This window comes from Alligator mississippiensis, chromosome 1, assembly GCF_030867095.1.
Source record: "Alligator mississippiensis isolate rAllMis1 chromosome 1, rAllMis1, whole genome shotgun sequence".
NCBI lineage: Eukaryota > Metazoa > Chordata > Crocodylia > Alligatoridae > Alligator > Alligator mississippiensis.
Window position 1 is genome coordinate 432,432,894 of NC_081824.1, and position 144,179 is coordinate 432,577,072.

At 44.4% G+C, this 144,179-nt stretch overlaps 2 long non-coding RNA genes and 1 other non-coding gene across 4 annotated transcripts; 1 reads left to right on the forward strand and 2 right to left on the reverse strand.

The window, feature by feature from the left end:
• Positions 1 to 19,667: 19,667 nt before the first annotated feature.
• Positions 19,668 to 85,725, reverse strand: LOC132247698 (uncharacterized). Of its 2 annotated transcripts, none has more exons than XR_009459006.1 (3): positions 85,651 to 85,725; positions 84,854 to 85,031; positions 19,668 to 20,270 (listed from the first exon to the last, which is right to left on the reverse strand). It is a non-coding gene; the product is annotated as an uncharacterized LOC132247698 (long non-coding RNA). The 2 variants fall into 2 exon arrangements; XR_009459007.1 differs by lacking the exon at positions 85,651 to 85,725 and adding an exon at positions 85,583 to 85,644.
• On the forward strand, positions 85,050 to 87,684 carry LOC132247699 (uncharacterized). Its single transcript, XR_009459010.1, has 2 exons — positions 85,050 to 85,241; positions 86,788 to 87,684. It is a non-coding gene; the product is annotated as an uncharacterized LOC132247699 (long non-coding RNA).
• Positions 87,685 to 106,933: 19,249 nt separating this feature from the next.
• TRNAS-GCU (transfer RNA serine (anticodon GCU)) lies at positions 106,934 to 107,015 on the reverse strand. Its single transcript has one exon. It is a non-coding gene; the product is annotated as a tRNA-Ser (tRNA).
• Between the last annotated feature and the right edge of the window lie 37,164 nt (positions 107,016 to 144,179).

Here is a 144,179-nt window from a genome sequence, read left to right on the forward strand (position 1 = left end):
GGTACTCATAACTGTGGCCCTGACCATGAAGAGGTCTTATCTCTTCCTTGGAGAGCTGTCATTGCATGCTGACACTTTTTCATCTTGAGGTCTTGCCATAAGCTAACTACCATCCTCTATGTTCTGAAGCAGAAAAGTAACTCCTGGCAAGAACATTTTCTGCTTCTTCAGATTCCTTTTCCTGGCCCTTTCACTCTTTTCTCCTCCTTGCTCTTGGGGCTGAATGATCACTCAGCTGTATGTATTTTAGTTTGAAAATAATTGCCCTTCTTGCTTTCCTATATTCCTCCTGCCTCTGATGGCATCTGCCCTAAATACACAAAAGCAGTGCATTTAGAATGGCCAAGCTAGCACTTCCAAATGAATCATATGCTTTCATGCACATAATAAAGCTCCTCCACAGACATTTATAAAGACAAAAACTGGTCACAGAAATGTATGTGGAAAGCAAATTAGAAAGGGTATGAATGTATGATAGCATTTTAACCTAATAAATTGCTGCCATTGCAATGGGCAAGGCATTGGCACTGTTCTTGTCTCCCCTGTTCTTTACTATAGTCCACTGTAGAGTTTTTTTTATCCAAAGGGTGTTTTCTGATTTGGTGTTCAGGAGGGATGAAAATAAATTATCTTGAATCCCTTAGCTAAATGCATCCCTGTGAACACATGGGGCAAAACTCAGTAACTTGTGAGGCCCCTCCCAGTCCTATAGTCCTATGATAGGGTCAAATCATGATGTTTCACATATATGATAGTCAAATCTTTCCCTCCTACCATCAGTCCACTACTACTGTAGAAGCAATTGTTGTGCTTGCTGTTTTTACTTCAGGGCAGTGATTTTTGCCCAGAGTGCCACAGTGCCCTGAGGTGCCCCATGATCCTTCCAAGGGTGCCAGGAGGCACCATGTAACAGAACTGTTGGGTGTACAAACATGATTCACAAGTTAAGTCCAGCGATTTCACATGGAAATTCATAGTGTTAAAAAACATTCTGACATCCTTTGGTCTTTTTTGATTCTGTGCAGTAAAATAATTGCTTTAGTCCTTTTCTGTAATCAATAAAAGAGTGATAGCTGAGAGCTGGCCTTTTCTGAGGGGTGCCTTCAGGCTAATGACAGGTGCCTTTGCCTTGAGTCTAAAAAGGTTGAGAACCACTGCTCTAATGCCTGGAGTTAACTAGCCTGCGTGCTTGCTGGCTTTTTCTCAGCAGAGACATCAAGTACTATATTTGGTGGTTTAGTAATGTGGTATTGACCAGAAGAGGTTTATGCTGAGACCAAAATGTCACTTGCAACCACATGGCCAGGAAACTTGTCTCTAAGGATGTAATGTTTTGTTCATGAAGTCACTGAATCTCCTCCTCCCCCAGCTTTTTACACTCCTTCTTACAGTGCAGAATGAATATAAAAATGATGACGACAATGAATTAATTATACTTTTTAATAATGTTTATGCCTTTTACGTCTGGAAGTACAGAAAATAAACAAACAATGATGTCAGTGTGTGTAGTGGAGAAAAGTTAGTTTGTTAAAACCTACCCTTTCCTGCATATAATGACATGTTTTTGTTGCTGAAAAACACTGAATTCTTATTTGCAACTCAGAAACTACACCATTTCTAAGAGCCTGAGGAATATATTTGTTCCAATTAGTCTCCGCATCATAGCTTTTAGTGTGGGGCAGCAGGCAACTTGAGGGCATATAGATAATGTTCCATGTTAATATACATGGAACATAAAGTAAAATAGAGAAATAACACGAGGATGGGCCATATTTTTACTACTTAGCATTCTTTCTTTAAACTTATGCTACATTCACAAATGTTTAGGGCATATATTGAATTAGAAGGTGCATACTCACTAAAAAGTTCATCTGTGAGGTAGGAAAATGTCTTGGTAAGTGTCCGCTCCTCTAAGACTCATACATTTCAGAATTTTTGCCCCATATTTTGGCATTTCTCCCCTGTATATTCTCTGAAGAGTAGGAATAAAAAGACTAACCCTAAAAAATACAATTTATCTGACATGTCCTGGCAACTGTTTTTTACCTAATCCTTTAAGTGGGGTCCAGTCCAAATCCCATGAGCCTTTTCATTGCTTTCAGTTAGTTTTGGATCAGGTCTGTGGATTTGGACAGCTTCTGTTCCTTTGCATGTTTCCACTGACAGGCAGGACTTTATAAACATGAAGGAAACTTTTCTTTTTAGCACACACTGACTAAAATATTTTATGCCTTCTTACCTTTTCCTTCTTTGGATTGAGGGAAGCACTAAATTTTGTTACTTTGGGGACTCTAATTATTCTTCACAATCTCACGTATAACCAGCTCTCAGTATTCAATGCCTCACTAGTAAATGTGACACTTGCTGCCTTTGACCAAATCAGGTTTGTGCATTAGGAGGAGAAATATATTTCATTTAAAGCAAAGGAAAGGCTAGTTCAGTTATGAAACCTCTTACCAAACCACACTTTTTGCAGACAACAGTCGAGTAAAATCCATTACACAAAAAATTTCAAAGATTCTTTTTTTCTAAAGTTATCAGTAACAAGGCTGTCCATTGTTTATATTTTAATTAACTTTTGTTTCACTGATTTATAAATAAGATTAATTGACCTAATGCTTTCAACTGAATTATTGCAATTTGAACCTATTTGTGCTTTAGTTAAGATCTTCAAAGCCTAGTGCAGATTGTTTAGTAGAGGAAATCAAATTAGCAGTGCTGTTACAGTGATTTAATAGTTTATGGTCACTGGAATGATGAGGAATAATAACTGGAGAACCACTACACCATCTCTTCGTGCTCTCTTTGTTCTCTTTACAAGAGAAACAGCAATTGTATCATTGATCTTTCAATAAACATGGGGATTTATTTAGTCACTGCGGTCACAAAATTCTTTCAAATGTTAAAGTGCTAACTTCATGCCATAATCTAGACAAATAAGAAAACTAAGGTCAGGGTCAATGTCTAAAAATGATTGTGGTGGGCAGGAAAAACTAAGGTTAAGAGAAGAGAAAAATGTTTGAGATTTGTGCTGAAAACACACTGTATAAATTGGTATTGATGTTAAGAAGAGCTCAGTAAAACCAACAACAAATGCAGAAGTCATGCAAAAACTTACCCCATCATTATTGAAAAATGCACACCCACACCGTAGTCTTTAAAAAAGATCTATGATTTAATTGCAAGAACTGTAACCCTGACGACAGTTGTACTGCTTTTATAATGTTTAATTGGTATCTAAATATTTCCTTTTAAAGCATATTATTAAGTGGAAAATATCAGCTAATATAACAGTTGATTGTAGAATTATAAGTGAGATTCTGTAACTGCATTGAATATACATTGTATATTTACAGTGAGGTGTGTTCTCTATCAATTTATAGGATGTGTATGCATGTGTAAATACACTCATCAGCTGGCTGGCATAGCCCTGGATCACATGTGCCTTCCCTGCCCACCAGTTGTTCTTCATTTCACGGATGCATTGCTGGCCTTCAACTGGTTGTACTCCCATCTTTAGCTGAGTTTGGGGACGGCTTTGCCAGGAGATGAAGGCTGCACACTTCTGCTCAAGGAGATCATGAATGTGAGCATCATTTGCGTTGAACCACTCCTGGTTCCATCACAATGCAAACCCAATAGTCTGGGCACAGGTGTCTTGGACAGCGGACTTGAGTTGCTCCCAGTGTGCCTGGATGGAGATGTCATCAGCAGTAGGGACTTGCTCCAGTGCACTATACAACTGGGCCTGGAACTCCTCCCGCTGTCCAAGGTCCTTCAGAGCTATGACATTCATCCAGCTCCAGATGGCCTTCTGGGTTTCTTGGTGCCAGACGGATGTTCATCACTGAGTGCACAAGTTGGTGGTCTGTCCAGCAGTCTTCATATCCCTTCAGGGCCCTCGTGACAAGCACATCCTTGTCTCTCTCTCAGATGATGATGTAGTTCAAGAGCGGCCAGTGCTCTGAACTTGGATGCCTTCATGTGGTCCTGAGCTGGTCTTTCTGGCAGAAGATGGTGTTCATCATGACCAGGCTATGTTGGGCTTATTTGTTCAGGAGCAGGATACCATTGGCATTGGCCTTCCCCATGCCATTCTTGCCAACAGTTCCACTCCAGATTTCATGGTCATGTCCAACCCAGGCATTGAAGTCACGCAGGAGAATGACCTTGTCATCCCTGGATATGGAGGCAAGGGCGTGGTTGAGGTCGGAGTAAAACATTTCCTTGACTTTCTCATCAGAAGCCAGAGTTGGAACATATGCGCTGATGACAGTGGTGCATTGGTTTTGGCTGAGGTGCAGATGAAGGGTCATCAGTCTTTCACTGACACCCAAAGGGAGTTCAGGGAGCATGTCAGTGATCTTGTTTCTGATGGCAAAATCGACTCCATGGATATGGAGGTCATGGTCTCCATTTTCAGAAGAAGGTGTAGCCTCCACTGACCTCCCTCAGCTGTCCCTCCCCACTGAGCTGGGTTTAGCTGAGAGCAGCGATGTTGATGTTGTGCCTTAATACCTCCTGAGCCACGATGGCAGTTCATCTTTCTGGGCGATTTGGTTTTTGGGTTCTTGATGAGTGTTCTCACATTCCAGGTTCTGAAGTTTAGCTTTTTCTTATTTTGAACACAGGAATGGTGATCCTGCTGGGTGCAGTTTCCCAGCCAGGAGAGATGAGACAGCCTATTTTTGGAGCACCATTTTTAGCCCCCTCTCCATGGGGGTGAGCAGAGGACATCCTAAAAAGGACTGCTCAGTCATGGGTGCAGCTGCTGAAGGACACTCCTGTTCTGACTCAGGTGCCCAATGACCATCACTCATCTACTGCCTGTGTGCAGATTCTTGGCTGGGGGCCTCCAGGTATCACAGCCCTGCCCCCGTCACCAATCCTCCATCACCACAGGGCTTTTGGACCTAAGAGAAGCCTGCATATGGCATGTTTAGTGTGAGGACTCCAGTGTGCATTCAGGCCCACAGTCTTGGCAGTTGGTGGCTGGGTTCAGTGACATGGCGAACCATGACGACTGGGGCCATTTCTCTGTTGCAGCCTTCTTCTGCTTTCACAGCCATTGGGGCCACAGCCTTCCCCCACCTGCTCCACTATTGAGGACTTCTCCCATTGCCAAGGAGATCCTTCCAGAACACCCAGTGAGGCTTCTGACTATCCCGGGGCACTGCAGACATGGTTTTCATTACCAGGCAGATCCAAGAAAAATGTCAGGAACAAAATGAAGAACTGTTCCCCACCTTCATTGACCTGACCAAAGCATCTGATTCCTTAAATTGTGAAGCTCTGTGGGCCATCCTCCAATGCCCTGGCTGCCCACTGAAGTTTGTCGCCATGCTGAGGCTCCTGCATGTTGATATGACCGCCACTTTCCTGAGTGGAAGATCTGAAACTGGTGCCTTTGGCATCTGGACCAGGGTCAAACAAGGTTGCATGATCATCCTCACCCTGTTCACCATCTACCTGCCCATCATCATCCACCTCATCTGAGATGATCTACCATCCGGCGTCAGTATCCAGTATCAACTGGATGGGAAGCTTTTCAATCTTTGGGTGCTTCCGGGCAAAAACAAAACTCATCATCAAGGACATCCACAACCTTCAGTTTGCAGATGATTGTTGCATGATGGATCACTCTGCACAAGATGTGCAAGTGACCTTAGATCTCTTCAACGCTTTGTATAAGAGACGTGGGCTGTCCTTGAATGTCACAAAGATGAAGGTTCTCCACCAACCCTCCCCAGGCCAGCTGAACATCCCTCGCACTATCTACATAGATGGGGAGGCTCTGGAGTACATGGAGCACTTTCCTTATCTTGGCAGCCACCTCTCTCAATGGGTTACCATCAATGAAGAAGTCCAGTACCAAGTCAACTGTACCAGGGCTGCCTTCTGCAAGCTGCAACAACGTGTCTTCAAAAATAGAGACCTTCAGAAGACAATGAAGGTCCAGCTTTACAAAGCTGTCATGTTGACCACCCTCCTCTAGTGCAGTGAAACCTGGACCATCTACCTACACCACATTAAGACCCTTGAGAGCTTTCACCAGTGGTGCTTGCGTTGAATGCTGGGGATCAAATGGGAGGACCATTGGATGACTGCGAGCGTCCTTCATGAAAAGAGAATCTGGTGAGGGAGGCAGTTCTCAGACATCCAGACACAGTAGCCCATCCATCGGAGTTTATTTCTCAAGAGCAAGGCTTCAATGCTTGTGGATGCAGCTTCATGGAGGACACTCATGCTCATCATGGAGGATTGGCAATAGGGGTATGGCTGTGATACCTGGAGGCCCCCAACCAAGAATCTGCACATAGGTAGTGGATGTGCGATGGTCATCAGGCACCTGTGTTGGGACAGGGGTGTCCTTCGGTAGCTGCATCCATGACTGAGCAGTCCTTCTTAGGCCTTCTGCTCACCCCAATGGGGAGGGGGATAAAAAAGGTGCCCCAAAAATAGTTTGTCCCATCTCTCTTGGCTGGGAAACTGCACCCTGTGAGATCACCATTCCTGTGTTCAAAATAAGAAAAGGCTACACTTCAGAACCTGGAATGTGAGAACACTCATCAACAACCCAAAAACCAATCGCCCAGAAAGATGAACTGCCATCGTGGCTCAGGAGGTAGTGAGGCACAACATCAACATCGCTGCTCTCAGCTAAACCCAGCTCAGTGGGGAGGGACAGCTGAAAGAGGTCAGCAGAGGGTACACCTTCTTCTGGAAATGGAGACCATGACCTCCATATCCACAGAGTCAGTTTCTCCTTCAAGAACAAGATTGCAGACAAGCTCCCTGAACTCCCTTTGGGTGTCAATAAAAGACTGATGACCCTTCATCTGCACCTCAGCCAAAACCAAAACGCCACTGTCATCAGCATATACACTCCGACTCTGGATTTTGATAAGGAATTCAAGGAAAGATTCTACTCTGATCTTGACCACCCCTGTCCCCCCCACCCCTCTGCCTCCACTCTGTGCACAGATCTAGGGGTCACTAGTCCCCCTACCCCTCCAGTGGTTCCCAAAATGGTGAGGAGTTGGCCAGACTCCCCTCCCAACCTGAGCCTCCAGTAGACAGCCTGAATCTGCCTCTTCCCCTACAGGTGGGGAGTGAGGGGCACCAGAAGGGCCAGGGGGATATGGGGAGGGAGTGAGGAGTTCCAACAGGGCCCAAGGGGTTGTGGGAGGGAATAAGGAGCACCAATAGGGTCCAGGAGATCTTGGGTGGGGAGTGAGGAGTACCAGCAGCGCCAGGGGGGCTGTAGGTGGGAGTGAGGGGCACCAGCACAGGTGGGCAGCTGTGGCTTGGGAATGAGGGGCCCAGACTTGTGTTTTGTGATCTAAGAGGCAGGGGAAACTCTGATTTTCCATTATAAAAATCCCCAAATCAAATACCAAAATGTATCAGTATTTAAAATTGATTGCATTATAGTGATTGAGGCACTGGTAGGCTTCCAAATTGCTTTCAAATTGTAAATATATCAGTGAAACATTGTGTTCAGTTGCATATATAGTGGTGTTCCATTTTAATTGTAGATTTGGGTTTTTTATCAGAGAATTTGCGATTTTTTTAACAGAGAAATCCAGGATCACTGTTCATCAGTTAGTCTCTCAGTATGGCCATATAGTACACCAGATCTTTGCCCAGGGACTATGAATCACATTAGAGGACACAAGGAGGGGGTGAAAAGGCAGATTCAGGCTTAATTTGATGTACTGCTTCCAAACTATCAATACACTGATTTAGTTTTTAATATTAATTAAGTGTTCCTAATCAGCCCTCCTGCTTGTAGCATGAATTACCCATAATAATGGCTAGGAATTGCCAGGAAGTAGGGAAGTTGCAAACATGCCATCTTTCTTATAACCATAGCTCTGACATCTCTATCACCATCATCTCCTATCCCTGCATCCTCTTCTGCTCCTTGGTCACTTCCATTTCCTCTAAACATCTTCTCTATTGCATCTTTACTTAATCTTTTTGTGCTTATTTTTACATTTACTTTTTAAACAAAATCTTTGAATGTTTCTATGCAACCCAACAGGGGTAGAACTAAAACACATGGGATCCCCAACAGCTACAGACTTCCCAGATAAAAAAAACTCTAAGTAATAGATTAATTGACCAGTCTGGCAAAATTTTTACCATTGCAATACCCACATGGAAAAAAAGAACATGTTAATATCCAGTTCCACATAGACACAATAAGCTCACATAGACTGACACCAGCTCTACTAAACATGGAGGACTTATGGAACACCTATTCTGCTCATCTGATTATTATCACATCCAGTCATACCTTCCCTCCATCCCAGGTGTATGAACTACTAAACTTGCCTATTCACCAGCAAAGGCAGACATAGTGAAAAATATATTTCCCATATATTTCAGACCTTCAGTGGGTGGACTGCAAGGTATCAAACTCTGGGTATTAGGGTGAAGAACATGGACAACAGGCAGGTGTTCATTTCTACTGATAAGATTTTTTCTGAAATTCTTACTGATAGAAAAATAGTCCAGGAGCTTAAGTGTACAACCGTTACAGAAACCTAGCTGAAGAGATATACAGGTTTCCCTCAATTTATGTGGTACATGCACTCCCCAAGAATGGCGCATAAGTTGAATTTGCATAAAGCACACCCTTTACAATGTAAGCAATAGGGATAGGTTCCCATGGTGGTGAGGGAGGGAGGGAAGGAGGCTGGGACTAGGGAAGGGCTGGATAGAGGAGTGCAGCACAGCCCATCAGCAGCTCCATGGGCTGCAGCAGACAGCAAGGCAGCAGAAACTGTGAGTGGGTGCCTGCTGCACCACCGGGCTCTTCCTGGCATTCTAGGTGGGTGGCAGCAGCAGTGCTGGGAGAAGGGCTTCTGCCACCCCAAAATTCACCATAGCCCCCCCAACCTGCCCACCAAGTGCCAGGGAAAGCCTGGTGCCACCACCAGCCCCAGCTTGCAGTGGCAGCCTGCTGTTGTCCCACATGAGATCTGGGGGCCTGTGCCCCCACCCCCAGGAACAGCCTGTCACTGCCCCCAGCCCGCAGCGCTCCCAGGGGGTGCACAACAGCAAGAGCCATGTCCCCCCATCCCACAGCCCCTCCCCCACCCCACACCCACTCACAGTTCCTGTTGCCTTGCTGCCTGCTGCAGCCCAGGGCATCCACTTCTCCCTACTCACCCCAGTCCATGCTGCAGCAGCCATTGAAACAGCCAACACCACCTGCCTGTAGCCACTGGGCTGCACTGTGCCCCAAACCTTCTGGGATCCACTTCTCCCCACTCATCCCAGCTGCTGCAGCAGACCCAGGAGCAGCCAACACCACCTGCCTGCACTGCAGCACGGTGCAGCCCAGGGGCTGGGGTGAGTGAGGAGAGGTGGAGCCCTGATCACATAAGAGTGAATTTACCTCACATATAAGGAATTTTAGGTAGAAAAAGGATGATCGCATAAGAGTGAATTCACATATATGGAACCCCCATAAATCAAAGGAAACCTATACTGGCAAGTTCTCCAGCCAGGGGTCACTAGAGGACTGCTCCCTGCATGCCCTTTACTTGAGAGCCTGTGCTTCCATACCTGGGAAGGGGAAAGGCTGTCAACAGGAAGCCCCCCAGCTTTTACATTGCCACACGTGCAGCCCATCTAAGCTGCACATAGGGTGATTTAAAGCTGGAGGTGAAAGGGTCATGGACAGCGTCCTCTGGCCCTGGTCCTCACTCCCCAGCTTGTAAATTACTGCATGAGCCAACTAGCTGGACACTAGGCTCGGCATTTAAAGCCTGGGAAGCCATGAACCAGAGCACGGGGGTGGCATTTAAAGCCCACAAGGCTTTGAACTAGAGCAGGAATAGTTTCCCTGGCACCCCAATTCCTGGCTCTTGAGGGCTGTGGTATCCCCACCTGCAATGCTCAGTTGTGGTATGGGGGCAGTATTTAAACCCATGAAAGATCACTTCCCTGCCCTAATTCCTAGTTGTACAGGCTTTTAAATCACCACCATGCCATGCAACTGGGCAGCAGGGCCAGCACAGGGAAGCCAGTGGAAGCCATGAACTGGGCTGTGGGACAGCCTCCCTGAGCCCAACTTCTGGGCCTGGAAGTTTTAAATAGGCAACCTGCTGCCCACCTGGGTGGCAGGGGTGGCAAGGGGAGCCAGTGGACACTGGCCTTGAATGTGCTGCATGGGGGCAGCTTCCACCCCACAGCACTTTAAGATCCAGCTCTTACTGCCCCTAGGAATGGAGCAGAGAAAATATTGGAGCAAAATCCCCTTACTGTTCTCCAAACTGAGCAATCCCTAGTTTGACAAAGAGGCAGAAAGCAGTCACTGCTATTCCCCCTTCTGCCCAGACCACACCTGGAGGGAAGCATACAGGTATTCATTCCTGCAAGAGAAACTCCCAGAGGAGGCATGTTTCCACTGGGAGAAATTGAACAAACACTTGTACATTAGGTATTTCTACTAGAAGAATAGTGATTTTTCTAGTAGAAATGTTACTTCTGTACATGGCCATGGTCTGTGCCAGTTTAGCTTTCAAAATCAGTGGATTCCTTTTCTATGTACTTGGCATTCTCTGCAACATAAAATGGGAGTTCCATGAAATTACTAGGTTAGAAATTTGGATTATGCATGTTGAGATTAGTTAGCCAGTTTAACCAGAAGGATTGTATGATGTGATGGCCATGAAGTAGGTTTTCTTCACTCCTTATACAACAGTTATATAATCCTATCCTGCCTACAGACTAACAACAGATGGATTCAGAATGGTTTTTGTGCTTTATCTTCTTTAGTCTCCTGCTTACATATCAAAGTGCATCAGAAGACTGTGTAAAGCTTTTTGGTCTGTGAAGTGGGAGAAGGACAAAAGGACACTGCAAAGCACTGATGTTAAAGGAGATCAGATGATCATAGTGTTTTCCTAGCTTGTTGTCTTGGTGGTTTTCCCTTCAAGTATGCTGAAAATGAGAACATGGATGTCCTTATCCTTCACTTCATAAAAACTTGGGATGTGCAAAACTTCAGTAGCTGATTTGATTCAGAGGAGATTTGGCCCAATTTGGCAGCTGAATCTCCAAATCCGAATCAAGTCAGGATACCCATTAATCTCTCTCAATCAAAATCAGAAGCCTCAAAATCGATTCAGTGATTTGGCCATAGACTGTACAGGCAGGCACTAGGCAGTGCTGGTGGGAGCAGCTGGGGGAGCAGCTGGACAAGCCCCAGCTTGAGCTGGCAGCCCCGGGAGAAGCTGAGGTATGTCCAGCTGTTCCCCCACTGGAACGAGGCAGGCAGTACTGGCAGCCCCGGGAGAAGCCACAGGGGCAGGGGGGAATGATCAGGGATCTAGGGGAATGATTGGGAGCTGGGGGATTGAACTGAGAACTGGGGAATCTAACCAGGAGCTGGAGGGAAGCCCCTGTTTGTTCCCCCAGCCCCCGATCATTCCCCCTAGTTCCTGGTTTGATTCCCCAGCTCCTGGTTCAATTCCCCAGTTCCCAGTTTGATCCCCCAGCTCCCAATCATTCCCCCCAGCCCTGCAGCTTCTCCTGGGACTGCCAACTCAAGCCGTAGCTTGTCCAACTGTTCCCTCAGCTGTCTCCCAGCTGGGGTGAGGCAGGCAGTGCTGGCAGCCCCGGGAGATGATGGGGGAGCTGGTAGAATGATTAGCAGTTGGGGGGAATTATTGGGAGCTGGGGGGAATGATCGGGGCCTGGGGGAATGAACAGCGGTTTCCCCCCAGCTCCCGGTTCAATTTGCCAGTCCCCCGATCATTCCCCCAGCTCCTGATCATCCCGCGCCCCCCCCCCCCCCCCCAGCCCCTGCAGCTTCTCCTGGGGCTGACAGCATTTCCTGCCTCACCTCAGTGGAGGTGGGGGCAGCTGGGGGAGCAGCTGGATGAACTGCAGCTTGATCTGGCAGCCCCAGGAAAAGCCACAGGGGCTGGGGGGAATGACTGGGGAGCTGGGGGGAATGAACAGGGGCTTCTCCCCAGCTCCCAGTTCGATTCTCCAGTTTCCAGTTCAATCCCCAACTCCCCAATCATTACCCCCAGTCCCCGTGGCTTCTCCCGGGGATGCCAGCACTGCCTGCCTCACCCCAGTGGGAGGGCAGCCAGGGGGGGCAGCCGGACGAGCCTCAGCTTCTTCCGGGACTGCTGGCTCAAGTTGGGGTTCATCCAGCTCCTCCACCAGCTGCTCCTGCTGGCACTGCCTGCCTGTACAGGCTATGGCCAAATAAGATTCGGGACCAAATATCTTCAGATTCAGATTTGGCCGAATTGAATTGGGACAGTGATTCAAATCACCGAATCAAATCACTGTCCCTCCAAATTGCTGAATCCGAATCCAAAGTGAATATTTTACGTTTCGCACAAGCCAAATAAAAACTCATGTTTCCTGTTTGTATCTTCCTTCTCAAGTGATCCAGATAACTCTGTATTTTGCCACTATTTACAACTTCCCATAATTTTTGATGCACCTGCAAACTTAATCAATAACATCTTCCAGAGCAGCCATTAAAATTCAAAATGTAATTGGACCCAACTATATCTACTGGGTGATAATTCCATGTTTACAATTACATTTTGAGACCTATCATATATCCAGATTTTAATCCAATTAATGTGTACTGTGTTGATTTGCTATTGTCCTAGTTTTTTAATAAAAATAGTCTTCTGTACCTCATCAAATTATTTGCAGAAAGTAGCAGGTATTTTATACCATCACTACTACCTTGATCAACCATAGCCTGTAATTTCATTTTTAATAGTTACTGTGGCAATAAGTATTTTATATAACCCCATGTTCTCTGACATCAATTACAATTGCCCTCCGTTTAGTCATTATTAATTACATTTAGTATCATTAATTTCATAATTTTGCCAAGGATCAAGGTCAGGCTGAGGCCTATAATTACCAGGATCATTCTGCTTATTCTTTTTAAATATTGATATAAATTTACCCTTCTTCCTTATATGGAACTTCCCAAGTGTTGAAAGATATAATGAAAATAAACATTAAGGGCATGACCTGATGAACACCCATGTATACCCATTTGTGGCACACCTAATTTTCAGTGCGGCAGGATTTTTGACACCAGGAGATCCCAGTGTCAAAAAAACCCACCACTAAAAAAAGGAGCATGGCACACACAGCAGCAGTGTGTGGTGTCAGAAACTGGAGCCTAGCCAGCCTGTGGGGCTGCTGCTGCCCCAGAGATCCCCAGATAAGGTTGCTGAGGCCAGGACAGGTGCTGGCCCCAGCCCCTGTAACCCCATCTCAGTCACTTTGTCACATGCCAAAGCACACATGTAGGGATATACCTGGAGTCAAATAGGTGTACCTGGAGTATTTTATCATAATCACATAATATGATCACATCACCAGTTTTCCCAGTTATAAAACGTCTCAAAATAAAATGGTTTATTGAACACTTTTCTATATTTTATTGACAGTTCTACCATTTCTCTCAACTAGTAAACCAATTCCATACCTAACCTCATGTCCCTAAAGCATCAGTATTACAAACGTAATAACAATCAATCTCTAACAAGACTTGATATCTGTCAACTTCTTGCATGTTTTCAAATCACATCCCAGCATTTGATACAGCAGAGTTTTCTGTGTAGACTCTTCCCTTTTGAAAATAACATATACCCAAAAGGAAATGCGAAAATTTCAATTCCTGCTGAGCTGTCTTGTAAAATTATGCCAGGAAAAAGGGTAACAACATCATCAGGTTGCATGCTAGGTTGCTGAGGATCAAAAAATGTATTCTCATGTTTATCCCTTCAAGGAATGTTTTTTGAACTCAGATAAGAATTTGAACAATTCAGATTTTAAACAGGTCAGTCCCAAGAATTTCCTATACCAAATGTCAAGCTTGAAGGAAAAATTCTGTGAACTTGGATGTTAAATGCAAAATTAAAAAACATCTTTAGAAGAGTTTAGGTCTTCAAAGAGTCTAACGAATCTGGTAATGGAACATCTAAACTATGAAAACAGAAGGGAAAGAAAAGATTGTCCTTAAACATCTTAAACCAAGGCTATTTTTAATAGAGACCAAGCATTTTCTGAGTTTTTGTGAAATCCTCTTTCACTGAGACCAGAATCCAGCACCAAAATAAACAGAAAAGTGGCTAGATTTCTCAGAAGAAAGGACTGAAAAGCAGTAGTGTTGTTGGCAGGTTTCGTAACATTCTCATACTAGTTTCTGTAGGATATTATGTGCCAAACCCAAACTTATAAAGTCATAAAGCTCTCTGAAGAGGATATCTGGTAAATTAGGGGGATTGATTAAAGAAAATATACAGGGCAAACAATAAAACAAAAACATATTCTCTTTTACTCTTAATTGAAAAATTAAAAGTTTTAGTGAAATAATACATTTTCCATACATTAAACTGAATTTTTTGCTATGCTTTTCTATTTAGACTTCTTTTTCTCAGGCTGTAGGAGGCAGGAATAGGAGCAATGGCCTTACATTGCAGCAGAGGAAATTTAGGTTGAAATTAGGAAGAATTTTCTGTCGAGGAGGGTAGTTAAGCATTGCAACAGGCTAGAGAAATTGCTAGAATCTTCATTTCTATCCCTGAAAAATTTCAGGAGCAGGTTAGTCAGAAACTTGATTGGGATGGTTTGATCAGGGATGATCCTGCCTTGAGCTGGGGTGCTAGACTAGGTGACCTAATGTGTTCCCTTCCAGCACTACTTTCCCATTGTCCCATGATCCTATATAGCTATTCCATTTAAATAAACGTAAGGTATCTTGCTAGATATTCTCTAGGGCTAGGGACAGGCATTACACATAAACTGGTTTAAGTGATCAGAAACAGATGTTCAGTAACAGATGTTGAGTGCAAATAAACCAGTTTGAAAATGGCTGAAACTGGTTTGAAATAAGCCTGGCTGAATATAGTATCAGACTTAACTGATTTGGGTTAAACAGGTTTATGCAATGTCTGTCCCAGACCCCTTGCTGGTTTAAGATGAATCAGATTCCCCCAGCATCCCAGCATGCTCTCTGGGCTGGGAGGGGCTCTCTGCTCCACAGCAGGGCTGGCCCCACCCCTCTGCTCCCTGGTTGCAGCTCTGGCAGGGACTGCAGGCTGCTCCCCCCGTTCCCCTCACCACTCTGTGCTAAGCAGGAATTCTTCCTTCCCCTCTGCCTTGCTGAGGACCTGTCTGTGTATTAGCTAGCAGACCACATGCTGGCAACAGTCTGTATTGAATCAACAAGTAGAATCAACAGGCAGCTGGTAATGTCCCTCTGTTGTTTTCTTAATGGGGTGATAAACACTGAATTAGGGGGTGATAAACACTCTTATCAATTCCCTGCTGGGCTAATCAGAGCATCCTGGTGAGGTCTAGCCATGCCCTCACCCCCCCCCTGCCCCCGCCCCTTACCTCAGAACTGTGCAAGGGAAGGGAGGGCTGCTGTAGCACCCCCTAGCTTTTAACCTGACCCACTAATGCATGTGTCTGAATTTCTGCGATGTCTGTCTGGTTACAAAACTGATTTAGCCTAGCCAGGTTAAATTAACCTAAAAAGATTGAATCATTTCAGGCTCAGCCTTTTTGAATGTCTATCCCTAGCCTAGATGCATAAACTTGAACCTATGGGCTAGGGACAGAAGTTACACACAAACTGGATTAAGTGATCAAAAACTGGTTTAAACTTGTAACAGAATAGAAGTTCAGTGCACATAAACCAGTTTCAATGGGGGAAACTGGTTTCAGATAACCCTGGTTGAATGTAGTGTCAGACTTAACTGACTTAGGTCCAACCGGTTTATGAACCTTCTGTCCCAGACCCCTTCCTGATTCAAGTTAAATCAGAGTCCCCCAGCATCCCAGCATTTTGCAGCCCTGGGTTGGGCTGTGATGTCTGCTCCAGAGATCAGGGCTGGCCCCACCCCTCTGCTCTATATCTGGAGCAGAGGGCTGTCTCACTGCCCCCGCAGGCAAACCCCTGTTGGAGGTCTGGGGCCAGGGAGTGAGGTTAAACTTCCCTTTCCCCAAGTACAGAGCTTCCCTGCCCTGCTCGCTTAGTGCCGGCTATGATTGTGGACTACAAATCCCAGAGGCACCTGGAAGCAGGAAGAGGAAGTGATGAGCAATGCTGCAGAGTCCTGTTGATGTGAGTCTGGACTGCAAATCCCAGAGACCCTTGGGGGCAGCAGGAAGAGGAAGTGAACACACAGCCCATGCTGGCTACTTGCCAGAGAGCTGTGCTGTAGCACCCCTCAGCTTCTGACTTAAGCCACTGCAGGCATGTGGTTGCATTTTCTGAATCAAAAGTAAGTGTCTGTTCATTTGCTCCTTGGTTGAATATTTGCAGCATAGACTAACCTTCAAAGACTGAAATTTAACCTTGGACTTTTTGACTGTCTGTTCTTAGCCCTGGACTCATACTAAAAGACCACCCCCAAGTTGACCCAGTATATCTAGGTATATTGTCATTCAGCATGAGAAGTCAAAGCCAATTGGATAAATCTTTCACTAGTATGTCATTGGCTATACAAACTAGAATGCTTTGGGGGCATGGGCTACTAGGGTCAGATGGAGCTATGACCTTTTAAACTACTATTTTATCATATTTAGTTTATTTTAGTCTATCTAAATTCAAAATATTTGCACTGATAAGGGTCTATAGTGTTTCTAGATCTCAAAATACTTTACTAATACCAAAAAAAAAATAAGCCTACAAGAATATTTGTGAAGTAGTTAAATTACTACAAATTTACACAATGGTAGAATTAGGCCCAAAAAGGTTTTGTTCAAAGTCACCAGGACTCTGATCCAGCAAGAACCTAATGGAATTACTACCATACTTCAAGATAAGTGCTTAGCTATTTGCTGGATCAAAACTCAACAGAGCAGTTCCAGCCAAATTTCTTTAATAAAAACATGCCAGTTTGGGTGAACTGAAACTGTGAATTTCTCCCAAGCGTAGTGAATAGTTGCCAATGAATGTTGGCAATGAAAATAATTTGGAAAAAATTGAGACTTTTTTTTCTGGCTCTTTTTTTGAAATTTTTCATTGTGAAATTATGTTTGCAACTAAATTTATCTAAATTTTATAAGTAAAGAGAATCTGGAAAATGGAACAAAATGGTTTGTTCCAAAACAATTTTGAGACAATTTTGAACCATTTTAGCCTGAATTTTTTTTTTTTTTTTTTTTTTTTTTTTTTTTTTTACTTTTTTCTTCAGGTCAGTCCAAACCTTTTTTTTTTAATCTTCTTGAGAGTCTGTAGTAGAACCAGGAATAGACTCCTCCTGAATCTGTTTCTGAGTTCCTTTGCTTTAATCACTAGAGCATCATCTCTCCCCACACCAACACAGAAAAGGAAACAAAGCAGCTGTTAGGTAACTACCTAAGTAATGAGCCATTGGGCCAGAAGGAAGGATTAATTTATGAGGAAATTTAAGAGCTAAATATGGAGAGCTTGACCCACTGATGAATTGTAGTGACATAAAATCTACAACTATTTGTCGGGTGTAAACAGCAAGGCAGAAGAGAAGTAATTTAAGGAAGTCCAAAGTATGATGTGGAATGAAAGTAGAATGGGCATAATATAATTGCCTTAAAAAAAATCAGAAGAAAAATCCAGAATTAATTCTGTTGTTTGTTGTAATTCCCTCATGTTACAAGGGCATGTTAATATACATGTTGCAGGACTCTTGTTACATTATTTTCATTTATTTATTTCCTTAGACGCTGGATCTGGGATAAGACTTCACTGGGACAGTAGGTGGAATTCAGCTCTGTTGAAGTCAGTTGGATTTCAGTGCATTTTGAGTCTAAATGCAAATAGACATGAGCTGATTTAGTGAGCAAAAAGTTTGACAGCCATAGTCAAGCTGAGAAATCTTCCCTCCCCACATCTGGTAGCCTAAACCTAAACTGTTGCATAACATCTGTTGACTATAGTTATCTGTGGGCACATCTACATGTGCAAATATTGCTTGGATGGGTTTACTCCAGAGTAAATTACTCTAAAGCAAGCTCGCCCTGGGCTGTTGTCTACATGTGCACGCATTTGGGAGCAGGTTTCCTACTCCTGGTAGCAGTCTGCTCCCACCCCCTCTGGCCCTACACCATCCCCCTGCAGCAGCAAGGGGGAGCTGGAGGCTCCAGCCACAGTTGCCTGCAATCAGTAGCCATCTTTAAAAGGCAGCCCTGCTCTTTGGCCAACTAACCTGAAGCAGTGTGCTCTTTGTCAGATCCTGCGCTCACCACACCATGGCTTCTCCACCCCCAGGTGGCCCTGGGAGCAATGTCCAGCATTCTGGGCCCCTGGTAGCCACCCTATTCTGTCCAGTCTTGGCCCTGGAAGCCCCACCACATGGTCCGACCACCTGCCCAGACTCACCACGGCATCTCAGGCTCTGGCACCATGCTACTTCCAACCAGACCCTGTGCTGCTGGCTGAACCCCAGCAGGGACAGTGCACACCTGGATGCCACTACCAGTCCTATCCACACACTCCTGGGCCTCCAGGTCTCCTATCTGTGGGCCTACCTGGCCAGCCAGGACTGGTGGCTGCAGATCATCCAGTACACATGAGATGGTGAGCAGTGGCTGGAGTTCTTTCACATGACCTGGACCACCTTCCAGGAGCTCCTCAACTAGCTCTGCCTGCACCTGGAGCAAAAGGCCACCACCATGCAGCAGCCCCTCCCCGTTGACACCTGGCTGGCCATCACCCTGCTCAAGCTAGCCACACCTACTAGCCAGCACTATGTTGGCCACCTCTTTGGCATTGGCAAGGAGACCACCAGGAGGCTATCCTAGAGGTGTGCAGCACTCTCCAGGATGTGCTGGGGCACATGGTGCTCCCCTTGCATGACTTCATGGAGGTAGTAGTGAGTGCCAGCTGTGCGGGTAGTACTCACAATGCCTCCAAGTTCAGCACCTTCACCTTCCCAGCCCTAGCGGGGAGTGGATGCTTTACACCAGGGGTGCTGGACCTGCAGCTGGGAGCAGTGGCAGTCCCTCCCCTCAACACTGAGGACACCACCTACCCACTCCTCCCCTGGCTCATGCAGCCCTACACCAGCCAGCTAGACCCCTACCAAGCACACTTCAACAGGTGCCTGGGCTAGACCCACATGTTGGTAGAGTGTGCTTTCTGGTGCCTGAAGGGACGCTGGCACACCCTCAGCACCCAATTTGAGGTTGCCAAAGCCAATATACCCCAGCTCGTCATGCAGCATACAGGCTGCAACAATGTCTGCAAGGCCCAGGGGGAGCTCTTCCATAAGGCCTGGGCAGAGGAGGCACAGCGGGCAGAGGATACCTGATACCAGGAGCACCAGCTGTGATGTCAGTGATAGCAAAGGCCCCCCACCCCCTCCACCAAGGCCCTGAGTGAGCCTCTCATCCACCAGCAGGGGCCAGGGCACGAGTGGTAAGAGATACTGGCTGACCACCTGCTCCTGACCTCCCCACTATAGGCCACCTGGATGGCCACCCACAGACCCCATCCCCACTGTGCAGCCCCAATAAAATGCTCACTGCAGACAGTTCTCAAAAATAACTTAATTCCTCTCCACAAACACAGACCCTCCTCTCCTCTTCCCTCTGCAATGGAGCCCCTCCCCACTCCTTCCCCCATAACAGACCCCGATCCCCCCTCCTATCTGAACCACATATCCCCTCCCCATCCTTCCCTAACCACAGAGTCCCTCCTCCACCCACCACCAATAAAGCAGCCTCTTTCTCATGAAGACCCTGTATAGTCCATGCTGTGTGTGACCTCCCAGAGGGGCAGCCATGGGGGGGGTGGAAAATACGTATGGGTTGGAGCCCAGGGACAGGCACTTAGCACCCTGGATTCTGGCCGCAACCCTGCAGGCAGCACAAAGATGACTCCCAGGGCCAGGATGGTGTCCGACACCCAGTGTTCCTCCTCCATGGCCTCCATTGCCCTGGGCATCATGGCAGCATGCCACTCCTGGGCCTCCAGGTGCTTCTCCTTGAGGAACAGGAGTCTGTCCTGGAACTTCTGGTCCACCTGATCCCTCGCTGCCTCATGTGCATCCCCCTCCCACTCATGTGTAATGTCCTCCAAGCACCAGGTCAGTTTGTCATCCAGGCATTCCTCAGAAACTGTGACAGGCAGTCCAACAGCCAGATCCAGTCCTGGGTCCTGTGCTGCCAGAGATGGTATATATGTAGGGCTCTGGCCAAGACTGAAGGTGACCTTGAAGATGGATTCCGGCTGCCAACTGGTGCCTCTTCCCTGTGTGCATCTTCAGGACCTACAGAACCAGGAGGAAAAGGCTATTTATGAGATTTTGCAACATTTCAGAGATACCATGCACTATACGAGAGGGCTGAACACTGCCCGGCCTCAAATTGGAGGCTGTGCATGCATGAGTGCCCATGGACCATGGCAAGCCAGCCAGGCACAGCACACCAATGGCTGAGCCCCACGTGTCTGCTTGCTCTGCAGGGTGCTGGCTGCAGGCAGCCTGCCTTCCTCACCCTTGAGCCAGGCCAAGACATTCCTGGCTCCTGGAAGCACCTGTTGCTGTCTCCAGAACCATTCCTCCCCTTCTCCTCCTGCAGGCAAGCCTCTCTCCTGTGCTGCTGCCAAGCTGATGGTGCCCAGGCTTGGGGAGCAAGGGTCTCCTAGCCAACTGAGACTGGAGCTGGTGGCACCCCTGCCCTCCCCATAGGGGGCCTTTCCAGAGAGGTGCCCTGGGGCCAACCCCCAACCTTCACAATGGCCCTGCATCCTGAGCATGCCCCTGCTAAGAGTGTCCTGGGCATGGACTGAGGAGTGCCAGACCCACTACACCCTGCTGCTGCTGCTCCATGCCCCAGGCATACCTGAAAACCTGGTGTGCAACCCTGAGCTTCAACAGTGTGGCAGGAAAGCCCATGCTGCCCCACAACCTCTGCTGCCACCTGGAGAACTATCCGTGGCTGCGCTGCACATCCCTGTCCCTTGCAGCTGAGGATGACATCACTGCCAGCATTGACATGTTCCTCCATATGTGAGAGGCCTGTGCCTGCCTAACTGAGGGGCACAGGGCTGCTCAATAAAGTTCTACATTCCCTTCCACCTCCCTGTGTGCTGTGGGGGGAAGGAGTTGGTGAATACAGGGGCCAGGAGACAGTGGTCAGGCTGGACAAAGAGGCAGGGCATGTACTGGGGACAGGGGCTGGGAGGGCCCTCTCCCACAATATGGGATTTACCAGGTGGGTATGGAAGGTCAGTCTGTCTCTGCTGGTGGTGAGAACATGTGGTTCCTGGTGGTGTTCTGGGGCACAGCGCCTGGCTCCCCAGACAGAGGCCCACTCCAGGGAGAAGCTAGAGCTGCTGAGGGCCAGCAGTCATGGCTGACCTGGCCTCCTTGGTGGGCTGTGCATACAGAGATGGCTGGGTAAGCACTGGCCCTCATCCCATAGCTAATGGATGAGTCTGGGAGTGAGAAGCATGGTGGGACAGGCTCCTGGTGACCCAATGGGCCCTCCCCCACTGACACCTCATTGTGGATGCCAGGCCATAGTGGACACTTGGTCAGGCTGCCCATGCTCAAATAGATGGCACAGCTGCAGCCAGGGTCCCAGAGCACAAAGATCTCAACCAGCTGCTGCATAAAGGGCATGGATTTGTGAGCAGCTCCCTACCATTGGTTGTGGTTGATGATGGTGACCCACCATGCCCACAAGGCCTTAACCTTTATGCAGCACTGGCACACAAACCAGTCATGCCCACGCTGCTGCCTGGAGCTTGACAGGCCCTCATAGATATAGGTTTTGGAGCACCCACTCTGAACAAACAGGTTAAGGACCTTGACCTTACCCCACAGCACCCATGATGTCTCCTCCTGGGACCAGTTCCAGCTCCGGGGGGTGGCGTGTTGCATCAGGGGTGACATCAGCATGACTCCCTTCTCAGCTCACTAGGCCTGCACACAGCAGTCCAGGTTTTGCCAGGCCTGAGCAGGTTCCTGCAGTGCCCAATGCAGGGGACCATGCAGAACAGACAGGCATGTGGTGATGTGATATCAGGCACCAGCAGCAGGGTCCAGGCAGGCCTGGAGCCAATGGAGCAGGACCCAGTGGATGCAGATTGCCCAGGTTGCTGCCAGGCCTGGCAGCTGCCTGCAGCACCCAGCGCAGCATGGTGTAATGAGGCAGGCAGCCACATAGCAATGCTGTGCTGGGGCCAATGCTGGGGCCTCAGCTGTGCAATAGTAGCCAGAGGCTGACCGTAGGTGGCCCAAGGCCCCGGAGTCCCTGCAGGTTTTTAAGGGCCTGGGGCTATGGCAGGCAGAGTTCTCCGAGCCGTGGGGCTGGAGAAGCTCCCAGCCCCATGGCTCTGGGACTAGGTTGACTGTAGTTCCTGGTAGTAGGGCTGACCAGGAGCAAATTTGCTCCCAGTCAGCATCTACCTTTGTGTTACTGTGCAGTAACTAAGGAGTTAATTTACTACTTGTATTTGCAGGAAGCAAATTAACTCCCAAGTAGACCAAATTACTGTGCAGTAAGTATATGCATGTGTAGATTGTGACGCTTACTATGCAGTAACTTGCTCTACAGTGCAGTAAAGCATCTCATGTAGGCGCATCCTGAAGGTTGCAGAGGGTAAGAGATCTCTGATATAAGCAAATCCAAATTCGTTAGACTAAGTAGATTAGCCCATGACTTTAAATTCTGTTCCAAAGTAAAATGAAGTCAGGCGAGTTTCTGAAGTACAGCATACATACTGATTGACATTTTAATGAAATGAGTCACAGTAATATAAGAATATAGGCATTACCATACTAGATAAAGACCAAGGACCACTTTTTTCCAGTATCCTGTCTCCAACAGTAGCCAGAACTGAATGCTTCAAAGAAAGGTTCAAGCAAACTCTTGGAAAGTAAAAGTAAGGTAATATGACCCATTAGATCTCATACCAATAGCAGAGATGGGCAAATCTCCTGATTCATAAGATTCAACACCCTTCCCTAAGTATTGTTAGCATTGACTATTGTAACAGAAAATATTTTTATTAACCACATTAATGTCCCATCCCTCTTTGAATGGAAAATGGGATTCATCACCAAGGAGGACTACACAGCACTAGTCTGCACCAGTAGAGAGTGGACCAGAAAAATCAAGGCAGACACCAAACTCAGGCTAGCCATAGAAATCAAGGACAACAAAAAATCCTTCTTCAGCTATGTGGGAAGTTGGAGGAAGAAGAAAGGCAACATTGGACCCCTGCTAAATCAAATGGGGCAGCTGACATCTGATGCTCAGGAAAAGGAAAATCTCCTAAAGGATTACTTTGCATTTATCTTCCACCAATCCAAATGCGTCACCCTGTCAGATAGAATGAAAGTATCTGGGGTGGGGGGGAGGCCCACGATTGATGTAGATCAAGTGAGGGAACATCTTGAGAGACTCCAGATCCATAAGTCTGCAGGCCCAGATGGTATGCACCCAAGAGTCCTGAAGGAGCTGGTGGACATCATAGCATGCCCTATGGTAAAGATATTTGAGAACTTGTGGCACTCAGGAGAGGTACCAGAGGATTGGAAAACAGCCAATGTAGTCCCAATCTTCAAGAAAGAAAGGAAGGATGACCCAGGGAATTACAGACCAATCTGTCTGACACCCATCCCTGGAAAGATCCTGGAGAAAATTATCAAGCGTTCCATTAGCAGCAGGCTAAGTGAAGGCAACTTTCTGAGTGTCAGCCAACATGGCTTTGTTGCTGGAAGGTCTTGCCTGACCAACCTCATCTCCTTCTATGACCAAGTGACATATTGCCTGGACAAGAGAGATGAGGTTGATGCCGTATATCTGGATTTCAAGAAGGCCTTTGACTTGGTCTCCCATGATGTCCTCATGGCTAAGCTGGAAAATGGCAGCCTTGACCATCTCATGGTCAGATGGCTGGGGAACTGGCTCTGGGGTCAGACCCAAAGGGTACTGGTTGATGGGAAATCAACATGGCATGAGGTGACTAGTGGCATCCCTCAGACCTCAGTACTCGGGCCAGTACTTTTCAAATTTTCATTAATGCTCTGGATTCGGGCATCAGATGTGGACTGGCAAAGTTCACGGACAACGCTAAACTATGGGGCAGGGCAGTCACGCTGGAGGACAGGCTGGGGATACAGGCCAACCTGGACACACTTGCAAAGTGAGCAGATCAAAACCTGATGGCATTCAATGTAGAGAAATGCAGGGTACTTCATCTTGTGGAGGTCATTTGACCCCAGCAGACTTCCTGCCTATGGCATGGGGGGCTCGACTCAATAACCTTATGAGGTCTCTTCCAGCCCCTAATGTCTATGAATCTATGATGCTTTTCTATCTAATTGAATATCTCCTTGTTCTTCTGTTTTCCTATCAAATGAACTGAAGCCCCCCTATTTACTTTCATTATAACATTTGTTGTTGCTTTATTTTCTAGTTAATCCTCATTCTATGATAATTAACCCCTATCTCCTCTTATGAGAGTTTTTCCTTCATTTTTGAGTGTTCTTGGCTCACTTCATTCAACAGATCCCAGCTACAACATGATATGTAAATCAAGAAAACTTTCATAGACTCCTTGGCATGTCCAGATGAGCTCGCACGTGCCTTTTGCAGCATCTCAAACTCCTTTGAAATGCTGCAAGAGATGTGTGCAGGAATGAGAAAAATGTTCCTTGCACTGCAAATTTGCAGCACAGGGGCAGAATTAGTCCCCTGGATGTCCAGGTGTCAAAAAACCCTGCAGAGAAAAAAAGCAATCCAGGGGGTTGGGGGAGCAAGCAGGGGTGGAGCAGGGCATGTGGGCCCTGCAGGGGGCATACCCCCGGGGGGGCTGAAACCCCTCTGGGGGAGGCCATGGCCCCTGTTGGGGGGCTGTAGCCCCTGTGAGGAACAGCAAAACATATATTCATGCATTCATAAATTCATGAAACATGTATTTAGAATTCACTTTATTACTATGATAGAGACACTGGTAGTCTTCCAAATTGCTTTAACACTCTAGATATACAATAAAACAGTGCCCAACTGATCGCTGTGTCTGTCTCTCTCTTTATAGTGGTCTTTTGTTTTAATTGTGGAGGAACATGGATTTGGGGGTATTTTACAGCGTGACTCTGGGATTTTTTTATCAAAGATTTTTCAGTTTTCAAATAGGGAACATCAGGATTCCTGCGAGGGAGGCCAGTGGCAGGACACTGCCTGCTCACAACTGGCATCTTGGACCCAGCTGGCTGTGGCTGACCTCCTTCCCAATTGGGGTCAGGAAGACATGCTTTGACAGTTCAAAGCAGCCCACCACACTGGGAACATCTTCTGGGTAATAGCTGCCCAGATGGCCAGGCAGGGGGGCACATGACAGTAGTACCACACAAAGGCCAGCTTTGCAACCACAGTCCACTGGCAACTGGCCCAGAGGGGCAAATGGCTCTACTGGCTGTGCAGTCCCCATCTGGGTCTGGCAGGTGTGTAGCAGGTCACAGCCAGGCAGCAGCCCCCACTGCCAGACTGCTGCGGTGGGTAGAGAGTGCAGGGAACTCTCAGGGCTGCTTCAGCAGTCCAGCTGGCACAAGGAGTAATGTCCCCAGGTACCAACTGGCTGGGCCCCAGAAGCTCCTGCGATCAAGTAGCCCTGAGCTACTTGCCAGGGCAACTTTTTGTACTGATGGGGCCAGGACAGGGCAGCTTTTTATACTGCTGGGGACAGCACAGGTGCTGGCTGCAGTTTCTAGCTCTCCCTAGCTGCAGATCCGGGAGGGGCCAGGCAGAGTTATTTTGCCCCAAGTGGCACAATTTGCTCCACAACAAAGTGCATGTCTGAGCACGTGCACTGAGGCAAAAAGCCCTAGCTCAAATTTTCACCACTTCTATTTGAGCTGCTGCAAGGGCACATGCTTGCATGTGTGGACGTGCCCCTTGATTTTAAAAGGAGTAGGAGGGGGACTACTGGGATTACATAATCTGAATTCAGGCATCATACAAGTCACAGGATTCCTGTCCCAAACCCATAATTTCTGGTTAAGATACAGTTTTGTTTTCTTTAAAGGCATCCAGTCTTGTATTTTGGTGCCAGATTGCCATAGTTCTGGACTTCTAATAACTTAGGCCATAAAAAATATGTTATATATAAATAAATATAGGAGTTATTGCAGAAATGTAAACATGGCTAGAAAGGTGTTTTTATTCCAAATCTATCAGCTCTCTCAAAATGTTGCTGTATAAAATAAAAAATTCAGCTGAAGCAAAATAATAACAGATGTACTGTAAGTGTTCCCAGACCTAAACACCTTGGAAAGTTTGAGGTCAACTTCATTAAAATTGATACCTTTCTTAAATAGTTTTGACACATACTATTAGCCTCAGTGGTAAGTAACTGAGTCCTTTGAAGCAATCTATACTAGGCCAACTAAGGTCTGTCATAAGGGGTTTTTTTGCTGTTATATTTTTGTATCAGTTTCTACATGTTATTTAAAGTTATGAATGTTTCCAAGTGATATTTCATGAAGATGACATTTAAAAAAAATGTGTCTGCATCTGAGTGCATGTGTGTATGTGTGCAATGGGAGATAACTTTTTTCTTAACAAAACTAAAAAGCTAGCATGTTATAATTGAAAGTAAGCTAGAAGTTATTGTACTTCTTATATTATCCTAAAGGCAGTATTTAGTAACTGAATCAAAATAGATTTCTTACAAAACTACAGTTCTTCATTTCTTTAACATTTTGCTAATTATTACAAAAACAGTAAATAAGTACACAATCTTTTGTTATGCAATATATTGTGGTGTTCTTATATATACTCTTATGTGGATGGATTTTATGCTTTAATATGACACAATAGCTGTATCTACACAAGACCCTGCCTGCTCAGTAGCCTGATGCTACTGCGCAGTAGTGTTGCGTGGTAACAACCATGACATGACACTACTGCGCAGTAGTATTAGGCTACCATGCAGTAACATCATGAAAAGGACATCCGTCAGCACTACTGCACAGTAACTCAGGTTACAGCACAGTCATTTCATATTTGTACAAGTACTGTGCAGTCAGCATCTCGTGTATTTGCAGCTAGTATGTGGTGACAATAACATCCGCTTCCAATGGGTGGTTCAGAATATAATTAAAAATATTACTCAATAGTACCAATTAATACTTTGACATTTTTAGCCTACTGGCATAAGGAATATTCCAAAATTTAGAAAAACAGTAGCAATTGTCTTGCCAGATCTACATCAACAGAAGAGTAAAAATAGGAATCGAGAAAAGGTTCAATCTCACCTCCCAAACAAACTGCTGATAGCTCCAGCACCTGCAGCTAAGTGGGTGGCCAGTAGAGACCACATTTATTTGAATACATCTTAAAATACATCCACATGTATACATTTATCTGGACCGTGGAAACATGGTCTTCTTATTAAGTCTTCTGTCCACTTTTTATTTCTTTGATTTTTTGCTACACTAGCCTCTTTCTTTCTTATCTTTATTACACTAAGTTCCTCAAGATGAGGAGCGTCCACACATGAAAATAATCTGGGACAAATTGACTCTCATGTAAACTACTCAAGAGTAAACTCTCCTGGGCATGTGTCTACACATGAAGGGAGACAGGAGAAGATTTGCTGTTCCTAGTAGCAGACTGCTCCCAACCCCTGCAGCCCTGCAACTGGCCCCTGCAGCAGCCAGAGGGAGTTCTAGGCTCCCCCTGGGTGCTAGCCCAGGGGCCAGGAGACAGCTGTCTCCAGGTAGAGGTTAGGACATTGCTCCCTGCCCCTAGGAATTGCCTGTTGCTGGGGCAGGTTCTGCCACCAGAGCCAAGGTGGGGACAATGTCCCCCTGCCACACCAGCAGGGAGCTCCCACTCCATGATTGCAGGGCCGGGACAGAGAGATCTTTATCCCCCAGCCACGGCCCCATGAATGCAGAGTGGGACTGGGAGCTCCCTGCTGCTGGTGCAAGGGGACATTGTACCTGCCTGGACTCTGGTGGCAAAGCCCACCCCTGCAGCAGGCAACTCCTGGGAACAGGGAGCAACCTCCCACCCCCTGCTGCCTGGCACCACATTTGCTCCCAGTCAGGTATCTACATGTGCTAATAAGCAGTTACTAATCGTAAGTAAATTTGTTATTTGCATTTGCAGGTTGCAAGTTTACTCATGATTAGCATCAGTTACTGCGCAATAAGCATATGTAGATGTGGACACTTACTTCACAGTAATTAGCTCTACTGCACACTGAAGTGTTTCATGCAGCCACACCTACAGAGACCATTTTCTGCTTCTGCTTGCATTAAGTAAATCAGGTTGCCATCTTAACTAGGACCTTCAGGCGTCACTATAGCTAGGGCCCTACTGAATTCACCAAAGAAGTGGGCTGCACTGTGGCTCCTTTAATTTTGCAGGCTCCCCCACCCGCCCCCTGCTGCTGATTGGCCAAAGAGCCCCAGCAGGCCTCCTGCTTGCTGCTGACTAGCAGGAAGGCAAAAACAGCACATTCTTTAAAACCACAGTTTTCACTTCCCTGCTGATCAGGAGTGAGCTGCAAGCAGGGCCCATCCACCAATAAGCAACAGGGGTGTGTGCACAGGGTAACCTGCAAGATTAAAGGAGCCACCACACATCCCACTTCCTCTGTAAATTCAGTAGGACCCTAATTATAGCATATACTGCCAAGATAAGTTGTAGAGGATTACTCCTAACCCCACATCAAATTATATATACTAATATGTACCAGTGCATTGTGGAGAAAACCTTCTGTCCATTCTACCTGCACGGGTGCTTGTGCAGGGTTTAGAACAGTACTGGGCATCATTGCTCTTTGCACAAAACTGCCTGAAAGGAGAGAGGTGGATGGAACAGTCCATTTACATTATGATAAAAGGCTAGCAGTGGCATGTACCACTGTCCCATACTAAATCCTATTTTTAATATATTAATGATTGGGAAAGGAGTTGATTAGTCAAGTAGCAAAACCTGCACATGATAGACTGTGGGTGTATCTATATATGCATTTACATCGCATTAAAGTTACTGCACAGTAAGCAGTTTTTAGGTCGGTGTCTACTTGTGCAGGCATTAAAGCACATTAAGGTTGAGTGTGGTCTGACTTAGGACTAGTCCATGGATTTGTTATAAGCAAACAGAAATGCACTCAAAGACATGTAATAAGCTCCTTTGTCCACCGTTTAGGATATTGGCCTTTTCTTGGGCATCAGACATCAGCTGCCCCATTTGATCTTGCAGAAGGCCAATGTTGCTTTTGTTCTTCCTCTGACTTCCCAAATATCTGAAGAATAATTTTTTGTTATCCTTGATTCCAGTGGCTATCCTGAGTTCAGTTGTTGCCTTGGCATTTTTGGACCACTTCCTACAGGTACAGGCTAGTGCCGAGTAGTCCTTCATGGTTGATTCCAGTTTTCCATCGGGTGTAGGCTTCTCTTTTTTGTTTCAGGAGGCCCAGAAGTTCCCTGTTGAGCCAAGGGGGTTTTCCTGCCCTCTGACTGCATTTCCTGCAGGATGGGATGGACTTCCCTTGTGCTTTGACTTCTTCAGGAATAACCATTCCTCATGGAGTGCCCTTCCTAGGGGACCATGGTCCCTTAGTGCCTGACTGACCAGTCTCCCGAGTTTGTGGCAGTCAGCCTTCCGAAAGTTGAGGATTTCTGTTTTATTGAGGGATTTTCCCACCCTGTGTTGGACAGAGAAAGTAATCAGAACATGGTCACTGTCACCAAGCTTGCCTTTGATCCTCAGATCACTTGCTAGATCATTCCCTTTGGCCAGAACCAGAATCAGCAATGTCTCTCCCCTAGTTAACCCGTACAACTCTTGGTTGGGCACAGGTCATCAAGGCAGGTGAGGAAGTTATGTGACCGGTCAGATCTGCCCATGTGCTCTTCCCACAAGATGTCAGGGAAGTTGAATTTTCCAGAATGATCATACATTGGGAACATGTGGCCTTGGCTTTTGTAGGTTTTTGTAATTCAACCCTTTGTCCAGCAGATGTAGCATTGAATTGAAGGTAGTAATGGATGAGGTTTGCTGCCCTGTTTCAATAACTGTTTTGATAACAGTGTTACTGTGCAGTAAGGTATCTACATGTACATTACTGCATAGTAATTAATCTGGCATAAATTTGATGCCTGCATCATGCAGGCATCAAATTTAAGTCCAAGTCAGCATAAGTCCCCATAGTTACTGCGCAGTACGGGCATGCACATGTAGACATGCACCCATACTGCGCAGTAATTTAGGTTACTATGTAGTAAATGTGCACGTGTAGACATGTCCAGTTATCTGGGTTGGACAGGATCACAAAAGACTGCAAGGAACCTTAGAAACCTTTCTAGTGGAAGGAATGGGCAGCACGGTGGCAAATGGAAATACTGATAGTAATTGCAAAGTAGCATGCATTAGAGGGAAACATTTAAACTGATCATAGAATTTAGAGGCTTCTAAATACGGCTGTGCAAGGCTTCAGACTGTGCTTTGGATCCAGAAAAGATTCAGACACTTCGAACGCCAAAGCAGCATGTCCAGATTGAAGTGCTGGCTTCTTTAGGCTTTCTGAATCAGTTTGGAGCTTGCAAACCGATTCAGAAAAGATTTGGCCTCTTCAGAGCTTCAGAGGGCTCCATGTGTGGGGAAACAGAAAGTTTAGAAGAGGGAGGGGGAGAAAGTGTGGGGGAAGACTGACATGTCTAGGTGGCCTGTGAGAAGGATTTCTCTCTCGCTGCCTTTCCAATGACCGTGTCTGGGAGGACAGACCTAGAAACAGAATAAAAGCCTCTCTTAGCAGGCATGCTGTGCTTTTTGTAAACTTGTTCTATCTTGGAAACTGTGTTAGAGAGGTACTATAGCAGACAGGCAGGCAGCTTTGCCTGGCTTGCTTTAGTCAGCAGTTGAACTTGCCTGCTCCTTTTTGTTGTTAGAAAGGATTGGGTAGGATTTAGCTTAGCTTAGCATCTCTTACTATTATTCAATTCATTTACTTCAAATTACATTTGCTCTTTTTTTTTTTTTTTTGCAAACTTTGAAAAATGAAAGCAGTGTTTTCCTTTCTAGTGTGATCCATCACTGTGCAGGGAGACACACAGATTGCACACATGCATACACACACACACAATATACACACGTGGAAGAAGAAAAATCAGATATTCATAGGAGAAGACGACAGACAGCACACATTTTTCACATAACTCTTAACACTTCTTGTTACTGAAGCAAACAATCAAAGAAGAGTCCAGTGCATGCATGCAGCAGAGGGAATAAAACCCCACAACACAAAAGGAGTGACACACACACACACACACACACACACACACACACACAGACCTTTTGCAGCACAGGAAAGATTAATATGAAGTGTGCTGGAAAGGCAGGTGCCAGGTCTTCTGACAGGAGAGGGAGAGGGGGTAGGGGGAGAGTGGAATAAGGCAGGATCCTCACCCTCAACCCAGAAGCAGGCAAGTAGAGTAGCGTGCAATCATTTTGAAATGACAGATGATCCCAGGTTTGCCATCTGCCAGCACTGCCGAAAGCACATGAGCTGTGGCAAGGATGAGGCACTTTTCCACCATGGTGATGCTGATGCATCTGAGGAGGCAGCACCCTCTTGCCTTTCTTCCTGCTCAGCCTGGCACCAGTGCCAGCATGCCAAAAGGGAAGTCCCGCACTCACTCCAAAGCTCCCCACAAAGCAGAGGCAGGCCATTCTGGACCAGTGGGGAGAAGGTAGACAGAAAGGGGGGCATGTTCCCAAGGCAAGCGAAATCACCCAGAGCACTGAGGAGATGCTTGCTCTTGATAGCCAGCCCTTCTCCCTAGCTCAGTGGCCAGGGTTCAGGTGGTTCATGGCACTTCTGGCCCCATCTTACAAAGTGCCAGCCTGCACAACCTTTAGCAGGATGGTAGTGCCCTCCCTGTATGAGTCATGCAGGGTGTACTTGAGGGAGAAGCTGTGCAAGGCAGGGCTGCAGGTAGCCTTGCACTTCACCTCTGACATCTGGAGCAGCTGGAGTGGCGATCATGCCTACCTCTCCCCAGCCTCAGGCAGTTAGGTAGCCACTGAAGCCTCAGTGCTCTCTCACTGAGGATGTGGAGCCACTGGACTGCAAACCCTTGGCCTACTGGGCAGGCCGCAGCCAGATGTGGCAGGATGTGGCCACTGTTGCCCAGCAACACCTGTCCACTAACCAGCATCCTGTCCACCAACCAGTGTTCCAAGCCAGAGGGTGTTCCCCAGAAATGCTGATGTTGTGACACCCCACTGCACCTGCTTGGATCCTATGTTGGTGGAGCAGCTGGTGTTCCTAGAGGTGAACCTCCCACTGCTGGGGTTCGCCAAGCTCCACCTGCAGACAGACTGAATGCCACCTTCCTCACTGTCTGCACCAATTTCCTTTTGAGTTTTTTTTAAAGCTGAGTAATGCCCCACTCTCAGCTGGAGGGGACACTAACTGCATCACCAGCCAGCAGGGGAAGAACATGTCCCTGCTAAGCTTATTCCCCTACCAGGATGAACTTGGAGATATGGGATTGGGGCTATGGGGGAGGAGGAGGCCCCAGGTCCTGGGCATGACCACTAAAACTTCACCCTGCCAGGGTAGGGTGACACAGCAGCCCCATAAATGCCAGAACCAACAATCCTCTCGTGAAAGGCAGGTAGGAGGCACCATAGCCTCCAGCTAATACACGCACGCGCAAAGTTCTGGCTGGGGAACATCCAGACCGGTCACGTCTTTGACAGGCCTGATGCTTGCTGGTTGCAGTGCAGTTGTGGGGCTCCCAGTGAGCTCAGCTTAGCTGCCCAGGTTGCCAGCTTTAGGGTTGAAAACCCCTGTCAGGCTGAGGAAGTACATGCAGTTGGTCCTGGATGGAAGGAATAGTAAAGAAAAGTAAAAGTGGTTTGCATTGTAATTTGTTCCCTCTCAGGATCAGACTTGAGAGGCTGAAGGCAGAGTGTTTTTTTGGTGAGGAATGTGTCCCCACAGGTAGTTGGGTTTTGTTGTCTTTGATAGATTCTGGTGTGTGGTTTGTCGGGGTACTGGAGATAGTTGGCAGGTTTTGTGTTTTGAGCTTTAGGAAGTTGGCTTCAGTTCTGGTGATGAGGTTAGGTGCCTGTTTGAATGTACAAACCACTTTTCAGAGCTGGGCCTATGAACTGCACTTCATTAGCCTCCTAGGTAGTAGGTACAGAAATTCATGGACTCAATACCCAGTGGAATTTTGGCACGCTGTGACCGGCTGGACATCTGACACCCCAGGCACCTCCGCACTTTCTACCTGCACTGCTACATCCCCCTTTCCCCTCTACCCCCCACCCCAGCCTGTCCCTCCCCACCTGACACCTCCATTTCCATTTTCACTGACTGGCTTTCTTGTCTGCATTGCAGGCCAGGCCAGCCTGTGGCTTCTTTACTATTCCTTCCATCCAGGACCAACTGCCGGTACTTCCTCAGCCTGGCAAAGGGGTTTTCAACCCTAAAGCTTCCTAAGATATATATATATATATATATTTTTTTTTTTTTTTTAAGTACTCCTTTTCTTTTCATAATAAACACATAGACATAAAAACACAAGATAAGCCATCACAGATCATGAGTAACATCATATGTCCAACACAACACAACATCTTTACTTCTTGCTGTCAATTCCTTTATAAAAAGAAAGGCTCTGTGACAGTTCTGTTTGGGTACCTTTGCTGCTGCTCCTGATGCTACTGGCATTGAGCCAGCTAAGATACTTTACTTGTTGTCATGTAAAGTGGCAGACCAGGCCTGAGGCTGTAGAGAAGAAGGAGTCCTCACTGGGGCACAGTGCTATGTTGTGCGGAGGTGCCAGTGCCAGGAAGGATGCATCTTAACACACACACACACACACACACACACACACCCTCCCCCCCCCCCCCCCATATCACAAGTTTTGCCTGTTAGCAGCCAGAGGTGTAGGGCCCCAGAAAAGACTCCCCCTACACCTATCTCCTTGACAGCTGGCAGGCTTCATGGCCTCAGCAGGGGCTACTACCCCTGCAGTTTTCAGCCTGCTGCGCCTTAACACACGCAGGTTCATTTATGTCACGAGTTTTGCCTGTCAGCAGCTAGAGGTGCAGTTCCCCCCAAACCCCTGTACCCATCTCCTTGAAACTTGGCAGGCTTTGTGGCCTCAGCAGGGGCCACCACCCCTGCAGTTTTCACCCCCCACCCCCATGGTATAACACATACATGTGACATGAGTTTTGCTTTCATAGATTTCATAGGCATTCAGGCTGGAAGGGACCCCGGAGTATCACTGAGTCCAGACCCCTGCCCCAGGGGCAGGAAGTCAGCAGGGATCATAGGATCCCAAGAAGATAAACATCCAAATGTGTCTTGAAGGCATGCAGCATCTCTGGCAGCAGTCTATTCCAAACCTTGGGGGACAGTAAAGAAGTTCTTCCTTATGTCCAGCCTGAATCGGTCATGGAGGAGTTTGTGACTATTTGATCTTGTCATCCCTTGGGGCGTCCTGGTAAACAGATGTTCCCCCAGATCCTGGTGAACACCCCTGATAAACTTATAGGTGGCCACCAGGTCTTTCAAGATTTTGTGATGCAGTTCCCCCCAAACCCCTGCACCTATCTTATTGAAATTTGGCATGCTTTGTGGCCTCAGCAGGGGCTACCATCCTTGCAGTTTTCACCCCACTATGGCATAGCACATACATGTAACATGAGTTTGGCTTTCAAGAATTTGGGGTGCAGTTTCCCCGAACCCCCCATACCTATCTCCTTGAAACTTAGCAGGCTTCATGCTCTCAGCTACAATTCCTGCAAGTTTCAATGAAATAAGACAAAAAACAACAATATTATAGATATTTCATTGATTCCCCATTATACTCTATGGCCGGATCTCTGAAGCAGCTCCAATGCTTCGGAGCTGCTTCAGCCGAATCGAAATGGGAAACTGATCCAGAGCTCCAAATTGGATCACTGGCATCTGAAGCAGCTGGATCCGAAGCCAATTCGAATAGCTGCCTATTCACACAGGCCTATTTGTAAATTGTTGGATCAACCCAAGAAAGATGATGTGCAAAACGTCATTAGAGAAAGCTCAGTAAAAACCACTGCTTAATACAGAGTTGAAGTTTTTTAAAAAATAGCAAGATATTCACATCTTGCTGGGATCCTATGACCCCAGCTGACATCCTGCCCTTTGGGCGGGGGGCTGGACTCGATCTTCCGAGGTCCCTTCCAGCCCTAATGTCTATGAAATCTATGAAATATGTATAAAGTAATACTGACTGTGTTATAATGCCATATATAAGACATGATGTGATGTGTTTGGAATACTACAAGAAGTGTTGGGCCTCCCATCCCACATAAAGAATACTACAGGAGTGAGAGAGAAGTTAAATTCTTAGAGACACTCACATGAAAAGAGATAGAAATGACTGGATAGTTTACCTTAAAAAGGAGTTCAACAAGATGGGAAAATGATACTAGCTTATAAAATAAATAGTATTCAGAAGGTAGATTGGGATCTTTCATTCTCCCACTTTCATAACACAAGGAGAGTGTATTCTGTGATGTTCAGTGCAATTAAAAATCAATACAAGGAAATATTTTTTCACTGTATGTGTAATTAAGTGATGGGACTCATTGCCATAGGATGGCATAGCGATGTAGAACTTAACTCTGGATAGTCATAATTTTAATATAATAAAAGCCTCTGCCTGGCTGGCTGTCCATAACGCTCTGGGCCAAATGCACATACGCCTCTCCCCACAACAGCTGGCAGGGAGGTAAGGGAGTGGGTAGAGGAGGGAGGGGTCATAGTAGCACCACTGCCACTGCCAGGGAGAGAGGTCATGAGGGAGGCACCATGGCAGCAAGTGGGGAGTGGGGATCACCGGCTGCTGCTGCCAGCAGTGGCAATGGCGGGGGACGGGTGGCAAGCGGCAGGTGGTGAATGGAGACTGTCCACAGCTGCCGGTGGCTGCATCAGCAGTGGGGGGAGGGGGGAGTGGCAACTGCCTTCAGCAGCAGCCGCCTATCTCAGGGTGGGGTATATGCTCCCTTGTGCCCCCGCACACGTTGCCTATGCTGAAGGGTTGGGGGGGACCAGATGCTGGCCTCTGTCCCCACCTGCCCATCATTCCTGATGGGCAATTTGCTAGTATCAATATAAATATCTTACCTTTTCTAAAATCTTATCATTAAAAAAACTGAAAGATATTAAACTCTGTGCTCCAAGTCTTAAGCTAATCTCTATTAGAGATCAGGATGAGACTTTTTATGGTTGAAGATTATCCCATATCTGCTTACATCAGCATTCTTAATTATCATTCTCTGAAGTATCTGGTGTTGCTGTCCGTCAGACACAGGATACTGAATACCCAGTGTGATTTACAAGATAGATTTATGTCCATAAGTTCCCATATGGGGTTGTGTGTTCATGAGCCTTAAATCTTTGCATGCCTGCTCAGGACCAGGCTACAATCTGGCCCTTGTGTTGAATAAGAATATAACACATATGATTTAGTGATTGTGTGTATTGATGAATTTGTTCTCCTGTAAGAAGACAGAAAGTTGCTTTCAGAACATGCTTAGAACATTTAAACTTCTAAACTTTCCAGTCTATTTTTCAAAATACTTAAGGTCCCAAAAATAAAAGATCAGAAAAGAAATTTCTTTTCTGAATCAATATGCAGAGCATCTTTAATGAATGAATTGTAAAAAGCTGACACAAAACTGTTTACAATCGACTATTCCCAACTCCTGTGTAAGTTGAAAGGACATTTTTCCTGTCTACTACTTTTCTCCTGAATTAGTTGTTGTTGTTCATCCTTCAGATTCAAAGATGACCATGACAACACTGGTTGGTTTGTTTTCTGCGATCACAAGTGGCATGTGATCAGGCCAACTTGTGCTTTGAACTATGGCAAGTGTTCTCAATCCCCAGGCCATGGCCCAGTGCTGGGCCGCAGCAGGTCGGCTGCCAGTCTGCAGCACAGTCAGCTGCCGGGCCAAAAGTGACCACAGACCGGCAAACTGCAGACTCCCAGAGCTAGGCAGAGAGGCTGCGGCTCCTTTTGCAGGGCCCACAACAGCACAGGGTTTGGTCCATCCTTCCACCTGGGACGGAGAGGGGAAAGCATGGTATCCTTAACTGTCCTCTGCCTGGAAATTCTAGCCACAGTTGACTGTGACTGCTGGGCTGCAGTTTGCCGGGCCATGGCCACTTATGGACTGCAATTTGCCGGGCCACAGCATAAAAAAAAAAAAAACTTTGGGAACCCCTGATCTATGGTACACTGACCAAGAGTTGCCACTTTGTCTTGCTTGATCAATAGTTGATGTGCTGCTGTTGTGAGATTTATACTGTACTTCTGCTCTGCCTCAGCAGTTCTCCTCTGCTTACAGACAGTAGCTCCAGTGTGGATGAAGCTTCACCAGGTGGAACAATCATAAGCAAGATCTTCCCAAGACTTTGGAGCAATGTCAAAATGTTTCAAGGATTACTTGAGAGAGTCATTGAAATGTTTCTTCTGGCTTCCCTGAGAGCACTTTCCCTCCTTCAGCTCACCACAGAAGATCTTCTTTGGCAATCACTCATCTGACATGCTGGTGACATGGCCTGCCCATCTCATCTGTGATTTCATCAACAGTGTGTGGATGTTTGGAATGCCTACCTGTGTGAGAACTTCAGTGTCTGAGACCTTGTCTTGCCATCTGATCCTCATCTGTTTCTCAGACAGTTAATACAAAAGTGGTCCAGCTTCATACCATGACATCTGTACGGCATCCAGGTTTCTCATGCATGCATCAGGATTGGCAACACAATGGGCTTGTAGACTTTTAGTTGTGTTTGTTGACTGATTCTTCTGTGTTCCCACACATTTGTACATAGTCTGCCAAAGGCCATGCTTGCTTTGGCAATCTTGGCATTAGTTTCATCATTGATATGAACTGTGCATACAGTGTACTGCCTAGATAGATGAACTTGTCATTGCCTGAAGGGTCTGGCCATTTACTGTAATAGTAGGCTCTATTTAAGGCTTTTCTGGTGCATCACTTCTGTCACCTTCATGTTGATTGTGAGACAAAAGGTCTCACAAGCTGAAGAGAAATGGTCCATACTCAGAGGCATGTCAGGCTCAGATTTGACATTCAAGGAATAGTCATCAGCAAACAGAAGATCATGAACAGTCACTTTCTATAACTTTGTCTTCACCTGTAGTCTCTTCAAACTGAAGAGCTTGCCATCAGTCCAGTATCTGATGCCATTTGCCATATCATAGTCATGAAAGGCATCTAATTTAAACATGGCAAAAATCACACTGAAGAGGTTTGGGACCAATGCACAGCCCTGCTTGACTCTATTGGTGACTGGGGATGGTTCAGATGACTCTGTCATCCTCAACACAAGCAAGTATGCCATCATGGAATTACCAAACCATTGCAATGAATTTCTCCAGGCGGTTGAATATTGCCATGATCTTCCAAAGGCCCTCCCAACTGACTGTGTCAAATGCTTTTGTCAAGTCAATTAAATTTATGTACAGATTGGAATTCTGTTCCTGGCATTTCTCCTGAAGTTGACGAGCTGTAAACAGCATGATTATGGTCCTGCGTCCTTTCCTGAAGACACACTGACTCCAAGGCAGGAACCCTTGTTCAATGTATTGCACAAGGTGATTGAGCAGAATTCTGGTGAGGATTTTGTTGGATATTGATGGCAAGGAGATGCCACCATTAGGGCATCTCCTAAGTTAGTATCCACTGAATGTCAATAAGCAGTCTGAGACCTTCCAAATATTTCTTAGCTTTTTATTCTCCAGACATGTTCTTCACCACCACTGTCCTTAAAATCCACCAGCAACTAAGCCATTATAAAATGGGGCATGAAGAAAATTCAATGCAGGTACCTTACAGGGGAATGCCATTCCATGGAAAGATGCAACATTTATACAGCTTGAACCATACAAAATGGAAACAGTTTCTAAATTTCAGAATTGTTCTTTATTATTTTTGATCCACTTCTGACAATAATAGATTACTGTAATAAGTATAGGCCTTAAAAAACTCTCAGCTCAGCTCACCCTACTAAGTACTTCCTGTCTTTATGAAATACCAGCTAATGTCAATATAAAAGATTTGCAGCATAATTTTAGTTTTGGAAATTTGACTCCAAATTTTCACTGTGCAGAATCATTTCTTGATATGTTATATTTTTTCCTAATCCTTACAAAAATTCTTTACATACTTTCTTCATTTATTTTGAGGCTGTATTTAGGAATTTTATTGATAGTCACTTAAAGATACACAGTCACCTAAGTAACACGCATATATTCGTATTTACCTTCACCATGAGAGTTAGCTAAAGCTGATCCCGCCTAGATAAAGTTTAGCAGAAATCATAACTAGGTGTTGATTCAATTTGACCATGTCTACGTATTTTTAAATACGTAATATTTTCCTTAAGGAAAAATGGGAATTACATATGTAAATGATGCACATTAAGAACAACTCTGTTCATTTTTGCACTTTCAAGAGTACTTCCATTTCCAATTTCAGCAGGACAGAATAGCTAAAATATTTTTAATGGATTTTAAGTACGCCCATAAATAAAACAACACACAAGTTTTGTTTTGTTTTTTTTTAAAGAAAAAAAAGACATAAGTCCAAACAGTGTCTATTTACACTTTTCTGCCATTCTCTAGCTTAATTTAATGGTTTACTCATTTTCAGGTAAGATTTTTCAGCTTCATTTCTGAATTACCATGATCTTTTTTGATAAAAACCTTTACTTATTTCTGTTTTCCCTCAAAGGATTCTATAGGGAAGAAAAAACAACTTTCAAAAATTGTTCATCAAATATATCATTTTCTAAATAAAACATCTTTCACAATGATTATTTTTTTCTTTAGATTTGCCTTTCAATTTTTTGCTTTGTTTTTGGAAACTAAAAAAAAAAAAAAAGTTTTGTATTTTTAATTCCCTGGCCTTGTTTTCTCACTTTGGTTCCTTCCCCACCCCCATGCAGCTATCACCAAAAGAAAAAGAATAAATGGTTGAGGTTTGTTTAAGGTAAAAGGTAAAGAAAACAGTACATTTACTTTTTTTAAATACTTTTCCCAGGTGAGAAATTTCAGAGGAGAGGTTGTGAGAGAGCATATGATAGGTAATAAATAATAACTTTGTTGACTATATACTTTGCATATATGTTTTCAGTCTAGAACCATATAACTGATTTATGCAAGTCATGTAGCCCCCAACTTTGATCTCAGTATTTGTTATCAGGGTTATGCAACATTTTAGCCTAAAGTGAATTTGTATAAATGACTACTAAACCACTGAAAAACAGACATTTTTTTAAAAGGAAATGGTGACATGATCTCAACTCTTACAGCTTAGACAGTGCTACTCATAGACACAAATCATTTAAATTTATTGATGACAAAAGCCCATTTTTCACAAATTTATAAGGTTTAGTTCAAACAAATACCTGCTATCAGATTATTCAAGAAATGAAATGCATGGGGGGTTGTTTTGTTTGAATGTTTTCCTTAGTTTTGAAGTGGTTGAATGGTTCATCAACCCACTGAGTAGTTTCCTTACTAGTTTTCTTTTTAATTAATAGACTTGTGAACAACCACAAGTGCCTTGTGGGACATAGGAAACACTAAACAGATGACTAACTTGCAATGAGCAATCTGCTCAGTACTACAGTCTGCCTTAATTTAATCCATGCATGATGAAAAAACAAAAGCATGGCAAATATGCAGCCTGATGTATAGTCCTCTGCCTGTTTTAGGTTAAACGAGTCGCTGGTGTGCAGAAAGTAACATTCAGAAAAGTGAAAGCAACATTTTTGATTTATCGCCACCTGTTAGCATGATTTTGACCTTGAGTGGGGACATATATGATCATCCAGGTCAACACAGCACGCAAACTACTTTGCATTGTATTTGGAAGGAATCCTGAATACAGAAACTAACGATAACCTAAAGTGACAATTCACACTGATCTGCTAGCATGCAATAGCATTAGCACCTGATAGTGGAGATTATGTGTTGCCACTGTAATCTCCGTCCTGTTTGTGGATAAGAGCCATCTACTGGGGGTTCATTAGCAACTGGCCAAAGGGAAGCCCAGCTCTGTAAACTACAGCTGTCTAATTGGTTTTGCTGTGTATGCTGTTTTAGCTCTTATAATGGGGAAAAGCTACACAGTCTTTCTAATTAGATTGTTAAACATAATAGCTGAATGGCAAAGCAGTAAAGAATTTGCCCTACTCTTTGTAAATCCAGAATAAGGCACAGAAAAGATCCAGGGATTTTCCAGCCCATTTCCCCCCATCATAATATCAAATGATAATGAGACTGTTTATTTTTTCTTAAATTAACACTGAAGATTGTAGGCCTTGATGAAGTCTAAAATGAATATCAAGACAATTCCAGTAGCAAGCACATCTCTCTCTTTATTCTGTTGTTTCTCTTTTCATTTGTTTAGAATGCTCAGGCCTAATTGGTGCCCTTATTGGCCGTAAGCACAGAGAACAAAAAGTGAATGGACTTGAAAACTGAACTATCATCTCAGCCCTGAAGGTGGTCCCTCTACAACAGAGCTCAGGCACACTGGTAATATGGGGAAATTTTCCAAACCACCATCCATGCTCTACCTGTTTTGTGTTCTAAAAGAGAAATTCTGTCTCAAGGGCTGTCAATTCAGAACCTTTCATGACCCTTAATTTGATTAAGAAATACTGTAAAAGCAGTTTCCTTCCAGGTCTACATCTTTTATAGCTCTGCATTGTTTTTTCCATAAGGTCTAGGGTTACAGGAGGCTGAGTGGCTAGTGAGGGGTGCTGAGATCCTTCTGTTCCCATTCACTTTATCTGGGCTTGGACAACATATATTAGGAAGGACATATTAAGCTTCCTGATATGTTTGTATCTTTTTCTCTTTTCTTAACGTTGAAGAAATTAACATTTTAATTTTGTTTTTAATGTCTGGTTTTTTTCTGTTTAGGTATGATGAAGGCCCACGAGAAAAAAAATGTAGTGTACAATTTGCACTTATATTAATGTTTAGATCAGTCTTGAGCACATGCCAATGAATTATTAGCACATGAAACAACTGTAGCACTCTTCAAACAATACCATTTCTTTGCTGCATGAACACTATGCCTACAATTTGGCATTAAATGATTGAAAAAAAATCAAGCCAACTACATACTCTCTCAAATACAACATGTCCCCCCCCAAAAAAGATATATACCTTGTTTTTAGAAGTTAATATATAGAAAAAAGATCTTTCCAAGTCATGGCCTAAAGATAGGTTTCTTCATAGGAAGCCAGCGCTGTGAGATAGCTGCCAGCTTCTTCCTGGTACTACTAAATAAGTTTATGGTTTCTCATTTGGTTGTTCAACTAAAAATTGTCACCAATTTGAGAGCAGCTGTGAAAGGATTGACACTGGACTCCACCCCTACTGCTTGATGTCCAAGAGAAAATATGGTAGTTCTTTTGTAGCACAGTGGACGCATCTACATGAGATGCTTAATGCATAGTAGATGAATTCTACTGTGCATTAGTGTCTCACCGCAAAAACTGTGCTAATGTTCTAATGCATAGTTGAATTAGTCTACTGAGCATTAAGCTTCACAAAAAACAACAACAACAACAAAAAACTATGGCTAGGGACAGAAATTACACATAAACCAGTATAAGTGATCAGAAACCACTTCAAATCTGTAACACAATAGAAGTTCAGTGCACATAAACTGCTCCCAAATGGCTGAAACCAGTTTAAGATAAACCTGGATGAATGTTGAGTATTGACCAGCATCCCATGCTACTCATCTATATATGCACAAATGACAGCTTGGAGCAATCCCGGCTGGGTCATGCATAACTACAGGGCTCTGGGGGCTCAGGTAGTTTTTTCCTCGATCCTCCCAGTCACAGGTCACAGGCCCCAGAGGGATAGGTGCATCAGGAAGTGGACAGAAAACTCCGGTGATAGTGCCATTATGAGGGGTTTGGCTTCTTTGACCACACTCCGCACTTCAGTGAGAGAGGTTGTGGACTGAAGGGAAGGGATGGTCTCCACCTCACCTGGAAAGGGAAAAAGCTCTTCTCAGCCAGACTGGCCTACTCAATAAGGCTTTAAAATTAACATTGCTGGGGGATGTGTGGTCAATCAACATTTCTAGCCCAGGTTATGCCAATCAATGTAGTAACAAATTAGGTAGCCCAAGGGAACCCACTCCGATGAAAGCCCAAGGAAAGGTCATGTCCCTTCACATAAGCAAGCCTGGGGCTTCCCATGGCAGAGTTAACTGCCTGCACACAAATGCCAGGAGCTTGGGTAACAAGCAAGAGGAGCTGGCCCTTCTCCTGACTGATAAAGATTATGACCTTGCAGAGATAATGGAGACCTGGTGGGACTCCTCTTACAACTGGTTGGTAGGTATAGAAGGCTATACCCTCTACAGGAGAGATCATGTTGGGAAGAGGGATGGAAGTATAGCTCTCTATGCCAAGGAGCAGTACATTTCCTTTCAAACTGAGTTCATTAACCATGGAGGGCATCTTGAGACCCTCTGGGTTAAAATATGAGGGGAGTATGGAGAAGCCTCGTAGGAACCTATTACAGACCTCTTAACCAAGAAGAAGAACTGGATCTCGAATTCAACAGGGAACTGGCCAAGGCCACACATTCCCGATGTATGATTATAATAGGAGACTTCAACTTCCCTGGCATCTTGTGGGAAGAGCACATGACCAGGTCTGACTGGTCACGTAACTTCCTCACGTGTATTGATGACTGGTACCTGACCAAGAGTACTACAGGCCAACTAGGGGAGAGAGACTGCTGGATCCGATTCTGGCCAACGGGTGAGTGATCTGAGGATCAAAGGCAAGCTTGGTGACAGCGACCATGATCTGATTACTTTCTCTGTCCAACACCGGTTGGACATATCCCTCAGTAAAACAGAAATCCTCAACTTTGGGAAGGCTGACTTCTACAAATTCAGGAGGCAAACACGAAGGGACCATGGCCCTCTAGGAAGGGGAATCCATGAGGAATGGTTATTCCTAAAGAACTCAATCCTCAAAGCACAAGGGAAGTCCATCCCATCCCACAGGAAATGCAATTAGAGGGCAGGAAAACCCCCTTGGTTCAACAGGGAACTTCTGGTCCTCCTGAAACAAAAAAAAAAGAGAAGCCTACACCCGATGGAAAACTAGAATCATCACCAAGGAGGACTACTCAGCACTAGCCTGTACCTATAGGGAGTCCAAAAAAGCCAAGGCAACAACTGAATTCAGGCTAGCCAGTGGAATCAAGGATAACAAAAATTCATTCTTCAGATATGTGAGAAGTCAGAGAAAGAACAAAAGCTACATTGGCCCTCTGCGAGATCAAGTGGGGCAGCTGATGTCTGATGCCCAAGAAAAGGCCAATATCCTAAACAGTTACTTTGCACCAGTTTTCCACCCACCCTAGGGGGCCACACTGTCAGACAGGATGCAAAGTATCCAGGGCTTGGGAAATGGGCCCACAATTCACAAAGAGAGTGAGAGAAGATGTTGAGAGGCTTGACTTAAGTCCACGGGTTTGAACAGATTGTGCTCAAGAGTCTTAAAAGACCTGGTAGACATCATAGCATACCCTATGGCCAAGATATCTGAAAGCTCCTGGTGCTTGGGTGATGTACCAGAAGACTGAAAAAGAGCCAATGTGGTCCCAATCTTCAAGAAAGGGAGGAAAGAAGATCCAGGGAAACACAGATCTATCAGTCTGACATCCATCCCTGGAAAGATCTTGGAGAAAATTATCAAGGGATCCACCTGCTACAGGCTAATGGAAGGCACCTACTGAATGCCAGCCAACATGGTTTTATTACTGGAAGGTCTTGCCTGACCAAACTCATCTTCTATGACCAGAAGATGCATTGTCTGGACAAGGGAGATAAGGTTGATGGATTTCAAGAAGGCCTTTGACTTGGTCACTAATGATGTCCTTATAAACAAGCTGGGGAACAGTGGCCTCGACCATCTCACAGTCTGATGGCTAGGGAACTGGCTCTGGGGTCAGACCCAAAAGGTAGATGGGAACAAAATCAACATGGTTCAAGGTTACCAGTGGAGTACCCCAGGGCCTAGTGCTCAGGCTGGTACTCTTCAATATCTTCATTAATTATCTGGATTCAGGCGTCAAATGCAGACTGACAAAGTTTGCGGACGACACTAAATTATGGGGGAAGGCAGTCATGCTGGAGGACAGGCTGGGGATACATGCCAACCTGGACATGCTTGCAAAGTAAGTGGATCAAAGCCTGATGGCATTTAACATAGAGAAATGCAGGGTACTTCACCTTGGGAGAAAAAAAACAGCACCATACTTATAGGCTTGGCGGTGCTACACTTGCTAGCACCATGACCAAGAGAGACTTGGGGGTCTTGATTAACCACAAGATGAACATGAGCCACCAATATGATGCTACAGCTGGCAAAGCAAACCAAACTCTGGCATGCATCTACTGATGCATTTTGAGCAAAGCCAGGGACGTCATCCTCCTGCTTTACTTGGCCTTAGTGAGGCTGCAGTGGAGTACTGCATCCAGTTTTCAAGCCCCCCACTTCAGGAGGGATGTGGATAAGCTCAAGAGAGTCCAGATGAGAGCAACCCATATGATCAAAAGCCAAGAGAACAAGCTTTATGAGGAGAGGCTGAGAAACATGGGACTCTTCAGCCTGGTGAAGAGAAGGCTTAGGGGAGACTTGGTAGCTGCCTATAAGTATATAAGGGGGTGCATGAGGATCTGGGAGAACAGTTGTTCACCAGGGCTCCCCGAGTGATAACTAGGTCTAACAGCCACAAACTTATACCAAGTCTGAATCAGCCTTCTAGAAGGGAAAACTTCTTTACAGTCTGAGTATCCAAGGTCTGGAACAGATTCCCCCCAGAGGTGGTGCAAGCACCTACTCTGATTTCATTCAAGAGGCATTTGGATATTTATCTTGCTGGGAACATTTGATCCCTGTAGACTTCCTGCCTCTGGCAGGGGGCCTGGACTTGGTGATTTCACAAGGTCTCTTCCAGCCTCTAATGTCTATGAAATCTATTAAATGTAGTATCAGACTTAACTGATTTAGGTTAAGCCAATTTATTGAACTTTTGTCCCAGATCCCCTCCAGGTTCAAGTTAATTCACAGTCCCCCAGCATATCAAGATGCTTTGCACTTCCCCTACAAACTCCCTTCGCAGGGTGGGCAGACTACCCTTGGACCCATCTGTCTGCTCCACCCAAGCAGGGAGGCAAACTCTAGCACCACCCAGCTTCTGGCATGAGCCACTGCAGGCTTGTGGCTGCATTTCTGAAATCAAAATCAAATGTCTGTTCACTTGCTTATTGCTTCAATATATGCAGTTTTGACTAATTTGCAAAGATTGAATCAATTCTGCCTCAGCCTTTTTGACTGTCTGTACTTAGCCGGTGTGCCACTGCTACTGCGCATTAGCACCAGCTACTGCGCAATGTGTGTAGTACTTCATTGTAACAGGGAACACTAGCCCTGTTACTAAGAGGGTGGTCCCTTTAAATCCAGAACCTTCCAGTCATGGCTGGCCAGTCAAGTAGGGGTGAAGGCTCAAGCCCTGCCAGCTGGTCAGGTAACAGGAAGAGGAAGGCCAGGATCCTACAAATGGTGAGTGGAGAAGGCCAGAGGGGAAGCAGAGAGGGGGACTCCCAATGACTATGGTGCCACAGCTGCAGTCTCTTTCAGAAGAATATGCCATGCTGTGAGCCAGAAGCATGTTCATCTAAAGTAAGCAGGCATGTTGCCTCTCTTATTTCTTTATTATCATTTTTCCATTATATGGCCATAGAAGCCTATGTTTTGAGTTGGATGTCAATAACTAGAGGATCGGACTGGGGCTATTTGGGAAAGAAGGAGGCCTCATTGGGGGCCCACTGCAGTGTGGGAACCCCCAGTGTCAGAGAGGGTGCAGTATTGGGGGGGTGAGCAGACCCTAGTGTCAGAGAAGGCACAGGATCCCAAATAAGTTTGAGAGCTAGAGCCTTATAGTCAAGCCCTGATTAGTGGGTTTTTGACTGACAGGCTTAGCTAGAGAAAGAAGGGATAAGCCCACAGTGGCTGAGACCCCAACATAAAAAGGAATTTATAAATACCATCTGCAAGTCTTGGGCTGTGGTGTAGGGGAGAAATGGAGCTGCAGATAGTGCCCCCTGGCATTGGGGCAAAAAAATGGGCAGTCTCCCACCTAATTAAGAACATTAATTAATTAAGGTGTGGCAAGTGAGAAAGCAGGAGGTTGGCCCAGAACAGGTGGGTAGGGCCATCAGTAGACGGACCCCGAGCAGACTTCCTGTTACACTCATATTAGAGGTACTAAACTTAATGCACAGTAGCAGCAGCACATGAATGCACATGTAGACAAGCCCAATATGTCCATGCTTGTATTCCTTTATGCCAATGAAGAAAAATAGTTTCCCCATCTAAGATATGTACCTCAATTTTGAAAAACTGGTTTCTTGTGGGAAAGGTGCACATGGTATGGCAGTAAATACAGTATCTGAACAAGCCATTTCATCAACACTGAAAACATTGGGAAAAGACAGAAGAAAAAGTGATACAATGTGAAACAGCAAACCGTTGAATATGAAACTGCATTTAAATAAGTATGTTTAGAAACAAAATGAGTGGCACATAACTCTGGCACTGACATGGCAAAGAGAACAGGAAATCAACCTGATTGCAATGGAATGGTGCTTATTTATCTCTTGGGGCTGAAATTGGCTTTCTTGGGGCTGAAACTCAAGATTTGAAAACGTGTCCTAACCATGCTGGACATAGCTGCCTCCAGCTTGTAAGTCTGTGGTGGAGGAAGGAAAGGGATGTGGGGGGGGGGTAGGGATTGGGTCTGGGGCAGGGACAAGCTGCTTAGTTGGGGTGGGGGACTTGGGGAGAGTGGGGTGGGATGCAGGCATGGAAGCACTGGGAATGGGGGCTATGCCCTGATACCACTTGCCCCCTTCCACCTGAAATGAGCTACACCTGCATTGCACCCCCCCCCACCCCCTTCTGGATTAGTGCCATGCCTGCATCCCCCCCCCCCCCCCCCCAGCCCTGGCTCAGCAGCTTGTCCCAGCCCCAGCCCTTCCCTCCTCTCTCCACCCACCACAACAGACTTACCAGCTGAAGGCAGCTGTGTCCAGCATGGTGAAGACTACTGCCTGCTTAGTCTATGGACGAATCTCTGAAGTGGCGCGGAATCTTCAGATCCAATTCAGCTGAATCGAATTGGGACAGTGATTCAAATCTCCAAATCAAATCACTGTCCTTCTGAATCATCTGACTCTGAAACTGAAGTGAATATGTGCCCCTTCACACAGGCCTAGCATCTATTTGTGCACCTCTGTTAGGCTAGAGTAAACTAATTTACTCCACAGCAAGATAATACTTGTAGATACGTCTAGCTGAAAGTGAAATCAAAAATCCCCGAGACAGAGCAGATGTAGAAATTCAAACTTGGAAAAGTAACTGAGAACCCAGGGCAATGGATAAAGCTGTTGAAAAATAGGCCCTCAAATGTGTCACACTTGAAATATTATTTATGAAATAAATATGCATGTGATATGTTAAAATATATACTACAGGTAAACATTTCAATAGTGCCAAAGACACTTTGGAGTCTAGGTGCAATTTTCGAAAGCGAGTTAAGCATTTAAGAACCCAGATATCATTGATTCTCAATGAGATTTAAGTGCTTTTGGAAATGTAAGCTTGGGAGCATCCAAATGTGCATATAAGAGCAACTAAATTTAATGTGCATTAAACTAATGGACATTAAGCAATTTTTGGCAGGTTGTCTACATGTGCTGAGACTTGGCACTAGAGTTAGGGCACTTGGTACATTTGCAGTTATCAAATTTAGGCATGATTAGTCTAATATCACCATTTTTAATGTTCATTAAGGGTGCACACATGTAAATGCATGGTCATAATACACATTAAATTAGTCTAATTCACATTAACACATCTCATGTAGACATGCCCATTATAGACCCAATTCTGTCCTCAGGGGAACACCTACACATTCACTAATGTGCTTTTGCTAAGGCACATGAAATTTAGTACCTCCATTGTAAGGTATTGGAAAAAGGCGCATTTGCCTATTTTAATGCACATTAGCAAAAGCGCATGGTTTTTTTGTGACACTTTAATGCACATTAAAAAAAAAAAAACTAATGAGCATAAAAGCACACATGTAGACATGCCCAGGTTTACACTCCCTTTGATGTTTATTACTGTTACACCAATGCAATAAAGACTTAATCAAACTGTGTGTAAGAGAATATAAAATCCCATATTCCGTCTTCAAAATCAGTAAGGATTGATCTTAATCTTGACCCTGGATTCATGTAAATACGGATACTATCTAGCTGCAGAGGGGTTTTTTTGTTTGTTTGTTTTTTTTACTCTGCAGCAATGCACATGTAGACCTGCCCTGGGTGGCTGGGGCATGAGGGTGCTTCAGTGTGGGGGCTGCCTGCTAGCTAACCTCACACTGGAGCACCCTCATGCCCCAGCCAGCCCCTCCACAGCACATTCAGCTGGAGTGAGAAGCCCTGGGCTGGTAGGCTGACCCCTGAGGCCCCCTGCCAGTTGGGGCTTCTCCAACCTGGCTCAATATGCTGCAGTCCCAGGTGCACATGCAAACAGCATACCCAGAGCAATAAGATCTGAAGTTTATTGCTTCATGTGAATATACATGTGTAGACATGCCTATTGTTACCTTTTTGCTGCTACTAAAGAAGTTTGATGTTCATCCAAAAAACCAGAATGGTTTCTTCTGTATGAAAATACATAAGTTATTAGAAATTATCCTAAAGGATGATACTGGCAAAATAAATACATTCAGAAATGATTCTATAATACTGTGTTCATGGAAAGGTTCAAGATAAGAATAGCAGCAATGATATAGGAAGTTCCAATAGCACCTGCTAAACATCCTTTGATAAATCCAAACCTGAAATTTCTTTTTTATTTGATTAAAGAGAACCCCAAGACACAATATTCAGATTCTAACATGAATGAAGGTACCTAGATTCAAAATTATAGGTAGAACTGATTAGGAAACTTCCAATAAAATTGTTTTTGCTGGCAAATGCCATTTAATCAAAATGGAGACATTTTGTAGAACATACCATCTGTTTTATTTAGGGAAAGTCTTTTTTTGGGTTCAGGATGGATTTTTTTTTTTTTTTTGTTCAAAATTAGAGAGAAAAACAACAGCTAACTGCCCATAGTCAAGGAATTCAGCTGGGAACTGTGGGTGCCTATGCACAACAGAGTTTAATCTTCATTAAATTAAATAGGTTTATAAAATTTAAACATGTTTATTTTGGAGCATTGCAACAGTGTATGCACGCACTAGGTTTTTGAATGAATTAAGCCCAGTCCCTGACCAGCACCACAGGACAGCGGGACTGTCCAGCACTGCACTGCACTCCCTCCCCCCCCCCACCCCAGCCTGCGCCCCACCCTCACAGAGTTGTGGAAGCAGGGAGCCGGCAAACTGCATAAGGGGGGGAAAAAAAAATGGAAGCAATTTGAAAGTGAAAGCAATTCAAAAGAGTGAACTGCAAAAAAAAGCTACAGCACCATCTGGTGTTCAAAGTGGCTCATTACATGTCTTTGAGTGCCTGTGTGTTTGCATGCAATGACTCCATGGATGCAATGCCGTCATTCGTGGCGAGCCAAACTAAACTGCATCCGAGTTTTACTTAAAGCACCAGAAGGGCTTTTAAAGCATCTGGGAAACCCGCTCATGCAAACAGTCACGCCACTGCAGCACAAAAGGGTAAAAAATGTGTAGGTCCTGGAAGACCCATGTTTGGGTTACTGCTCTGCCTGACTCATCTAGCCCAATGAATATTTTATTATTTATGTAAAGTGGAATGGCTCTGGCAAGGCAGACTTTATAGCCCAGTCATTAGGTCACTTACCTAGGATGGGAAGGAATGAAGTCCATACTCATAACCAAGCGGAATGGAAACTTGTATTTATATGTAAGTTAGCCACATAGCTACTGGCAAATTCAAATGTTAGCCACATAGCAAATTCAAATGTGATATGGCCAGACCAGGAAGCAAAAGTCTGGGCACATCACATTTGAATTTGGACACCTCACCTTGCACCAAAATAGGAACCAGTTTGTGTTGTTCTGGCCATAGAGGGGCCCCCTTGCAAGACAGACAGTTGGTCCTACAGGTCTAACCCTATGAGGGGCATGAGGGAGAGAGTTTCAGTCTCCAATGACATGGTGTTTTTTAGGGCTAAAATGTGTTTCATGCTCAGCCCTTGGGAGGGCCACATACCTGTACACTTCCACCAACATGTTTTTAGTATTTGTATATTAAAGTTTTTAAAAAGTCACAATCTTAGGGCTGGAAGGGACCTTGTGAGCTCACGCAAGGCCTTAAATGCCTGTATACCAATGCTCGGAGTATGGGGAACAAACAGGAGGAACTCGCCCTCAGAATAGCCAGTTCAAACCCAGACATAGTAGGGCTTACAGAAGTGTGGTGGGATTCATCCCATGACTGGGCAATTAGCATTAGGGGCCAAAGGCTCTACAGGCGGGATAGAGAAGGGAGGAAGTGTGGTGCTCTATGTCAAAGAGCAATACACATCCTCTGCCAGCAAAATGGGGTTAGAGGAGGGCCAAGCCGAAGTGCTCTGGGTCAAGATACAAGGGGGTCATGGGGAGAGGGATTTAATGGTGGGGGTCTACTACAGACCCCCCAACCAAGGGGAGGAGCTGGACTGGGAATTTTTGGGCCAGCTTGCAGAGGCACTTAAGGCAAGGGATGTAGTTGTCATGGGTAGTCTAAATTACCCGGACATCTGCTGGGAGGAGCAGTCAGCCAGGTCGGACCATTTCAGGAGGTTCCTGGCCGAGATACAAGACCTCCACTTAACCCAGGAGGTGCACAGTCCCACCAGAGGAAATACCCTGTTGGACCTGGTCCTGGCCACAGGCGATGACCTGATAAGGGGGCTCCAGGTCCTTGAGCACCTGGGTGATAGTGATCATCGCTTGCTGGAATTCATCATCCAGCACAGGCTTTACAAGCGCTCGTGGTGCTCGGGCCAGGTTCCAAATTATTGGAAGATGGCCAATGTGGTCCCCATCTTTAAAAAAGGGAGGAGGGAGGACCTGGGCAACTATAGGCCCATCAGTCTTACCTCGATCCTGGGGAAATTCTTTGAGAAGATCATCAAGGAGCACATCTGTGATGGGTCGGCATCGAGGATGATGCTCATGGGCAACCAGCACGGTTTCATTAGGGGCAGATCATGTCAGACCAACCCGATTGCCTTTTATGATCAGGTCACAAAAGCACTGGATGCAGGCGTCGCCATGGATGTAGTCTTTCTGGACTTCAGCAAGGCCTTTGACACTGTCGACCACCCCATCCTAATTAAAAAAACTAGGAGACTGTGGCATCGATGCCTACACAGTCAGATAGATTGCAAATTGGCTGAAGGGTCATACTCGGAGTGGGGTGGTGGACGGGTCATATTCAACCTGAGGGGAAGTGGGAAGCGGAGTCCCCCACGGCTCGGTCCTTGGGCCCGCACTGTTCAATTTCTTTATCAGCGATTTGGACAACGGAGTGAAAAGCAACCTGTTCAAATACCAACATTTGGGGTGAGGTGGGCACACTAGTAGGGAGGGAAAGACTGCAGAAAGACCTGGATAGGTTGCAGGAGTGGGCTAACAAAAACAGGATGCGTTTCAATACGGACAAGTGCAGGGTGCTGCACTTGGGCAGTAGTAACCAGCAGCACACTTATAAAATGGGAAACTCCCTTCTTGAGAGCACGGAGGTAGAAAGGGATCTTGGAGTCATCACTGACTCCAAGATGAACATGGGCCGACAATGCAAGGTTACGGTCGGCAGGGCTAACCGGACCCTATCGTGCATCCACAGGTGCATCTCAAGTAGGGCCAAGGAGGTGATCCTCCCCCTCTACACGACACTGGTGAGGCCACAGCTGGAGTACTGTGTCCAGTTCTGGGCACCCTACTTCAAGAGGGATGTGGACAACATTGAGAGGGTCCAGAGGAGGGCCACCCACATGATCTGGGGACAGCAGGGCAGACCTTACACTAAGAGGCTACAGGACCTGAACCTGTTCAGCCTTCACAAGAAAAGGCTGAGGGGGGACCTTGTGACCATCTATAAACTCACTAGGGGGGGACCAGAAGGGTTTGGGGGAGACCTTGTTTCCCCTAGCGCCCCCTGGGATAACAAGGAATAACAGCCACAAGTTGTTGGAGAGTAGGTTTAGATTAGACATCCGTAAGAACTACTTCACAGTTAGGGTGGCTAGGATCTGGAACCAAATTCCAAGGGAAGCTGTGCTGGCTCCTACCCTGGGGGTCTTTAGGAAGCAGCTCGATGCCTACCTGGCTGGGTTCATTTGAGCCCAGTTTTTCCCTGCCCAGGCAGGGGGTCGGACTTGAAGATCTACAAGGTCCCTTCTGACCCTACTTCTATGATCATTGGATCCAGCTCCCCTGCCCTGGGCAGGAAAGACCGCTGGGGTCAAATAACCCCAGCAAGGTGTGCATCCAGTCTCCTTTTCAATTCTCTCTCTCTTTCTTGTTGAAAAACCTCAGGCTTGGTTTTTGTTCTGTTTTTTTTTTTTTTTTTGGGGGGGGGGGGGGGAGGTTGTGAAATGGAGTTTGTTTTCCAGCAGTCCTTATTTTATAGATTTTTGTCAATTGCAGAGAGGAAACCAAATAACAAAATTCAGATAAGAAGCTGGATCTTAGTTCTAGCTCCACATTTTGAACTCCTAAAAATGTATAAATGCTTAGACCTGGTATTCTAGCTTAGGTCTATTGTTAATAAAAAGAGAGAGAAAAAAAGCAAGTGGTTTTTAAATGGCTTTAGTTATAACCTATAGGCTATTGTAGGCTTCAGGGGGAAAAAAAAAAAAAAGCTCATATTGTATTCTTACTCAAATACATCCTGAAGCATGTTTTGATGTTGTCAAAAATTAAATAATTAGTAGAACATGGTCAAGATCAAAAGGCTGTTTTATGTCATAGCCAATTAGGAAGTTACCACAAGTATGACAACTAATGATTCCTGCTGCTATGATACCTGCTACAGTTAACCATGTGGGTTCAGACTGAAACTTAATATGCTCACATAGTGTTTTAATGCAAACCCTCATAAGTTGTCAATTTAAGAACTGAATATATTTACCATCCCCGATCTCCAAGTTAACATTAACATAAAAAGGAACAATTGGCTTAAATTCTAAACAGGAATAGTAAGTGACCCAGCTGGCCACTGACCTCCAGTGCAGAGATCAGTTGCAAGAAAATATGTATGAAGCAAGAAATAAGTGTTCTGATTGTTTTCCAAGGAGCTTTATATCAAAATACTTCCACTTCAGTATTTACAGTGAACTATCTCCCTGTTTCTGATATGTTTAAGACAACCATCTCTGTGTCCAGGAGTCAGTATCCTTCTTGTTCTTGCTGCAGATATGGATTATTTCATCAAGCATTATTCATAGGTTTGAATAACTGTGAGATGACTCAGTTACTCTGATGTAAAAAATTAGTCACTGTGTGCCAATGACTCATGCTTCACACCTCTGATATGCATCAGCAGAAATATTTGCCTGAAATTTAGCCTTTGAGTATTAAGAGTCTCTTTATGAATATTAACAGCATAGGACATTGTTCCTATGCACTGCATATTACCCATCCTTAAATGTATAGGCTATACAATTTAGGCTTAAAAGCCACCACTGATTTTCAGTGTTGTTTTTTAATTTGCCAGACAATCAGAGATAATAAGTACCTGTAGCTCTCATGCCTGTCACTCATTTAGGTTTCTCAGTAGGAATGATGGCTATGTTGTCAGCCATAGTGGAGAATGAAGGTAGTTTAGGAGGTCTGAGAAGAAAAATGTAGTATTTTCATTCTTCCAGGGTCAAGATTCAGATTAAGCCTTACTGATTTTGAAGATGGGCTTTGGGATTTTATATGTTCTTACACACAGTCTGTTTAAATCTTCATTGCATTAGTGTAACAGCTATAAACATCAAAGGGAGTTACATTTATGTAACCCTGAGGATAGAATTAGGTCTATAATAAGGTTACGTTTTCAAAAGCACTTAAATGCTATTGATTCTCAATGAGACCTGGGTTCTTAAATACTTAATTCACTTTCGAAAACTGTGACCTAGACTCCAAAGTCTTTAACACTTCTGAAATGTTTACTCATAGTATACATTTTAAAATGCCACATGCATATTTAGTTCATAAATAATGTTCTAAGTGTGACACATTTTGAGGGACTACTTTTCAACAGATTGATCCATTGGCCTGTGTTCTCGGTGACCTTTCCAAGCTTGAATTTCTCATCCACTCTGTCTCGGATGTTGGATTTCACTTTCAACTATTAGCTCTTTTCTCTCAGGTCACTGCTTGCTCTTAATTGAGCTCCAAAGTGTAATAAGTAATTAGTCTATACTTTCAGGGAACGTTATGTTCAGTCCAAAGCAGCTTTTGCAAAAAATCAGCACTTCTTGCTGTTCCAAGGGCCTGGAGAATTCAGTACTTTATCCCCATATATAAAAGGTATTTGACTAAGGATTTGCCTTAAAAAGCAGTGTACAGCTGCTGACCTAGACCACAACATGAAAAAGCTGAGCAAATGTCATGGCCCTTTGCATAAACAGTAACCTTTTACATTCTGTCAATTTGGAAAAAGATAAATTTTGCACCAAAATCATAGGACAGATTTGTAGTATAAAGTAAACCCAGGTCTCCCCTTTCTCACTCCAGGGATGTGTCTAGAGCAGCATCATTGGTAAGTCAGTGAGATTCTTATCACATCCCTGCCAGGAACCTTCTCAGAAGTTTGTACTTTTTCCAGAGAGAAAATACACTCTACCTTGGCCACCTCAGGGGATTACTGTTAACAGGGAGTGAGTGTACTGTCCACCACGGTTACACCAGAGCTGCTTTGAGGGCTGCAGCCTAGAGGTATACAAGAGCCAATGCAAAAGTTTGAAACCACTGCACAAATGGCCTTGATTTCCACTATGCATCATGTAAGATCCACAGAGCTTGAGGCTTAACACCCTGCTGCTTCTGGGGAGAGACAAACACATCAGACAAGTTTTACAAGAAGCACTTCATATTCTTTTCAAGGATCAGCCCATGTGGGTGTCAGCTGAGCTGCCTTCTTGTTTGTACTGTTTCTTCTCTTTGGAGTTTAGATTGTCAAGCTCATCTACTTGACTGAATAATAGAGTGTGATGGGTGAGGGAAGAAGGGCATCATTTATTTTCCTCTGTGGCCTTCCTTTATGTTGTGACTCCATTGGCAGAGGCAGCAATCCATCACGATTGAGGATGATCACTCCCACGGGTCAAGTAAAGGGTTGTAAATGAGTTCGTTGATAGCCAAGAAGGCTGATCCTAGAGCCACAGACTCAAATGCCACAGGTGGCTTTTAAAATGATTGTCATACCACAGATTTCTCAGTCTTGATTCTTTTCCTTCCATTTCTGTTATTTTTCTGCCTCCAAGGTGAGAGTTTTCCTCAAAGTAAGATGGAAGTTTTTTCACAAGGCCCCCTGCTCTGGGCTAGTTTTTCCCCAATTTGTGGTGTCAATGCCACACACATTAACGCTCACCTTGAAGGTGTCCTTGTAGCATTTCCTCTGTCTACCACATCTCTTTGTCCTTGATTGATTTGAGAGTATAACAGTTGTTTTGGTAAAATGTACATCAGGCATGTGCAGTGTCCTGTCCACCACAGCTGATGTTAAATAAATCACCACTTTCATACTGGTGGTGGTAGTGTCAGTGAGGACACTTGCATTTTTGTGCTAATCCTCCTACTTTATGCCAAGGATCTTCCAGAAGTAGCACTGATGATGGCATTCCAGGCTTTTCAGGTGGTTCCTGTTGGTCACCCAAGCATCACACCCATAAAGAAGTGTTGGGATTACCATGGCCATATATAGTAGGAGCTTTGTTAAAGTCCTGAACAGACAATTCAGTCTTCCAAAGGCAGAGATGGGACATAGGAACCTATACTGGATTTCCTCAATGTTAGCCTTCTTTGAGAGATGGCCAACAAGGTCTGCAAAGTATTCAACATTCTCCAACCCCTGTCCAATGAGGATCTTTGCCAGGGGAATTGATTGGCCTGGAGCAGGCTGGTGAAGCACCTTTGTTCTTCCAATATTAAGGGTCAGTCTCAATCATTGGTATGCTTTAAAGAAGCAGTTAAGGGACATTTGTAAGTCTTCCTCAGTATGTGCAAAAACAGTACGATAATTGGCAGGACATTTGTAAGTCTTCCTCAGTATGTGCAAAAACAGTACGATAATTGGCATACTGAAGTTCCACAACTGAGGCTGAAGTAACTTTGGTTTTGGCACAGAGGCGGGAAAGATTGAAAAGATCCCATCCACCCTGTACTTGCTGCCAATACCATGTGGCAGACAGTCATAGATGAGCATCTTGATGACCATAAGAAAGATGGAAAATAGAATCAGTGTGATTGCACAATCTTGCTTGATGCCAGTTTGAATGGCAAAAGGCTCTGTAGTGGAGACATGGCTTAGGACAGAGGTCATGAAGGAGTCTTGGGATGGTAATAAGTTTCCCTGGGCAGCCAAATTTGAATAAGATCTTCCATAGAGCCTCCCAGTTAAGAGTCAAAGGCTTTGGTCAAATCAATAAAGGTTATATGCAGTTCCTGGTGTTGTTCTCAGCATTTTTCCTGGATCTGCTGGACTGCAAAGATCACATCCATGGTGCTCTCAGTGGTCTGAAGCTGCATTGAGACTCAGGAAGGATTTACATGGCAAGTGGGAGCAGTCAGTTCAGCACAATTTAAGCAAGGTTCTTCCTAGTGATGAAAAGGAGAGTGATACCTCAATAGTTTCCACAGTCAGACTTATCTCCATTTTTAAAAAGTGACAATATTGGCATTCCTTAGATCAGTGGAAGTTTCCTCAGCATTCCAGATTTTGAGAAGCAGTGTGTAGAGCTTGTTGTCATAGTTTCCCCACCAACTTTGAAGACCTCAGCTGGTATGCCATCAGGGCCACATGCTTTGTTGTTCCTCATCTGTTTTAGTGCCTAATGGTCTTCTTCAGAAGTTGGTGGACAGGCAAATGCTTCCCTTACTGGATGCTATGAGATGGATTTGATGTTTTCATCAGTCACTATCATTTGTCAGTTCAGGAGCTTTCAATAGTGCTCCTTCCAGAGGTTTTAGATGCACTCCATCATCTTTGGGGAGTGCACTCCCCTTCTCAGATCTAAGTGGGGTGAGTCCACAAGAACTTCTTCCATACACAGCCTTGATTGCACTTAAGCAGCTCCGCATGTCATGATTGTTAACAAATTGTTGGATTTATTTCTCCTTCTCTTCCCACCATTTGTTTTTGAATTCTCAAATGTTCATCTGGGCTTCAGCTTTAAGCTGTCAAAAAGTTCCCTGGTTCTGACTGGACATAGGATGATTTTTCCAGTCACAGAAAGTTTCTCTCTTCCAATCGAGAAAGGTGCCCTGACTTGGGGCAGGTCTGCTAGTGATGGGAAAACTCCAGTTTGCAGATGTTCCCTCCCATGTTGGGGAGTCAGGGAATTCCCTACAAAGGAGGTACGTCTACACATGCTGCTATGGTGCCATTGCTACTACACCATGATTTAATACTTTGTTTTGGAAGTACTAAAAGATGGTGCAGTAGCAGCCGGTACTGCAATGTGCATGTCATGTAGTTATTTTTAGTCACTGTCACCATGGTGACACGCTATAACAGGGGAGCATGTCACTATGGAAACATACCTACCGCATCAAGGGTTTTCCCCATGGCTGCTACATTGCCATAGCACATTGGGGGGCAGGAATACAATGGGGGTCCCCCCCTGCATTTGTATTGTGGGGCACAGGCTGCCAATGTGGAGGGCAGAACCCCCATGGAAGTTCCCTTTCCCCATTCATGCTTGCAGGTGCAAGCCAAGAAAATCCCCTACAGAGAGATTCCCCCAATGCATGCATCACTGCTGCATGGGGTACATGTCTGCAAGCAGGAACCCCCTACTTGCAGACAAGTGCCCCATATTGGGGTGAAGCCCTGACTTTCTTACCTAGATGTGTCCTCAAAGATCCCAGGCATGCATCTGGTTAAATGGAGAAAGTGAGCCAGGTACTCCCAAAGCCTGTGAAGCTCCTGCCTCAGGCAGCTGGAAAGCATGGGCAGCTTTAGGCTGTCCATGCTCTCCCACTATAAACAAACAGATGTGGGCCATAATAAAGGAGCCCAAATTTATTACTACCTTCTGCTGAGGCCATTGGAATCACAGTTTATCTTCCGATTTGCACCTTTGAATAGTGTAGCTATCAACTCAGAGCAGATTGTATAAATCTAGCGTTTTCTTATTATTTTTAATTGTTTAAGAAGTTTAGAGAAAGGCACGCTAAAACCTATTCAGGCAGTCTATTAGAAACTATCGATTTACCAGCATGTCCTCCTCTTACTTCTCTTTGTTAGTGTGTTAACTGTTAGACTGGATTTGTTAAAAATATAGGCCAGGTATAGACATTACATTTTTACCAGTATAAGTGATCAGAAACTGGTCTATACCTGCAACAGAACAGAAGTTCAGCCCACAAAACCAGTCTATACCCATAACACAAAAGAAGTTCAGCACGCACAGACTGGTTTAAAAATGGCAGAACCCAAGCTAAGGGTGCCTGTAGACATGTCAGGAGGATGTTCTGACATGATGTAATTACAGTGCATTGAACCAGACTTGGTTAATCAAGTTCGTTGGAGCATGCTAGTTAGCACACTCCAGCCAGCCTCCATGTCTCATGTATCAGCATGCCCACGTTCATTCAAAAAGTTTAGTAAAGCTCCCCCATCACTATCTTGAAGCACAGGGAGGCTGATACACAAGACGCTGAAGCACTTTAATTAAAACAGCTCTCAGAGCTACTGTAATTAAAGTGTCCCCCCACCCCCTGCCCTGCCCCATACCTGGAGCACATTTAAAAAATGCCCTAAGATTTGCTCCCTCTCCCCCACCAAAGGGCAAATGTGTATTCTGTTTTGCTACTGGTCTAAACTATGCCACTTACAGAAAACTTAAAAAAAACTTAAGTTTGGTTCCATCCCAGGCTTTTTAAATGTCTGTACCTAACCATTATTATTGCTGTAAAATATTTTTTATTGTCCTATGGGAGATACCTACGAAGATATTTTCTGTTCTTTCCAAGCAAATATATAAACATATTGTACTGAAGGTACCACCAAGATGTCTGGCAAATGGAACTGTAGACATTTTAATGAATTAATTTCTAGGTTTTATTAGAAAAGGGAAATCTCATGTTAAGTGACAAGTGTAATAATATGGATAAAAATGCCTCTAAAGTCTTCACGTTGCCTTTCCCAATATCTATTTCATATGTTTTTTGTTTAGTTTTTTTTTTTGGGGGGGGGGGGGGGGGAGGGGTTGGTGATTTGTGTGTATATGCTTGCATAGGTAAACATGTGTAATTGTGGGGATTTTTTAAAATTATGCTGGGATTTAGCAAAAGGGAAAACCCATGAAGTATCTTGTTGCTTGTAATTTAAATGAATAATTCCTTTATATTTATCTACTCAGTAGGGAAGTGGTCCTTGCCCCTACCTTTGGCAAATTCAAGAGGAGGTTGGATGATCACCTGTCTGGGGTTTTGTGAACCCAGCATTCATTCCTGCCTGTAGCAAGGAGGTCAGCCTAGATGATCTGTTCAGGTCCTTCCTGACCCTAGCTACTATGAATGTATAAGATTTCTTGATCCTGTGAATTGAGTCAAACTAGGAAACATTTGGAAAGATGGTAAGGGAAACAAGAGTCGGAATTTTTATAGAACATTTAAAAAAAAAAAAATTCAGTTCCTAATGAAAAGAAAGCAGATTATGATAATAACTCACTTCACTCATATCCAAGAACATGCATGGCTAGATATAAATTGCTACTGTCTCATTCTACTAGCTCAGGCTCACTAGTTACTGATTTTTGCATACAGCACAAGGCAGAGAGATTTTAAAAAAAAAACAAAAAAAACACCCCAACACCTGCTCTTCTTTCCCTATATTATCAAATAAAAGTTTGTGTAGGAATAAGCTCGAAAGATAGTGGGTGTATCTATATGTGTGCTTTTCTGTGGAGTAGACTATGTGCCTGCCTCTGCTCGGGAACGCTTAATAGAGCAGCCTTCACTCGGGCGGTCGATCTGATTTGCCCAGGGCCTGCATGTGGACCCCAGAGGGCACCTCGACTGATGTCAGGGAAACCCCCTAACTCACCTGCCACACCTTTGAATGGATCCTCAGTGGAGGGGGTCCCCTTCGAGGGAGCCTCCTTGGTCATCATGCCCCTCGGCGGGCACTCATGGGGCTCCGACTTCCCCTACACCCCGGCCAAGTGCCACCTTCTGTGACAGGCTTTCAAGCCTATTTTTACAGCTGGCCCCGGCTGGTTGTCCCCTGATCTTCGCGTAGCCCCTCAGCAGCGAGCCCTGGTGTCTTGGCTGGGCTCCAGTGCGAGGCCTAGGAGGCCCTTGGGTTTCCTGCTCGCCTACCCGGTGCCCTTAGCCTCAGTGTCTACTGACAGTGGCTCCCCATGCACCCCTCACCCAGACCTGAGGGCTCTATGGACCTATCGTAACCAAAGGGACCATGGCACTTGCTTTGATCCTTACCCCTATTCCCAGAAACACCCGTGACCCAACACAAACAAACCCACCACCATGACCACCGGTGAGGCGTAACTGCACTGAAAGAAGGGTATGAGCACCTGAAGGAAAATAGAGTGACCTCCCTGTGGGGACTCTGTGCTCCCCTAGTGCCTCAATGGCCCTAGACCTGGGCACCCTGAGTTGGGGCCCAGGCTCTTGCCCCAACTGGGACTCTTCTCTCTCCTTCTAGGCTCTGCTTCTATTTGAGGTTGTAGCCCCTGTTGCCTGAGGTCAGATTGTTACAGCCAACTCTTCCTGGGGTCACTGTGGGTCCACCTGCAGGTGCCCTTAATCCCCGCTGGGCTTTTTCAGTTCAGGGTCTCCCACTGCTTCCACCACAGCTATCACCGCTGACGCTCCCATCAGCTTCCCTTCCGGTGTCTTTGCTCCCCGCCATTTCTTCACTCTGAGCTCTCCCATAGGTCCTACTGCTCTCATGGCTCTCACAGCTCCCATGGTTCTCGCTGCTTCTTCTGCCGGCCTCTCTGCTGGCTTCTCTGATCCCTGCTGGTTTTCTCCGGCTCAGGGATTCCCCGCCACTTCTCTCACCGCTGCTGCCCTTGCCATTGCCGCAGCTGTCTCCACCATCACAGGCTGCCAACCGTCACAGCTGCATGCCCCCAGCCTGGAGCTTCCCCTCTGGTCCTCCAGTCGTCATCGGTGGGGCTCCTGTGTCTTCAGGGCTGCTCTTTATTTCTGCCAGGTTGCGTCTCCTCCTGACATCAGTCAGCCCCAGCTGGATATGAGCATGGCTAGTGAACCGTGTGGGCAGTTTCCCGGCGCGTGCTTCCTTGCTCCTCCCGGCCCCTGCGAGAGGTATGCTGGGGCTTTGTTTTCATTCTATTTTGAACTGGGGTTTGCCTGTAACCATGGCTTCCCCCTCTTCCAGTCTTGTGGCCCTGGGACAGACTAATTAGCTTTTCAGTAAAGCGTAACCGTCTACACATGTACTGGTATTAGGGCACAGTAAACAATTAACTCTGCTGTAAGATAGTAGTGTCGGGGACAGAACAAACTTATGGTGGTGCCTGCCAGCTCGCTATGCAGCTCTGCAGGTTCTGCACCCTTGTGCCCCAGCCACCCCCTCCACTGCACAATGCTGCCATCTGGAGCCCTGGGCTGGCCCATATGCCCCCTGCCAGCCTGGGCCTGCTCCACCCCAGCTCAAATTGCTGCTGTCCCAGGTGCTTATGTAGACGCTGTGCCCAGGAGCAGTTTACTCCAGCTCCACCTGCTCCAGAGTTTGTGTCACATTAATTGCTTTCGTAGATGCATCCAGTGCTGGTTAATGTAGGATTTTCTAGTGCATTTCTCTGCAGCCTCTACCATGGTGCCTATAACTTGTGTAAACAGACACAAAATGTACAAGCCATTTTGTAGTGCAAAGATGTTCATGTTTCATGTTAAGTATTTTGCTTGTGTTGCAAAGTGTGTATTTAGTTTAAATATGATTTTTTTTATATATATATTCTGTATAAAAAAAAAACGTTTTCTATATCTTGACTGCTTATGACCTGGAAAGAAGCAGGGCTGTCAGCACATAGGCAGAACAGCCCCCTGCTGTGTCCGGATACCTAAGACTTTTGTTTAGGACACTCTGAAACTAGTTTTTTGTTTACAGTACATAGCAGTCATGTAGGAGCAGGGACGATCAGACCCCTAACCACATTGGCTGAACAGGGCAGGGTTCTATTTAAATTAATTGGTTAAGAGGAAAAAACTAAAGGCCTGGAAACCCCTAATTGGATGCCTGGTGTGAGGTAACACCAGGTCCATAGGAAGAGGGAGCTGGGGTGGAACTTGGAGAGGGCCCCAGCCAGAGAAACCGGTGTGCATAGGTGGAGTCTTCACAAAAGGGGTGCAAATGAGAGACTGTACTTTACAATTCGTAGTGTTTTTAATTGGATTTGGTGTTTTCCTTACCTTTGTGTTCTCTAATAAAGCCTTTGTGTTTACACTGCTTATAAGGTGGGGATTGTGTTTATGTGGGATACCCTAGCCAAATTCAGTGATCCCAGATTTCTGGATGGGGGCCTTGAGCCACAGTGAAGTTTATTGGATACCCCAAATTTGAACCTGGCCCTTGGTGCTGCCGACTTGTGTCCGGCAGAGGGTTACACTTGTAGTTCAGTATTGTATGTCTCCAAATAACCCGGTAAATTTAATCTCAGTTTCACACCACACCTATGCAGCTATATTGCTGCAGTTTGTTATTTTTGTTTTGTGTCTGTGTAATCATGTGTCTTACATCTCTATACAGTCTCATTTCTCAACTCTACCAGCCTACTGTCATCTGCTGACCTGGAGCTCGTTTCGTTTTAAAATTTAAATATAAAATGTGCCAGGTCAGAGTACACAAAGTTGTCTACTCCCCTATCTATTTCAACAACATCCATAAAAGCTAAATCAAAAGACCTCACAATTTCTGCTTTTACTGCTGTTCCAACTGTGCTCTGTATCACTGGATATAGGGCCTCAGTATCAGAGTACATCAAAACAACATCTGCTAAAGAGATTTGAATTATGTCAGGGCTGGTGCCTAGTTGGAGAAATATTTGTAAAACACTTTGAAGATGAAGAGTGTTATGCAAGTGGTAATTACATAAATGATTGTCAAAAATATACAAATGTCATTCTCAGCCACCTTTTTTTTGCTAGATGTGTCATCAAAATCCCAAACCTCTTTTTAGAGAGACTAGACCAAATTCATCCCTGTTGTAAAGGCATAGCAGTATAAACAAGTGAAATTACACCAAGGATAAATTCAGCCTATTGAGCTACTTTCAAGAGACAATGGACAAATTTGTTATGAATAAATTACTATGGACATTTACCTTTATTTAATATTAAAGACTTTATAACTAATACAGTAATGAACAATATTAGAAGGCTACAAAGTGTATTTAACCAGGCAAATTAAAAGAAAATACATATCTTTTTGGATCCTGGGTTCTATCTTCTGCTGCTAAAGTGATATAAGTATATAACTGGACCAAAATGAGAATTCTTTCTGGGAGAACCTAGAATGGTGATGACATTTCTCACACACTGACAGAAGTAATGCATGACCACCCAGGCACTGACAGTGAAAACTCGAAAGAGATATAAGCTCAGACTCCAGAGGGAGAATCAGCTAAAGAAATCACTGAAAAAGAGCTGCTCTGAAAACAAGTTTATCATAAAACAATTGAGGTTTGAAGACAGCACTTATTGACAGCTGTCCAGAAAGACAAAATAACCCTTCCATCTGTCAGGGAGCTCAGATGATCTTCTGATCTTTATGCTAGATAGCTCAATGTGTGTGTTCTATTAATGAGCTGCATTAATACATGGTTCTTATATTGGGTTGATATTATAATGTGTCATGTTACTTCTAAAATGAAGAGAAAGGTGATGAACAGAATAAAACCATGGCCAATGGGAGTAATGGTTACTACTAATCCCTGCGATGAGATGGCGACAACCACTTGCAATTTTGACCTGTCATGTGATTAAAGCTGTGAAATAGTGTAATGTCTCCAACTAGAAATTCCATACTGAGCATGGTAGTATTAGTATAGGTACAATCCTTTGCTGTCAGGGCCAAATAAACTAATGAGACTTTGCCATCTGCAATTTCTATCATTGAAATACAGAAGTGGTTATAAAGCCACAGTACTTTCCTAAGGTAAAATTCTGAATGTCCTTCATCTTTGATTGCTCATCCAGGCAAATTCTTATTCAAGGTAATAAGGATTTTCCTGCACAAGAAGTCATCTTGTAAACTAGACAGAAATTCAGTTGCAAAAATGAAGCTCACAACCAGAGGGGAGTTAGCAATCTCACAGCTGGATTCACAACAGAGAGGCTTGAGAGCTGCTGGTCTAATGCCTACTAGTGATTTTCAAATTAATGTGGCTCTGAGTAATCACTGATACCTTCGGATGTTTGTGTATCTTAAGAAACTCTTTTTTTTCCCCTGTTTGTGCTTATCCTAGTTCATCTCTGAATTATTTGCTGCATTATGCAATATTTAGAGCCGATATATTCTACAGTGGCCAAAAAGTATAAGTTGTATACTTGCATTCAGAAGACACAAGCCTATGGGCAAACACTCGCACCGTTTTAGGCAGAAAAACAAATTTCTGGTTTCTTTTCAAGACTTCAGTACGAACTTACTCTTTACTAAGGGACATGAAGAACTATTTTTTATGCTAGAGTGCCCTGCAGCACGTAAGCAATTGCCTTGATTATGTATAGCTCTGTTGTATGTAATGCACTCGCCCACATCACAAATTGCTTGCAACACTTAGGTGTCCAGTACCTACCTAAACATTCATGCATAGACATACCAGGTTTCTTAGGTGGGGACTGAAGCCAATAATTTCAGTACCACATCATTTAAGTCCTTTCCACTTTACTTAAATGAGCTATTATTTTATCTAGCTAAAAGTGGATCAGTCCTAGAGTCTTTGAGATTCACCACCAGATGGAGATATAAGGCCTAATCACAAAGCCAAATAACTTCCCTGGGCTTTGGGTCAGTCCCTTAACCAGAGTAGTACTTATCACCCCTTTTAGACAAGATCACACAAGGCTTCTAAAGGTTAGAATAGTAAAACTCCCACCCAGCATATAATTTTGTGATACACCATGAGAGACTCTTCTTTCATAATATCTAAGGGGAACCCTCATTTGTCCTTTACTCTAGCTTTTTTTAAACAAGAAAAATGTGTAATATTCCTACAACCTGTTTATAAAATGAGAGTTATGAAGTATCTTGTTGAACTGTATGGCTGGGCAAAAGTGGTGGTAATCAACATACTATGCCTATGGTCCAGATGTCATACATTACTAGTTTGGGTCTGTAGAAGGCCTCCATTGCTAGATAGTTACAAGCTGCAACCTAACACCAACTATCTTCTATTTATCTGGGGCCCTTCTGCTGAACTAGGCATAGTGCTGGTAGGAGAAAACTCTTTCAAACAAACAAAACCATTTCTCACATCAGAGAGAAAGAGAGAGAGACTTGTAGGCAGCACTGTTTGGGGCATTACTTTTATTCAGGAGGAAAATACACAACTGCAGTAAATTGTTTACATTCTATATGTTCAGGTCCTTCCTAAGGACCTGAACATATAGAATGTGAACAAGGTATAGGGGTGTGCGAAATGGGCCACATTCAATTTGAATTCAGATCCAGCCTGAATCAGGGACGGCGATTTGACTAGTTGATTTGGATCATTGTCCCAATTCAATTTGGCTGAATCTGCAGATTTGATGCTGATTCAGAGAATCAGCAATTCAGCCATAGAAACAGCTTTAAATGTTTTTTCTTTATACCTTGAGGTACCAGGCACAGCTTGTGAATGCTGCAATGGTGGAGTGGATGGAGCATCCCACAGGACCCTGCCCCCACCCCCCTCCGGCTCAGCAGTTGGCCAAGGAGTGACTCCAGGTACCCCACCCCCAGTCCCAGGAGGCATGAGTCGCCAAGCCAGGGGGTGGGGGGGGGGGGTCCCCCGCATGCTTCCCAGGAGACCCAGAAGTGGACCCAAAGTGCTTCTGGTCCACTTCCAGGTCCACTGCCAAGCTTGCTGTGCTCTGCCCCTGTGCTCCCATGGGATGCTCCATCCACCCCAGCATCTCAGCATTCACAAGCCACCTGGTACCTTGAGGTATGTAGAAAAAGCATTTAAAGCTGTGTCTATGTTTGAATCATCTAATCTCTCCAAACTTCTCCAAATCAATTCAGAGGGTTCCGATTCGATTCAGAGAGATTAAAGCATCTCCCGATTCAATTCAGATTTGGAGATTCAGCCGCTGAATTGGGACGAATCTCCACCAGATTGAATCAGCGACCAAAGCTTTGCACAGCCCTACTGAATATCGTATCATGAGATACAGAAAGACTGAATGATTTGCCTAAATTCACACAATAAGCCAGGAGTTGAATTTGTATCTTAATTTCCTCATTCTAAAATAGGTAAGTAATATTTTCCTACTTCAAAGGGTGGTTTTGTAAAGTGATATTCATTAAAATGATTGTGAAGAGTTGACTACTACTACAACGGGAACCTTATAAATACCCAATATCTATATTTGCTATGTCCACATTGAAGATTGTGGTACAGCATGGAGTTTACCAAATTTATTTTAAACAAGATAGTTTAGCTACTGGAAACAGTTGAGCCACAGGAGCATGGAGCACAGCACACACAAATTACTCTGCCAATAAGCAAAGAGTTAAAAGAAGCTGGGTATCTCTACACTACACTGTAGTCTGCAGCATAGATAACAGCCAGACACAACTTAAACATTTGCACTCAAGTGCAAAAACTACCTGCCTTCTGCTTCTCCGGTGGTAGGGTAACAGAACAGGATCCCACATCTAGTTTGGAAGTCTATCAGCAGCTACAGTTCCCTTATGTGCTGAAGAGCATCAGGAATGGGGCTGGCTGAAAAATTTTGTTTCAAACTAATTTTTCAATTAAATATTTTTTAAAATGTTGTTTGTGTCAGGGGCAGGGTCCTACAGGAGGGCCGTGATCTCCTCAAGGCCCCCTCCCCGTGTCAAGTCGGCCCAAGGGCACCCTCAGATTCTCACCCACCATGTCTTTGATGTTCCAGTGTATTAAGGAGGCTGCCTCACATCTCCTTGGACACAGTTACTTCTGGCCCCATGAAGTCCCGGACTCTTCGTGGGTCTCACTCTACAATGGGTGCTTCAGGGGCTCCCTAGCCTTAAGGGCTATGTGTGGCTCCAACCACCCCTTATACCACACCCCAAGCGTCACAGCTGGAATAGACTTTGTTTGGTCTCTCTCTGGGGCCCTCCTCTGCAACACCATCCCCTTCTCTGGGGCACCACACCTGCACTGGGCTTCTCAACTGCCCCTTCTCTGGGGCTGGGTTCTATGCACCCCAAATACTGCACCCTCGCTGGCGCTGGGGTCCTCACACTCCACTGTGAGTCCCCTATGAGGCCTCCTCCAACCCCTAATAGCCTCACCCAAACCACCGGTGATAAACAACAACACAACAGAAACTCGAGCCTCTTGGCTATAACATAAACATAAGCCGCCTGGCTATAACAACACTTGGCCTACCGAGGTTCTTCATCCCACAGCCATATCATGTGCTGCTCTTTCAGCAGGCTTCTCCTCTTTTGCAGCAGAAAGCTCCTTCTTCTTGGGCTGCTGGCAGAGAACTGCCTCTGGCCTCAGCTCCTTGGGTTTATAAAGGGAGCCAGGCCCTGCCCCTTCTGGTCAGCTGACCTCTTGGTTGCCCTGGCAACCCACAACTGGGCTCCTTATACCCTGCTAGGGCTCCTTCTCTAGCAGTTTTCCGCTCTTTAGGAGCAGGGCACCTCGGTGCCCTGTGACAGTTTGGTTTGTTTTTCTAGGGTAGGGGAGGGGCAGGGAATGAGAAGAAAGTGTCTGCTTTCTCTAAAAACCAAACAAGATATTGTTTGCTGGAAAGTTATGAAAAATGTTTGGCCTCTTTGGCAAAAAGTTGACATTTCCTACTAAAATAGGAATGAAAATTAAACAGTTTTCCATTTTATATTGTTTTGGATGAGATCAAAGATAGTGAATTTCATGTTTCATCCTTCTCTAGAGAATATGTTATAATAAAGAAAGCACACTTTAGGGGCTACATCAGTAGTGACACATAGAGGGTGCACAGGGGTGCACCCCCTGAGGAGCAGCGGGGCATTTCCTCACTAGTCACGCTCACTACTTAGGCAATGGGCAGGTGGGAGTGCCAATGCACCCCCCTGCAAGCACCGGCCAGGGAGTGGAGCACCACGGCACTCCCAGAAGCAGCTGCAGTCACTTCCAGAAGCGGCCACAGTGATCAGCTGCAGGGGACACCCCCACAGTTGCTGACTGGTCTCTAGGGGGAGTACATGCCCCCCCTGACTAAGGTGGTACCAGCCGCCCATAGGCCACATCATGCCTTCCTTCTGCAAGCTTTTTGTGAGAGTTTAGAAGGAGTAGAGCCTTCTGGGTCTGACTCTGGAACACAGAGTTGGGTAATTAAGAAAGCCTGTCAGATAATGAACTGTAATTTATTATCATTTAAATCTATGTTTGAAAGTTTTTTCTTAGTACAAAATACCTCCTTAAACACAAAGTAACCACTTTGAGTTATTAGAAGCCTACCCTCAGGTAATAATCTGTCTCAGATCTACACACAGAAATTGTGTTGACAGCAATAGTGGCTCAGCATGATGACTGAGACTCTGATTAGCTTCCTTTGCTGTACTGTAGGAAAATTCAGGACTTCCACAGAAAGGCAAATGGTTCCCACTCCATGATAACAATGCTTTTTAGCTAACTGCTGATAGTTACATTTGCTTATACAAAATCATGCCTAAAGGAATTTCTTGTCTGCATATACCTTCTGGTCCTGATGAAAACAAGCATTTTTTTTTATTTATTTTTTTTTAAACAGAGCCACCATCATCTATCATAACTGAGTAAACATACCACACAACAGTAATAAAATCACTGGAAATTCTCTGTTTGCCTGATTTTTTTGAAAGATTGAAATAAAGATAAGAACATTCCCTAATCTTATGATGGGCAATTGCATCACAAACAGCTTCTGAACTACCGATTTACAAATTATGTTAATGCTGTAACAGTACGGTGACACATTAACTTTCATGTTATCAAGAGATAATGCAATTGCATTAGACAGGCTGGACTGACTTGTCACTTCTGGTTGTAATTGCTTCAAGAAAACTGTAGTGATTAGTTATTACACCATAGGGCTTGACTGTAGCTGCAAGAGACTGGCCTGAGTGTCCAGCAGTGGTGAGAAAAAACAGCATAACCACAGAAAAGGCTGCAGGAGGAATTGTACCTTAGTGCTTCCAGGCATGCAACCACACAACCTGCACTATCCCTTTGGTGCTCCATTCCAAGCAATCTAGGCTACTCAGTACAGTGGAACAAATGGACAAGGTAAAGTAGACCTTACCTATTCCCTGTATCATACAGAATCTTTGCACTACTGGTGACACTAGGAAGAATCAAACTGTGCATTCAGAGTAGTACAGGGAAAATGACTGTGCCTTATCACAGTAGGGCAGGCAGGCATGGTGGAGAGATTTCTTGCACTCTTTTCTGCTTTGTTCCTTTTACAGGTTTAGAGCTAGATTTAGGTCCTCATATTCTGTAGCCAGTCCTGTGAGACCATGGCAGATCTACCTGAGAGCATCAGCTACAGGCCCAGCAATTTGTGTCAAACACCTAAGCAAATGGGTAGAGACGGAGCAATAGTAGTTTTGCAGCTGCGGCATACCCCAAAGAGCTGTAGTTGATTATTGCCATGCCTCCAGCTCAAGACAACATGCGCTAGAAGGAAGAGATCTCAGAGGAACATCCCACATCCCCTTATACAAAGTTAAAAAGCATACAGGAGCCTTTTACAAACAGGAATAGAAGGACAAAGAAAGGAATTTTAATTGGTTGATGTAGTAGTGTGATTTGAAGTTGTTTCGTTGTCTCACTTTCATTGTGTGTTAACCTTCAGAATACACAAAAAATGTTAGAGAATGATTTGAAGCAGCCATCTTACTGTTAGTATACCTGGGCACCTTCAAGCCAAAAGAGAAAAAAAAAACCTGCTTGATTCTTAGCAGAGATTTCAGACATGATCCTTCATGGTCTTCTCAGAACTGGACCCTGTCCCATGCTTTTCTATACATTACCTGGATCATGAAAACAAAGCATGGACTCCTAATAGTCCCCCTATTAAGCCTATTTACATAATTTAACAAATGGGATCACCTTTCTTGAGTAGGGATGTATGAATAATTGATTGTTCAGTTTTGCCACACTAACAGGAACCATACCCCAGGGGTGTCCACAATGCCCCCTTGTTGCCACAGGGATCCTGCCCCCACTCCAGCACCTCAGCATACATACTCTCTTGCTATTTCTCTTGCCATGCCTTCATGTTGCTCATAGGGTTTGGGAAGCTACCCCAGTGTCCCCAGAGTCCAGTCCCCTACTATCTTGTTCCTCAGGCACTATGTTGTGGCCCTAATAGTAGTAGGCACATTATAGGCTGTGTTCATGGCCTCCATCCTCCCCTACAGCCACACCCATGCCTCACAGATGTTACTGCCAATCCAGACATCAGTTTGTACAGGCTTCAGCCCTCTTGGCTTTGGCCCACTGGTTGTCTGGGGAGTCCTAAACAGTCCACTGGCTCTAGCCTGGCTTCTCAGTCCCAGCCTTCTCTTGGTTGTGCCTCACTCTGTTGAGGCTCACTCTGGCCTTCTCAGCCATTGGCCCACTCCTGTCTCACCTTTGGGGCACAAGCTCTGGGCCTCTCAGCTTCAGCCTATCCCTGTCTCATCCTCTCTGGGCTCAGAACCCAGAGTGCCTCCTGGGTGCCTCCAAGGCATCCCCTGCATGGTCTCCAATCCTTCCCTATTAGCCACACCCAGTCCTCCGGGGTTTAGTAAGCTCTACCATGGGGGGGGGGGGGGAAGAAAACACAGTCCCTCTGGGTATCCACAAAACCAAAATCAGATGGAACTCAGAATCATCCCCACACTGGCGTAGATGTAAGGTAAAGCAAAAGAAAAAGAGGCTTCTCTGCCTGCATAGTATGGATCTCTTTACCATCTAGATGTGGCTCCATAGCAACTTGCCCCAGAGGTTCTCTCCCTTCCACAGCTACGGCTAAACTGACTTGAGGGTGGTCATTTTATACTGCTAAGCCCCTCCCATCCAGCCAGTTCACCCTATCAAACCACACACACCCAGGGTTCCCTCACTGAGAAGTTGGATTTGATGCCCTGCTTAGATTTGATGCACTTGCTTCAGGACCTCTGGTGACCAAGAAAACCCTGTCTCCACTCCCTATATTATCATTGTCCCTATACTGCAGTTCCTCCTCTCTAAGCCACAAAGACTCTAGCCTTAACCCTTGCTGGCTCTGTCTGTCCCTTCCCCAGCTTTCTCCCCAGAATAGGATGAGGGTTCCCTGATACAGTCAACAAATCAGAACATGGACAAAATGCTGGTTTAGATAAATCCCAAATAATTCTTCTCCTTGCCAAAACAAAATTGTTCAAAAGCTTGTTTCAGGTCAAACAAAACGTTCTGGCTGTGTCCATATTAGCATGGACATTTGGTTCCCTGGGGACAACTACCAGTAGTGCACCTTGTGCCACTGCTAGTTGTCCTCAGGGAACACTTGTGCCACATGCGCTCTGGTACATGGCAAGTTACCATGGGTGGGTGTGGCAGGGCACTGTGTGTGCCTGCCACTTTAAGGGCCTGGAGCTGGCAGCCACCTGGTGCCTGATGAGGGCAGCAAATTTTGGAGGCAAGGGCTGTCTATATAAACAGTGCAGTTTAGCTGCTGGAGGCCAGGCAACAACATTGCCTGGCTGGAGGGCTGCTGAGATCATCTGGAGGTAAGGGAAGAGCTGGAGGGGATGGTAAGGAGGCTCCTGGTCCTGGGCATGACCTAAAACTGCACCCTGCTGGGAGTGGGTGGCCTGGTGGGGCTCTCAGTGGCGCGGGAGCCCCCAGGAAATGCCAGGCCAGTTACCACCCCGGTGAAAGGCGGGTTGGGGCGCCTTAACCCCTAGCCTCCACCACCGGGTGGGTAACCCTGTGTTTGTGAAGGGCCCAGAGGACAGACCCTGGGAGAGATTGAGGAACTAGAGACCCAACCCGAATGAGAGAGTACCCTCAACTGGCCCATGGGGCCAGGACCTGGATGGTCAAAAAGACCAGGGGCCCACCGTGAGGGATGCCCAAGAGCCGGGGGCCTGGGGTCCCAAATGGCCTGGAGGTGGGCCAGGGCTGGTAACCAAAGGTCCCGGGGGGGACCACATCCGAGAGGGGAAAATAGTTTCGGGGGGCTAAGTAGCCTGAATGAAGGTGGAGAGGCCGTCTGAGTGGAGGGATCATGGAGGGGTCCTGTTAGGATGATTCTGGGGCCCAGCATGGGGGCCGGTGATTATGTGAACATCAAGATGCCATCTGCGAGGCTTGGGCTGTGGTATAAGGGAGGAAAGGAGCCGTAGAGAGCACCCCCTGGCATCAGGGCACCAAAATGGGTAGCCTCCTGCTTAATTGACATCAATTAATGAATCAATTAACATCAAGGCGTGGTGGGCAAGAAGGCAGGCGGTTGGCCCAAGAACAGGTGGGTGGGCCACAGAGATTGGCCTGGAGTAGACCCTCCTGTTACAGTGGGCCAAGGGACGCTGGGTGGGTCCAGCACTAGGATGGCCCCAGCAGCCTTCACTGGGATTATGGGGGCCTCCCAGGGCTTCAACAGGGGTGAGCCTGCCCATTTGAGCCTCAGCCAGCAGCCAGAGTGTGGCTCCAAGGGGTAGTGGCAATCCTGCCCCTTGGAGCCTTGGTTCAGCTCCCGTTTTGAGTGGCAGACACTTTCCCTATGTGCACTGCTCTGCTTTTATTTTTATCCCTGTATATCCAGGGGTCAAAAAAACCCAAAACCCTGGACTGCTCCTTTGCACTATGGAGAACACCTGAACATGCAGTATGTGGCACCACAGACCCATCTGCAGCACCACCTACCGCACAGCCATGCTCATCTGGATGCAGCCTGTCTGACAAAAATGAAGCATTTTTTTGGTTCCAGGAACTTGAAATAAAAGTTTTTAAAAGGGGCAAGATTTGCTAGGTAACTTTTGAGTCTCCATTTACCCAAAAGCCTGGTGATTACTATGTGTGCAATTAATTCTTCTGCCTGAAGAAATTCAAACTTTACATCACTTCTGCAGAAAAGTCAATGGGCGCCAACAGTGGACAAAGAGAACTTGCTCAGAAGGATAGGGCCACAGTATCAAAAAGTTCCTGGGAGAGTCCAAGTTGATGGAGGCACAGTAAATGTTTTTGACCCATTGCAGCATGCTGGGCTATGGGCTTTTCCAAAGTCATGAAGCATGAGCAAAGAGCAGCTAGCTCTTCTGGATAATGTTTACGAAGAAGGTTAGCAGCCTGTGTTTAATAGTAGAGCTACGAGATGGACCCTAGTGGCCATAGGTCTCAGGGTGAGTGTGTTTGGCAAAGGGATCGACAATCTAAGACTAGGAAATCTGGTCATTGCCCCAGCCGACAAAGCTAACCTATTTAACAATTTCTTTGCCTGCATTTTCCTGAGGAGAGGTTGGATCACCACCACCCCCCCCCACCCGAGACCCCCATAGGCCCCAAGGGAGGCGCACCCAGGCCTAGGGTCAGTGAGGACCTAGTCAGGGAACTTCTGGAGGGACTGGACGTATTTAAATCAGCTGGTCCTGATGACCTCCACCCCAGAGTGCTGAGGGAATTAGCCGAGGTCATTGTGGGACCCCTGGCACAGCTTTACAAGTGCTCGTGGTGCTCTGGTGTGGTGCCAGAGGACTGGAAAAGGGCTAATGTGGTTCCAATTTTCAAAAGAGAGAGGAAGGAGGACCCAGGAAACTATAGGCCAGTTAGTCTTACCTCGATCCTAGGCAAGGTTTTTGAGAGAATTATCCTGGCGCATGTCCACGAGAGGCCAGCAGGGGAGATTATGGTTAGGGGCAACCAACACAGGTTCATTAGAGGCAGGTCCTGTCAGACCAACCTGGTGGCCTTCTATGGCCAGGTCACAAAATCCTTAGATGCAAGGGTAGCAGTGAACGTAGTCTTCCTGGACTTTAGGAAGGCCTTCAACACTGTCTCTCTCACCCCATTCTCATTAAAAAACTAGGGGACTGTGGCGATGACACCTACACAGTCAAATGGGTCACTAACTGGCTGGAGGGCCATACCCAGAGAGTGATGGTGAATGGGTCTTATTCGACCTAGAGGGATGTGGGCAGTGGGGTTCCACAGGGCTTGGTCCTCGGACCTGCACTGTTCAACATCTTCATCAGCAACTTGGATGAGGGGGTAAAAAGCACCCTGTTCAAATTCGCAGACGACATTAAGTTGTGCGGAGAAGTGGGCATGCTAGAAGGGAGGAATAGGCTGCAATTGGATCTAAACAGGTTACAGGGGTGGATGGATGAGAACAGGATGGGATTCAATACTGACAAGTGCAAGGTGCTGCACCTGGGGAGGAGGAACCAGCAACAGACCTACAGGCTGGGGAACTCCCTTCTCGTCAGTCCATAGGCAGAAAAGGATCTTGGAGTCATTATTGATGCCAAAATGAACATGGGCTGACAGTGTGGGGACATGGTCAGGAAGGCCAACTGTACCTTGTCATGCATCCACAGATGCGTCTCAAGCAGGTCCAAGGAGGTGCTCCTCCCCCTTTATGCAACACTGGTCAGGCCACAGTTGGAGTACTGCATCCAGGTCTGGGCGCCGCACTTCAGGAGGGATGTGGACAACATGGAGAGGCTCCAGAGGAGGGCCACTCGCATGATCAGGGGTCAGCAGGGCAGGCCCTACGAGGAGAGGCTAGGGGACTGAACCTGTTCAGCCTCCACAAGAGAAGGCTGAGTGGGGATCTAGTGACCATTTACAAACTAGTCAGAGGGGACCAGCAGGCATTGGGGGAGTCCCTGTTCCCCTGAGCACTGCTAGGAGTGACAAGAAATAACGGTCACAAGCTAGCAGAGGGTAGATTCAGACTAGACATCGGGAAGTGCTACTTCACTGTCAGGGCAGCTAGGATCTGGAACCAACTTCCAAGAGAAGTGGTGCTGGCTCCTACCCTGGGGATCTTTAAGAGGAGGCTAGATGAACACCTTGGTGGGGTCGTTTGACCCCAGTACTCTTTCCTGCCATGGCAGGGGGTTGGACTTGATGACCTGCTCAGGTCCCTTCTGACCCTACCAACTATGAAACTATCTGAAGTTGATGTTAATACGCTGGACACAGAAAATAGGAGCATACAGAACCAGATTGACATACTCTGTGGAACTAGCAAACAATCCAGGTAGCATATCAATGCGGAAAGGTTGGTCTTCTGTGGAGGAAAAGACAGCAAAGTAAGTGGCAGTAAGGGGGACAACCCAGGTAGCTTAATCTATTTAGAAAGTTTTACCACATGTGATGATTGCTCCATGATGATTTCAAGGGAAATGAAAGTTGTCCTGCTTGACCGAAAGTTGATATGGAAGACAAGAGACTCTCCTTAAGCATACAAATCAGGCTTCTCATGCATATTCTCAATCCTGCTGCATTGAGCTGGAAGCATGGACCTTCAAGAAAGCCAACTTGCTGGTCTTTGAAATAAAAATGTTACAGATCATCACTTTCAGTCAACTGACGAGACCATATCAGAAACAGGGCAATCAGAAAAAGGATCAGTAGACAAAAGAAGGAAGAGGCTGATTGAGACCCATCTCAGAATCACCTACAGTCCATTAGTAAGGACATACACCTGGAAGATGAAAGACTGATTCAAATCCAGTCCATTGTTCCACTAGAGAGATGCTCCATGTCATATTAAATACTTATGTACACCTATTTTCCTGTCCATGTCCCAATGAATATTTCAATAAAGAGAAACCATGTCAATGGAAGCGAGTGAGCACGCTGTGGCCTCAAATACCCTCAGACAGAGAAGGGAAAATTGCCTAAGTCTGTAACATCCCAGCATGTGTCCAAAAAACCAAAAAAAAATAACCACCCAAAAAACCCTTCCATATCAACTTTGCGTCAGCCAGGACTATTTGTATCCTCCCTGAAATCATCTTGGAGCAATCATCCCATGTGGTAAGGCTTTCTAAACACTTCTGAGGTAACTCAATAAGGACTTTGAATTCCTCAGTTTCAGTACCATTTTTCATATATTGAGCAATATCTTATTATTATTGTCTCTCACAAATACAGAAAAATAATCTTTTTCCTCAATTAAATCAAATGGAATTAAAACACTGCTGTCTTTACCAGGAAACTAAATTAAGTGATCATGTGATAATCCTTCCATAAAACACACTTTTGTCTTCCAGAAACATTCTTCCTTATAAAAGCAGATGGAATGGGATTTGAACACATATAATTCTTTGGTTACTTTGAAAATACCTCCCTTTAAGAATCTTTATGTCCAGAAAGTGCAACATATCCTGAAGTAGAGTAAAAGAACTCTACATTTTGCTGCCCTGGCATATGTTAAGCTTAGTTTAATGGTACAAGAAAAGTACATGGTACATCCCATTGAGTTTGAAGTATGCAACGTAATGGCCAAGATCCGGCCATAGATGTGTACAGAAACTACTTCACGGTAGATCTGTAGCTGTGCACTGGAGAGACCAACAGGTGAAAAGGGGCATTATCATACAGTTACATTGTGCTTATACAATTAGAGGTGACTGTGAAAATAATTATAATATGTGTATATGTGCATATGTATGTATTTTGAAACTTACCAGAGAACATGGATGTACTTATATAAATTGCACAGATGATGAATAGGTGTGTTAATGACCCAGATTCTACCCCCATTAAGGTAAATGTGTGGTAATTACTTTAAACCCTTGAGACCTCAATTGTTTCAGTAAAATTATTAATTGTTTAGATTTATCAATAAAATTATCAGTTGAGTGAGGGACCTTATACTACTGTATTTCATAATAACTTTGGTATTGTTGTCAGCACATTTTTCATGGTTAGAATTTACTTTGCCACCCAAGTTTGTCAAAATGTGCAGGTGGGGTGGAAAGGGAAGTGAAAAGGCCCTAAAGGTGATTTCCCACCATCCTTTAATCCTAAACTGGTTGCGCAAAACAGCTTCAGTGCTGTCTTGATGTTTAGCCATCATCTGGAAGAAATTATGTGAGCCATCACAGTCCCCAGTCATGAGAGCATGTAAAATAGGTGTACACAGAATAAGTACACAGAATCTAATAACATCAGCCTGAGAAAATTCAGGTCCAATGTTTCTTTCAGACGGGCCTTTCATATATATCATGACCTTCAGGGACTGTAAACTCTCATCCTGTTGGGGTTATTTAAATCAAAGGCCAGTGTGCCAGCAGCTGCACAAGTGAGGAACGCCTAAGAAAATAAATACTAGTTAGAGTGCTATTTAATGCTGTTAACTGCTGTGGGTGGAGGCTGGAGGGCAGTAGCTTTTAACAAGTTTTATTTGAAAGACTAACTCAGTGTGGTTGTCACGACAGTTGTCTTTGTGGCTGAAGTTGTATTGCTAACAGATGGAAATCTGGCAGCTTTTTCTAATTTATGCAGATGCTTTGCAGAAGGAGTAACTATGTTAAGTGATTCTAACATTAACCTTACACAAACCTTTCTCCACTATGTTAATAAACAGAACATTTTAGGGCTGTTCTGTTAAAAACACTCTCAGAAATGTTCAGCTGTGCCTCCCTTTTCATCTGTGCAGAGACTTTCAGGCTGTATCATGAAAATCCTCCTGCATAAAATCACTTATTAAATGCAGAAGAAGGTATGCGACAAAAGTCAAGTCTAGTCCACAAAACATCCATTTTTAACCATAAAATTACTTACCAGGTAGTATCTTCATAACTTAACTAATCTTATGGATATTATTTATTTGAAAGCAAGCACTCAGGATAACACCTAAGCATGCCAATTTAAATATTTCTCTGGTCAAATCAGTCTTTAAAAATGACTGAATAACATGCTTTATTATTATCTAGTATTCCATCTTCCTGCTTTGATTGGCTTTTTAAAAATGTGTTTTAAAAGGTTTTTAAGAACTTTTCAAGATGGTAACACATTACCTTACTCTAAACTACAACAAAATTAGCACAATTGTGTTATACGCTAGCATCAGCGTTAAACAAACTGGTGAACCAAATACATCCCTTAGATCTTTTTCTGACATTTTGCAATTTATGGTTCTATCAGCTTTTCTGCAACAGCTTTCAAGCAATCAGATAATCATGAACTTTTCATTGTCTGACTCTATTAGGATGCATCATATTTTGTTTTGACCTGATTTAAGCATATATGTGGTGTGGAACACTGATTATAATTGACTGTATAATTAGTATGCAGCTAAAAATGAATAAAATAGTTACTTACCACAGTGATTGTGGGTTTTTTGAGACAACTGTCTGCGTATATCCACACTGTGGGTGATGCATGTGCCTTGGGTGCATGAGCTCAGATTCTTGGATAGCAGTGTTCATTGGGGATATGTGCACACCCTACACAAGTCCTTGTTCCCTCCCTTGAGGACATTTAAAGGGACACTGCTCCAACCACTACTTATTTTTTCACTGTAAAGCAAGAATCTAGTCATAGGACTCTTCAGTTAATGAGGAAGAAAAGCACATCATAAGAATTCATGCAGTTAAACTAGTCATAGATAAGGAGGGCTGCCAGGGACTGTAACAAAATGCACGGCCCAGGGACTGGAGCCCAGATGCAAGGGGTTAGAGAGAGGAGCTGACCTACCTAGATGCCCTGGGTCAACTGACAGAGATGAAGGACTGGCCCTAGGGGAAGTTAACAGTTCCCAGGGAGGGTACTAGAAGGAGACAGAAGGCTTGGATGTTGAGGGAAAAGTATTGACCCTGAATTGCTTCTCCTGTGGTCTGAAGATCTCTGAGATCAGAGGCTTTACTTTTGCTTGTTTTTTGTTGTGGCTTATGTTGTTGCTTGCATTGTTTGTTGTAGGGACAAGCATCCCCCTGTAAAGTAAATGGACTGGAACTAAGAGCTGACTCAACTTTACAAGTAAGCTGGCTCCTGGATTGGGTTAAAGGAGGGAGAACAGGGACTTTGATAGTTCATCTAGTCCAACTCTGCCTGAGGTAAACCATCCTATAAAAATCTATTGTCTAACCTATTATCAAAACTATACCAGCAACAAGACATAACACCCTAATCTGCCACAGGTAAAACATAGAGACGATGGTGGCTAACATCCTGCTGCTGCAAAGTTGTTAAAAATACGGTAGAGAAATCACAAAAAGAGGCCCATAGCCCTTGCTACTGAAAAAGGCAAAGCCCTCCGCAGGCCAGACCTGAGGTAAAATTCCATCCTGACCCCAAATATGACCGCTAGTCTGGCCCTAAGTGGAGGGGTGAGACCCTCTAGCTAGGAACCTCTTGCTGGTTTTAAGTCCCAGCAGGAGCACTGACACCACAGTCAAAATGCCCAGCCTTGGTTGCAGCCAACACCCAGTGCCTATGATGAAGGTTAAAAAACCCCCAAAACCTGACATGGCAGGAGCAGAAAAGATCCCCTCTCAGCCTCCAGAGCCCAGAAACATGGAAACTACCCAAAGTAGAACATAGGTCTAGATCATCCCTGACCAGATTTCCCTTAAACAACACCAGTTGTGGACATTCCCCAACTTTCCTAGGCAATCTGTTGCATTGCCTCACTGTTCTAACAGTCAAGTTTTTCCTGATGTAGCCAATATAGACCTACTTTGCTACAACTTCAAGTCCTACTCTCTGCAGCAAGAGAGAAAAGGTGTTTTCCTTCTTTATAGCAGCCCTTCAGGTATTTGAAGACTGCTATTATGTCCCCTATTAAGTATCTTTTGCACAAGCTGAACATGCCTAGCTCCTTCAGTCTCTCTTCCATATAACTTGCTGTCCAAACCCTTTATCACTTTTGTCACCCATTTCTGAACATTCTCTAACTTCTACACATCCTTTTTAAAATGTAAGTCCAAAACAGCACAAAATGCCAGCGCCTAACCATTGAGGCCTAACCAGCACCAAGTAGAAAGGCACTATTATCTCCCAAGTCCTTCACCTAACACTTCTATTTATGCAGTCCATCATGGGGGTAAAATTCCTTCCTGACCCCAAATATGACAATTGGGCTAGCCCTGAGTAGAGGATCAAGACTGTCTAGCCAGGAACTTCCAGCTTTGGCCCCAGCAGGAGCACTGGCACAGCTTTCCTCTCAGCAGGAGCATTGATCCTAGTTGCCAGTTTTGGCTTCAGCCTACACAGAATGCCTCTCTCTGTGTAAAAACACTCCAACACATGTAGCAGAAAGAAGGAGGCGTGGGGAGAAGGGGCAGGAGCAACAAGCAAACTCAGAAGCATGGGAAATATCCAAGGTAGAACAAAGACATAGCTATACCTAGATCATCCCTAACTAGTGACTATCCAACTTCTTCTTGAACAGCTCCAGTAAGGAAGAGTCCACAACTTCCCTAGACAGTCTATCCACTGCTTCGCTATTCTAACAGTAGTTTTCTGAATATCCAATCTAAACTTACTTTGATGTAACTTCAAGGCATTGGTCTACAACGTATTCTCTGTAGCGAGAGAGAAAAGGTGCTTTCTCTCCTCTTTATGGCAGCTCTTCAAAGTACTTGAAGACTGCTATCAAATGCCTCTTAAGTGCCTTTCTGCAAGCTGAACATACCTGCTCCTTCATCCTCTCCTCATATGACTTGCTTTCCAAGTCCTTGATCATCTTTGTTGCTCGCATCTGGACTCTATCTTCTCCACATCTTTTTTAAAATGTGAAGCCCAGAACTGCACCCAGTACTTCAAATGAGGCCTAACTAGTCCCTAGTAGAGAGGCAATTTTAGCTCTTGTGTCTTGCCCCTAATGCTTCTATTGATGCAGCCCAAAACCACATTTGCCTTTTGTGTGGCTGCAAAACACTGCAGATTCATATTGAGTTTGTGACCTACCAAGACTACCAAATCCTTTTCCATAGTCCTGCCGTCTTGCAAGCTGTCACCCATTTTATATTTGTGCTTTTGATTATTCTTCCCAAGGTGCAGCACCTGGCATTTGTCTGCAGTGAACTTCATCCTGTTATCTCTAGCCCAATTTTCCAATCTGTCGAGATCCATCTGAATTGTGCTTGTATCCTACAACATGTTCAAAATCCTTCCCAGATTTGTGTCATCTGCAAATTCAAGAAGTTTTTATGCCAGCATTCAAATCATTAATAAGCATGTTGAACAGCACTAGGCCCATGACAGGCCAAGGACAGATCCAGTTTGACACCATTTGTTTTTCATACATCCATGAAGGAGTCAGCCTTTCTTCCTCCAGATGCTTGCAAATGGCCTGCCTTAGAATGTGCTCCAGTAACTTCCCACATATTGAGGTGAGGCTAACCAATCTGTAGTTTTCCTTGGTCTTCCTTTTCTCCTTTTTCAAAGAGGGGCAGTTCAAAGCAGACCACCACACTGGAAACATCTTCCAGGTGATAGCTGCCCAGATGGCCAGGCAGGGGGCACACATGGCAGTAGTGCCACACAAAGGCCATCTCTGCAGTCACAGCCCACTGACAGCTGGCTCAGAGGGGCAGATGCCTCTACTGCTGTGCAGTCTCCATCCAAGTCTGGCAGGTGCACAGCAGGTTACAGCCAGGCCAGACTGCTGCAGTGGGTAGAGGGTGCAGGGAAGTCTCAGGGCTGCTTCAGCAGTCCCGCTGGCACAAGGGGTAGTATGCCCAGGTACCAATTAACTGGGCCCCAGAAGCTCCTGAGAGCCAGTAGCCCTGAGCTACTTGACAGGGCAGCTTTTTGTACTGATGGGGCCAGGACAGGGCAGCTTTTTATATTACTGTAGACAGCACAGGTGCTGGCCCCGGGCTCTAGCTCCCCCTGGCTGCAGATCTGGGAGGAGCCAGGCAGGCTTATTTTGCCCCAAGTGGCACAATTTGCCCCACACCAAAGTGCATGTCTGGCATGTGTGCTGAGGCAAAAGCGCTGGCTCAGATTTGCACCGCTTCTATTTGAGCTGCTGCAAGCACACATGCCTGCATGTGTGGACATGCCCATTCATTTTATTATGATGATAGAGACACTGGTAGGCTTCTAAATTGCTTGAACACAGTAGATATATCAATAAAACATTGCCCAACTGATCTCCCTCTCTCCCTCCCATATATATGTACATGTATATGTATGTACACACACACACACACACACTTAGTGATCTTTTGTTTTAATAGTGGAAGAACATGGATTTCAGGGTATTTTACAGAGTGAGTTTGGGATTATTTTATCTGGGATTTTTCAGTTTTTAAGTATGGAACACCAGAATTCCTGCTAGCGAGGCAATTGGCAGTACCCAGGCAGAGAAGCCTTCTCAGAGCTGGCACCTGGGACTCAGCTGGAGCTGACTGACCACCTGGACACTTGGGGCCAGAAGGACATGCTTTGACACTTCAAAGAAGGCCACCACACTGAGAACATCTTCCAGGCAATAGCTTCCCAGATGGCCAGGCAGGGGCACCCCATGCCTGGAGGTGAGTGCCAGAAAAAGGGCCCCACCGCCCTAGCTTGAAGCCAGACGTGGAGCATCCAGACCCCATGGCTTTGGGTCACCCCACAGCCACCTGTGCATAGCTGCAGTTCCCCCGCTGAGAGGCTGAATTGGTGGGGCCAGGGCTAGAGCCAGGGACAGGCTGAGTAGGAGTGCTGGCTGGGGTAGCACACCTGGTCCCCTCAGATGCTGGTGGTCTAGGCTTGGGGGCAGGGCCTTTACCCTTCCCACCCCAGCTGTGGAGGAGGCTGAAGAGTTGCCATTCCCACTGCCCTTGCCCTTGGTCCCTGATGGCAGGGGAGGGAGCTTGGAAACTCTTCTCGGGGGGAGGGGGGTCTGGCCAGGGGAGACCCCTGGCCCTGTTGGCTCCCTGCTAGAGTTCCACCTGCCCCTGTAGCAGAGATTGCAGGCTTCTCTACCCCCAGAGGTTGTTTGCTGGACTCTGCCTCCAGGGTGGGGGCTTTAGGGGCATGCATCCCCTTGGGGGGTTGGCTGGGATCTGCCCCCCTAGTGGGGACTACAGGAATCTCTGGGGGGGCATCTGCCCCCCCAGAAGTTTCCTGCCCTGCCATTGCTTCACATGTGGGAGGGGAAAACAATAAAGAAAACCAAAATATACAAAATAGGGCTGGTGAATCTAATAGGGGCAGGCTGGGGTTGTGGGGAAAATGGGGTGGGGGAGGGGCCGAAGCTCACTAAGCTAAAGCCTCACAGGAGGAAGACTGAGAGGGCTATGCTTAGGGAATGTGAGGGAGGGGGAAACACACACAAGAGCTGCGGAGAATTGAGCTGGCTTACTCTGCCACAAAACAAACACCAGGGCAGGAGGAGTGGACCACAGGACTTACCACACAAGGGCAAAAACGCACAGGGAAGGCTGCTGAGGCAGATGTAGAAGATGGCTGGAGCGATGGAGGGGCTTTGTTTGTTGAAGATCAGTCTAGGAACCCCTCAGGCCTCCAGTCAGGCACTCAGCAGCAGAGCAACAGGCAGTAAAACAAGGCAGGATCAGATGCAGTGAGGCAGCTGTGGGGGAGTGCAGGAGAAATCAGTCAATTAGGGAGTAATCCAGTGCAGGTGTGATGTTGAGTGATGCAAGGTAGTGCAGCAGGGAATCTCCCTCTCTCCTGAGAGGGGCAGTAGCAGCAGCAACAGCAGCAGTAGTAGTGGTGATAGCAGCCATTCAGTTCAGCCACTCAAGGTGTACTTCAGGTGAAAATGGAGGTGAACATGAAGGTAAGGTGAAGGGCAGGGCAGGGCAGGGCAGGGCAGGGCAGGGCCTGACAAAGGCACCTTTAGGCTCTGGCAGTGATGGTGGAGAAGGGGCCCACAGGCAGTGCAGGCTCCCTCCCCAGGTTTTCCCCTGACTGTAGCTTGGTGGTGGGCTGGGTAGCAGGCCAGAACAGGGGTGCAGAAGCTGGGGTGCAGTGCAGTACGGTGGGCCCCTCCCCCAGTGGGCAGTGGCATGCAGCAGAGGACTTCCCCCGTGGGGGGACAGCAATACCAGCAGCAGCCCAACGCAGGAAGGGGTGCAGCCAACATATTCCCAAAAGTTCTGAGAGCAAGCCAGCAGCTACCAGTAGCCAGAGGCAGAAAGCCTGGCCATCTTCTCCCCAGAAACTCCTGAGACAGCAACAGCAACAACCTGGGACTGGAAGGGGCATGGCCAACGTCCTCCAAGAAGCTCCTCCCCCAGAATCTCCTGAGAGCACGTAGCCCTGAGCTACTTGCCAGGGCAGCTTTTTGTACTGCTGGGGCCCACACAGGAGCTAGCCCCAGCCTCTCGCTCCCCCTGGCTGCAGATCTGGGAGGAGCCAGGCAGGGTTATTTTGCCACAAGTTGCACAATTTGCCCCACACAAAAGTGCATGTCCAGGCACATGTGCTGAGGCAAAAAACCCCGCCTCAAATTTACACCACTTCTATTTGAGCTGCTCCAAGTGCAGGTGCCTGCATGTGTGGACGTGCTCACAGTCTCCTGCTCCCTGGTTCCCTCCTAAGGTGAGCTCCCTAGTCAAATTCCCTCTCTGTTCACAAGGAGCAGCCTTTTATAAGGATGCCTATCCTTGTTCCACCCCTCAGTTAGCTAAAACAGCTCCATACACAACAAGCCGTTAGGGGGATAGAGGGGAAGCCTACAAAAACCCCACATACCCCAGGAACTAGTCAAACCTTCAGGCTCCTATCAGATGGTGTTTTAAGAGCATCATAGTCATAACACCATAGATTTCACAAGTTGGGCATTGGAAAATCAGTGTACACTTTTGAAAGTGTTGCCCCTCCAGAATATATTTTACTTCCACAGATTTAGATAGTATGTCAGGTGTGAAGAAGTATTTTTTGTTCCAGCATTATTACAGGAAATCTAAGCCATACAATCCCCAAGTCTGTGTATAAGCAATAAAGGACAATTAAGTATTTATAGAATTGTGTGCCTTGGGTGACTTGTGAGAAGATCAAATGCCCCTGCACTCAAGAAAAGTACATATGACTTTGTAACCAGACCTTTAAGAAAGATCTAATGTCCTTCCTAGCTGATGGCAACTACCTTGTAGGGAACATTGGACACCTTGTAGCAAAAGGGCCCAAAATTCATATTAAATGTTGTAATAAGTATTTTAATATCTACCAAACAAACTATCCCAGAAATAAAACTACAGATAAAAAGATGTAATCACAAAACATTCATACAGTGGCCTATTAATAATGAACCAGAGTGGATCTATTTCAGTAAACTTAGAAGCACTTGATGATACAATTCATGTTTCTGCTACTGTCTTAAGGTACTCATTGGGGACAAACATGTCCTGGCTGACAGGCAACCACCCAACCTCAAACAGCATCTCTCAAACAAACTGAAGAACTTCCACCTTCACCAACCCTTCAATGAATCCAAATGCCTCCTGTTGCCCCACATCAATAAAGACCACCCAATCACTGGACCTAATAACAAAGAGTACAACACCCAAGGTTCATTTTTCTGTAATTCTACCAATGTCATACATGTCATCATCTGCTTACAATGCCCCTCTGCTGTATACAACAAGCAGACACTGATCTGACATCAGCTTGAAGAAAACCCCACAAAAGCCTGTGGCAAAACATTTCAATTCCCTGAACACAAAATCACTGACCTCAGGATTGCTGTCCTCAGAGACCGGGTGGTATTAAAAATCAGCTTCAACAGGAAATTGCAGATCAAGAATTCATCCACAAACTGGATTGTGTTAAGTATGGTTTAAACAGGGACTATGGATTCTTATCTCCATAGATGACTGGTAGGGGGTGCATGGGGGTGCATGTGCCCCCCCCACCGATGGGTCTGTTGCCCACTCTGATGGCCAACACTGATGCTGTTGGTAGGGTTGGTGCCCCACCCCCAACAGGGCCACCGCCATTGGTGGCTTCTGCGGGTGTCCCCCCAGATTCAGGAGGCACCAGTCACTCATGCTTATGTCATTACCTGGATTACCATGGGTTTACTACTAGATTGCTTTTCTCTCCTAGCACCATCCCCTGCCCCCATCTCTCGCTCTCTCTCTCCCCATCCTCCCTTGTCTTTTGTATTCTAATTTCTCCCTTTTCTTCTTACCCTGCTTCCTTCATGTCCTTTCACAACATCTGATGAAGTGAAATTGGGTTCAAAAAAGTTTTTGCTCTCTCTCTCTCTCTCTCCCTCTCCCTCCCTCCCTCCCTCCCTCTCTCTCTCTCTCTCTATATATATATTATTTAGTTCGGCTATAAAAGTGCATATCTACCCTGCCTTATGAATCACTTCAGGTTAACATGGCCAACTACCTCTCCCTGCTATGTCTGCCATCATGTGTGTTGATCATTCAGTAATTCATTTGTGAAATTCTATGTTGTATGTACTAGATAGTAACAATCCATGAATTGTGTTCCTATTTTGAACTTGATTAATAATAAATCCTTTATCTGAAACCTGTGAATTCCAAGGACAAACATTGGAATTTCATTCTTATTTCATTTCAATCTCATTCCATTTCATTCTTACTTTCATTTCGATGTTTTGTTTCATTTTGAAACCACTGTTCCATTTCATTTTGTCAAAACTGTTTCACTGTTTCAATGCTGTTTTGATGTTTTGCCCATAGGGTATAATGGGGAAGCACAAAACTGCCTGTAATTTTGTCATCTCATGCCTGCTGTGGATGAAACTTCCAGGAATGGTAGCCCCTATTCAGGGCATGAAGCCTGCCAAGTTTCAATGAGATAGGTGTAGGGGTTTCTGGGAAACTGTACCTCAAAGTCTTGAAAGCAAAACTCATGTCACGTGTGTGTTAAGCCACAGTGGGGTGAAAACTGCAGGGATGGTAGCCCCTGCTGAGGCCACGAAGCCTCCCAAGTTTCAAGGAGATAGGTGCAGGGGTTTCTGGGAAACTGCACCTTAAGCTGCTGACAAGCAAAACTTGTGTCACGTATGTGTGTTAAGGCATAGCTGGGTGAAAACTGCAGGCATGGTAGCCCCTGGTAGCCTGCCAGGTTTCACGGAGATAGATGCAGGGGTTTCTGGGAAACTGCACCTCAGGCTGCTGACAAGCAAAACTCATGACAAATGTGACTATGTCTTTTCCATCCCTCCCCCAGAGCATTAGAATTGGAAGGGACCTCAGAGAAAGGATGACAGTCACTGGCCAGCTACACAGTCAATATGAGAGCGCTCCTTCCCCCCTCTTTGCCCCTCTTCCCTCTCCCTCTCCGTACTTTCTATTTCCCTGCAGGCAAGGCCAGCTTGAGCTTTGAAACTTGAAATGTTTTGAAACTTTCAAAACGTTTTGACTGCCCTTGTTTCATTTTGAGGCTGTTTTGAAGCCCTTCATTTTTGTTTTGATTTTGCTTTTTCGATCTCAAAATTAGTCGAAACAGCATCAAAACGAAACAGCCGGTGAAATTTCACACAGCCCTAGTATTGACCTATCTTTTTTTAAAGTCCCTGTATTTTTGCAGTTTATTAAATAACACACCATGCAGATTGCAATAACAAAATGCACTGGCAGTCAATATAAAGTTACTGCATACAATTCCAGCTAAAGTAACAATAAATATATAATTTAACATTCATATATACTAAGTATCACTTTTAAATGCATAAACATTTTTAGGACCCTTGTTTAAACCCAAGAAATAAAGTTTGTAGAGAAGGAAGCTCTGAAATAAATGTTATGTTAATTGGTCTGTTTCCAGTTATCCATACTTAAATAAAGGAAATTAATTTAGAGACTGAGTTTTCTAGATGTACAGCTGGATTCCCAAATTGGTATTTTTCTAAAGTTTCAGCAAAATTGGAATAGCCATTTAGATTTGTAAACATAAGTTCTCTATGGACTTTAATAGAACTTTTAAATGCCTATTAAGGGCACATCCGGATGAGTGAGCATGTGCAGGGGCATGCGTTTCTCCTGGCACAAAAAACAGTGTCACATATTTGTGAGATGTATTCTGTTAGGATACATCCAGAGATTATTAGGGTACATCCAAATGAGCACACACCTGTGGTTTGCAGGGCTCAAAGCTGTTTGAGGTGCTGCAAGCCACACATGGCGCATGTACACCTTTTCTCCATGCTACTAATGTTGCCCAACTGAAGGGGATAGTTATCTGACAGGTGTACTGTGGATGAAACTGCAGACTACTCAGTTTCCCTCTGTCCCAAAGGAGCCAGACCAGGACAAAATGGAACTTAACTATATACAAGCTTATTATTATTTACATAAGTGGGTAACAGATAAACATAAATATAAACATATGTACACATGTATATATAAGTATATATTCAGATATAGAACTATAAACCTTATTCTCTGTAACAGGCTACCACCACTGGGGTTTCAGATGAGTGACAGGTAAACACAGGTAAGTAATACCAAGGGGTCCCAGTGGATCCCTCTCCCTCCCCTCCCCCCGCCCATAGGCAGGGTTATAGACTCTGTTAAACTACCAATATACAACTATAAAAATACACAAAATATAACACACTGTATTACAAAATGTGAGGCACCCCCTCACAAAATATAAGGCACATAAACATCAAAAATAAACTTGACTCTTCAAAAGTCCCCAAAGCCCAGGCTGTTCCTCAGCCCTTGGCTGCTCTTCAGTGACTAGTGGGAGGGGAAAACCCTAATGCCCTTGGGCCTTCCACAAACCTCCAATGAAGCCTGTAAACTCAGAGGAGGCCCTCTCCCCCTGGGACCTCCCTTCCAGGAGCCCCTTACTAGCCAGATGGAATTTTCCCTCCCCTGTGGGAATCCCTTTCCCCAGCAACTCACAACTCTGGGGTCCCAACTGAGTGGTCCTTGGCCCCTCTCATGTGTTGCTCCACTCTTGCAGGAACCTCCTGGGCCTCTGACTTCTTCTGGGCTGGTCGCCCACTTGGAGGCTCAAGCATTGTAACATGCTCCCAGGAGCTTTGCTTTCTAGGGCTGTGCAAAATTTCACTATCTGTTTTGTTTCAACGCTGTTTTGACTCATTTTGAGTTCAAAACAGCAAAACTGAATTGAAACAAAGGGCTTCAAAACAGCCTTGAAATAAAATGAGAGCAGTCAAAATGTTTCAAATGTTTCAAAACATTTCAAGTTTTGAAGCTGAAGCTGGGCTTGCCTACAGGGAACCAGAAAGTAATTTATATAGAAAGAGAAATATATTTATAGTTAATACATTTATACCTTGCAGCACATATACATTATCACATTTATATAGGAGCAAGGATAAATTTATACATTTGTATAAAAGCAAGGCATTATGAAACACACCATGAAGCATGGTGGAAAGGCAGGTGGTGGCAAGCCTTCAGGGAGGGGCGGAAGTCGGGGTAGAGGGAAAGGTGTAAGTTCCCTCTGACCCAACTGAGACGCAGCCTCTTTCCTCCAGCTAGCAGGGATGAGACTTCCACAAGCAGCAAAGAAAGGGGAGCAGTAACAGTGCCACTGCCTGTGCCTGAGTCTGCACCCCTTCCACGAGCACCAGCCATAACCACCCACCACCACCACCTTGACAACAACAAGCAGCAGCACTGGCACCAGCATGACAGTCTCCTCCACCCCCATTTCACATCCCATGTTGAGCCTTCCAGTGCCAGAGAAAGAGCTGGAGCTGGATCTCAGTGGAAATTCTGGGGAAGGAGGGGGAATCAGCTGAATATGTGCTCCACACTCCTCAAGTTTCTCCTAAAGCCAGGTCTCCTTCCCCAAAATGCACTTTGGAGGAGATCAAGGTAGATGTTGTGGAGGCAAGCGGCTCATCTGAGTCAGCTCTTCTGTTGCTGTGCATCTGCTTGCTGAGGGGGAAAGTGCAGCATCCACACATGCACCCACACCCCAGAAGTGAGTGGGTAGCGTGCTTTGGGATCATTTTGAGCTGGCAGATGTACCCACATACACTATCTGTCTGCACTGCCAAACCAAAACCAGCCAGGACAAGGGAACAAAACACATGAGCAACACAGGGATGCTGATGCATCTCTGCAGGCACTACCCCCTTGCCCTTGCTCCTCCTCAGCCTGGCACCAGTGGGAGTGTGCCCACAAAGAAGTCCCCCTCTCACTCCAAAGCCCACATTCCCCCAAAGCAGAGGCAGGCCACCCTGGAACAGTGGGGAAAAGGTGGACAGAAAGTGGGGTGCATTTCAAAGGTAAGCAAGATCACCCAGAGCACTGGGGAGATGCTTGCTGTCAATGGCCAGCCCTTCTCCTTAGTTGAGCAGCCAGGGTTCAGGCAGCTCATAGAGCTCATAGGTCCATCTTAATAAGTGCCTGCATGCACCACCTTCAGCAGAACAGTGGTGCCCTCCCCTTATGAGGCATACAGGGAGTACTTGAGGAAGGATGTGCACAAGGCAGGTGCACAGGTGGCCTTACACTTCACCTCGGACATCTGGATCAGCCACGGTGGAAATCACACCTACCTCTCCCTCACAGGGCACTGGTGTGACCAGTCAGGCTATCCGTGGGCTCTCCTTCAAGCCAAGGTGATGGATGAGTTCCACACAGCAACCAAGATCATAGGGGCCATGAACTGCTTCATGCAGGGGTGGCTCATTGATCAGGGTGAGCTCACCCACGGGCTCATGATCACTGACAATAGGGCCAATATGGTCAAGGAGGTCCGTGATGCCAACTTTGTTGGCATCCACTGTGTGGCACACAAGTTCCACCTTGGTGTCATGGACACCTTGGAGGGGGACAGGGCTGCCAGGGATGGCACCAGCACCACCAGCAAGCTTATTTCCAAATGCAGGAATGTGGTGGGCTACTTCCACCAGAGCATCAAGGGGGGCAAGATGCTGCAGGACAAACAACCAGAGCTAAACATCCCACAGCACAAAATGTTGTAGGATGTGGAGACTCAGTGGAACTCCACATACCTGATGCTAGAGAAGCTGGTGGAGCAAAAAAAGGTCATTCATGCCATGGCCTTGCTCTGGGAGATTGGGATCAGTGGCCTCCTAACAGAGCTGAGTGGGATACCATCTCCCAAATCCTGGTGATCCTCAAGCCCTTTTCAAGGCCACTGAGGCCCTCAGCACTGGCGATAACCTCCTTAGCTAGGTGGTCCCCATAGTGAAGGAACTTCTGAGCCAAATGGAGAGCTTCCAGGGGATCAATGTTCCTGGTGGAGGCAAGCTGCTGTCACCAGATGTGCAGGCACTGGTGAGACGGCTGAAGGAGGGCATCAGGAAATAGCTTGATCCCTTACGTTCTAATACGGTCCATGTGCTGGCCGCCATGCATGACCTGAGGGTGAAGGGCAGCATATGCAGCAGCCAAACCCTGAATCAGTGGATGGAGTTGCTGGTGAAGAGAGTCAGGGAGGCAGAACGGCAGAGGTGGGAGGACATGAAAGAGGCGGATCCATTGTCCCATGACAGCATGCCATCCACCAACCAGTTGCCTCCTTCACTACAGGCACTGCCAATGTGAACCAAGGGCATGGCTTCCATGGTGGGGTCCAGAGGCACCAGACCCCACCATCAAGCAGGTAGCACTCAGGCCTTGGTGGCTGTCTATCTTGCTGAGGACGTGAACCCACTGCTGTGCGACCCCTTGGTCTACTGGGCAACCTGCAGCTTGAGGTGCAGTTTCCCAGAAACCCCTGTACCTATCTCCTTGAAAGCTGGCAGGCTTCGTGGCCTCAGCAGAAGCTAGCATGCCTGCAGTTTTCACCCTGCTGCGCCTTAAGACACACACAGTCTCACCCATGTCACAAGTTTTGCTTATCAGCAGCCTGAGGCACAGTTTCCCAGAAACCTCTGCACCTATCTCCTTGAAACTTGGCAAGCTTTCTGGCCTCAGCAGGGGCTACCATTCTTACAGTTTTCACCTCCCTGTGCCTTCACACTTACAAGTAACATGAGTTTTGCTTTCAAGACTTCAAGGTGCAGTTTTTCAGAAACCCCTGCACCTATGTCCTTGAAACTTGGAAGACTTCATGGCCTCAGAAGTATCTACTGTTCTTGGAAGTTTTTTCTAAACCAGGCAAGAAAAGACAAGATTACAGGCAGTTTTGTACTTCCACATTATAGCCTATGGTCAAAACGTTGAAATAGCGAGGAAACAGTGAAAGTTTCTAAGAAATTAAACAGAACAGAGGTTTTTAAATTAAACAAAACCCAAAACATAACACTGTTCCATCAAAAGGTCAAAACGGAACAGTGCCGTTTCGCACAGCCCTATTTCTTTCTGCTAAGGGTTGGAGGCCTGGGTTGCCTCGTACAACACCAGGGCTCAGACCACTCCCAGACTCTCCTTGCAGGTTGTTGGCTCTGTGCCAGGGGACCAAGACCCGACCCGCTGCAATCAGTTCCCAAAGTCCTGATGCCTCTCAGACCACTCCATGCCACGTTGTCAGCACCAACTGCCTGGCCCAGAGCCAGAGTGCTATCAGACCTGCAAAGTACAGATTACAACCAGGTCTGGGACTCTGGACTCCCCCCACACACACTACCAGGCAGGGGTGGGGCAAGCCCCTCCCCACCAGTTACCTGATTGGTGGATGTGCTCCACCAATCACAACAAAGATTCTCCAAGCCCAGGCATATCAGGCTGTATCAGTAAGTCTGCCACACTAATTTTCAGTGTGGCACTAAAGTTTGATACCAGGAGATCCCCGAGTCAAAAAAAATCCTGCTAAGAAAAGTAGAGGAGCGCACACAGCAGCAGTATGAGCTGCCAGAAACAGCCTGGCTGGCCAGAGCCACACACTGGCTGCAGGCCAGGCTCCAAAGCCAGACCAGCATTGCTGCTGCCCCAGGAAGCTCCCAGGACCCCAGATAAGGCTGCTGAGGCCAGAACAAGTGCTGGCCCCAGCCTCCCCTACCCCACCCAGATCAATTTGCCAAGCGCTGAAGAATGCATACAGGGGCGTACCCTGGAAGAAAAAGCTGTGGCACAAATATGTGCTGCTGCCTTTTGTACTATGGGAAATAGGTAACTCTACACATGCACACTCGTCTGTACATGCCCATATATTCATTCACATATGTGTTCTGCAGCTCTTCCGTGTGCAGAAATTTCATTATGAAATTCCACAGCACACAGGAACCTTCCTGAGTACCTTAATCTCAGTTTAGAGACCCAAAGTTACAGTGGCTATGCAGAAAACAGAATGCACCTCACAAAATCTTCATTACCCCCTAAGGGGAAAAGTAAAAGCTGAAGCAACAGTAGAGTCAAAACTAGAACATTGTCTTAATTCCTAGACTTGTTCAAAGACCGCAAAACTACACATCCTCTTTCCCAAGTATTTTAAATGAGTTAGTAGTGTACTAGGTAAAATTTCATGATATAGGCAAGGAATTCCAAGGAATTTGTTTTTATCCTTTATGCCTTTATTGAATTGTTGCGAGCCTATTTTCTAAGCAAAGCCTCCGAGAGCCTCTGAACCCCGGGGACGCTTGTAGAGAGAATTAAATTTGAATGGAATGTTATAAATTATGTTTGCCCATCTGAAATTATTAATAAACTTTATTCTATGTTTCCGAGTTAACTGATATATTGTTTGTGTGCTGACATCAATAAAGAAAAAGACCTCTACATTTTACAACTGAACCAAAATTAAGTGTAAAGGTTTTTCACATCAACCATAATACAAGCACATTGTGGCATCCTGTTGTCCATTCCTATCAATAGGTTGATTCTATCCTGATTGGCCATAAAGTTTCGATGAAACTATTAGGCTTGAATAATATGTAAGTGCAAGGTGATCATGCTGGGGGAATTCATCCCGAACAACATGAAGATGTGCATATCAGAAGAAATGCATAACATGCATTTTTAAACTTAGCCAAGTTACAATTGCCATCAAGAAAAATAAGAGTCAGAAGCTCGATCCATTTGTCTAAAGCTTACTAATAAAAGAAGAATAAGAGGGCTTCTTTGATTTTTCAGTTTAGAGTCTTCCAACAGCTTTCATTCAGAGAAAACTGCCTGAGCCATTGGGTAGAATGCTATATTTGAAGCCACAATAAACATAATCTTTAGTGTGTATTTTTCTTTTCTCTGACCTGCCAGCCCTTCTCCTTATAATAAACTTCTGTAATATTATTAGAGTGCTCATTTTCATTATGATTCCTCCCACAAGAGTGTTAAACTTATAGTACAGTCATTATTACTTAATGGCTTCAATACCAATTGTTTCTTTAAATATCTCCGTAGTGAAACTGGGGACCAAACCAAAATTAACATTTGTATTGCTAGCAAAATTAGTCCTTGCATGGAATTATTTATGATGTCAAGAAACTACATCTCAAATGGCTTAGTAAGGAGACATTTAGCCAGATAATATTTGAGTAGCTTAAATCACCAATGGATTTATGGGTTATGTGGGATCTTTAAGCTCTGTCAACATAGTGCTCTCTTTGCAGACATCCTGATCCAAAGGATGTTCTGTAACATGCCTCTAGTGCCATATCTTTCCGTTTATCAAGGCTTCTGTCCTACAATAATGGTGCACATATTTAATTTAATGAATGGACTAGCCCTTTGCAGTCAACTTTTGAACTGGGTAAAGCTAAGCACATGCAAAATTGAGGCTTTGCAGAATAAGTTATATCTTATTAGCCTCAACCCTGAAACAATATTTAAATAGTTTTTCAGTACCTTTTTCTTAGCTTTCTGCCACACAAATAAGATAGAAAACAAATATATGTTATGTTTATTTTCTATAACAAAAAAAATGTCATTTCATGGTTTGAAAAAGGAAAGCAAGATTACCTGAACTAAATGCCATTGAGCCAGTACAGCTAAGTATCAGTTGTCCTTGGGAGCCCTATAAAGTCATTTGTGTTGATTGATCCTGCTGTATGGTAGTTATACCTACTGCTGCTCATGCAGTCTAGCAGAATTTGCTGCTAAATTTAGCATACAATTTACCCAGACTGCCCCTATTTGTCCTGATTAATCTGGCTATCTTTCCTTTTGCTGGTTCCAGCACTCATATTGGATATGCAATTGTTTTAGCTAAGATTAACTAAAGGGCTCTTTCAACAACTGTCAATTAACATGCTTGTAAAAAAAAAGAAATGTTTCTAGTCCAGTTTAGGTGAATCACAGATTCATAACATGCTGTTCATTTCCTTCAGAAAAGAGGCACAAAATGATAATCCATTTACTTTTGTTTTTCTGTTCATGTAAAAGCATATGTATTTGTATATGTCTCTGTTTGTTTGCTATTTAAACTGCTAGAATTAATCAAAAACAGTGAACTGACAGCCCTGCAGACTGAAAGCTCTCAGTTTATTCACCCATGGAACAGTGCTAGGCGAAGCACCAATAGTTTAAGCTTCCCTAGACTGACATTTTAACATGCATCCATGTTCCAGAGAGGAACAAGTGAGTATTTCTGCCCCATATCCATTTCCTATTGAGCTTTTTCACTGGGGCTATCAATTATAATGTCATTTGTTATGTATTGTTATTTTTATTTATAATTGTACCTAGGAATCTCAGTCAATACTCAAGGGTCCACTGTAAGTAAAAATGAAGATAGTCTCTGCCCCAGAAAGCTTGCAATCCAAAGTGGCTAAAAGGATCTGTTGACTCCAAAAGATATTAGATGTCACAAAGGAGACAAAAATGGATGAAATAAAGATGTTGGGAGCTGATGCTAGGACAATGAGGTTACAGCAAAATGAACTAAACAGAAAAGCAGAAATCACAGTTTGTCGGTTGTCTTACTGATTTCAGAGAGGCATAAGCTGTAAGCATGACAGATTTTAAGGATGAACTAAAAAAAAAAAAGAATAGGGTTGCGGTTATATAGATTTTAATGGGGTTTCTCACTGGACATATGGAGGGGCCAGGGAAAAAAATGTTTAAGGGAGAAGGTATCAATGGGCTATATTAAATTTGCCATCACTGGCAGAGAAAGGACAGGGCTAAAAGACAAAAGGATTTCAAAGCCAAGAAAAGGGAGTGCAATCCTGAGCCAACTAAATCGATTGGAAAAGCTCCCAGTAAGATCAGCAGGATTTTACCCTAGGAATTTGCTTTTGGTATCTGTGAAGAAGGGGATGGGGGAACACCAGAACGATGCAGTAGGAATTAGATTAAGACCTCCAACTCATTCCACATAGTGTAGGTAAATGAACGGCTATGAAATGGTAATGACTTTCTGTAGCTACTGATCTGAACCAAAGACCTAAAAGTGACAGGATTCATATTGCATTGCAGGTCCCCTGAGAGATTGCCTGAGCTTTTAACATACTCATAAACAATCAAATTCAGTCCAGTGCAGGGAATCATCACAAGTCCCCTCCACACCAATATATTAATGAACACTTTGTAGTTAGTTATTCTATTTAATGAGGATTCACCAGAATTCTTGTATAACCCTAAAGCATTTTAAGTAATTATGTGAAAATTACAAGAAACCATAATAATTATACTGATCTCAATGCAAGAACCAGAGGCTTAAGGAGCTTATTCCCAAATACAGAATACAAGAATCACATTTGTTATAAACTATTCAGCCATTTGTTTTATTTCTCAGTTGTATATTACCATAAGTACACGGGTACACTGCAGTAGTAAACTCTGTGACTTTTTCCTTGAGAACCAAATATTAGGCCAAAATGAGCCATAAGCCAAAAAAAAGATGCCTGATAAGACAGAATGTACAGATAGTACTTCTACGCTTTGTCTCTGGGGAGCTCAGGCAGGAATGTGGCTGAGCAGACCCTGCCTACCTGCACTCTCTTGCACATAGAAAATACAGAAATGTGTCAGGGGATATACTCCAGGGCTGCCCTTGTGTCCTTTAGACCTTTTCCCCCAGCATGTCTGAGAGCAGCCATGGGGTAGTTACCCCTAAACAGGTTCACTGCCACATGCCAGGTTTGGAGTGTATGAGCGGAAGAAGATGAGTGGGGCACATTCTCCTCCCTTGAGAGTGCTAGGGATATAGTGGAAATATATTCAAAGAGATCTAACTAACTTTTAGATTTTAGGTGCATCATGGAATTAATGTTAGCTAGGTTGGTGATTGTTTCTCCTAGGAAAAGATAGGTGTTCAGATGCTATGGCAATGGATGCAAGTTAAAAAGCTGGAAACAGCTTGGTCTACCTTATAATGGAGATTATTCTAAGTGTACCATGAGTTACAGTGCCTCCTCTTGAACCAACAGGCAAACAGGAGGTGGGATCGAGCTTGCCTGTAGGAGCCTGCCTGTAGCAGAGGAGCCATCCCTCTCTTCTAGCCCCGTCTCCCTTCCCAGCTCTGATGCGGTCTGCAGGAAGGGAAGGAGAGGGGAGGAAGCTGTGGGCTGGAGTTTGCCCTGCCTGAGCTGGAGGAAGGAGTTGAGGGGGCCATGAGGCAGGGGAGCTCTAACCCACCCACCACCATCCTCAAGCTCAGGCTGGGCAAACCCCAGCCTGTAGCTTGCAGCTCGCTCCACCACCCCTCTCCCTTCTCTATTCCTGCAAATAGCCCCAGGGCAGGGCTGAGCTGCATCAGCCCAGTCCTGGTTGCATGACAGATTAACTCCAGGGAACACAAGTTCCCTAAAGTATTCCAAAGTGGAGCACCTTCATCTGATCCCTCATTTGATGAGGGTTAATTCGTCATGCTATTTTAAAAGTGCTCTACGGTTGTCATGGCACAGCTGTAGAGCACTTTCAAGGGGCCAACCATGCAACAAATGTAACTTCTGTCTGCGCCCAGTCTGAACTGATCAAAGGAGACAGCCTAGTCAATGAGGAGGGAAGTTAGAGCATATGAAGGAGAGACTGGAGTAGTAAGAAGAGACAATTGGAGATGGTGGGCTGGGGGTGAAGAAGAGAGAGAGAGAAAATGCTGCACAAAACACTAGGATAGAGAAGTTTGAAATGGAGGCTGAAGAAGAGCCAATGCAGAGATTCAAGGAAAAGGGCACCGAGGTCAGAATGAGGGGGAGATGGGAACAATCTTGCCAGCTGCATGTTGATTTGATTGGGAACTGGAAGCCAGTCAGTCATAGGAGAGGAGGGCAAAGAGACCAAGATAAGAGGTAACTAGTCCATGAATTAAGTCCTTTTAGTCAAGAAAGAGAATTTGAGACTGCTTTAAAAACAGAGAGATACATACTGGAATTTTATGGAGCCTGGATGTGAGAGAGAAGGAAGGAGAGGAGCCAAGCACAACTCAAAAAAGCCACCAGCTTTGTGTGATGAGAATATTAAGTGTGAGGTTAAGAGGCAAAGGATCTGGGATGCTGCTCCTTCCCCATACAGGTTAGAGGCAGGTGCAATACCTTAAGTTCACTAGCCAGTGCTAAAGGGAAAACAATCAGCCAATAAAAGGCATAGATCACTTTTATTCTGGAGCAAGCAAGAAGCAAAAACCAGACCACAACACTCAGAAACTTACAGGTACAATCCAGCGCATCAGAGGAATCTAAGATGGCCACATCCACTTGGAAGGATGTGCAGAGTTAACAGTAGTTACTTTGAAATGCCAGTGCTGTAACTCTTGTGATAACTAACTCTACATTCACTCTGTGTGTATTCTGACAAATAAATGTGCTCTCTATAAGTTAGCACCTTTAAAACCTGTTGGTTCACTTCCACGGCTATTCCTGGTCCTAAATGGAAAGCTATCGAAAACATAAAAATTGACTCAGTGGCCTACACAATCTAAGTAAAGACTTGCCCTCAGCTATCTTTTCTAAGAAAGCACACTGACCATAGAATAATAGTAATATTGGCTATTCTATGATCTTCATTCCAAATTGTTAAAAAGTATATCCTAGTTTGGCCCCGAAAGTCATTGATGCACAGTAAAATGTATGCTATGAACCCATCACAAGCCCTAGAAGGGAAAAGGAGCCACAGCACTGCAGTGGTATGGCAGCAGCATTGCCGCAGCAAAGTAAGCACAACTGGGCCCCTTCTTCACTAGACATGTGACTAGTTTGCCTATGCGTTAATACAGCCATGCCTGTTTTACAATAGTTACATACCATATTTACTCATGCACCCATGCAGGTTGTCCCCAAAAATCAAGCCTCCAAAACTGAAATGTATATCTGAAGCAGGGAAACCAATTTTCTGCACTAGAAATGAAGCATGAAATGGCAAGCGTGTAATGGCTCCCTGTAATGTTTGCCATGGGTTGTGCTTCTCTCTTCTCCCAGAAGGAGGGATGGAATACACTCTTCAGGGTCACAGTTAATTTTAACCCTGTTTTGGCCACTGAACGGTAAAACTGTATTTCTGGAGCTGCAGCTACAGATTGAGAGATGCTGAGGAATGGTCTTTGTCCCTCATACAACCAGTATTCAGCCAAGATGTGCCCAGGCTGTGAAAAAGCATGATAGTAACAGCTTCCTAAGGAGTTCTTGTTACTCCAACTATCCACCCCTCTGCTTGGCTAATAATAAAACCAGGAGGTCTCTTGAAAAAACATTTCTGTTTCTCCCCTCAAGTTCTCCCCTCGGAAAGGTTGACAAGGGACTTCAAAACTAACAATTATCAGCTTGTTTGTTTACATGTGGCTTTGATTTTATTTTTAATATTTCTGAAACTGTGAAACACATCAACCCATTGAATGCTAAGGACCATGTATATGATCCAAGTGTGTGTTCTCCGTTCTGGTGTTCTGCATCTTCTAAAAAGGTTATTTCAGTTTTTAAATGAAAAACCCTTTAAAAAGCCCACCCAAAGTGGGCATTTTTAAAGCAACTGAGACTCAAATGACACAGATGGCCTATTCTAACTTTCTTTTGTGGCATTTATAGCTTTGTGGCATTTTTGGATTCCTGGAAGTGGGTAGCTGTATGTCCCACTGGGGTGCCTTGTGTTTGTAATATGGTCCACCTCAGTGTACAGCACTTAGATGTGTCTGTAAAATTCTGCTACATAGAGCTTAGTCTTTTACAGCAACAGAAACCCTGAACAACCACCACATGAATATCTCCTAGGAAGCAGCGACCAGGCTGGGAAAAGGAAGATATCTAACCCTCTAACCCTGGCAATAATAAATCTGGCACCAGAATTCGAGAAACCTATGGTAATCAGTTAAATGACAAGCTAGTCAGGTCAGGGGGAGAAGGTACTAGTGTTGATAGTCATCTAGTCAGTAAGAACATCTTAAATCAACAGAATTAGACTGGTCTTAAACTGCAGGGATCTTGGATATAGAAAGAATTGAGTAACTACCATAGAACCCCGGACGTGTTGTGTGTCCACTAGCAGTAAAGACTACATGCTAATAATATTCTGGCACCAATACATATTGCAGTGCAACTTCAATAATCAGCACATTTTGTCAAATAATTGGTAGGCTGATGGTTATAAGAGCTGACACTGCCAATATTTCATAAAGGCTGAAAGAAATATTTCCCATTTCCACACTGCATAAACAAAGTATGCCAGATAGCCTCAGGAATGCTAATGATCTCCAGTGCTTAATACATTAAAGTATTTCATCAAATGAGCACAGGCCACAGCACTGTTCATAAAGTCCTTAAGCACATGAAAAACACATGAGAAATTATGTAAATATTATATGAGTTCACAAGCTTGTGGTCTTAGTTATCATGTCAAATAAAATAATAAAAATTAGGTCATCTAACCTATCCCTTTCCTAATGCAAAATTGTTCCGTAAATTATATTTTCTGGTGCTTTGTCCAACGCCAATTTAATTGACACAGGCAATGAATCTTCCATTACCTCCCCTAGGACATGATTCCACAATGTAATAGATTTCATTGTTGGAATTTTTCCCTAATAATCACTCCTCTTTGACCTTAATTTCATCCCATTATATAATACTTAGCACTTGTAAAGCACTTCAGATGGAAGTTGTTGCATAAGTGTTAATTAATTGGGTTTCATAATATCCCCACATAACAGGTAAATGCTGTTGTACATGAATCAGAGACAGATAACCAAATAACTTGAGTTATTTAATGCAGGTCATATATGGGAAGGAAAACAAGTACATCTGAGACTAAACTCACTGACTGGGAGTTTTAGTTCACAGGACAGAATCCTATTTCACTTTACATGCCCAAATGGCAGTTCCCCTTCCATTTAACTGCCATTTTGGAATTTATGCACAGCTTGTAAACCTACTCCATGTAGGTGTGTAATTGCACATATGTCTACTGAACATGTACAGTTGGCTGCATGCTGGCTGAGCAGGTACATAGATCCACACACATGCCTGAATACAAGTCCCAAACTTGCACCTACCAAAACACATGAGACAAAAGGCCCTCCTTCTGTGGTCTGCGCTGAATAACTGAGTAGTTAAGGCATTAGTCCAGAAAGGGAGAGAGCCAGGTTTTAAGTCCCCCACCCTTACCCTGAAAGGAGTTTGAACTTGGGTCTCTCTGACTTCCTGCCTAGTGCTCTAATCACCAGAGATTATACACAGGGACCTACTTAACTTGTGATGAGGCAAAGCCATTTTCACAGTGTTGTCCCAACATGAAGAGCCCATTTCATGGCCATTTCACTGTGGCCCCACCCCTCAGCGCTGATTGGTGGAGAGGTCCCGCCCCTCAGCACTGCTTGGCACAGAGGCCCGGAAGGGGAGAAGAGACAAGGGGACAGCCATTATCTTGACTGCTGGCCCACCCAGGAAGGGAAGACTTAATAAAAACTTATTTTTATAAAGGGATTTTGGTTTTGCGGATTTCATGGTCAACCCTGGATTTCACAGCTTCTGTGAAATCCACAAAACTGCTATTTAGATATGTCCATAGTTATACATATTCCAATTTCTCTCCAGTCCTCCTGGGCAGCTAAGAAAGGGAAATATATCAGGCCAGGATGAAACAAATATGCCATAGGATGTGTGGCTCAGCTAGGTAGCCCACACTAGAAGAGAATAAGCCCTGGTTTCCAGCCTGGGACCTTGTTCCCAAGATAGAGGCCTAGGTAATATGTAATGGCACATACAGGTGTTGCATTTAGATCAACCTAGCCAAGATTAGGTCAATTTAAATACCTAATCATACAGGCATAAGGAGGATTCAAATTGCCCACCAGATGATGCACCCTATTAAGCTTGTTCCTGTAGGCAGATGAACTTAGATCAAGATTGGATTAACCTGATTTCCCAAATGCCTGTACATGTTCATAGAACATCCCTAGAGCTAGAAAAGCCCAGCCATTCACCCCAGCCCAGGCTGCACTATTCTTAATGCCCCACCCCCCGCCGCAAACCCTAACCGGACTATCTTTTAGCACCCTGATAAGGCAACTTCTCCCTCCCCGACTCAACAACCCCTGCAGACCTGCTAGCCCCCCCTTGGACATGCTAGCCCCCCGTCATGCCCACCTCTCTCCCCACCCCAAGTTACTTACACTGATTTCCCTTGTGGTTGCAGTCCTGGTGAAGAGCTGCATGCACCACTCCCAGGCTATGTTCATACACGTGAATGTAGACCAGGTGTGGGAGCACCTTACACACCATAAGCTGTGACCCATTGATTAAGTCACTGTGCTGGGAAGGCTGGGTGAGAGAGAACTAGAAACTGGGTCTCCTGTTTCCTTGGCAAGTGTCCAACTGCTCAGCTATTGGGCTAAACGACTTGAGAGCCCTTCTCATTTCTCTATGGCACAATTTCAGGCATAATGCTCAGTAACCATGTAGATGAACACTGATCAGGATCACAAACTGTGCATATATGGCTGAATAACTGTTACATGGACTTGAAGATGATTCAGGATTCTGGCCACAGAATCTAGGATAATTATGCCCCAGGAGTTCTATCCTCCTGCCTGTTCCTTGAACTCACTCTCAATAATATCCATTTGGATCATCAAGCACAGGTTCACCTCTTTGCTGGCAAAGATTATACATATTTATCATATATTTTCCTTGGCCACCATTTGACCAAGCTATATCTATTAGGGGTGTGCGAAGCGGGCCCTATTCAATTTGGATTCAGATGGGGCCTGAATCAGGGACGGTGATTCGATTCATTGATTCGAATCACTGTCCTGATTCAATTTGGCCGAATCCAAATCTGAAGATTTAATGCTGATTCAGAGAATCAGAGATTCGGACACCAGCACAGCTTTAAACGTTTTTTCTACGTACCTCAAGGTAGCAGATGTGGCTTGTGATTGCTGCAATGCTGGGGCAGATGGAGCTTCCCACAGGAGTGCGGGGGGGCCCTCCACATGCTCAGCACTGAACCCAGAAATGGACCAGAAGTACTTCTAGTCCACTTCCAGGTCTTCTGGGGAGCATGCTGCCCCCCCCCCCACCTTCCTGGCTCAGTGATCAGCTGCAGGGCGGCCCTGGGTGCCCCCCCAAACCCAGGAAGTACCAGTCACTGAGCTGAGGGGAAGTGGGAGGCCCCCTTGCATGCTCCTCAGAGGACCCAGAAATGGACCAGAAGTGCTTCTGGTCCACTTCCGGGTCTGCTGCCAAGCACACTGGGGAGCCCCCCACACTTCTGTGGAACACTCCATGTGCCCCAGCATCGCAATATTCATAAGCCCCTGCTACCTAGGCATATGTAGATTCGGAGAGATTAAAGGGTCCTCTGATTCAATTCAGATTCAGAGATTCGACCACCAAAGGGACCAAATCTCCACCAAATTGAATTAGGGACCAAAGCTTCACACAGCCCTAATTATCTATTAGCTCTTTCCATAAATAAATCCTACTGATTACTTAAATCTTTTTCTTTTACAATGCTCTTCTAGTTTGGTGCTGAGGTACCTGGAAGAGAAGCATTTAGAGTATAAGCATCAATCATCTGCCATGCTGTGGGATGAGACTAATTTCCATAATTATTATTCACTTACCTATAGAGTACAAAAAGTATCACTGACATTTTACAGACATCTAAAACTGTAAGATCCTTTACACTCTAAGCAACCAGTATGATACTATAGATGATATTTCAAATTCAGGAAAGAATTACATTACTACATTACCTTGTTGCCTTGTCAGCTCAATTGTACTGTGTAATTAAAGATGTTATTGCCTACCTATATTTCTAAATTCTCTGTGGTCCTCATGTTATGTTCTTGTTTTGATTAACTTTTTATTCTCACTGTTTTTCACAGCATTCCTCAGTTTAAGTTAATTACACTTGCTGTGGTAGCAGCAGTTCTTGGAAAGGCAAAGAGGGAGTTGAAGGGAGCCAGTTCCTGCCTATTTTATAAAGTCCAAGATAGTTTAATTGGCATTGTAGCAAAAGTGTAAACAAGGAGGAATATAAAAAATGATGAATGACTAAGTATCTTCTAAGACTCCGCTACACCTTGAAACAAAATTTAAAGTTGTGTCTCATAATGTTAATATAAGAGAACTGCCAAATTCTACATGTTATCTTTATTCTTAGAAGCTTCTTGACATGGACCTTCCTGTGGCTGTCTTTTACCACTTACACAATAGACTTTCCCAAGGGGCATGTCATAAGAAAGACAAACAATGGGGGATGTGGCCCAAATAATGACAGATGTTTTCTCCAGGAAAAAAAAATGACATTATGATGAGTGTCAGTCTAAGAAAAGCTTCCAAAAGCTCTGAATAATCTAGTAAACTGCAGTGACTGTCACACCTGAAAGTTTAATGGCTGTGCTATTTCTCCACTCTCCAAATCATTATCAAAAATATTAACAAAAGCTAGGGCTGATATCTTCCATTAGTTGGCAATTTAGAGCATGGAACTTGCTGATAAGTTTATCCCTTCATATGCAGTTAAAGCATCTCCTGGTACTAAATAAGATAAAAATTTCAAAGGCCATGATAAATCCTGTTACCTCAGGGCACTTACTGATTACTGGTTGGGAAGAGGAATTTTTTTTGTGCGTGGTATAGGATTACCTAATCAGGTATATAATAGGAGTTCTGCAGCTCAGATTGGACAGAGTACACTTCACATCCACATCCAAGTCACTGATGAAGATACTGAAGAGCACAGGTCCAAGGATCCAACCCTGTGGTACCCCACTACCCACATCTTTCCACGTTGATACCAACCCATCTACTACCACTCTCTGGGTGTGACTGCTAAGCCAATTTGCCTCCCACCGGACCGTGTAAACATCTATGTCACAGACTCTTTATTTATGAGAATGGGAAGAGATACTTTATTGAAGGCCTTGCTAAAATCCAAGAAAACAACATCCACCTGTACTCCTGTGTCTAAGCATTTTGAGCCCCATCATAAAACGAAACCAGATTGGTCGGGCATGATCTACCTACTATAAATCCATGCTGCTTTCTCTGCTGAATTATTTTTTCCCGCTGGACTCCCACAACTATGATCCTTCATAATCTTTTCAAAGACCTTTCCAAGGATGGAGGTGAGATTGACTGGCCTATAATTACTCAGATCATCCTTCGTCCCCTTCTTGAAAATAGGGACCACTTTGGCCCTTTTCCAGTCCTCCAGGACCCGACCCAAGCACCATGAGTGCTCAAACAGCCGTGCTAGTAGTTTTGCTATGAAAAAGCAGCAACGACAAGGATGGGATTCGAACCCATGCATGCAAAGCACAATGGATTAGCAGTCCATCACCTTAACCACTCGGCCACCTTGTCACCTACATCACAGGTATAGATATGTATCTCCATCTAGATAGATAGATAGATAGATAGCTAGATAGATAGATAGATATGCATTAGAATAACGGCTATAGCAGCAAGGGTTAAATGATTTCTAAAAAGCTTGGGTCTCAAAGTCACACAGGTTTCCCAGCCTTCAGAAGCAGACAGGGTATCTAACCCAAGCAGGAAAACAGCAAGGCCACACATCCTGGGTAGCTGAAAGCATCCAAACTTTATTTTCATAATAGAGATAGGTCTGGCTCGAGGGCTTCAGGGCAGTAGTGCCTGCTTGCAAAAAGCCTTAAGCTTTCCAGTTTTGGGGAGACAGACCAAATTAGGAGGACACTGGTAAAGCCTCAAATTAGGAGGTGAACATGTGATAGGTCGGTGAAAATAGGGTTTTGGCCAACAACATGGGCTGTGTGACCAACCAGCGACAGCCACAGATCAAGAGTCATCAGAAATCACCAGGAGAAGAAATAATACAAAAGGAAGAGTTTTCAAAACAGAGGAGAGGAAAACAGTTGGCATCAGCCCCCAACTTCCAAGGCTGCTGACGTTGGGCACTCGAGCAACGGACCTCAAGGTGGTGTTTACGTACCAGCCGGATGGACCTCTCGCCTTGTGTATATTCTGGGACTGGGGAACTTGGGTAATGTATGCTGTACTTGCTTTGCCTGCATTGCTTTTATTTCATATCACTGTGCATCAATAAACTTGCCTATTATCAACCGGCAGGGGTTGTGATCAATCTGAGGGTTGTACTTGCCTAGAACAAAGTTATCAGGGCTGGGTTGTGAATCTAGTGCCAACATAGATCAGGTCATTTTATTTTAAGACCCCATTTAATAATAATTTATGTTAAATTAAAATCTCTTATCTATCCAAAGAGTATCCTTTGACCTGCAGAAGTTTAACAGACAAAAACTGTGCAAACCTAGCATTGTCTTTAACGTGATTTAGCAATGAATAATCTTGCTTCTGCCAAATAATGGAGAATCTAATGCTAGTTTAGTTATAATTTACCAATTTGGGTTAAGAATTATTTAAGTGAAAATGACAAATATGTAACAAGTAGAGAGCAAAGACAAAACAAGCTACTATGAAAATCCAATATAATCTTGGAGAATGATGCACATACTTTGAACCCTTGTGAATAACCAGTTTCAGTTATCCTCATTTCCTGACAGTAGGCAACTGTCAATCCTCTGGATCATGGTGTATACTTAAGAGGTCTCGTCAGATGCCTGGTGAATCCATTTGTGGCTGACAAGCCCAATTCAAAAGCGACACAGCTTGTTACAAGTTTCACAGATCCATATGTTGTCTGAGTTGGAGTCCAAGTTTACAGCATGCTGTCTCCTTCTTTCTTGTTTTGCTTCCATCCTCTGGATAAAAGCCACTTCACGTTAAGCTGCCCCCAGTGCCAGATGTTACCTCCAGATCAGACAGGATACTGCATATTCCTCCCAGCTACCTACGCTGATGTTGAACAACTTCAGATAATTTTTGCATACATCGTGCACTGCCATAAAGGGCAACTCTGCTTTCAAGAGCCATCTCAAATCTCACTTTACAAAATATTCTTGGGGAGATGTAGGCCAGGATGAGAGCACACAAGTCTCATAGATTCACATCTTCATCTTAGCTGATAGTTTGCTGTTATTCCATGCACATTTCTGTATTAGCCCGAAATTCTTAGCTGATTTTCCAATTCCGTTAGTCAGTTCAGTATGAAGGTTAAGCTTACTGCTGATCATTAAATCTAAGTAGCAAAATCTGTCAATGACACTAGGAAATTTATCCTCCATAGTGATGTCAGCTATTTGTTCTTCCACCCCTTGGTACATGATCGTAGTCTTCTTGAGACTAATTGCCATCCCGAATCTCTTGCATGATTCAGAAAATCTGCCCAAGAGATTTTGCATGGAAGATTTACTGTGGGCAACCAAGGCCATGGCATCCACAAACAGGAAATCTCTCAGAACTAGCTCTTTCAGTCTAAGCCTTGTGATGTTAAATAAGCCTCCATCTAGTCTGGTTTGAAGATAAATGCCAGCATTGCTTTCCTTGAATGCATGAAGCAGCTGGAATGAAAGTAGATGTTAAAAAGCACAGGAGCTCAGACAGTTAAGCAAAGGAGCTAAGTTTCACCCAGTTGTTGATGTCGAAGACATTTGATTCTTTTTTTCATACACTACAGTTGTCTTCATACCTTGTTGTAATGAGGAAATGATGTTCAGCAGTTTAGGGGGACAACCCAGTTTCTTCAGAATAGTAAAAAGGCTTGGTCTTTTGACTGTATCAAAGGCCTTCATCAGATTAATGAAGGGTATGTACAGTGGTATTCATTTTTCTCTACACTTCTCTTGCAGCTGCTTAACTAAAAATATCATACCGATGGTCTAGTGCCCTGAGCGAAAGCCACATTGACTTTCAGGATAAATTCTTTCACCTAGAGATTGCAGCCTAGGGATCATAATGCGAGTGACAATTTTTCTGATGATGTTTATCAGGAAGATACCTCTATAGTTGTGGCAGTGACTTGTATCCCCTTTGTTTTTGTATAATTGTACAAACTAAGGATCTTGAAATCCTGTGGTTCTGCTTCCTCTGTCCAATGGAGAAATATAAGTTCATGAGGCTTTCAGAGTAATTCAATATTGGCACATTTGCAGATTTCAGCAGACAAACAGTCGTTGCTGGATGCCTTGTTTACCAGGAATCGATTTAATGGCTTTTTGCAATCTTCTAATATAAGCTTGTTGTCTAAATCTATCACAATTTTGAACTGGTAATCCTTCGAGCTCTTTGTGTTTGATTTCAGTCTCACTGGAGCATATAATCCCATAATGTTCAATCCAGTGCTTGAGTTGTTTTTGTTTATCAGTAATGACATTTCCATTTAAGCTGTTTTCTTCTTGGCTGGACCCATTGCTCATTTGATGCCTTTATACATTCTATGGCTTTCACCTGTATCATCTGCTTTCTAAATATGATCTCAGAGTTTCAGCCAAAAATCTTGGGAATCCCTCTTAGCTTCCTTTTGCATTTCTCTTTCAGCCTTTCTCAAAGTTTCTAGGGTTATGATGTTGGGTGATTTCTTATACTTGCTTAGCACTGTCCTTTTGTTCTCAACCAGCGGTAGAAGGGTTTCAGAGTACTCATCAAACCAATCTATATTTTTCTTACATTTTTTGCCAAACACTGTTATAGCAGCATTGTACATGTTGGGCATAGATAGAAGTAAAAATTTTCACCCAGTCTGGACACAGAAAGCAGTTTATAGCCATGACCAGACACAAGGTCATAGCTGCAGACTGTTTCAAAACTGGCCAGTTGGGTAAAAATCTGAACCCTCCTTGCACGAGGGTTCAAATGAAGACATTTCAAAATATCGCATCTTCTCTAACTTATGCCTGCATCTTCTGTAACTTATGTCTGTGCTGCCTCCCAGCCTGTCAGGGGGATCCAATTCACTAACCCCACCCCCCAGCACTGACTGGCAAACCCCTACAATGAGTTTCCTCTGCTTCCTTTCTCCCCTCCTATTCTGAAAACTGCTCAGACTTACAAGAAGAAGGGGCCATTGCTAGGGGAAGCTGGCTGCATGCTGGCAGCCAGCAGATAGATTTCCCACCCCCTGGAACCAACAGTGAACTTCTGTTTGGTCCATGGGATTGTTGTAACTTTGAACGCTTCCTAAAAAGTGTTCTCAGTTACGTCGGGGAACTGAGCTTCTGCCTGCATCCATTATTTTTTAAGCTTCCCCAAGCCTCAGTGGCTAAGTTGTTAGGTAAACTTGCTTTCACAACTTCTTCATTGAATAGTCTTGCATTAATCTATGTCTTTAATTTGACTGATTTTTATCTGGGGACAACTGCTAGTATTGCTAAGATGGATCTTTTTTACATTGATTCTGTCTTAACAGCAGATTAAGGCACAATCAGTGTCATGGTCTGCATTGCGATAAAACCTTGTATGTAGGATTTGTTTCATAGATTCATAGATTCATAGATTTTAAGGTCGGAAGGGACCTCAATAGATCATCGAGTCCGACCCCCTGCATAGGCAGGAAAGAGTGCTGGGCCTAGATGACCCCAGCTAGATGCTTATCTAACCTCCTCTTGAAGACCCCCAGGGTAGGGGAGAGCACCACCTCCCTTGGGAGCCCGTTCCAGACCTTGGCCACTCGAACTGTGAAGAAGTTCTTCCTAATGTCCAATCTAAATCTGCTCTCTGCTAGCTTGTGGCCATTATTTCTTGTAACCCCCAGGGGCGCCTTGGTGAGTAAAGCCTCACCAATTCCCTTCTGTGCCCCCATGATGAACTTATAGGCAGCCACAAGGTCGCCTTTCAACCTTCTCTTGCGGAGGCTGAAAAGGTCCAGATTCTCTAGTCTCTCCTCATAGGGCTTGGTCTGCAAGCCCTTAACCATGTGAGTGGCCCTTCTCTGGACTCTATCCAGGTTATCCGCATCCCTCTTGAATTGTGGTGCCCAGAATTGCACGCAGTACTCCAACTGCGGTCTGACCAGCGCCCGATAGAGGGGAAGTATCACCTCCTTGGATCTATTCATCATGCATCTGCTGATGCACGATAAAGTGCCATTGGCTTTTCTGATGGCTTCGTCACACTGCCAACTCGTGTTCATCTTGGAGTCCACTAGGACTCCAAGATCCCTTTCCACTTCCATGCCACCCAGCAGGTCATTCCCTAGGCTGTAGGTGTGCTGGACATTTTTCCTCCCTAGGTGCAGCACTTTGCATTTCTCCTTGTTGAACTGCATTCTGTTGTTTTCTACCCACTTGTCCAACCTGTCCAGGTCTGCTTGTAGTTGTTCCCTGCCCTCCGGCGTGTCCACTTCTCCCCATAGCTTTGGTGTCATCTGCAAACTTGGACAGAGTACATTTCACTCCCTCGTCCAAGTCGCTGATGAAGACATTGAAGAGTATCGGTCCAAGGACCGAGCCCTGCAGGACCCCACTGCCCACACCCTTCCAGGTCAAAACCGACCCGTCCACCACGAAAACCGACCCATCCACCACGACATTTCAGGTGGTTGTGTGTCAGTAACACGTCAATTTTGACTTGCACAAAGTTATAACATTCGTCGGACATTTACATTCATACTACCAATTCCATGTTTGCCAAGAATATCAGGCCCAATTCTTAAATCTACATCCAACTCTTGCATTGAACTCACCAAGTATTATAATGGTTTCATTTCTGAGTCTTCTCAGTCTCATCTTCAAATTGCTGGTAGAAAACATTCTTGTCTTTGGCACTAGCTTGAAGGGTAGGTGCATAGATACTAAACAACATGATGGAGCCATTCTGAGTATGCACTCTGGGTGTCACGAGTCAAATAGATACAGCAATAGGGCTTTCACAAGAAGATAGTAAGCTCTTTCTAACTGCAAAAACCTACTTCCTGCTCTCTCCTTTCTCCGGCTCATTTCCCATGCCAGAATATTGTGTAATCATTCTTTTGGACAGAATCTATATCTGAGAGCCAAGTTTCTGATAACATAGTGTCCTGGGAGAGAACAGGGGGAAAGACCTCGGACAAGAAAGGAAAGTTATGAAAGACAGGAGAGAGAAAAACATACACACAGGGAGGACAAAACAAGAAAAAACTACTTACCTTCAACAGGAGCCGCAACACAGCAGGAATGGAGAGAGGAGCCCACGTGGATCATTACCCGTGCCTTTATTCAGCTGAGGCCAACTGGTGACGTCACAAGGAATCCTCGTCTGGTAGGAATAAATGGGGCAGATGGACAAGGAAGGGGAGGAGAGAGGAAGGACCCGGGGAGTGTAGGAACGTCTTCCGAGATCATCACTGGAAAAAAAGAGCAGTGAACAGGGAGCCAAAGGAGGCTTCTGATGCCGGCTGCAGCCACAGTGACCGGGAACAAGCCACCAGCATTGGAGCCAAGTGGGAAGTGGATCTGTCAGCCTGCAAGAGTTGCAGTTGCAGAGGAAACAGCAGAGGACACACAGGAATCACCACCACTGCAGGTGGGAGTATTGGGGACAGGAGGGAGGAGGAGGAGCTCTACCCAGAAAGAGAGCCTCAGCAGAAGCAGACAGAAGGATCGCAGAGGACTCAGGCGTTGATCCTGAGTGTTGGGGAGAGCCAGCCACTCATCAGGGGACAGCGAAATCTTCAGATAGGGACGCACCAGAGACGAGAGAAGCAAGATAGCTCAGGGCGTATAGAGGCAGGGAAGGAGGGGAAGGGAGGACCCGAGCAGGGGTTAGCTCCTAGCCAGGCCCTAGGGAGCTCAGCACCCAGGATCTGATGTGAGAGACCTAGGCAGGGAGTTTCTTTTGTTCTTCTTTTGGTGTTTCTTTTTGAGTTTCCCTGTGCGAAGGGGTTGAGGGGTAGGAGACTACATGAAAGTAGGAGAGACATGGCTGAGTTCATAAGTCGGCCCATCGAGTCAAAATCGGCGAAAAGCTCCTCCTAGGAGAGTACGAAGAACATGAGCAAGACTGGCGAACACAACTCATAATGGAATAAGTGAATTGGCCTCAGAAGTCAGTATCCTGAACCGGAAGGAAATTGGGAGGCTCTACGGTAGTAGAAGAAGAGGTACATGGTCACGAAGGCGGAACAGATCATCGAGATGGCATGAGGATGGGGTGTAGGGGTGGCGGAGCTCCGCTAGTGACCACCGGGCCACCCGTGCCATAGAAGATTCCCGGGATAGTCATTTCCCCCACTGGGAAACACTCAAGTCATGGCAGGTGAGATAGAGGAAGGCATCTCACAGAGGGAACATCAACACGGCATTTTTAGGGAGGCTGCAGGACATACACCCCTCTGCGCGCAAGCCAAGGTAGCACGTGACAAATTACTCGAGACCCGGCAGTCACACATAGCAATGTCAATTCCAAGTCTAAACAATTAATAGTTTAGTAGTGCTGTTTTCCATAAGTCTGAGTAAGAATCGAACCCAGGAGTCTGAATATTCTAGCATGCAAGTCACTTTATCATTTTGGAAAATATAGAGCACACCAAGACCTTCAGTGTGTATGCCTAGACAAAAATATGGAAGAGTGGAGGCTACCCTAGACCTACCAGCCCCACTTTAGACCACTGAGACAGAGTCTGAAGGCCAGACCAAGTCTGGACTTCAGGGCCTCAATGGTTGTGGCTTCTGCCAGAAAGCAACAGATTAAAGTTGTTGTTGACTGCCTAACACCTCGGTGAGGACAGGTTTCTGACAGAGTGATATCCCTTAGCCTTTTTCTAACCAAGGAATACCCATAAGACAGCAGTGGCTAATGTTTTGAAGCACCTTAAATTTGCCTTACTCTGGAGCTTGAAATATTGTAGTATTTTATAGGAGCTACACCACCATGAGTAGCCCCGCCATGTTGCCACAAGCACTCCAGTTGGATGTAGTTAATGGTCATACCCAGGGCCAATTTCCTGATACACATGCATGATAAAAGTTGTGCCAAAAGTAATCGAGTTCTCTGGCTATCCTTTGCTGCTTGACTGAACACCTATCATAATAAAAATAGACTCTCTGGTTCCCTTCTTTCACTTATCCTTAAACAAGTGCATTTCCTTTTCTGGCTGCTGGAAATAATTACTTAAGTTTTGTGCTTGAGAGGAAAACTAAACCAGTCAATCACAACCCATTTTCAGATTGGGAAACAACTTGTGTTCTCAATACCTGGAAAGATGAAATACACTTTTTTCAGTCTTAGTTTAGTCATTTCGTGTCTATATATCCCAAGAATTAAATTAATTTAATTGCATATTAGTTATCACAGCAGGATTTGTAAAACACACTTTCAATGTTTTTTTAGGCAGCCTTTTAAAAATTGCTCACCATTGCCCTAATTTTGCTTCTATTCAAATCTGTTATTTTTTACACAGCGTGTAATTAATTTGCGGAACTAATTGTATCAGTCTTGAAAAGAAAAGTTTAAAACTTGAATCTTCATCTGCCGTATCCCAGGTGAATATCATCATAACCCACTTGACTATGCAATCAGTCTGTTATTCCTTTTACAGTTCAATTAAATATTTAATTATTTACACAAAGTAGAATAGTTCCAGCAGAAGAAAATGACCCACCTACAAACAGATGTAGTTAGCTGTTAGTCTGAAATCAGTCAGAAAACACTGCAGATACTAAAAAAGATAGATATAGATATAGACTACTAGCTTTTGTTAACCCAAGTTCATTTCATCAGACGCTGTAAAAGGACAAAATAGAGCAGAGTGTAAAGTGGATAGAAATATTAGAAAACATACAGCCAATAGCCAGCTGGTTAAGATACTCAGAATTGAGTTTCAGATTCCTGGGCAGTTAGAGAAGGGTCCTGAACCTCGGTTTTCTACATCTTAATTGACTGACCCAATGACTGATCTAGGGTATGATCTAGGGTTCATAAAGATCTGAGATTTTTCTTTCCTATGACAAATCTTTGAAAAATCTTGGTTTTGTCCCAATATGAAATAGAAAATGTTGCTGAAACCTCCATTTTTTGCACAACCACAAAATTACATCCTTCCCGCATCTAAGTTCAAAGTAGTGGTGGTCATGGGAGAGCATGAGGAGGAGTACCATGCCTCAAGTCATTGCACCTGTTTAAGGAATTAGATATAGTCCTGCTTCCAATCTACTCTTGTATGCAGTCATCTTTGGGCTTATGGCTCAGGTCTCTACCCTTTGTTCCTAAACAAAGCACATTTTAAAATAGGTTCATTACTGTGAGATGATTATTGATCCATTGTGCTATCAGCTTTTTCTATATTTAATAGTTTAATATTAAAGTGAACATATATGGCTATAACAAATTGCCACCTATTTGCTAATAACAATAATCTGGATACCCTACCTATGTCTAAATTCAGATCGCAAGAAAAGTCTAAGGACATCCAGATCATTCTTACTAAAGATTATTTCTTGGCATGCACTTATATATATATATATATATATATATATATATATATATATATATATATATATATATATATATAAACCCCTGGTAGATAATTTGTTAGTGATAGTGCTAATAGCTTGCTCCTGCAATCCTTCCCCAGAGTAACATCTAAGTGCTTTCTTTGCACATTAAGTGGCTACAACACTGAAGATGGACTTCCTAGCTGCTGCTGAGGACAGGGGGAAGGGAGGAAGAAATTCCTCCTGTTTCTCCCACTGGGGAGTAGAGACAGGTTTGCCCCTTGTAGAACTGTGGCAGGCAACTTGGACCTCTATACTAAGCAGTCAGATCCCAGATACCCATAGGGGACAGTATGATCAGGAATGAGGGAAAAGCAGTTGTGCAAATAGCCCCAGTAATGTAACAAGTGGTAGGCACTGGGGCACTAGCCCCATGCACCTACTTAGAGGGGGCACATGAGGGGGCCACTGCTGCTGCTAGCCCAGCTGCCACAGTTGCCACAGTTGGCCTGGCCCCCACTATCACAGCTGCCGCCCAGAGCGCGGGCTCTGGTGTTACACGACTGACCAGCTCTATTTGTCTGTTCTCTTATCACCATTAAATACAATCTCTTCTGCTGAAGCCTTAATCTGAAATTTCCTTTAAGTAAAAGTATCCACAAAACTCCAGTGACCCCCAAATCTGGGCCAGTTTGGTGTTATCACCACCCTCTCTTTGTCCTTCCATTATTGTTGAAGGGAAGTTTAGTTTAGAACTGGTTCTCTAAAGGGGTCTCCCTACCAAAGGGAGGCAGTGTCTTGGGACAGGTATCTACGGCCAGTTTTCTCTTCCAGCACCATCCACTTTGGACAGGATGCATGTTCCCTTTTGTAACAGACAGTCTCCAAGACCATAGGCTACTTCCCAGTGAATCTTCCACTGCCAGGATTCTGCAGCAGGTTTGATTCCAGCAGGCATCACTGTAAGGCCGTAGTGAACACAGCCCATTAAGTGTAGCTGTGGGAGCAGAAAGAAAAATTCTCACCAAGTAAGCTTTAAAGGAGAAGTGAGGTTTCTGTTACTTTACAGTCAAAGTGGGAATGGGTATAATTTAAAGTTGTACAGCTAAAAGAAAAAAAATCACATTTGCCCTCCTTTTCCCTCCTCATTTCATCTGGTGGAAAAACTTATTCAAAAGAGAGTGAAAGGCACTTAGGAAAATCTGACTAGTATGAAAGCTCACTTTAAAAGAAAAAAAATCAAAGTTCCCATGATCATGATGACCCTAAAGGGAACTTCACTAAAGGCAACAGAGAATAAAAGGTAAGCTTTAAGTGTCTAAGCTAGACAGAACACAGCAAGTCAAACTTTGGTCAGTATTTGTGACAATCAGCTGTGTTTCTTCTGTCCTTTCCCACAATTTCTTTTGCTGGCTGCAGGTGTTGGGACAGGAGGAAGAGGTGAGGAGAAAAAGAGTGATGCTGCCTTTGAAGTACAGATCCTTGCTGCATTCCTCTTCTCCAAGTTTGCTTTCTCTGTGCTTTTCACTGGTGTCACCAACCTTCCCTCGGCCTATGGAAAAGAAAAGGAACAAGAAATCCTGTTCAGTATGAGGTCCTGTTCTAGCGAATTTGTTCTAAACAAAACTTTTCATTTCAGCAGCTATTTCACTGGGACCAGTTTGAATTCCATGCCCATTTGGTGTCTTGGGCTTTAATACTTTTATTCCTATCCCTGTCCATCCCTGTAAAGAACCAATTTATGCAGCACATGGCAGGCAGACAACAGGCTTCTTGTGATTACATTAAAGGTTTTCTCTCCAACACCAACAATTAATTTGCTGCCATTCTGCCTTGCCTTCCCCAACCCCATCTCTGCACCCTGTTTTTCAAAAACCTACCTTTGTTCTCTAGTCCCATGCTGTTTCATTAAAATGCTTGCAAAGCCATCCTCTCTTAGTGCTGTCTGCCAGTGCTCTGTATTCTTTCCCATGGAGAACGTGTGTTCTGGGAGCACACCAGCACTGAAGTGCTCTGCTCTGCATGGAATGTGTGAGCAGCAGCACTCTGTCAGTACAAGCAACCCCAAGCAGTTAAAGTCAGTGAGATCATGAGAATGAAAGAACTTGTTTAAAGCCTGACTTTTATGTTCTTTTATTTTTAAATATTCATCTTTAGGGACTGAAAAAAATAACACAAGGTGTAGGTTTGAATTAATTAATATATATACAGCTGGTTGGAAAATTTCAGAATTATGAAAAAATGGAGGGGATGTTCCCAATCTTTTTAGTGGTTCTATTAATAGGGGGGATTTTCCCGTATCATTTTCTGCAGCAGGGTTTATATCTTCATTTTATATTCACACTTCATTACAACACAGGACAAGAAGTCATAAGGGCTGGGTGCTATTCCTGGCACAGGTTTCATTTGTGACCTTGGGTAATTTACCTTAATGGGAACTGCTGATGTTCAGCAACTCTGAAAATCAGGCCATTTAGCTACCTAAATATGGATTGAGGTGCCCACATTTGAAAATGGTGAGCCTAATCAGTTTGCCCTTCAGTTTCCCCAGCTATGAAAATCAAGTTGTCAACATTTACTACCACAATATTATAGGAAGGCTAGATACTACAGTGACTGGTATTCAAAATCCCTATTTAACATACTTCAATTCATTTTGTAGGGGAATTTGAGATCTAAAGATGAAGGTGCTATATAAATGCAAAATATATTACATTTTCCCCTCTGCCTCAGCAGCGTTGATATTTCTGAACAGCTCTCTTTCCAATTAAAGACAGGGCCAAGCAAATATCTGAACAAATGAATAGTTAGATGAATTTAGTTTCTTATTCTGCTCATAGAATATTCAATGTCTGTCATGTGGAAAAACAACTGTTATTACAAGGGAACTGGGAGATGCATGCTGGAGGTCTCATTCAGCCAGTAATAAAGCATCATTAGTGTTTCTAAGAATTATAGATGAATATTTTCTGACACAAAAGGTTACTCTGTTTTGGACTTCATTATGATGAATTAATCACTGGACTGGAAGTTGGTGGTTGCCTAGGGACCAATGATCATGACCTCATTATAGTCAATATAAGCAAACAAAAGACAGTCCAACCAGTAATATATATGCTTCAAAAGGCATAATTTCCAAAAGCTAAGGAAAATGATGAGCAACAGTAATTGGGAGGGAAAAATAGGCTGAAATATTTGAATATATGTTATTTAAGTTATTTTAAGAAAAGTTTGTTAGATAACCAATTCCATAATCAAAAAAAAGGAAATCTTGGGCAAAGTCCATCCTGATTCAGTTGCAAAGTGAAGATAGTAATTATAAACACCAAAGCATTAGATAACAAATGGGGAAAAGATATTTGAATAACACTTAAAATAAATTTGAACTGATATAATGTAGAAAATTGATAAGAGAAGCTAAAGGCATTAGGGGAAAACTCGTGGCTGGTAGGTCTAAAGATAAAAGGAGTAATATAACTATTTTAGGAACAACAGAAGTCCTGCTAATAATATATGCCCACCCATTACCAGATGGTAAAATTGTTCATAACAATCCTGAAATGCAGAAGTAATCAATAAATGTTTATGCTTGGTATTTCAAAAGAAACAGATTATTAGCATGTCATTCTATAAGGACAATGACTATTTACTAATACATTAATAAAAAGGAGGACTTCTGACATCTAGTATTGATTAAATTTAAATATTTTTTAATCAGCAGTACTGGATGATTTGTATTTAAGAATCCTAGAAGAATTGACTGAGAAAATCTTTATCTCACCAATTTTAATTTTTAATCAACCTCAGAATATCAAATACATTTCAAAAGACTATTGATGTTCAATGCTGTTAATGAATTAATTAATATGTTTGTGAAAACCTACCTAGAAGGTGAATCAAAGGTGATGCAAAATGCCATTGCTATTCACTAACTTTGTATCCAGGGGAACCAACATATACTGGTGAGAGCTCTAAAACCTTTGGTCGCTCTGCTGTCATGGACTTCTAGGATTTTTCCACAAAACCACTATTGGGGTATCATTTTTTAGCAGTTTAAAGGATGGGAATCTTGGAACCTGGAGTAAAAGTACATAGAGGGTGGGAAAGAGTGGCTGCCCAGTACCAACTCATACCATGGTCCCAAGATAGAATTCTGGCAACATGCCTAGAAAAAAGAGTCTCTAGAATTCAGTGCAAAATTAAGCAGTGGCATGTGAAGGTTAGTGCCCTTTCATTCCATTAAGAATGATGGGAGGATGAGCTTTGGGGGATAAGAAGGAGAGGGAACATCTGGGAATGGGAAAAAAATGACTGGCTCATTACCATGTCAGAATGTACTGTCTTTTCTTGAGGTACTCCCTGGTGCCACTACAAAAATTGCATACATGGTCTGATGAAAGCAGCCTTCAAAAACTCAGGACGGTTCCATGCCCTTTCCTCTTCCCCTCAGGGAAGACATGGTCAGAAAGAATGATAGAAAAAGTTATCTTTGGAGGGTGACTCAAGAGGTTTAATCATTCTGCAACTCAACGTGCTGATGTTGGTCTTTTCTGGTAGTGTTCCAAGTCACATGGTGTGATGGGGTTCTCTTCCATTTGAATTTTCTCCCTTTTCCGCTCTCTTTCAGCCAAGGTATCTAGAATAGAAGTATTCCATGTCAGCTTAGTTGATGTAGGCAAACTCTGTGCCCTTACTTGTTCAGTTTCACTTTCAAAACCATCATGCCAAATTAACCCTCCTGGCCATCCTTAATGTCCTCTTTCTACAGCTCTAGCAACAACTCCTCAAATATGTTAAATATTATTTCTTCCTCAGATACCTCGAACTCCAGAATCTCAATCAGAATTCTATTAGGAACTTCCTGTTGAAACTCCTTCTCAAGATGGACCATTACTCAAAGGGGTTCAAAGTGGGATTATTGAAGAAGAAGGCTCCGTGCTGATAGAACCTACTTGAACTCCATTACTGGAGGTGTTCAAAAACAGGTTAGACAGCCACTGTTCAGGGATGATATAGATATATATATATATAGTTGTTAGCACTGGATTCACAACCTAGCCCTGATACCTTCCTCCAGGCAGGCACAGCCTTCAGACTGACCACAACTCCTTCAGTTGATGATAGGCAAATGTTATTGATATACAGTGATAGGAAATAAGAACAATGTAGACAAAGCAAGCAAGATGATTACAACATATATTACCCAAATTCCTCAGTGCCCAGCATATACACAAGGCAAATGTATATTAAATATATTAAATGCCCAGCCAGTAAGTAAATGCCACCTTAAGGTTCTCTAAATGCCTGCTTGAATGTCCAATATCAGCAACCTTGGAGGTTGAGGACTGATGCCAACTGCCAACTTGCTGTTTTGAAAATTCTTCCTTTTGTATTCCTTCTCCTCCGATGACTCTTCTTCTTTGGGCATCATGGACTGGTCTTCCTGTGGTCATCATACTGTCCACATTCTGTTTTGTCAGCCAAAATCCTATTTTCATAAACCTATCACATGCACACACTTTAATTTGGTCATTTCATTTGAAACCAGAAATCCCAAGGGTTTTTGCAAGTGGGCACTGGAACCCTGGAGCCCTGGAGCCCTGGAGCCAGGCCTATCTCTATTATGAAAATAAAGTTTGTATGTTTTCAGTTTCCCAGGATGTGTATATCCATTGGCCACAGACACCCTGTGTTCCCTGAAGGCTGTGAAACTGTGTGACAAAACAGGCATTTAGAAATCAATTAACCCTTGCTGTTGCCCTGGACCATTGTTTTATTATAATATCTACTTTACCTATGAGACAGTTCCTAAAAGTAAAACTCTACATATCATTTTCTAGTCATCAGTAGTCATCAGTAGTCTATAGATATTGCCCAGGCTTCTGAGCTTTGCTGATTCCCCCTTCCTCCCTTTATGCATATTTGTCAGGGTGTTTTAATTCTTCCTCAGAGGCATTGGGCACATCCACACATGCAGGCACGTGCACTTGCAGCAGCTCAAATAGGAGTGGCACAAATCTGAGCCGGGAATTTTCCCCTTAGTGCACATACCCGGACATGCACTTTGGTGTGGGCAAGTTGTGCAAGATAACCCTGCCCAACTCCTCCTGGATCTGCAGCCAAAAGGAGCTCAGTATAAAAACCTGCACTGTGCTGGCCCCAGCATCATAAAAAGCTGCCCTGACAAGCAGCTCAGGGCTACTTGACCTTAGGAGCTTCTGAGGCACTTTGTATCTGGGAACACTACCCCTTGTGCCAGCTGGACTGCTAAGCAGCCCTTACCTGGAGTGACCCCTGCACCTTCTACCCACTTCAGCAGTCTGGCAGTGGGGGCTGTGCACCTGCCAGACCCTTGTGGGGTGCCCCCACTCTGCCACTCTGCCATCTGGGCAACTATCACCCAGAAGATGTTCTCAGTGTTGTGGCCTGCTTTGAACTGTAAAAGCATATCCTCCTGACCCCAAGTGGCCAGGAGGTCAGTCAGCTCCAGCTGGGTCCCAGGTACCATCCCTGAGAATGCTCCTCTGCCTGGGTCCTGCCACCTACCTCTCTAGCAGGAATTCTAGTGATCCCTATTTAAAAACTGCAGAATATCTGATAAAAAAATCCATGTTCTTCCACAGTTAAAACAAATGACCACTACATACATATATATATAGAAAGAGAGAGAGAGAGAGATCAGTTGGGCAATGTTTTATTGATATATTTACAATGTTAAAGCATTTTGGAAGCGTACCAGTGTCTCTATCATCATAATAAAATTAATTCTAACTATCTATATGTTTTGATGTTTGTTTTTGGTTTTCTTATCATAGAACAATTAGACTCCCCCTGATCCCTTTACTAACTAGGATGTAAGGACAACTGCCCCTGCAGCCTTAGCTTCTGCCAGAAGTTCTCACCCTCTCTGGCAGCTGGGCATGATGGGTGTGTGATGGGAGGATGTGGGCTTTGCAGGAGCGGGGTGGGAAGGGGAGTGGGGGGATGTGGCTGGGTGTGTAGGTGTGTATAGAGGGGTGTGGGGAGATGTGGCTGGGTGTGTGGGTAGGTGTGGGGGATTGTGGGGGTTCTCTGGGTGTGGTGGGGACTGTGTGGATGGGGCTTCTCAGGAGGATGGGTCCCCTGCCCCCCACAGGGCATAGCCTCCCCCACAGCACATAGATTTTGCCCCCCACAGGGCCACAGCTCCCCCCTGCACACACTCCCCACTGGGACTACAGCCCCTCCTTCACACCCCTCTCTGTTGGGGCTACAGCCCCCCCTCCTCCCCCCCAGGGCTCACAACTCACCTTCTTCTCTGCAGCAGCGGCTGTGGGGTGCTCAGGACCCACTGCGGCCACAGCCCTCAGAGATGCGGTGCATTCCCAGTGGCTCAGACCCAGTGCTGCCTGTACCATTCATCTTGGGGCTGGCGCAGCACCGGGCCATGCTGCTTCAGGCAGCATTGGGGCTGCTCTTGCTGTCAGATTGGGCTGGTTCCATGGCAGCAGGACCCAGCTTGGCATGCAATGATTGCATGTTGTGCTGAGCCGGGTCCTGCCAGAACTGGGGCTGTTTGCGCCATCAGGCCCAGCTGGTTCCATGGTGTCAGGACCTGGCTTGGCACAAAACGTAGTCCCTGCCACCATGAAACCAGCCGGATCTGATGGACAAGAGGCCCCAGTGTTTCCTGAAGCAACATGGCCCCATGCCAAGCTACGCCAGCCCCAGGATGAGCAGCACAAGTAGCGCCAGCTCTGAGCCACCAGGGATTCACCACACCTCTGGGGGCTCTGGCCCCAGGGGAGCTGTAGACTCAGCTGGGAGGTGACCTTGTGGGTGGCAAGAAGGAGACCCACCCCTCCTACGAGGCTGCCCCTCCAGTCCCTCCTACCCACACAGCCCTGGCTCCAGTCCCCCCTGTAGTAGTAAGGGTTGACTCCCTTACTAAAGAGTGATGTCAGCCACAGGAAGTGGTCAATCGACCATTTTGGGTCAGGGGTTAGTTGTTACAATAAAGGCTTAATGAGGACACACAGTCTCCATGCTTTTTCCTAAAACCCAGAATAACATATAGTGTCAGAAGTGGCAAATCCTGCCACCAACGGGAAACTGAACAGGTGATTCCCAACTGATGGATCTGACTCTAGCAGCAGCTGAACCTAGCACAGAGCAGGGCCCGGCACCTCTACCTGCAGCAGAGCTCAGCACAGCACTGTGGCTGGCTACAGAGACCATGCACCACCAGAATAGTTTGATTTTCAGTCCCCTGGAATGTGGCCTCAATGGATCAGGCATTTTAATCACTTCAAGGAAGTTTCAGGCCTGGACAAACAGCTAGAAGCTTGCCAAGTGAGTACTCTTATCTACTGTATGGAAGATCAGGCAGATGAAATTCTGCTGTCACTGCCTCTTACAGATGCTAAGAAAAAGCAATATGTTGCAGTGGTAGAAGCATTAACTGATCATTTTCTGGGCAAAAGAAATGTGATTTATGAATCAGCTAGATTCAACATCTGTAAAAAGGAGCCCTCAGAACCTGTGGCCAGATTTATCACATCTTTGTATACACTGGCCAAATCCTGCCAATATAGGGAGCTTAAGGAGGAGCTAATTAGGGACTGCTTAGTTGTGGGGCTTCATGATACAGAGCTCTCACAAAGATTACAGTTGGACCCTGATGTAACGCTCCAGAAGGCTATCACACAGGCTTGCCAATCAGAATTAGTTAAACAGCAACAATGAGGAATCCAGAATGATTCTCAGTCCTGTCAGGCATTAGTTAATATGGATGCAATGCACACTGTAAAGAAACTACAAACAAACACAAATAGAGCTGACAGGCACAATGAATACAGGGAGTGACCTCCCCAGCACCCACAGTGGCAAACAAGCACAAAAGGAGGCCAATCCCACAGGTGTGGACAAACTCCAGGTCATGCTCAGTGGCCTGCTATGGAAGAGATATGTTGGCAATGCAAAAAGAAAGTTCACTATGCTTCTGTTTGTCACTCTACCATCAGAGTCTGTGAAGTCACAGAACAGGATGAAGAGGATTGCACAGTACTTTTAGATGAAATTACAGAGTCTTCATCAGATCCAGGAGTCTGGATGACAGAAATTGAGCTCAATGGACATCCAATACCATTTAAAATACATACAGGAGCAGCAGTCTCAGCTATCCCCGATTCTTACTACAGCCCACGCAGGGATGGGATTCTCCTTACCCCTATTAAACAATTACGGGGACCAGGAAACACTATCCTCAAAGTACTGGGATCCTTTAATGCAAAGATGACACTGAAACAGAGATGTATAGACCAGGAAGTTTATGTGATTCGTAATCTTGTTGTGCCTTTACTTGGATTACCGGTTATACAGGCACTGCAACTTGTCCATCGACCAGATGAAACAGCAGACCAGAAATCCTTGGAGTAGTACTACAGAATCAAATATCCATTGTTTTTTTCTGGTCTGGGAAAAATGTCAGGTGAATATCAGATACACCTAAAAGCTGATGCCAGTCCATATGCATTAACTACTCCAAGACGTGTACCACTGCCACTAATTGACAAAGTTAAAGAAGAGCTAACAGGCATGGAGGAAATGGGACTAATTACAAAGACTGAAGAACCTACGCCTTGGTGTTCTGGGAAGGTGATTGTGCCAAAACCCAATGGTAAGATTAGAATATGTGTTGACCTCACACAGCTGAACAAGTACATGTGCAGAGAAAGACATATTATTTCTTCTGTGGAACACACCTTGGCTCAACTTGCAGGAACCAAAGTTTTCACAAAATTGGATGCTCAGGCAGGGTTCTGGCAGATTCCACTAGCCACTAAATTATCCAAGTTGACAACTTTTATTACCCCATTTGGATGCTACCGGTTTAAACAGCTACCTTTTAGAATCTCATCAGCTCCTGAATTCTTATAGTTTTGAATGTCACAGATATTGGATGGCCCAGAAGAAATTATTTGCCATGCCAATGATATTTTGATTTTTGGGGCCACCAAGGGACAACACAATGCAAGAGTGGATACAGTGCTCAAAAACTCCAAGAAGCTGGAGTTACACTTAATTGAACCTTTGTTACTTCACAACTCATGTTTGTGGGCCATTGGATTACACCGTGTGGGATCCAAACTTCTTGCTGGGGGGAAAGAGCAGGTACATGTCTTGAAGCATGCTGGGTGTCATAGTTCTACCTCTGACAGTCCCGAGAAAGGGGGATGTAGTAGTAAGGGCTAACTTCCTTACTAAAGAATGATGTCATCCACTGGAAGTGGTCAGTCGACCATTTTGGGTCAGGAGTTAGTTGTTAACAATAAAGGCTTGATGAAAACACAGGTCTCTCAGCTTCTTCCAAAAACCCAGAATAACACCCCTCTCCCCCACCCCACAGTCCCTACTTACCTGGGGATGGAGCCCAGGTCCTGATCACTGCAGCCTACAGCACTCCTTGCCCTGCAAATGCTGCAGCGTGCTGCAGCACCCAGGCAAGAGGCAGCCATAGAGATGCTCTGGCTGGATACCAGAGCATCTCTGTGGAGGACCTGAGCCTCCGGTTGCCTCAGGGCACAGTTGGGGACTGTGCCCTGCCCCACTTTTTTCACCCAGATTTTAGTTTGGTACCTGGATTTCCAGGTTCTAAATTTTGAGCCTGCACTGCAAATACGCAGCATGGGGAACATTTTTTTGTTCTGGGCATGCATCTTGTGGCAACTCAAACTCCTTTGAGATGCCCCAAGAGGCATGTGAGGACTCATCTGGATGTACACACTGAGTGTTGGCTGCAGTCAAGACTAGGGATTAACAAACTCTGGCTGTGAAGCCAGGGCCTTGGCCTACCTGGAACACCTGTTCATCCCAGTTTGCTACCTCATCGGTGGAGTGTTGTGATAGACGCACATGGCCAGAACCCTCCATCTGAGTTTAGATACACACTCACTCCCTACCGCCAGAGGGACCAGCCAGGGTCAGATGACCCTTCACGTCTTCTGATATAAATCCCTCATCTGGAAGAGAAAGTGTCTGGACAACAAGCCTCAACTTTGTACTTAAGCTGCTACACTTTTGACTTTTGTCTTTTGCCTCTAATGGCTCTTTGATGGGTTCTTCAGATACCTAACCCAGCTTGCCCATGAACCCTGAGTTTGGTTCGACCCTTTGCCTCCCTTATCTGTCTGGCTGATCTCCTGGATACATGACTTGGCGAGCCTCCTGACTTGGTTCCCCAGACAGAATATATGGCTCCTGGCTTCCTTACACTTGGACTCTGCCCACTCTTCTCAGATCTTAGCTGCTTTTCCTGACCCTTGGTGATGCCACCCAGACCTGGCTGCCCACAGACAGGTATGACAGAGATTGTGACAGAGATTTGCCAGTGCTCCTGCTGGGATTTTAAGCCAGAGGTTCCTGGCTAAAGGGTCTTGTCCCTTCATTCAGGGTCAGACTGATCGCTATGTTTGGGGTGGGAAGGAATTTTACCCCATGGTCAGATTGGTATACATTATGGAGATTTTTGCCTTCTTCTGTAGTGGGGGGCATGGCCTTTTACCCAGGATCTCTTGAGCATACACTAACAATCTTTTATAGAAGCGGAGCATTGGCTACCATGGTTCCCATGCATTACCAGTGGCAGGTTAAGATGTTATGTCTTGTGATGTGTCCGGGTTGACTGCAGTCTTATGAAGAGTTTGGATTATGGATTTGTCTAGGATGGTTCAGATAGGGATAATCCTACTTCAGGCAAGGGGTTGGACTAAATGAGCTCCGGAGGTCCATTCCAGCCCTACTTCTCTATGATTCAATAGTAGTGGTATTTGATGGGAGGGTCTTCTGGCCTTGTCATAACCTCTGATGTGTTCCTGTTTCACTTTCTTGACTTTCCCTGTACTGAATCGAGCTCCAGCTGAGCTCCCTGTGCTCACTCTGCAAGGGGAGGCAAGAGCCAGTCCCCTGCACAAGTTGTACTGGAATTATTATTGGAGGATTCATGTGACAGTGTGTGACATGGAGCTGCCTACACAGAATGTAGTTGCAAAGGTCCCGAGCTCTTAGCAAGACACGTGTGCACTCTGGCTCTGCCTACCATGGAGCTTCCAATCATAGGCTAAATGTCTGACAAGGCCTAGGACAGACAATTAGCAGTATAGATCATTAGTATGTCTGGGCTGAAGGGTTCTCTTGAGAATACAAAACAATAGTGGTATGGGAATAGCCAAGGTGCAAAAGTTAGAGCTCCATTCATATAGCTTATCAAAAAAAAGATTGAGAGGTGTCTTTATTGAAGCATAAAAATACCTTCTCAGGGAAAAATATCAAGTGAAAAAGGGCTCAATCTAATGGAAGAGGGCATAATAAGAACTGGTGACAGGAAAATGAAACCAGACAAATATCTTAATCAGAATTTAGACACAATGTTTTAATGTTCTGGTTGGTTGACCATTGATACCAACTACCAAAGGGAATGTGGCTGGCTCTTCATTTCTTGATGTCTTCAAATGAAGCTCGGATGCCATTCTTCAAGTTGCACTTTAGCCAAATCCAAGTTACTGCTTCAACACAAGTGTATCTGGGTAAAATATGATGGCCTTAAGGTAATTGCTCTAATTTCTAATGTAAACGTTATGTAATCATTGGACATTCTACTTATTTAATAGTAGTATGAGTAAATCTTTTCCATCCTAAATAGATGACACCTTCAGTGCCCACCAGGAGGATACGAAGAAAACAAAGCAGAGCAAGTATGACAATTAAATCAAGATGATCTGGAAGATGGGATGGAGTGCACGTTAAGCAAGTTTGCAGATGACACTAAGCCGGGGGGTGTAATAGATATGTTGGAGGGTATGGATAGGATCCACAGTGACCTACACAAATTAGAGGATTGGGCCAAAAGAAATCTCATGAGGTTCAACAAGAGCAAGTGCAAATTCCTGCACTTAGGACAGAAGAATCCCATGCACCAGTACAGGCTTGGGACCAACTAGCTAAGGAGCAGCTCTGCAGAAAAGGACCTGGGGGTTACACTGGGCAATAAGATGGATAGGAGTCAACAGTGTGCCTCCTGCCGCCAGGCAGGCAGAGGATGCGTAGCCAGTGCACAGCTCCCAGGGCAAAGGCAGCAGGGTGCTGAGCCCCAGCCTGCAGCGGGCAGCCCACCTCTGCCCCACACATGTATTTGGGGTGCACATGTCCCCCATGCCTCTCAGGGATGTGCACAGCAGCAGGGAGCCATCTCCTCCCCAGCTCCCTCCCACCCCTCACATCCTCCAGACGAGCCACCTGTGGCTCTGTTGCATGCTCCTCCCCGCCCAGGCTGGGCAGTGCCTGCCCCTGCGTGGTTCCCTGCCCCACTCCCTCTCTCACAATGGGGGCCTCGATCTGCCCACCCCTTCCCTCTCACCCTCCACACACACTGTCTGTGCGTCTGTGTGTGTGTGTGTGTGCACGTCTGTGTGCCCCTCACTCCCAAACCACAGCCCCCCCAGCATGCTGTTGCCCCTCACTCCTGACCCACAGTATCCCACATCCTGCCAGGGTGTGTGGGGTCCCTCCCCGGGCTCTAAACCCCACACACACACCCACAACCCCCCCACACACCTTCACAAATTCCCCACACACACACACACACACACACACACACAACACACCCATGCCCCAACCATACAAAGTACCAGCATAATTTTGTGCTTTTCTTCACATAATTTTGAGGTTTTAGCTGTGCGATTAAAATCATGATTAATTGTGACTACACACAACTAATCGCACAACTAATCACAATCAATTTTTTAAATTGTTTGACAGTCCTATTTCAAACCTGAAAAAGAAATCATGTGCCCAGCAAAGTGATGCAGGTAACTGAAAGCTATTCCTTGAAGTGAGTCTCCCAACCCATGCACCCAACACCAATGAAGGAGATCAAGCCCCTTACAATGATAATATATCATATCCAAATATAAATATTATGCCTAAAAGAAATACAATACCAAGTTATAAAGAATGGGACTCTGACAGTGCACTTGAAGAAATAGTCAAAATGGGCCAGCACAGCACACACAAGATCCTCCTCTCAGAGAACAAAATGGAAACACTAGAGCATTTAAAGTAGGCAGACAGGGAAAGGAATTCAACTTAAGTGTAATCATACTGCATGTGTGGTCTCAATAGCTTTTGGATAAATTCTTCTGGTGCTGCTCAGAGTAATGTCAGGGTGTATTATTGCTCTTTCAGAGAACCCTACCAGCTGCCATCTGTCGTCATTGCAATGCTATTAGCCTTAGCTTTTCCTTTTCATTTACAAATCTCACTGTTACTACTTTAATATCCATTTACCCCAAAACAAAAAAGGGGCTGTTTTTGTGTGGTAGCACAGTTTTGTTAAGTACAATCTGTTAGTATGTATGTATTCAACCCATTTGTGTGTGCATGTGTATATATTGTATATATATTTATATAAATTCTTATGTATTTCAAATAAATTATTTACTAACTAGCATATCAATAAAAATAACAAATACATGAATAACCATGTGCACAATATCCTGGCCAGATACTAAGAATTATCACATGTATAATACAAAGGCAGCCTTCCTAGTCATGTTCTGTTCTTTTTAAAAATGAATTGCACTGTAGCTGTCTGTGCCTTTAGGTTGTAATTTAATGTAAAACATTTATAATTGAATGAAATTCTGTATGGAAATATAGTTAAATACAACAAAACAAGTGAAATATAGTTACCATGCCAAACAGCCATGTTAAAGCATATTATGTTTTCAGAGAAGAAACCCCCTTAATTAATTAAAAAACTATGGGCCGAATTCTCTATTGCTTTTCATCTTACACTTCATCTTGAAGTTAGTGCTAATGTTCTGAAGCAGGTAACAACACAAAGGTGCAAGATAAGTACAGGATCGAGGTCTCAAATCCCCAGGTGAGCCTCCAAAGTTGACAGTCTGCATGGTTATATAGTCTGCACAGTTGCTCTGGGAATCACTGAGGTACAATAATCCTGAAACACACAGTGTTGCTGTTCCCATTTTATGGAATAGAATGACAGCTTGCAAGAAGCATGGCAGGAAATGGTGCCAATTCACATGTGAACAAAAGCACAAGTCATTTCTTCAAAATATTTTCAAATCAAATATTACCTCAAAGGAGAGGCTTCAAAGTCTGAATAAATGTGGGGACTTACATGGCTTTGTACCATGCTTTGCAGTGGCATCAATATAAACACTATGGCTGAAATCCTGGCTCCACTGAAGTCAGTTGAAAAAACTTGTATTGGCTAACATAGTCAGGAGTTTAGCCTGTAGGGGACATCTTATTAAAAGATGTTTCTCGTAAGTGGGTTGACTATCAGGATTATAAATGAGCTTTTAGTGTGATCAAATCAGAGAAACCTACAGCCATACCTATGTACAGGGAGGGGGAGGGAAGAGATAGTTAGTGATACCTCTGTTTTAATCATTTTCTCATGCTACTGTCATGCATTCATTATGTAACCTTTCAGCCTGGAGTTACTCTACACAAACTTTGGCCTTTTGTTCAGAGTAGAAATGAGAAGAAACAACCTGCTAAATTCCAACAGAAAGGATATGTGTTCCCTTCTACTTCCAAGGCCTTCAACTTTCCATTTGTTCAGTAAGAAAATGTACCATTCAAATCATTTTAAGCTTTTAGCTTTTATTTGAGGACATCATGAAAGTTAAAAGTGGGGAAAGATTTCCACAGTCCAGACATGTAAGGCACAGAAAATAGCTCAATGTAACTGAAAGCATGATCTGAAACCAAGATAATTTACTGGGTTATTTCATTACAAAATACATTGTTTATGATACTTTATGAAACACCCATTTCAGTGTGCATGAAAATGGAATGCTGTATTTATGAGGCAAACCTTATGAAAGGCAGTATAATTTTAGTATCTTATACTTGAAGTATGCTAAAAATATATTACATTGTCATCAGGGAACAGTTATGGTAAGAAGAGAGAGATCTCGACACTGAATACTGGATAGCTCTGGCTTGCTAAGAATGAGGTAAGGATTTATAACATATTGTTCTCTGGTGGTCTGGTGGTGCACAATTAAAAATTATAGTGGCCGCCCAGTTTGCTAGTTTAGTCCAATCCACAGTAAGTTGCCTTTAGTCTTGTCACATTCTTACCAAAGTTCCTATGGAACCCTATAGTTTCCTTGAAAGTCTAACACAACCACAATGGATCCTAGTAGAAAGCGAGGGATCAGTGTCAAACTACAATCATAGCAGCTGACCCAAGAGACCTGGGGCTATAATTCTGCACAGTGTCACCCCTAGACCACCAAAGAAAATGATAAATGGCATAGCAAAACTCCTGCTGAATACTTGGTGTGAGGCGATCCGTTTTCCTGCTTCAGCTTTCTGGAATCCAGCAGTAGCAGCTGAAAACTGTCAAAAGTCTTTAGTTATGTGCACAATCATCAGAATGCAAGGAAAATAGCCTTTTCTAATGAAAGAGAAGGTAAATAGAGCTGGAGAAACTGGAAACATTCTTTGGTTTGGCTTCCAGAGGGAAAAAAAAAATCTTAAAAGGCATTGTGAAGAGCAGAGAGGCCATTAATCATAAAAAATGCACTTCCTCAAGTAAGTAGGGACATGTGCAAGCCTGTCATTTTTCAGACCATTACTCAAGAGCTTTCCAGAACTTCAGGATACTTCCTTGAGATCTTTCTGGCAGTAGAATTAGTAATTGAAAGAATGACAGCTTAGAGCTTTGCTCACATGGCAAGGTCCACAGCTTTCCAGAACATGGAAGCCCTGTACACTGTAGGCACTTGCCCTGCACAACGAGCCTACTCCTGGCATTGTGCTGAATGTGTGCATACAGATAACCAAATGAGGAGGAAACTTCACAAACTGTTGATAAAACTGTTGATAAATCTTCCCCATGATTCATAAGGTCCTACAATTGATACTTCCTGCCACAGCAGCCCTTAAACAAATACAAAAATATTTTAGAACCATAATGGATCGTAATTGCTGCACTGGCCGCTTTTTAGTTGTTTGGATTTATTTATAAAAGACCTCTGAGCCCATTGATTAAGCCTCTGGACACTTTTAATATAAAAAGTAGCATAATTTTTTACACTGGACTGCCAAGATTGGGCTCTAAGAAGACATTGCACAAATCTGAGCTAGTTGAGGAAAAACTTGTTTGTGTTGATCGTAATATGTAGGAGCTTGGGGGGGGGGTTTTAGCAGTGAAAGATTAGGAGCACAAAAATCATGCAAAGCAAACTCATGAAAAATTGGTTCATGAAGTTCATGAAAAAAACCCTCTGAACCACTAATTCTGAGGGCTCCAGCCTGCTCCCTCCTTGGCATCACCATGTCACCTGAATTCTATCAAGGGAAATAAATCTATTTTGTAGTGTTATGCAGCTGACTGGTGGTGTTACATATGATGACATACACGGCAGTGGAAGAAATACAGCTTCACACGTCACTCCAGCCCTACTTCAGCCTTTGCAACTTGAGCTAATAAAGGGCTTTGTGCAGGGCTTGCAAGAGCCATCTGATTCAGGCCCTCCTTCAAAGACAATTTTTCACCTGTTGCCCACAGAAGTGATAAGGAGATTCACAAGGAGATGAGGAAGCCACCTCTTCCAATCATACACAGCATCATTTGAGCAGCTGTGCTGAAGGTATTTCCATGCCATGATTTATAGGTAATAAGGTCATTTGTCCCCCTGTACACTTTAGAAGACATTTGTCTCTTAAGCTTGTGACAGACCTGTATTGTGACAAATGATAGGTGGTGAGGTTTCTCCAAAAAGCAGCTTATTACACATTTGCAACAAGGGACCCAGACCCTGTTACTTGGGAGTAAGGCAAGGGGAGGAGAGGGAACTGCGGCAGGGAGCCAGGAGGCTCCTGCCCTGTTGAGGAGACACAGCAGGCTCAGCTGGCCGTGCAGGGCTCCAGCTATAGGAGAGCAGCCTGGCCCTTGACTGACAGGGGAAAACTGTGCAGAGCTGAGGAAGGCATCTGACCAAAACAGGGCATCACTTCCAGATGTATAAACCCAGGATCTGAGCCAGAGCAGGCAGTCTGAGCCTGCATGCTGAAAGGTGAGGAGCTCCTGAGGCAGATGCCTGTAGCAGATGGAGTAGCAGGCACATGAGCTGTTCCTTGGAGCTACCCAGAGGGGACCTAAGGGAAGCCAATGCCCTGAGTAAGACAACAACCCAGAGCTGGGTAGGCTTTTAGTTGGGAACAATGTCTAGTATTTATGTTGTAATTTAAGCTGTATACCGAAGGACCAGGTTGTGGCTACAGGGGAAATCTGGAGGCCCCAGAGAGGTGCCTGTATGAGGCAACCCAGTCCAGGGTAAAGGCTAAAGGACTGAGGGCGGAGAGAGCAAAGGCAGCTCAGTCTGGGGTCAGGTGCCCTGAGAGCCAAGCACTGGCCCAGAATGAGAGACATAGAGGCTGGGGCCCAGAGACACAGAAGACCAACAGGGCTGAGACTGAGACCTGGGTCTGAACCAGTGGGCCAGGACTGGAGGTATACAGTCAGAGAAAAGGGACGCTAAAGCCAGGTTGAGGCCTCTGCAAGAGACAAAATGGTGTACAGAGCAACATCTGCGAGGCATGGGTATGGCTGTAGGGGCAGAAGGCGGCCATGGATTTAGCTCATAAGGCACATAGGGCCAAGGGGAACAAGAGACTGAGACAGAGAGAGAGAACACCCAGGCTCATCTGCCTTGGAGGACAGCCTCTACTCGTCATTTTTCAGCAACAAGGCGTGTCAGATGAGGAAGCAGGGTAAGACCATAGGAGACAAGGGTAAGAGCCAGGCAGGACTGAGGTGGCCACTAGAGGGATTCATGGCACCCCCAGGCACCTCACCTGTTACAACATTATATTTAAATAAGACATGCTGCACTCCATGTATAGTTGTACTAGCCAATTTGGACTTATTTCCATGACACAGGCCATTTGTGGGACTGCTAAAACACCAGAATACTTCCCACTGGTTACTCCACAGGTCCTCATGGGCTGAATTGCATTATGTTCTTGCCAGCATGGTTTTCTGTGGGTGCCCAGTTGTCTAAATGGAGAGGAGGGAAATTATAGGCAAGAGACAATCAATTATATAAAAAAAAAAATAAGACTTTTTTTTATAGCACTAACGCCTTCATAAAATCCCAGTTACAGAATGGCTGTCCACAAATCTGTTTGGAAATGAGCAGGCAGAGTTAAAGGAAGTGCGTTTTTAACTGCTGCTACAAAAATTGTTGACAGCAAAGTGACTTTGGAAATCCATAAGGAGGGAGGTCACAGCAGAGCCTGTCAGTTTAACTCTTTATCGGAACCTATTTAATGAGACTTTATATTCAGCAATGTGAACTTTGAAATACCTAAGTTCAAATTTCACCTTCAAATTTCCCATCTGTTCTTATTTCATCCTCAGACTTTCCATCTGCTCTCATCTAGGCCTTCCTAATGTGATACCCAGTCAGACTATATGGTTTTCCCAGGTGCTTCTGTCTCGGAATTTTATGGCATACAAGAAACAGTAAAAATTTATGTTATACATGTTACCTGTGTTAATTAATTCCATTGCACAACAATGTTTCTTAAATGATATTGTCCAGAAAGTCTGTTAAAATCTACCATAGATAAATATGGTAATATTTTATAGCTCCTTATTGCCAGATGGGTTAGGAGTTCAGACATTTGTACTAATGCATTTTGCATTTAGGTGCTGTGCTGGGAAAAGTTGACTCCTAGTGACAAAGTGTTAAAAATAAAATACTGCTTTATTTTTTTTTAAGCTAGATGTAGTGAATATAATGTGGTGGTTATGCATTTCTTAGCTAATTTAAATTGGGAGAGAGTATTGTGTGACATGTTGTTGCACTATTTCACAAATCTAAAGTAAAATGTGTTGTTTGGTGGCCTCCATTTATTTCCTAATGACAATTTGTAAATATAATTTGCAGCATTTGACACACTTGGCAGGATCTGAGCAAAGACATCTCCACATATGGAACAGCAAAAATGTCATTTAATAAATGAGGTTCATGGGCTTGCACTGTATAAAAAGTATTATAGCAGCTCAGAGTGCCATAGTTCAAGACAAGGAAGAACATGAAATAAGCAGCTTAAGGCTATATATCATGTAAAGCAATGGTTTTCAACCTTTTTAGACTTGTGGCACCCCTCCATAACTTTTGGGAATTGAGCGGCACCACATTTTGAAAACAAATTTATCGCAGCACTTACCTGCTTGCAGAGGGGCTGGGAAGGAGGAGTAGCAGCTGGCAAAAAAGAGCCTGTGCTGCAGAGAGTGGGGGGAGGAGGTGTGTCACGCTCTTCTCTTCCAGCACTTATCTTCTCAAGCTTATCTTGCTTATCTCTTCCAGCCACCTTAAAGGTGTCACAGAATCCCAGCATGCCATTGTACCTTGGTTGAGAATCATTGGTATAGAGAGTGGAACAAGAATGCTATAATTTAAATTGCATACTAAGGAAATGTAGGAGATTTGTACATATTTCTACTGTTCCTCATGTTAGGGAGCTGATCTTAAAAGGAAGAGAGGTCATCAGATGCTTACATAAATAATGAACTATTGAGTGTAACCTGTATTTGGATATTTATTATTTATTTATTTCATGGTATTGAATGGTAGCTAAGATTATATGATAGATGAGAGAGCTCTTTCATCCCCTCTTTCTCTGTGCAATGCTTCCAAACGGCTGTACCTTGTTTACGCCAGGAACCCAAAATGAGACCAGAGGGAGAAAATTTGAACCAGGACTTCATTAAATGAGCTTCACTAGATACCAGACAAAAATGTCTTCTGCAGATATCCCAGCCATGCCAGGTCTCGGTCAGTCCTGTGAAATGCTGCTATACCCAACTGCACCTCCCTTCAATAGTTATACATATGAGCAATTCTCAGGACACCACCATAACATGCAACATTTTGAAGGCCAAAAGAAAAAGAAGAGTTTAAATCAAGAGAGAAATTTGGAAAAGTAGACCTGGCTTAGATTTAGGGTCCCCTCCAAGAGACAGATGATTTGTGTGGGAGGAAAAAGCCAGCCTGTCTTGCATGTAGGCCAATCAGGAGCTCTCCAGTCACAAAGAACTGATAAAAATCATAGCAAGATATAGAGGCACAGTCTGACTAATCCTCCACATCTCTGTTCCCTCAAGACTTCACCTTAATATCCAGTGGAACTAGCATTTGGTAAGCTGGATCTAAGAAATATTCTAGAAAGAAAATTGGAGAAAAAAATCTACATGTATTTGTGTATATTTGATTAGATGATAAGCATCTTATTGGATGCTTGCAGAGTCTAAGCCTGGCTAGGCTTCATTCATAGGAGTGCTCAATGGAAGCCTGTATTCCTGGGATGCACAAAATGCAATTGCACTAGGTAGTTTAAAACATACAGTATAGTCATCCAGTCAGGAAACAGAAACAATCCAGCAGGATCTAGAAGAAACAGCGTTGCTTCAGTCACTTGTTCTCTCCCCTCTGTCCTTGCCCCTAAGATTCTGTATGTTTGGGGGATGTTCTGGATTTGGATATTTGGGGGATCTTTATATTTTAAATATTCTGGATGCTTTTGAGCTGAATATAATTGTTTAATAAGATGAAACTGTCCCACCAAATTGTAAGCTGTACCTAAACTGAGTAGCCGTGCAGTCATAACCCACAACTTGTCCTCACCCTCCACTGCCCTCTTGGCTGACTATTAGCCCTCATGCTCATCACTATCACCTCTTAAATTACAATATAACTTCTGTAAGGCAAAGACCATTTTTAGTCTATAGAGCTTTGTAAGAAATCCATGTACAGCACAATCAGTTAGTATATAAGTCACACAAGAACCAGCACCTAACCCCTTCCCTTTCTAACCCTGTAAGAAGTCTGTATTGCCATTTGACCTAAGCGAGTTACTCTAGCTGCCACCTAGTAAGTCCCTAATTCACCCTGTGGCCCATTGCAAAAGTGAATATTTACAATAGAGGTAAGTTTTACAAAATAATTTTATGAATAAATGCAAATGACTATTTGAACAGTAATTTCTACTAAATGTGGTAGTCATTTTTCATCATTCATTGCACTACTTTTTTAAAAAGTCTCTACCATCCATTCCAGAAGCATCTGACTTAAGTGACTAATCATATACAATGAATAACAAATGTTTTGTAGATGAAATGACCAGTTGCAACAAGGCCCCAGGCTAAAATTTGTTTAAATGATTCAATTAATATTTATAAGCAAAATGCACCCATAAACAGAAGTAAGCTAAATTTCCTATTAATATTTGCAATTAATTATTTTGATTTATAAATGGGCCCATCTTGTTCAAAACTGCTAATTATCAGCCACTTTGGACTCCTGCGCACTAATTTTTTTGATACAAATTAGAATAACAATTTCATATTAGATGTTTCCTTATAATTCTTAGGTTATTCATATGTTGTTGGATATTTAATAACACTGCAGATAACTTAATACTATTTGCATATTCATGAAACTGCTACATTGTTCAACATTAATTTTAATATGAAAATAATCTTAACTATTACTATTTACTTCATTATTTCCTAATGGTTGATTAATCATGGGCTGGAGGACCCTGGGAATTAGCAGTGGGATACAGAGCCTTTCATTTCTGACTGGTTTGGATAAGTCCCAGGTCAATCAATAGTAGCCAAAAATTGCTACCATCTGTTGTCCAAACAGTAAACTAGGGTATGCTTTTGTGGTCAAAGCAAGGAGTCTCCCGTGCTGCTATTAAATATATTGCCAACTTGTCACAAGTGCACTGTGGAATTACTCTCATATAAGGTGGTGGAAATCCCATCAGTTTAAGTATTTAACTAACAATCAGCTGGAAACAGTGGTAGAAAATATATTCTAGGGAATAATCCTGCATTGGGAAAAGGAGGGACTGGATGACCTGACAGATCCAATTTTTGTGATCCTGTTCCACTTCATCATACACATCTGCACTAAGAATAGGGGATACTGATGGTTTTATATCTCTTTAAATCTATGTACTTGCATTTTGTTTTATCATAAATGAATCGTATAACCCATATAAAGACAAGGCATTAACTGAATCATTGACAGTCCTTTGATGAAAGGGTGGTCTTTACCATAGCTCATCAATGGGTCTTGAGGTGACTTAAGAGTCAAATCCAGACACATCCACAGAAGTTGCAGGTCTTTCTGCAGGGGAGGGTAGGCCATAGGCCAGAATTTCTCTGCCTTTCCTTTCTCTGCTTTCTCTTCTCTGCTTCAAGAGTGAGACATTTTGCTTTGAAATGGTCAGCCGCTTGGTTGAGGTTGCAGTACCATTGGAGTCAGCAGCCAGCTCCTTCTAAGTCTTGATTGACATCAGCATCTGCTTTCTCCAGGTACCATTCACTGCATGGAGACATTGAAATCACTGCAATGAGGAAAGAAAAAATAAGCACAATGGCTGGTGTACATGGAAGTTTGCATTGAAAAGCTAAACTTTTCGGTTCTTTCAGTGCAGGGTTGTGTAGTGACAAGGCCTGAGCCTGCAACAAAAATAGTTTTCCTGAAGGTGAAGAAAGGTCATAGCCTAGCTTAGTACCCAGCTGTATAGTCACCAGTGTTGCATACAGATTCAGTGACCAGAGCCCCACGTGTCTCCAAACCCACGGTCCTAGATGAGGCATACTCACTGTTCATAGATCTGGGATTCTAGGACATGCTCTGAAGCTCAGATCTCGTCGCTAATATCTTTGGGATGGTATACTAATATATATACTATAAACAGCAAAAATGAGTGTTGGAGACCACTCAAGCCCCTGATCAAATCACTTATATACAATCCCCTATATAGATCTCATGAGGCTATAAACATTCCATGGGAAATTTGTCAGAGTTACAAGGAATAGAGACTTAGCAAAGAGATTTTTTAACCACAGAAAATTTATTCTCAAAGCACTGATAACTTACAGATTTTTGGAAATAAAAGTCCTGTGAGCCTCTCCTGGTCTTCTCACTACTGCTTGAGAATCTGATGTGTGTCCATGTTTCAAGTGAAGTAAAAGCAGTCCTCAAGTCCTGTTTACATGTGACAATAGTAAGCCCTACCCCCTGACACAGAGCAGCCTCCCATTCGGAGTCTGCCTCTCTGGTGCACAGTCCACTGGAAAGTTTGAGCTACCCCCCTACTCATACTTGCCCCATTCTGCCATACATAAGAAGACCATTATTTCATGGGGGTGAGCCACTGTTGAAAAAAAAAGGCAATGGCCTTAGATTGCCATTTTGATGGCTCCTCGGTGATGATCTAAAGAGACGGTATCAAGTATCTTCACTGGGCACAGAAGCCACTTGAAATTCTTCACCACAGGCAAGTACAGACATGTGGTCACCACGTAATACCAAGCGCAGTTCATAATTTGTTACAGACATCTACCACTCTGTCACAGCAACAATAGCCCTAGGACAGGGCAGAGAATTCCTCCCAGAACCTCAGACTCATTGTTTCTTCACAAATACATTACAACCATAATACAACTTTCGTCAGTGATCCAGTGAAATTCCTACCAGCCAGAAAAGTTTGACTCATCCCCAACTTGGAGGCGACCTCAGTTTAACAAACAAATGACCAGTATGAGCGCTACTGTTGCTCCACCCTGAGACTCTACTAGCTCAGTCATCAGTTGAAGAGAAGTCTGGGGTATTTTAACATTTCTGGGGTCATAGATGAATTCTCTCTCCCTTATTTAGAATGGAAGAGAATTTGGGTGTGGGATTGATAGGAATACCTTTCCACTTTTCCCCTTAATAATTCATTCTATCCTCCTTTGTCTTTGTTCTATCAGTTTTTGCTGAAGAACTGTTCTCTATTCTCCTGACCTAAGAAAACCTTCTTTCTCCTACTGTCACCCACAGCACACATGTCTCTTTCCTTTCCTCTTTCTCAGCAAAACAAACAAAATGAAAAACTGTCTCTCTTGAAAGAGAAGTCTGGTTTTCTTGGTGTGTAGGAAGGAGTGTGATATTTATAACTGTATGTCATAAAATCTCAAATTTCACACAGGAAATCAAAATCTTGGAAAGCACTTGCATAGCAACATTGTCTAAAATAAGACATTTTTTAACTTCTTGTCATTTAAGCTGCCATGTGGGAAGCTTAAGATGGCAAAAGGAATTTCTGAATTCATCTATATGTTGAAAAGGAGAGAAAACTTAGAGAAACTGCCCCATGTGCTGTAGCAAACGGTAGCAAATACATTTGAAGGTCACCAAAACCTTATTTTCTCACCCCTTTATCCTCAAAAGGGTTTTTTAATAACCATCTCATAGGCTAACAGGTGCTTGCTAGTGGAAAACCAAAAGCTGTGAGTCTAGTCAAGACTTTTTGGGCAACGTATTTTTTTCATCAGAGAATGCTGATTTATCAAAATTGAAACTTTTTGCAGAAATGCATCAGATTTGGGGAAATATTTTCAGGCCTCATAGGAAATTTCTCTTCAAAACTGGGAAGAGCGACACCCCAAAATAGCCAATGGTATGTTGTATAGGAATTTGAACCTGGGCCTTCCAGCCCCCAAAGCACCAATGTGTGATTAGCTAACCTGGGCAGATGTGGTCTTCTGCTCAACATCTTTTTTCTTCCTTTCTTCTCATGAAATCGTTCAGAAGTGTTGGTTTTGTTCCAATGTTGAACAAAAAGAAATTCCATACCCATAACTTTTTCATGAAATGGAATTCTTATTTTCTGGCCAGCACTAGTGAGCAGGTGACCTTAACTAACTACTACTATTTGAAGTATTTATCAGCGGCGCCTCAAGTGAACAGATAGACAGTCTCTCTTGACTTATAAACCTAAGGAAAGAATAAGAAAAACTAATACTTTCCACCCTGACACACAAAGTGCTCTTACTCCCTGGGCAATGCTTTCACTTTAGTAAATACCTTAATCAGTAATGCTTTGATCCATATATTATGCACCATGCTATAAATCTGTTGCATTTTCAATTCGTAAAAAGGTTTTCCTGGTATCAACCACTTAATAACAATTTTAATAAAAGTTTTTGACACTCTGGGCCTTAAAGGTGAATTGTAAAAGAAATTAAAGTTCATTATTTCCTTTATTATTTCTGAATGATTCAGAAAAAATATATACCATTGGGTGCAAGGGTGTTGTGTGGGGGGGTTACATTTTTGTTTGTTTGTTTAGAAATAGAAGTCTCTGACTTCCCTCTTTTTTCCTGGAGGATTTTCCCAGATGTGACTCATTGAAAGACCTGACCATTTTGAGACTCTTTCAACAACCTGAGCAGTTTCAGATTGTCTAAAAATGTACATCCCTTTCCAACACATCACGGGTAGATCGGTATTTAGGGTTCAGCATGTGGTGAATTGCATCAGTTCACAATTTACACCAGAGATGAATTGCATCAGTTCATGACTTACGCCAGAGATTAATTTGTCTTCTAATAGTCTATGATTTTCAAGCAGGGTATGACATTGTAAATGTGTCTAGAATGGATAGGTTTGAACTATTGTTAGGGCTTTGTGACTGGGGTGAAGGGAATGCTTTAGATCAACCCAAAATATTTGTTGCTCTTTTTCCTGCTCCAGAAGGAAAAATGTGGTTTCATTCAAAAAGATGTTTATGATAAAAATGTAGGACTAAACTCACATAACTGGAGGTGAAGGTTGTTCCCCTTTTTTCCAAATAAACCAGTGGCTATGACCCTGATCCACAAAGACTGCGATCTTTGCCTGAGGGTATTTAGAGTCACATCTCCAGGGACAGAATACCTTTACCCCATACTGTAAGATAGTCTCCCTCAGTCTCTCCTGTTGCAGCTGTTTCACTTTTCATAGAATAATTTTGTTGGGTGACAACAATGATAAAGGGGTTGGAAAGAAAGCTGTAACAGGAAAGGTTGAGAGAATTCGGCATGTTTAGCTTGGAGAAAAGGAGATGTGGGGGGGCAGGGAGCAGACATGATAGCAGTCTTCAAATATCTGAAAGGCTGCCATAAAGAAGAGGAAGAACAACTGTTCTCCATGGCTGCAGGGGTGGAACATAAAGCAATGGCTTTATATTGCAGCAAAGTAGATTTAGATTAAATCCAGGTAAAAAAAAATCCTTATTGTTGGAGTAATAAGGCAGTGGAATAGACTGCTCAGCAAAGTTGTGGAAAACGTTCATTGGGGGGTTTCAAGAGGAGTCTGGATGCATATTGGAAAGGGATGCACTAGGAGTGCAGGGAGTTGGACCAGATCATCCTTGAAATCTCTTTCATCCCTATAATTCTATGAATTCAATACTTACTGAGCCAGAAAAATAACAGGAAGAAAATGCATTCTGCCCTGGGAGATTCAAAATTCATCTGGGAGATGGGACCCCTGAATCACACACACCATGACAGTGAATACTTATTTTTACAAAGTGAAAGGCTGCCAAGGTAGGAGTGTGATGGAGCTCCACCCCAGTATGCTAGAAAGTCTACTTCCAGCTTGGGAGATGCAGGTTCAAAACCTGTCTGGCAGAGGAGAGAGTTTACTGATTATTCCACATCTTTGCTGAATGCAGTTTTGTGAATCCAGCCCCCATTAATTTTTTTCCCACTTGAAACATTTTGTGAATATGCATAGAATTTGCAAATAGTTTCACGATATCCAAGCCCAAGTTTTTCAGCAAAGAAGATATTTACCAAAAATGAAATCTTGGGATTTATGTTTTCCTAGACGAGGAAAGGAGCTGAAGTTACAGGCTGAGCTAAGGGTGGGAATACACTCTTCCCATAGAACTAGCATCATTCTCTGGTGAGATATTTAGTAATGAGTGAAGGAGGAACCAGAGAACATTACTTTTAATTCTGGCTTTGCACAGCCTAGCATGTGCCCTTGCTCCAATTGTGCTACATTTAGGCAGCAATGAGGCATTATTTGTTCTTGTTTATTTTAACAAAAATATTTTTTATTAATATTGTTTCTAATGTAAGTAAAGACAATGACAGAGGTTATAAAAAGGCTTACCTCACCCACAGGAAGGAGGGAAGGAAAATCTCACCTAGCTGTTAAGGTAGCATTTCATGTGCCCTGTCTTTTCTCCTGCATCTCACTGTTAAAGTGGAAGCTTGCTTTTTCACTCCCTCCCTTTCTTTTCCCTCCAGTCCAACATGCAGGGCTGGCCTTGTAAGTGTGGCAGGATGGCTGGTGGGCTC